A 144,179-nucleotide genomic window follows, 5' to 3' on the forward strand; every position below is an offset into this window, starting at 1 on the left:
CCACACGACTACACACTTGGCATATAAAAAGAAAGAACAACAATAATTCTACGCCTTCTCAATGACCGAACATACAACAGACTTTCTGAAAAATTCTGCTCTTTGTGTTTTTGCTTGGGAAGATTATGGAAAGGTCGTCCTATGTCCTCTTTATATCACGAGTTTGATATTCTAGTACACACATTGCCACACTTCTTATTCTTTCTCTAGATGCATATTATTTTAGGAGTTCAGAGATTATCAGAAACGCTGTTTGAACATTTAAATTTTGAACACGAAAAGCAAGGCAAATAGGTTTCCTTGCATATCAATTCTGCGTATCAATTGCTACCTTCCACGAAAGTAGAGCTATGCCCTCGAAAGTGATTGCCCAAGAATACAATCATTATATACGGCGTATATGAACGTGCAGAATCGGCGAAACAAAGTTCATTAATTTTGGATTCCTTATTTCACGCATGCGCGTAAGCAGTTTGGACACCTTTGATTTGTTGGGTCTGCATTCCCGTTACAGCGTTTAGGAACGCCCTTTAAACTGATTACATCATACTTTTTTTTTAGAGAATTGCACGCCAAGATGTATAAGCATATATAGCCGTAAAGTCATATTTCATTTTAAGTCGTTCATGCTTGATATTATCCATTACGACCGTCAGTGCAACTCGTACGATCACTTTTTAACGAAATGAAATAAAAATTATTCAAACTTCCTGGACATAAGACCAAGTGAATATAAAATTTGGTATATTTGACGAACACATTAGTAAGGATCCTAAAAGTCTATACAGTTGGAAAATGGTAAAACTTTTTTTTTCAAAAAGTGCTTTTGTAACGACAGGTATAGTAATTTTGATATAATATTCTCTCAATTATTAGGTACCTTAAAATGACCAAGCTTTCTTACAATCGGCTCGATTGTTTAATCACGCTCAAACTGTTCGCGGAATGAATAGCGGACCACGTCTTATATGGGCAATCATACATAATTATCATGAATATAATGATAATCATGTTATATCTATTCAAGTTCTTCTGATGTGGGTGCTCGCAAACAAAACCTCCCGTGGTAAAGTTAGACCAATTTCTGGCGGAAGCCTAGTGGGGTCCTATGCGTGATAAATTAGGACTTTCCAATCTCATGAGAAAGGGATTTCATTTAAGTGGCAGGGTCTTTAAAAGTTCACGTGCTATTTCATCTCAAGTGAATTTCTTCATTCATTGTGGTCTCCGTTTTTACACAAAAAACAAACAAAAATACACACAAACGAAAAAAAAAACACAAGAGGAAGAACAAAACGAAAAGTAGTACAAAGTTTACGTGTTCTAGTGATTGCAATAGTAATTGCAGAATGTCATCAATGATGATTACGATGATGTTAATAACAATAATGTAATAATGAGGGTGATAAAGAAATACTAATAGTAGTAGTAGTAGTAGTAGTAATAATAATAATAATAATAATAATAATAATAATAATAATGATAATGATAATAATAATAATAATAATAATAACAATAAAACAATAATAATAAGATAGAAATAATAATACTTTGATAACAGAAACAATTGTAATCATGTCGACAGTAATAATGATAATACTAATAACTATTATTTTTTATATTACTATTATCATTATTGCTCTTATACTATAATAATAAACATAATGATAATCAACAATAAGGTAAAAAAAAACCAATGATAACATTTCGGCGGAATCAATAACAGAAGTCGGAGAAAACTATGCATCACACTGTAAGATGGTACATGTATTTGACATTTACGTACCACTTTTATAGCCCGTGTTCTCTCTCAGCGTGAAACATCTGTACACGGAGTGAATTCAAAAAATGTCTTCCTAATTGCTACACGGGAAGACGCCATGATATTTTGTGAGAATGTCGACTTGCAGCTATACACCGAATATTGTGAGTGGGATATTAAAGGGATCGTACAGCTCTGGTTGAGACCTAATTTCAGGTTTCTAACATTTTTAGATGAGATAATGAGAAATCTCTTATGAAATATGAAAGAGCATGTAATTCTATGAGGAATTCAACGTTTATTTGATAAAAATTGGTTTTGAAATGGCTGAGATATCCAAAAAAGAGCGATTCTAATAAAGTGTGGGACCCACACTTTGTAACGATCGCTTTGTTATACTTTGTTTTTGGATGTTTCAGTTATTCCACACCCGATTTTCATCAAATAAACTTTGAATTCCTCTTAAAATGGTATGCTCTGTGCTATATCATAAGTGTTTTCTTGGTATCTCGCAACAATTCAAAAGCCCAATTCTCATCTCCACCAATACTGTACTATCCCTTTAAGATTTCCCAACAATAAATGAGCATAGATGCGTTATGTATTCCTGTCATGTAAGTTTATGTCATCCACAAGGAGAAAAAAAACCCACAACATAGCAAAAACAAAAACAAAAACAGAAAAAAAAACAGAAAAAAAAGAAGAATACAGAAACTGCCAAATTCGGTAAGCGGTGGTCATGATATTCTCAGGTTCCCATGTGAAAATAGCTACTATAACTTTTGATTCTTCTTTGGTTTCGTATCTGCCTTTCGCCAGATAAGTTGATACACCTTGATATTGCCATAAAAAAAGAAGAAAATACACTGTGCTGAAGTATACGATAATGATTATAGCATTTCTTAATTCTCAGAGTTCGTGGAAACAACATAGATCAACACAGAGCAGTGATAAGGATCTCGCTGTTGATATCATACCGTTTGAAATCACCCCGACATCTCCCTGTTATTAGTTGACGCAGTAATCACTAATTCTCACTGTTTTGGAATTCATTTACCCTTATATCACACAGACCATTGTGCCCTGTCCGAGAGTCTATGACAAGTTTCATTTATACACACAAATTAGATCGTCCAGTCTAGTCTGCATATTATAGCGAGCTTTGGATGTCTGCGACGCAAACGTTAAAGGACAAGTTCACCTTCATATACATATGGATTAAGTGAATGCAGCAATATCATTAGAACACATTAGGGAAAGTTTGGGGGAAATCGGACAATCTGTTCAAAACTTATGAATTCTTAGATCATCTGTGCAGTCACTGCTGGATGAGAAAACTACTGCAGTGTATGATGTCACATGCATACAACGACATAAGGAAAATGTAAAGATAATTTCACACAAAAAAATTTCAAAAAAGTGCACATTTGCTCAACCTGTCACTGATGTATGTCAAGGGTGATATTATTCCCCCTGCCTTCTGAAAGAGGCAAGTCAAATATTCTTTTATTATGTGAGAAAAGTGAAAATATGTTGAACTTTCTTCAATGTTTTCTTTATATCATTGTACACATGTGACATCACAAGCTGTAGTAGTCTTCTCATCCAGCAGTGACTGAGCAGAAACTTCAAAGCTTAATAACTTTTGAACGGGTTGTCCAATTTTCCTCAAACCCTCACTGGTGCGTTCTACTAGTATTGCTGCATTCACTCAATCCACATGTCTATGGTGGACTTGTCCTTTAAAGACGACGGTTGCATTGACCGTTCTACTCTCTCCCTGCGTCGTCTTGCAAAGTTGTAGCTGTAATTTCACGAAGATGCAGCCTACACAAAGTAAAATAGCGCCCCCACATGTCGTTCGTCATCACGGCATCAAGTTTGTCATAGTTCTCTGCGTCGTGAATTTGAGCTGTTGCTAAAATGGCCCGGGACCGTCGTGAAAACTCAGAAGACGCGAGATGGAGTTTGATAAGCGGTCTGACTTACGCATGAGCAGAACGGTTTATTTCTTTTCCTCTTAACGTCCACGTCGCAGATCTAAAGATCCCTATTTGATAGTTTTGACAACTTATCATGAGCATTAATTAGGTATATGCTCTGAACCCACTACTTCCGAGTTTTGACCAGTCTCCGTAAAGATAACAAAATCAATGGCTTAAATGTATAGGAACATGATGTGCCATCTGCCATTTACTACCACTGACTACCGACATAATTCGTATAATTCCTCCGTTAGAATAAAAAGAAAAAGATGTCCTTGACTCTTTGCAATTGTTTTTTCGTATTTCTCATCTGTTTTTATTTTTTCTCCCTCTGTTTATTTGCATATTGAAATATATCTGTTTTTGATGTTGCTGTTGTTGTCCAAAATCAAGACAGTACAATTCATTTCCTTGGGAACCTGATAATCATATCGAAAAGTCTACGATGATGTTAGAACCCGGCAGTGAACGGGTTAAGCACACACACTCCTCAAAACGCCACTCGTCGTCAGAAGGTGATGATGATGGTCTTGACTGTGTCGACATTGACATTCTGAGCAATAGAAAGATACTGCTACAAATGTTTTAAGGTCCATTCAGTATGGTTACATCCGTTGACTATCCGTCCCCAAGCCCCCAACCCGCATGATCGTGTTTTTTTTCTAAAAAATAAAACAACCAGAAAAACATTACAAATAAATGAAATTACAAGACACTGGCTAATTCCCCAAACCCTCAGTGTACACGTCTCCGATAAGATGAGTTTTAGTACAGTCTTTCTTGCTTTCGTTTCTATCCTTCTTTTTTTTTTCTCTTCCTCTCTTTTGTCAAATTGCCATCTGCGGGTCACGTGATGTGAGTTGACCAATCGAAGAGCCTCCTTTGAGCCTCTATACGGGTTGCTCCACGTGTTCCTTCAGCGCTATGCCTGATGCGGGGTAGGAGAGTGGAATTGCACAAGATCATGAACTCGGTTTCAGTAAAAATTGTTGAGGTACATGACATGTCCTTGACTTTGTATAATGCTCGACAGGTCTGAATCCACAATTACGTTCTTTCAATTCCAAACCCTGACTTCGCCCCTGTGTTATTACGTTAGTAATGACATGTTGCTAGTTTTACTTGCACAAACCTTCTTTACAAATAGCGCAATTGATGATTACTCTATAAAAATGTAGTGAATGATTATAGGATATGTTTGCATGAAAATACATGCGGATTATATTATATCAAGCTTACGATGCTTAAACTGATAGAAAATTTATTGATGATGATAATACGAATAATAGCGTTGATAGCATTGACGAATCGTTAATAAAAAGTAACAAAGCAATTTTTTGCATACTTTAACATGGATATTCATACATTTGATTAGAAATAATTTCTCTCAATTTCGATACTGTTATATAAGAGTTGCAGAAATCGTCATCCATAGAGCATCAATAAAATTGAACAACCGAATACTGAACTTCATCTATTAACACCCATGGATGTTGTTTCTTAATCGTTGTATTTGAACTGATGTCATGACTTAAGAGATTGGTGTCAATTTTGGAGAACGGAATGTTTTAGTTGAAAGGGATATATATATATATATATATATATATATATATATATATATATATATATATATATATATACGGTACAGTATTTGTTGAGATGGGGGATTCAGACTTTAATTACTTTTTGCGAGATGATTAGAAACCACTTATGAAATATTGAAAAGCATGTGATTCTAAGAGGAATTCAAAGTTTATACGATGAAAATGTCTGGGATATCAAAATAGAAAGCACAACAAGGTGGTCCTAACAAAAGGCGGGACGCACCTTTTATTGGGATCTCTTTGTTTTTGGATATTTCAGCCATTTCAAAACCAATTTTCATCAAGTAAACTTTGAATTCCTCTATGAATTGTATGGTATCTAACATTTCATGAGAGGTTTCTCATTATCTCACAAAAAAGTCATGAGAAAATATTTTGCAAGTTTGTGTCTATACAGAAATGATGCCATAACGCAGATGAGGGAAACAAGCCAAGTCACAACACATCAAATCAATCTGAATAAACGCGTCAGCTAAGCGGGGCAGTGCCACACTTCTGTAAGCCTGCTCTTCAAATTCCAACAAGATGTTTCTTTAAACGTGAGAATGGCGTGTAATAAAATATGTAACCACAAACATTAGCGACGAGTTCGGATTGTGAGTTGTGCCAGCACTCCTTAATTCACCTTTCATAATCTTTAGATTTCTGTGCTTCTTACCTCAATTTTTCTATGGATTTTTGTTTTGATGATTTCACATTTTGGCGCCATAATTTGAAAAACGCTTCATATTCAACATATTGGCTTTCATTATGAAACAGAACGCGCGAAACTGCCATTTCTTTTTTTAAAGCTTGGAAATCAGGGCTCTGATTTATAAGAAGTCAACTTAGACCTAGGCACCGTTTCATGAAAGTTGTCATCCCTAGCAAGTTGTCAATCTCTGACAATTACCATAGTAACAGTCACTGATCATCAGAGCTTCTCAGCCAATCAAAACCAAGGATTTTACTGAAATTGTCTGAGACTGACAACTTGTCAGGGTTGACAACTTCCATGAAACGGTGCCCTGCAGCTGAAAAACAAACAAACAACGCATTCTGTTGATATGAATTTAAAAGCAAGAATGTAAAATGGAACGTTTCACTCAGTGATACTTGTAATTTCCAATACACAATACGTGGCTGATGACACCAAACTATTACGAAAGCCTCGTGGAAAAAAAAAGAAGACAACAAAAGTACAGAATAATTTTGACAAGAAGTTTCGCAGCGACACACGTATAAAATGATGAACAAGAATTACCAAACCAAGCTTTTGCAAGAAGAAGACTCTACCTGGTTCTTATGGATGTGAACCAAACTACTTTGGAAGTAACGCCATGAGAGAAGCGTAATAGGAAAGATACCAATAAAAGATAGCATCTGTAAGCTCACACACACGAAATACACGGCATGATGCGTAATAGTGATGCAAGCCAGACCGCTACGAGCGAAGTATGAAAAGCCAAATGTCAACGCTCCCAATTCACAACTATCTGCTTGCGATCTCTTTCATCTATTTACCCACATGTATAATTTGTAATACGTATAACCTCATGCAGCCATACACGTTTCGCGTGACGTAGATATCTCTACGACGCTTTTGAAAGTGTAAACTGATACGGTGGTTATCTGATGAAAACTGATACGGTGGTTATCTGATGATAATGAAATGTAATTCCTTTGTCTTATCATAATACAGTGCACAATCACTGTGCACACCATCATCATCTAAGTATGGAATTGCAATTGTTGCATCTTTTCTGCATCTTGTTACTTGTTTTTTTTTCCTCTTTCGTTGTGCTTTTAATGCATCTGAGATTACAAAAACGCTATATGTCTATCGTCGTTGGGGGCACTATACTGATATTTGTTTTGACTGCAACTTCTGACCATCCCTCCCTTTACACAGTACACTCCTGGGGGGGGGGGGGGGGAGAGTTGGGGAACACTCATATTGAGCAAATCAAAACCAGATATGGCAAAACTAATGTACTAGGCAATAAGCATCGATAGGATTTGATATTGCTTATTTTCTTTAATCCGAAGTTTTTAAGCTGTTTCAATGCAAATAGGCCTAAATAAACCTTCATGGACAGTCCTTTTAAAGCGTTTATGGAATCAAAGGTACATAGAAGTCACAGTTAACGAAGTATCAACCTTATCAAATCCTCTTTGAATAGCGTTTATGCCAATTACTCAAACTGGAGTTCCGAATGCCCTCGTTCGGCTATGTCTGTATGCGCATTTGCGTTCCCCCGAATTCTAGTCATCATTTTGTCTCCCTCATTGTTTATAAGAGCAACAATAACAACAGCGACGTGACTCTCGGAGATTTCCAGAATGAAAGAATGCTTGATAAATGAGAGAAGACTGAAGTATCTGAAGGGGAGATTGCATTAATTCTGTATCACGGCAAAGCTACGAAGAAAGAATTGCTGCACAGGATGTTTTCAAGGTTATATCCTCGGATAGAGATCAAAAACTTGACACATTACCTTGTGATGAAATTCCTCGACACGTTCAATCCTTTGAGATTAGACAGGACAAAAAAAAAAAGATTATTGAGTTGTTTAAGATATGAAATCTAGCGTTGCTATAGTAAGCTTCACAGGACAGAGAATAAAGCAAAAGCATTGAACAAGACTAATGCGTCATTCCGGAACTCACTGTGTGTTTCATTCATGATAAACAAACGACAGTCCTACGTAAAATGGCATCTCAGTAACTCGATTGTGACGTAACAACACGTTCATGTGGCTCCTCTACTGATAATAGTACTACGCACGAAAAAAAAAAAGAAAGAAGACATACATGTACAACACAACAAAATATGCATGGTTGCCTCTACGTCAGATGAGAAGATGAAAAGCACGAATCAGGCATGAGTTCAATATAAAACGTTCACTAAACTCTTTCTCTTGTCACAGATAGCAGCCGTGCTACTACATACGTACATAAAAAAGTCAAGATATTGTTCTCCAGTATTAGCGTGAAAACGATGACGTGCGAACCACGGAGCAACTACGAAAGAGGAAGCGAGTGTAGCTTTTATCATTTTTTTTTTCATAGCACAGATCCGGAAGAAGCACAAATAGCCTAAGCTAAGACTATACTTCAGTGTTCCGGTGGGTGCCTAGTGTATCGTCCTCGTCGATGAATCGGAGCTGGTTGGCATGGATGCCGTTGGGCGGCGACGACGGGGGCGGCTCCGCCCGCGTCGTGTTGGTGACGGGCGGGACCAGCGGCTGGAGCTCGACGTCGCCCTCGTCCAGCCACTTCGGCTTCTTTTCCGTCTTGGCCGCCGCCATGTCGACCATGGCCTCGGAGCAACCCGACGAAAGCGACATCATGCTGTCGCGACGCTCCGGTTCCTTCATCGCATCACGGAGCGCCTTTTGATCGGAAAGGTCGAGAAACGGGGGAGGGGGGGGGGGGGGGGGAGGGGAGGAGACAACCCACAACATGATAACAACAATCATGACGGTGGTAGCAATGATGACAATAAAAATCACACTTAAGATAAAGCTGACTATAATGACTGGCAATAACTGCGTCAATAAAAACACTTAGCAGTAAACAACGGTATCAAGATCAATCATTAGATAAAAAATTGTTGTCGATACATTTTACAAAAGACATGAAAAAAAATACTGATCACTTTGCGTTTGAAACGAACAGAAGACAGTGGTAGTAAAAAATGACCCAACAAGATGAGCAATAATCATCTTGTCCAAAATTCTTGAACGAATCCCTCGACTTCACGCACATTTTAATGGCAAGCATGCTGTATGTATTTGACGATAGATCTTTTTCGTGTTATATTTTCATAATTTGGGAGTAAGTTGACGTTTTGTCTGGACTACCTATGTAGCAACAAGGATCTGCAACAACACTCCAAGCACTGAAAGAAGACGTATTATCATAGGAATAAGTGAACTGAATTCCTCGATATTAGCTCCCCCGAGTTAAAACTTTAATGAATATGAGCAAATGTACTAATATTTCACACCAGCATTCTGTTTGAAACAAACATACAAACAGGCATTGCCTTTACAAACATAAAGCAAACCTCGGCCTGAAATGGTCGCCCTCAACAACTCGACACTTACCTGGAACATGCCGGTGCCTAACGCCTCGTCGTCATCGAGGTCTTTATCGTGTACTTTGGCCTCGACCTGCCGAATCTTCTTGTCCATCTCGCCCAAAGCCTCGAACATCTCGAACTTGAAGCCCGATATATCTTGCTTCAGCTCGTTGAGAATATTCGCCTGGTCGTCGTCCTCCTCTTGGTGGCGCTTTTCAAAGTGGTACCTCCTCACCAGATGGTCTGATACTTCCTATACGCCCACAAATAGACAGAGAAATAAACAAGATGATGTATCGAAAGAAAGAAAGATACAAATACGCAGTTCGATTGGCGGATAGGTAGATAGGAAAAAAATGAAAGAGAGAAGGAATTAATACGGGAAAGTGAAGCCCTGAAAGGTGAAAACAGATAAAGCGTTCTGGCCCTAAAGTGCATGATCAAAACAATTATAAAAATAAGAAAGTAATCTGAAAGAGTACAAAATCTTGATAGATAATAATGATGACATAAATATGTATATATAATCACATCAGGATATGGAAGTACGCATTGCAAAAGATGAAAAATAATCAGACAGATTATCCCAAAAGAAAAAATAAGAATCTCATGGGTCCCTGAGATAATCATGTGCTAAGTCTGTAGGAGAGCGTAGTTGACTTTTATCGAAACTCACTTTGAAACGTAATTGTCTCTCATCGACCAAACTTTTGAGCCGTTCCTGCAGTATGTGGGGAAAAAAAGATAAGTAGAAACACATTAAAAACATAACTGCTGCGTTAAAAAGTGCATACAATCACACACACACACACACACACACGCACACACACACACACACACACACACACACACACACACACACACACACTCAATCAATCAAAGAGAGAGAGAGAGAGAGAGATGAGTGTCTCAATTCACCATTGACTTTGAACAGAGGTGAAGGAGAAGTTCACTTCCATGGAACGCGCACAATGTACATTTTGACTCTTATCAAAAAATGAAGATGTTTGACCTAACAGGTCATCTCATTGGGAAGTGAGGCCCAGCACGCGTATTCGCCGTCGGATGAGGTGGTATTGTTCACTTTGTGCCTCTAACTGTAACCTCTATCATCAATCTCCCTATCTATCAATCATTGGATATCGCTGCTTTGATGTCTCCTTCCTCCCAACCTTCCTTCTTCTTTTCTCGGTATTTTTTCTCTTTCTCTATTGGAATGCGTTTACCTATTTCTTTACGGTCTTATCGATGAGCGCCTTCATTGCTTTTTTTTTTAATCCTTTGTTCTTCTTTTTTTTTCTTTTCTTTTTTTTCTTTTTTTTTTTTTGGGGGGGGGGGGGGGGTCGTTGTCGGCGACTGTCTATCGCGTGCATACATTATATTTAGATCGTTCGTTTTGAGGACCAGGTGCTCCCATTTACGTGTTGACACCTAACGGCTCAGTGTCGGCGCCGATCTTCCACCCGTTGGGACGTTGGCTTGTTTGAGTCAGACATTATACAGTACACTTGGAGGACTAGACCGTTACTGGCGGATCTAACGGAATGTAGTATACCATCCCTTGCGACTTCCTACAGGTCACTAGAAATATAATTTTTTTAAACAGTTTTTTGATTGCCACAAAAATGAATCTGCGCTTCAATCATCATTACCATTATCATTCGTTTACATTGCTACGCTAGAATGTGTCTCACTTTATTGGGCTTTGCGGTTTGCATTTAATAGCACTTGATAATGAGGCTCGATATGGCAGAGAATAGAGTAGTTGGAATGAACTGGACTTCAAAAAGTGTATTCTATCCTTGTACTGTCCGAGGCATGAAAAAGTATTAAAAAAAATAAAAAAGTTTGGAATCAATCCTATATCGACCTTTGACTCTTCCTCTTTCTTCATCTTTCTGGTCGTCTACCCTTTTCACTTCTTCGGAATCTCATCTTGCTCTTCTCCTGTTTCTTCTTCTTTTACTTCTTCTATTTCTTCTTCTTTTACTTCTTCTTTTACTTCTTCTACTCCTACGAATTCCCCTTCTTTTCCTTCTTTGTTTTTTCCTCTTTTTATCTTCTCCTTCTGCTAATAATTCCAATTTGATTCAATTCAAATCAACTGTGCTTCATTTCCATCCAGCAAAATATAATCCAAAAATACAAATCATACATTTGACAAATCATGCTGTTAACAATTTGTAAGAAATACAAATCATAAAGTTTAATGCAAAACATGTGAACGAATGCGTATGTAAAGATATAAACAATGCATACTTTGCAGTGGTGACAAACAGTCACCCTCGCAATTATTCTTTTTCTATCTCTTTTTTCCTCTACTTTGAGCCAGCATCTTCTTTGTCCCTTCGTCCTGACAATTCCTTTTAAAGAATGTGTACAGTTCTGGTCAAGGTGAGGATTTAGCTTTTAACGTTTTGCGAGATATTCAGAAACCACTCTATGAGATGTCAAAGAACATGCAATTCTAAGGGGTATCAGAAGTTTATTTGATGAAAATCGGTTTTGAATTGGCTGAGATATCCAAAAACAAGGTGAAACAAAGAGATCCTAATAAAAGCGTTGTCTGTCGCCTTTTATCATTATCACTTTTTTTTTGATATCTCAGCCATCTGAAAACCAATTTTCATCAAATAAACATTGAATCCTTCTTAATATTACATGCTCTTTCATATTTCATACGAGGTTTCTCATTATTTCACTTAGGAATGTTCAAAACATCAATCCCCACCTCAACCAGTACTGTACAGTCCCTTTAAACTGAGAAAAAAAGGGGGTTCGTTTCCCCTAATTATTGTCGTCACCTTATATTGTTTTGCCATCTCGCCCCTGCAACACACGTCACAGATGAGCCAGCGGAAGAAGTAGAAGAAGGCCTTTGGAGTAGGGATGATATTGAAGGGCGGGGGCACTGTGCCGAGATCGTCGAAGTAGCTCATCCACAGTTTGGACCGTGAGAACTTCCATTCGATGTCTGCGTCCATCTATAGGGAGGGAAAGTCGAATACAGGAGAGAGCCATTAATGGATAAATCGCAGCGTAATGAAAGCATCATATAGAAATATGTCTCGTTGCAGCATCCTTTATCATTTGATTTACCAAATTGTCTTCTTCTTCTTCTTCTTTTCTTTTATCTATTCTTTTTCTTTTTCGCCTTTTTCTTCTTTTTCTTTCTCTTAATCATTTAATCATGAAGGTGATGACATCGCTGTTTAATCTAGTTTGTATATGCGTCTGGAACAAATATCAATGTCTGGTGATTTACGTTCGAAACTTTACAACTTTTTTATTTTCCGATGTTTCCGATTTCAATGACACTTGCCTGTCTCATTCCATTATACTGATTAACTCTTCGTGTGCTTTGGGTGCAGACTGACACAGGAAACCCTATAGCGCTGGACACACTGACCAAAGTCCCTGGCACAAAAAGGGTTAAAGCTAACTTGGGCATGAAATGGGATTTTACTTTTTAGTAACAGTCCCATCGAGATCGATCACACAGCGTCCTACCTCTACACGCGTGTACGTATTGCTCATCATAGCGATAAGCACGTTCAGCAGCACGACGATAGAGACCACGTGATACGTTGCGTAGAGGAAGTTTCCCACCGTCTGCGTGAACGTGTGATCGATATTCGCTCGCGAGAGGTTGACGATGTTCATGTCGGGGAGTCCGAACAGAGCCCAAAATAGCGTCGCCATGGTTTCCCCGAGCCTGGGTCGCATATTGGAGGAGGAGGAGGAGGAGGAGGAGAGAGATGAAAGGTAGTAATAAACATCAGATGGGAAAGGGAAACGGTGTCTGGCGGCTTATCAAACATGCGCGCTTCGTCTATGACGTCAGCATGTGGATGGTGTCAAAGAAAGAAAGAGGGCGTGCTGACGTCACTCTTTCCTCCCCGAGTGGACACTGCATCAAATATTCATGTTTTGGAGGAAGTGACACGACGCGCACTACGTGACTATGAAGCGGGTAAGATAAAAATATAAAGAGTCTTTGATGAACAATAACAACAAACGAAAACAAAGACGTAAAGAGGAAGACAATGTCTGCACCGTGATTGGCTAGTTTAGAATCACTGTCAGCTCAAATGTGATAGACGAACTCTTCGCTTGACACTCTTTTCGGTGTGCTGGGGTAGGGGATAAGAGCTGGTTCTCTAATGTACTTAAAAGTACCCTCACCCATCTGAATTGAAAATACTTAGTTCTTTCGACATGTCAAACTGATCATTCATATACAATTATGGAGGAGGTCATGCTTGTCTTCAAAGGCAAACATACTGGCTAACCAAACGACATTGGAATTGGTACATGCTTTGCCCTGTTCCGAACAATTCACAGCCGTAAGATCGCCAAGTCTGATACGTAACAATGTACTTTTCTTTGTCACTTCATTTGTGTTTTGACAATCTGAACATTTTTACACTGGAAATTGAATTAGATTTAATTGAACTTATCTGAACTTGATTAACTTTAAACTCTCGAAAAGGGCAATTGTCGCATTAGTGTTTCACTTGACATGGGGCTTTAAACAATAACTAAATCGTCGCGGCCAATGGTAAAATCGAGACTATCATACAACAACAATACCAATAAGAAAACAAAGTAAAGATAGGGACTCATAATCCACAATGGCAACGACAGCGATCGCAGTGACGATCTCGACGACCTCGGCGATAGCGACTCACGTTTCGAACGGCTGTGAGCAGATGAAATGCGAGTAGTACCAGTAGAGCTGGTTCATACCGAGCGAGAAGGCGAACCACACGAAGCAGAAGATGAGCAGGAACTTGCCGATGTCCATGATCATGCCGCCCAGAGAGATCTGCATGGGCCCGACGTGGCGGTTGACCACGGTTATGCAAATGGGCCTTAGAAAACTAAGTACCTACGAAAAAAAATAAACAAACATGAAAACAAAAAATAATGAACAATGAGTGAGGCTTGCGGATCTTCTTGTCTTCCTTTTCCGTATTTTTGTTTTAAAGTAACCTGTCAGAGAGTAATCAATCCAATACACTCCTTTTTTTTTGTACGAATAAACAAAGGGCTCTCTTTGTGTTTGTAAAACAGGCCCGTGGGCTCTGTGAAGACTAATTTGCTCTTAAACAAAATAAAACAGCAACAAGTAAGTAAATAAATAAAAATTACTAATGTAGCTTATTATTGTTCTTATTCTTCGCAAAATACAATTGTCCTCTTCCATAAAACTTAAACTCTGTTTTAGTGGTGGTGCTGGTGGTGGTGGGGTGAGGTACTACGGGGATCGTTAACACGATAAGTTCTGTACAGACACTTTTCTTTCACACAAACTCATCCTAGCCAAAAGAACAATCAACAAGTAATAAACAGAACACATCATTTTGGTGCATTTCGTATCTGACATGTCTTCGAAAAGAGACATCTGTCAATAAAAACGTCTCGTTGAACATTAGAATTATGTAGAATAAAGGAGAGCGCATGAGGGTGTGAACTTATATTTTGTTCCCCACTTTAATTTGATACCCAATCAAAATGAAAAGTAGGAATCACGTGGTAGTAGTGAACCCTGCCTGACCTTTGCGATGGCGAACAAAGCCTCTGCTATGAGAATAGGGTTGTACGCCTTCCATTCGCTTCTCTCGAAGTCTTCGAAATTGCACGTTGCTATCGCATCTCCCCTTTTGCTGATACCCCTGTCCTCCTGCGTCTGTGGATAGGTGATCATCGGAAAAGGGCGTTGATTCGTGACATAAATTCTTCTTTTAGCTTCATTTGGGAATCTCATCCAAAACACTTTCATAAACAGACTGCGTTAATATCTTAAACTTTTGATTTTGGCTAATATCTTGGTGAATACGTTCCATTCAACGAAATTAATGATGCAAGATAAATTTTCATTATTTTCAAAATATCTCTCAATAGAGTGATTTATGTTTTTTTTTATTGACGCAAGATAAATTTCAGTATTTTCAATTATCTCGCAAAACAGTGCTTTATTCCTTTTGCATTTAACAATGTCCATCATCTCACTCTAGTCTTTTTTTTTTACCAACATTTCGTAAAGTGTAAACTGAAACTAGTGCCGTTGTACTATATCATCCGTTACTTTACATGTCAGTGCTGTAGATAAAATTGAATGATTTGCGAAAAAACGTAAATGAACTTTCAAGTTCCTGCCTGCATTCATGTTGCTTGTATTTGTTGTGTTTGATTTCAGTGTTACTGTTGTGATAACTGGTTTCCAAAATTGGAAACACCGTCTCAGAAACACAACCATGTAAATCATGTCAATTTAATAGGTTGGCCTAGTTGTAAGGATCGGTGATTACCCTTCCTTTCTGGCTGCTTTCCTTGGTAATATTTACTATATTAGCGATGTTTTTATGCATATCTATGCTTACAACAGTTTACTTTGTATCTGTATTAATTTGTTGTGACTTCAATTGAATCATTTAACACGTGTATACTGTTTCAAGTTGAAATTTCAGTTGAAATGTAATAATTGTTTGTAGGGGGTCATTTACAACAAGCCTCTTGTGTGCTTTCTATGATCCCTTCATTCAAAATGTATAAATTGTACCAAGGCAATTGAGGTTTGATTGTTGTAAATGTTCTGTTTTGATATGGAAATAAGTGTTGTAGTATACCTTTGTCGGATCACACACTTCCTTGAGATCGCTGTGGCTCTCGAACAAGAGCTGCAGTCTGTTCTGAATGTCCTGCAGGTTGTCCTGGATGCCGTCCAGCGTCTGAGTGACCACCTGATTCGTGCTCCCATCCGACGAACTAATAATGATCGGCGTCGGCGTTTGCGTGTCGTTCACGTAGCCTTGCGCCCGCTCGGCTAAGCTGAGGTTATTGCTTGCCTAGAGTCAGAGATCAATGATTACGAACACGTAGCGTACGGAAAAAGAGCATAACGATATGTTACAGTACGACGACGCAAATCATAATATTGTGGCATGGATTGTGACATCACCAAAGAGGTAACCAGTTTATCCGATGATGGTTGGGGACCACCATTTCCCCTCGAACACTGTCGAAGCCTACGATACAAATGACCGTTCGTTCAGTAGCTCAACATCTGTTAAAACTGGATGAAACCATAGCAGGGGTTTAGGTATTTAAGGGTATAGTGGTTGCATAAATACACCATTAAAGAGAATGGCACTACGACTGTACATTCAAATTTATTTTTTATAGAAAAAAGGAAAATCAAGCAATCAGAATACTAGACGTGCCATGAATTTCTAACACACCTTAAAAAGCTTCACAATTCCCTAATCCATGACCAGGTTCATGAATGATATAAAGTGTCACCTTTTTTTCTTCATCTTCTTCTTCTTTTTCTTTTTTTGTTTTTCTTTTTTTTTGATGGCTGTGATGCTTAAGATTCTCTTCAAAGCTATACGATTATCGTGGGAAAAAATACGGTGGAAATAGGAAAAAACAGACAATGACTCGAAAAAGTAACCAACTGTATGTATACACACACACTCATCCAAACTAATCAATGATTTATCGACTCTGGCGGCGTGGATGTGACGGGGTCACTATTCAGTATCGCAGTGACTAAAGCTCGAATGAATGCCAATAATAATCTGCCAGCATTTTACGTGGCTCATTGCTAAGAGGCATCAAAGAGGTGGGTGTCACATTTTTTCGATTTATATCTTGAAAGACAGGATCATCAGCGGGGAAGGATAAAGCTTTGATTCATAGAAAGTTTGAACGCTCGTTAAGTCCTCTGTGTTTGATTAGATATCTTCCTCTACGCCAAAGAAAACCCAGCCCGACATAAAAACAAATCGTCCGATAAAGAGTGACGTTTTAGGTGGGCTTTAACTGACGAAGCACCCATTCGCCAGCCGTAGTCAGTGACTCGAGGATGAGTGTTTACTTTACACTGTCTGGTTCTGTGTGAATCTCCAATAAGAGGCTCATCACCATCCCTAGTTACCAACTCTTCACGTCTCAAAGGGGGGGGGGGGGTTAAAAGAGACCAAATATGAAATGGAAAATGACTGGGCTTGTCACTAGACAGAATAGGCAATAATTTGCCACCGGTGTTGTTGGCAAAAGTTTCCGAGCATTTTTGTCCGCGGCTTCTCCCCGCGTCTTTCCAAGTGGTTGGACAAATTTGCATCATCATCTACCGGAGGCGCGCTAACTCTCATCACAAGTGTCTACACTCAGCCTGACATGCCAACACGATAACTTAGCAAACTTTCCCTCTATTTTTTTTTTAGGTTCATTTATTATCGTGTTTTTTGTTTTATGTCTGATGTACTAAACTTTATGCTTAATCTTTATTGCTAAGTGTGTCTGCTTCCATGTTCAAATGCTAAACCTAGAATATACTTCCGCTCTTAATTTAAAGGGATGATATAGTTTTGGTTGAGATGCGGGATTCAGATGTAACTTTTTGCGAGATTGTTAGATATCAGTTAAGAAAAGTAAAAATTTAAAAGGCATAAAATCCCAAGAGGAATTCAAAAGTAGTTTTTGAAATGGTTGAGATATCCAAAAACAAAGTGAAAAAAGTGATAGTTTACGAATAATAGGTGGGTCAAACTTTTAACTACGACCTCTTTGTTTTTCAAAGCCATTTCAGAACCAATTTTAATCAAATAAACTTTGAATTCTTCTTAGAATTACTTGCTTTGTCATATTTCATGCGATATTTCTCATTATCTCACAGAAAAGTTGGACACTAGAAGCCCCATCTCAACCAAATCTATACCATCCTTTTAACAACTTTATCGCTTAAAGCCGATTAATTTACATATGTAGCTAGTTAGCTAGAAACGTTATGCGCTCTCTATTGTGACTATTGTGCTAATCGTATTGTGCTAATCGTATTGAAAAAGCTTCATCTTTTCATTGGGTCCCTCCGTTTTTCGCCTTGTGTACGTTGATATTCAACTTTACTTTAATTTACTTCAGGCATTGTAATGTATCTTTACTGCAAGTATACAAGTACTGTTTTACTCTGTTAAACTCACTTTGATTGTTTGTTTGGTTTTTTTTTTTGGTACGATTCTTATCACTGAAGAAAGAGTGATGTATGTTATGTTATTTTTTACTGTCGAGAAACGGAATAAACTTGAATTTGAATTTGAATTTGAATTATACTTATCTGTGAGTACTTGTACGTAGGAGTGCGTTTGTGTGTTCCTGTGTGTGGTGGTATGTTGAGACAGAATATGTGTATGTGTGCGTGTGTGTCAGTGTGCCTGAATGCGCCCTCTGCGCCACGTGTGTATACGGAATACGACTATTTACATTGATTGTATCACCAACTCACAGAGGAGCAAAGAGTCAGAATGAAAAAGGAGGTTACGCAAATCACCAGGCAGCGTATAGGTGAAGAAAAAAAAAATAACCAAGATATCAAACAGAGGTGCCGCCACTTGCTTTTATTTTTTCCTCTTAATTTCATTGTTGCCAGTCAGATCGCTTGTGGGAGTTGGCGAGCCATTGGTATCCAAACAGAATTACTGGAATTAGATTGCGCTCTTTGCCACCACGTTGTGTCGGATCGAAAATAACCGCCAGGGCTCACAAATATTTGAATTCCCCCCTTTTCTCTCTCACACACCATTCTCTGCCTTTAAAGCTCGCACGACGAGGCGATGCGAACACCGTGGGCAAACTCTGGTTGATTAACAACAGAGGTATTACCTTCCCGCGGATGAGCGTAGGTGTTTTAATAGTCAGATAGTGGGCAAGATGTCTGTACCTCGTTCGAAATGCGGCTGCTGCCGTGAGCCACGACGTACAGACACACACACAAAGATGATGATACAAGACAAAATAAAAAGGGATGATACTCCTACTACCGTCCTCCCATTATAGATTTTACCGCCAGATTTAAACCAGCAGGCGCACGAGTCAACATGCCTTTATATATACACACACACACACACAAACACACACACACACACACAAACAAACAAACAAACAAGCAAACGAACGAACCGAGCATAGCACAGGAAACCATGTTTGGCTTCAAAACCAGTATACATGTATTTAATTTATTGGTTTACAACTTACATTTCATCTTTATTTATGTTATGCGGAAGAAATTGATGAAAACATCCTTCTTCCCCCCCCCCCCCCCCCCCCAGTCTAGGTGGATAGGTTTGATGTGTGTTTCTCATCCCTCCCATTATGAAATGGCCTAGTAAATAAAGCGTTAAGAAACATGAATAGGAAAGAATGTCAAAAGAAATATTGTGCAGTAAGTTGTGACGAAGACATTACTATACGTTGGAAAAGAAGCACGTCCCTTTTAAGCGATACCATTCAGTTAGTCTGAACTTCCGCAATTGTGCTTGTTGGTGTGCTTGTTTGTTTGTGTGTATGTGTGATTGGGCAAGTTTATTACCTCTCAAACATGATGCTTGACATTTCTACCAGGCATTAATTTTTCTTACCTGTATAAAGACCATCACCCTGAGTGCGATAAAGCTCCAATAGAGGGAGAGCATGAAAAAATCGAAATAGTTCCAAAGATTTGTGAAGAAGCGGGAGCCGTTGTACCAAAGCTCCTTACACTTTTGCCACGTCTGACCTGCAAACATGAAAAAGGTAGAACATTTTAAATCAATCAAAGAGTTTTTCCAAAATATAACATAACGTGCTTCTTTACTTGCTAGTGCTGTTCCCTCTGAATATATTTTTGATTTTATCCAATATATTCATGATCGCAACATCCTCAGGAAATTCTCTTTGTTAACGATTCTGCCAAAAAAAAAACCAAAAGAACATTAACTACATGTTGCAAAATGTTTCCGCGAATTTTCTTGAATATCTGCAGGAATGTCTGCTTCGTTATCGCGGACATTTTCTGATTCGTATACAAAATGTTACTTTGGCGAACATAAATTGCATAGCATTATATTCTTATATTATAACGCTAACGCGTTGTTAATTTTAGTACTATCCCCAATGTAACCGTGCATTTGATCACGACATGAACAATGAAAGGTCATTTGAAATCTATTCAGCTATTACACGCATAAACACTTACACGCACATTCACCTTCCTTAATCCTCTCCTCTCTTTCTTTCTTTCTTTCTTTCTCTTTCTCTTTCTTACGTCTGTCTGTTGTTTCGTTTTCTCAACTTCCATATTACGTCAAGAATAAGTCCTGAGAAATACGATCTCAAATGGGTGATGACATTACAGAGTCTTGGAAATGGGGACTTTACTGTTTGACGCAACACGGTTGTTCCATTTTGCAACATTTCATATTTTTGACCTTTCCTCATACTCAGTCGTTGTGCTATATGCATTCCAGGAATGCAAGTGTGTTGTCATAGTAAAGAAAATGAATCAGGCTTTCTTACGATGTCACATTTGAATGAAATTATGCAATTTAAAGAGAAACATCATACATCAAACTTGAATTGCAGGTCTTCTTACAGGGGGTTCATATAATGTGGCATAATTGCGGTCGATTTGATTATTACGAAAGTCAAGAAAACCAGACCTTTTCATAAGCACACAATTGCTTCTTAATGAAAATTCGGGTTACGAAGTTGCGATACTCTGATCACCATTCCGCAATAGACTGACTATATATCATATTTACCGAAACCGTGAAACAGTAATGTTTGAATGAATGAATGAATGAATGAATGAATGAATGAATAAATGAATGTAACCGGATTTTGCACTAATATGATAGTACAGTCGAAGTCATTAATTTGTAGTGACTCAACCTAGGTGTAGAGTTCACACACTCTAGAAGCAAACACCAAATCTCTTTCCATTCATTATTCAACGCTTGGGGCGCACTTTTCTTCATCCTCGATTTAATACGCTTGACGTGCGCTCCGGCTTCATTGCATTCGTTTAATTTTAAGCGGGCATCGTTATGAACAATAATTTCTCTGTTTGGTTTTCCCTCCAGTCAGGTTGACTAATGAATGCATTCAATAGATTCGTTAAACATTGCCTCGCTAATTCATCTATGATGGTGTCTTTCAACTACTGCGCGTACGCGATTAAAGGTGCACTTCAATCTTTGCGTTCGCACTTTATCTGCCTATGGTTTTGCCTGTCTGTTGCTAGGCATTTCTATGTTGAGGACATCCTTTACCCTGTCGCCTTCCCCATGATATGGGGACCCAGTTGGCTTCCAGAGTGCCAGACGGGAAAAGGGCGCAGAAAAGGAAGAGAAAAAAACCCTAACATCAGCAACAATTCAAGACAAATCTATCATACAACCACCGGGTAAACATGCGCGTCTTAGTTCAACAGAGTTCCGCGCAGAGGCACGAAGGCTCGTGTCCCCACGTTGACAAGTCACGGAAGGGGCTTTCGGCAAGAGACGTTGGGACTGATTGATTGCTGCTAGCATCCCGTGGCCTGATCGTTTCGCAGACTCACGATCTCTGTCGGTGCCGTGGAGATATACACTAAGAACACATAACTCTATGGTCGAAACGCAGGACGCCTGCGCGAGAAACACGCGCGTTAAATTGTCTGTTCCCGCTCCATCTCTCTCGCGCGCTCATTGCGTTATCAAATTAATGAATAATTTGCGATGAACAAGAGCAGGGGCTAAGGTGTGAGCGGAGACTTATAGTACATGCATCTTCTTTCAGGTAGTAAACCGCGTCTTGAGCTATCGAAACACCTTCAACAGAGGTTGATTAACAACAAACAGAAGAAAATTCGTGTTAAAAGAAGGTTTTAGACTGAAGTATGTATTAACAATGAAAGACGTTCGGTCCATTTCACTCCTCTAGTCTTATGATTGATTGTTTGGTTGCATTTCACATGAACATGAATGAGCGCGCACACCTTTTTGCACGACAACTAAATACACTCGTACACACCCACATACAAACACACACGCACACACACCTACACCTACACACATGCGCACACAAATCACCTTCTTGCAGTAAATGTTTCGGGAAAATGTCTCATCTTAATTGAAATAATCGAGTCATGACTTACTATGATATTGCGAATGCAAAGGAGCAGTAAAAGATATACACTGATAAGTTTACCCCCTTCATCGACACAACCCCCTCCCCTTCCACCATCAAAAAAAAAAGAAAGAAAGAGAGAGAGAGAGAGAGAGAGAGAGAAGTGTCTCAATAGAGTGCACTATCATCACTATCGTTACTTTGTTTGCATTCATAATTACTGCGTGGTCATGGCTCCTAACCGAGCGAAGCCCCTCACATTAAACACACCATCGCGGGGCAAAGGGAAAACACACAAAATGCGTGACAGCTTCAGCAAAATGGCGGTATAGGGCGTATGACATTATACGACATTTGGATACTTTTTATACCCCTTTTACACAACGTTATAAAGGCTTGATAACACTCGCACACACCCACAAACATGCACACACCCATTTTTTTATCATTCTCACCTATGGTTTAATTTCATTTACATATTACCTTCAAAGAACATACATCTGAATTCATTCCAATGCATAAAGTGGCAGGCTGTCACCACACGATTTCGCAATAAGTCCCAGAAAATACCCCCCCCCCCCAAAAAAAAAAAAAGAAAGAAAGAAAGAAAAAGAACTCAAAGCAAGGTTGTTTTTCTGTATATGAGCAATCTGATATTCATTTGAAGATCAATAGATTCATTTCTTAACTACCTACTGTTCAAATTTCAAAGTAAAAAAAAAATGTGAATGTAATATTTTTAATTACTCTTTAAACATGCTTCTATGCGATTTGACGACAATGGGTAATTTGTATTTTGAAATAGGAACAAAAACGGACATTTGCACGTGGGATCAAGTTGATCTATCCAAGCATCTGAACACTGCGGGAGACACGAACCCCACATCTTCTGAGCACTAAGACCTATCTACGACCAACGTTGCCAAATTATTACAGGCTTTATTGTATGCATTTGACGCTATTGTCTCCTTAGTGTCAATTAATGGTTTCACAACACTGCAAATGTTGCTATGTAGTGCCTTTGTCGAGTGGTAATCACCATACCAAGAAAAAAAGGCACTTACAAACTATCAAAAGCAGAAGAAGCAAAAGAGATAAAAAGAATACAATAAACATTAACACTTAACTCTGATTTCATTTTGTTACGTTGGTATAACAAAACACAAAATTCCCATGAGAAGTGTTATGATGATAGTAAACTGGCGCCAGAAACTTATGGGTGTGCCGTAGCGTACCATCATGACCAAGGCAGCGTGTATGATCTCGTGTGTTTGGAATTGAGAAGGAGGTCTTAAAGTAGCATTTGTGATGGTTCATATCGGGTGGGTGTGTGCGTATTGCCCAAGAAAGCGGTCATAAGAAGGTGTTCAGTCATTGCTTGGTCCAGACTGGAAGAAAATATCCCCGTTTCGGCCAATTTAGCTGTAACACGAGTGTCATCACCCATAGCTCGTAGACTTATACCCCCTCCTCCCCTCAAACTCCTCTCCCAGCCCCAGCACGCACCGTGGAGAGTGATCAATTACTTCTCGGCTTGACGATCTCGGGGGCTGTGTGCTGTATCTCTATGGGTTCGCCAAACAGGTGGAGTGATTTGGAAAATACTCCATCGTACTGGCTCCGCGAATCTATGTGGACAGAATTAATTTCAGTTTTTCCCCCTTTCCTTTCATCTGACCTTTAATTCCCTCCTCCCCCACACGCCTCTCTCCCTCTCTCCCTTACTATTATTTCTCCCACTGCCCCTCTCCCTCTCTCTCTCTGACTCTTAATTTCTTCATCTCTCTCTCTCACACACACATACACATACACACACACACACACACACACACTAAAAAACACACAAACATACCCACTCACACACAGACTCTTTGTCTTTCTTTCTCCCCCTTCAGAGAGTATCAACGAACTCCCGGGGAAACCAGTGCCATTCACACAAGAATTCATTGGACTATTACTTTCTAATATTTCGCCGGTTGCCGATTTGCGTTAACGGAGACAGGAAATGGCGCGCTCAGGTGATCGGTCTTTTTGCTTATCACTCTGGACTCTTTTTTGATTAACCTAAGCGGGCCGAATTTGGGTCATGCTCACTATACACGATGCTTAGTCATACTTCGTGATTTCTCATTCTTGCCGTTTGCGAAAATGAAACATCACCACAGACGTCCATTTCGTCAAACCAAGGGTTAGTGGTGCAACGTTCATCCTTTTGAATATTTGAATTTATACGGTATGAAAAGAAGGTGTCCCAAAAAGTGTCGTTTTGTTCAACTTAATTGGTAAGACACCGACGTAACACAGCGTCCATTAAAAAAAAACCTACAAGCGTCATCAGATTCACCACAAGCACAGACACGCACACGTATATGAATGCAAACAAACCCAAATGTCGTTTCCACTGTTGAACTTGTGTATCATGTAGACGAGAACGAGCAATAAAATGATGATATTGGCTATTCTTATAGAAGAAGGAATGAGGCCTGTATATTCACGAGACAACGCATGCGCTTGCGCCCGCAACTAAGCATCTTTTCACTCGTACATAATGATGATGGTTATACACAAACAAACCTCTCTCTCCCCCTCAACACACACACACACACACACACACACACACACACACACAACATTTATATTATCAACTTAGATATGCGTCATAATTCAAAAAAATAAGGCAGAGGAGAACACGACACAGACAAAAAGGACTTTCAGAGCCACCTCACCTGACACCCACGCCACTATGAGCATCATCGTGGGATTAATCGGTTCTGAGTTCAGCGACCGCCTGCTCACCGATGGGGGCGTGGTGGTCTCGTTTTCCGGCGGCGCCTGGACCCTGTTCTCCGCCATGGTTTGGTAGAGCAGGAGGAGGAGGAACCAGATCATGGAGGAAGTGTGGCAGACGAACTTGACGTAGGGCACGGAGAGGAACTCCCGCAGCCGCCCCCGCGGGTAGATGATGTAGGAGATGGACAGGATGGGGAAACCGACGGCCATGAGGAATACGAGGAAGCCGGATTTGAACGAGTTCATGTCGCGCCAGCCGGGCAGGCCGGCGTACCAGCGCTCGATCAGTCGCTGCTGACAGTGTGGATGTGCGACGAACTACAAAACAAAAACAAACAAACAAACAATGAAAACAAAACACCAGAATTCCGGAGAAAATAAAAGGTGAAAACAGAAAGCGATACAAAGACGATTTTCGCATATGATTGTAGTGTCGTAAATATAGTGCTGCACGGTTGCAGAATGTGTGTAGGCAGGGGCTTTATGCTGATTGATGTGGCTTTATACAAGCATTACGATGCCATCCCGTGCCACACTGGTACATTGCATGTAGTCCTTCCAGAAGAATGCTGGTGTTCACGTAAATTGTTTTGGCCAATGACAAACAAACACCTCTTTATTCCATGTGCCGATATTACGGCATTCTGCCAATACACCACGCATATCTGTACATAGGTACATGCTTTCAATCTGTTGAATGTAATATCAAGAGGTAAAAAAATGTAGTTCCCACACTAAGCATGATTTGTGTGTGGGTGGAAAGAACTACATTTGTTTGTCCAAATAGAAATGATATAAGTTTCCCTTACTTTTCTTTGTTCGAAGTGTATTGCTGCTTTGACCCTATTAGGCTGCTCCTCGGCAAGGTTTGAGGTCGGGTTACTCCAGCCGTACGAGTCGTGGTTGAGGATGTACGCCTGCTCACACGAGTCACGGACCTGATGTGCAGTAAGGGATTAAATAAAGGTGATATCATGATCACAGTCTATCAACAGCTGAACCAAAACATATTCTCTGGACTCAGTGTCAATCAGACACGAGTAAACAGCTCACTAGTCATACATCCCACGAGCTAGGCACTAAGGCCCGAATTCACGAAGGTGGTACAAATGAAACCATGGTTTAAACCATGGTTTCATTTGTACCACCTTCGTGAATTCGGGCCTAAGTGAACAAGGCCCACGAGCTCAACATCAACTAAAATAGGTCCACGAGCTATGAATTAAGCAAATAAGGTCCATCAGCTCGAAACTAAGCAAAACAACAATAACAACAACAACAAAAGCGCCCAGGAGCTCGACATTACATGACGGGGCTCAATGTACGTAGTGTTGGACCATTTTTGCCTTGTTTCGAGCTCGTAGACCTGTTTGCCCAGTGTCGACCTCATGGGACTTATTTGTCCAGTGTCAACCTTTAATATGGGCCTTGTTTGCCTACTGTCTTCCTTATGGGTCTGTTTTACTTAGTGTCTAGCTAGTGGGACTGTTAGCTTGGTGTCTACCTCGTCTGCTGTATGACTCGTGGGTATGACTCGTCGGCTGTATGACTCCGAAAGAAACTTTAGGTATTCGTGAAAAAAAAACTGATTTAAAGTTTCTCCCTATAGGGCTTGTAGTGCAGCGCTATTATAATGTGTATAGGTTTATGGTCAATTACCAGATAGCGATTTGATAGACATGATCACGCGACAGCGCATCACTTGTAATGTTCTCCGATGATCAGAATAGTCTTGAAGAAAAATGGGGGAACATAAGGTGTAAACAAAAGGCAAAGTAGCGAGGAAAATACAATTAGGGCACCCAAATTGAAAGGCACGCACTGAGCGCATTGAGGTTCTTAAAGATGGATTCTGCACTGGAAGATGCCATTACACATAAGGTGTAAACAAAAGCCAAAGTAGCGCGGAAAATACAATTAGGGCACCCAAATTGAAAGGCACGCACTGAGCGCATTGAGGTTCTTAAGATGGGTTCTGCACTGGAAGATGCCCATCAGCTTGTAGGTATCGCTTCGAAAGATCTTTACAGAAGATTTTTAAAAAGTAAAGAAAGAGAGAGGGAGGGCGGAAAGGGGAGGTTCGTGAAAACGATATGCATAGTTATTTCAAATACCACGTTTAACGAATTCTCGATTGCGATCGGTTGAAATCGGGGGAATTGATTCAACAATAACTGTCTTCATCCCCATAGTACCCAAACTGCCACGTAGTACCCAACTACCCAATGGTATATCAAATTGCCCTCTTTTTTATACGCACGCGTTACGTACTGTGTACTGTAAGCACTTGGCCTCTATAGCGCAAGATGTGACTCTTGTCCGATGCGATCGCAATGCAAGCACCTATGTCAGCGCTTGATGTGTGAACTGGCTAGCCAATCGCGATTGACCAAGTGACATCTCATTCACTTTTATTCGGATTATGAACAAATAATACAGACTGCTTGAAGTCGGAGCATTGTTGATATTATTGTCCCTCGGGATCTCAATTCGATGCTATGAACATCGGAGCAAACTCTTCGGGTCATAACATCAACAATTTCCGAAATGCATTCCATATCTGTTCGTTATTTCCCCTCCACATATTGTACATTGTACTTATGCTTGTCCACAATGTGTCATAGTTTTATAAAAGATCTAAGTCTCATCTTAATCATTGTATTCCTTGGCATAGGATGTTTCGTTTTGTATATTTTACATTCAAGAGGAATCTACATTAACGAAGAGGATCGAAATTAAAGCAAAACAATACCAGAAAAGGTATGTTTGTGTTTTGGTGTACATGTATTTGGATTTAAGTAGTATGCTTACAGTCGCTTGGGAAACCTACGTAATTGTTTTTCCTCGAAGCCAGCATATTAATCGTCGCTGGCACGAACAAAATGTCCGACAAATAAACCGCAATGTGCAGTAAGCCAGTTGCATTTATGATTTATTATGTATGTATCATTATTTCATTACAAGTCCTTATCAGTGGAACTCTGGAGAAATAGACCGGAAAACTGGGTTAGGCGTCCACTTGACGAAACCCATTTCAGTAATCGAAAGTGTTTAAGCGTCATAACTCTTAATGCAATTAGCCGTACCGCAAGTGAAGCAATGCATTGCACTGTAAATAGGCTGTTTCTCTCCGCCAAACTCAACTCAAGCATGTTTCTTTTCTGTTTTTGAAAGCTTATGTGCTTATAATTATATACATGGTGAGGTTGTGGTACATTTCGGCTAATAACACAGATATTGAGAGTGAATATCCACACAGAATAATGTTAGTAAAGACTGGTATAATTGTATTTACACATTAACAAAATGCCCTTCAGCATATTTATAAGACAAGTGCAAAGATATGTGATGATCTAACTCTTACTTATAGACGGAAATAAATGATTCTGTAGATATTTTGCCTCCGAGACAAAGCTGCGCTCGAAGCTCACGCGTTGAAAAACTTTGAATATTGGAACCCTACATCACAACAAAACATCTTTCATTGTTTTGTTTTTTTAAATAAAAGGGTAATACATTTTCAATGACATGCTAAAAAAAATAGTTGAAGCCCATGTCTGTGATGTACGAAATCAACCTGCTGCTCCAAATTCTCGCCTTTATTTGAAAATGAGCCTAATGGCACATTTTATGAGCCATCCTCTCTCACACACATAGACGTCACTATCATAATCTTTCTGCCAGTGCATAATCACTCGTGACGTGAACCGACTTTATGATTAATGAAAAAATGAAAAAAAAATAGTAAATTCGGCTAAAGAAAAAGATCAATCGGATCAATTTTTCTCACAGGGCAATACCTACATGATAGACCTGCTCGTTTCGCACATACTATTAGTACTACTACTATACTGCTACTACTACTACTACTACTACTACCACTGCTACTACTACTACTACTACTACTACTACTATTACTACTACTACTACTATTACTACTACTACTACTACTACCACTACTACTAGTACTACTACTACTACTACTACTACTACTACTAGTACTACTACTACTACTACTACCACTACTACTAGTACTATTACTACTACTACTACTACTACTACTACTACTACCACTACTACTAGTACCACTACTACTAGTACTACTACTACTACTACTACTACTAGTACTATTACTACTACTACTACTACTACTACTACTACTACTACCACTACTACTAGTACTACTACTACTACTACTACTACTACCACTGCTGCTGCTGCTACTACTACTACTACTACTACTACGGCACCTGATCGAGTAGATCTGCGGCGAACTGTTCGCACTGGTCCGCGAGTTCCTGGAACTGGTCGCAGAATTCGTACTTGGTCCGCATGAGTTTGCGCAGCTTGGCGCACAGTTCGAACGTGGTGTTGAACGGGTCCGGCGCCGTGAGGGAGATGTAGGACTGGCTGGCCAGCGCCTTGTACAGGTTCAGCATCCCCACAGAATTCTCCAGTGTGTGGACCTCCGCTTGGTCCACGTACTCCCTGGGGTCCTTTATCCTGGCGCCGGCCTCCAGTAGGGTCTTGATGATGTCGAAATGGTTGTGCTGGGCTGCCAGGACCAGCGGCGACACGTCCGGGTGAAAATCACCGTTGAGTGCTTTGCAATTTAACGCTTCCTTAACGCGGAAAAAATGGGGGATAGATAAATGTCGATTACAAGCGGTTTATGAACGTCTCAAATAGTAAATGACAGTCATGATAGTATTCATATATCGTTTTGACGACTGCGGACGGCCTAAAGATGGGCGTGATTATATAATATTTCAGTAAAAGAAATTCTTTTTTTAATGGTCACACTGCCGATAAAAAAAAAAAGACAATACGAGTTTACTATGACTTCAATTTGAATTTCTGTCGGTATTGGGTTGTCTATAAAATCCGGAATAAAATAGCGTAATATACCACTTCATGAGGCATAGGCGCAACACGTTTCTATCTCACTGTGGTAAGTTAGGGATAATTCTAGCATGTTAAGAGTTTCGGGTAGAAATCGGACATTTTCGACTGAAAAGAGTTATTTTATTATCATTGTATAGTGTCCAAACATTCGATACATTCTTAATCACGTCTGCCAACAAAGTGAAAAGTTACAAAAACTTTACGAAAGGGTATTCTCTCTTTTTGTATAGGCTCTTATTGCTGTTAGACCTTAGGAACCTAAGGCACAAGTATACAATACATTACAATACAATGCCTTGCTTGAAGGAAATTTATACTTACTGGGATATTCTTCTTTTTGATGTGGTCACAAATCATTCTGACTGCTTGTGTGAACTGTGCATCAACCGCTCGTAGAAGGCTGTCACCAAGTTGAATATTGTGGTCCAGTAATAATTTAACTATATCTGTGCAGAGATAGATAATAGGGGAAAGAGAGATGAAAACTAATCAATACCAATTGCACCTGTTTCAATAACCGTCATATAAAACGCAACTCGGGAAACGTCTATTACTAACCGCTTTTTTGTTTGTTTGTTTGTTTGTTTGTTTGTTTGTTTGTTTTTGCTAATTCTATCCTGAATGTGTCCATAATACTACCTTCACTTCATGTCAGTTTTTTTTTTCATAAACACACCCCTGAACAAGCAAAATCTTATGTATAAGTTATTCTCCTTACGAAAAGTTCTCCTTTCTATTTCTGATATATGTTTATGGTACATTTTAATTTTTTAAGGCAGAATTTTAAGCCGAATTTGTTTGAGCGCCATCATTTATTCATTGAACATTACCATATGATTTCAGCCCCTTGTCAACCTTTACACATGCTGTTAAATGCAATTGTCAATGTCAATACAATGACAACGATTGTTATGCTATGAAACCAGTATTCATATATTCATTATAATTGTCCGTCTCTGATCAAGTATGCATTAATCATATTATATTTGTTGTTGCATCTTGAGGAAAAAGAAACCGTGGGGAAATAAAACCTGATCGCAACATTTTTCTGTTACATAATTTACAGAAATCAATACCAGTATCTAACCCTCTCGAGAACATCACCACTAAATATCACTCGTATTGTGTGCAAACAGGTTGCTGGTGGTACTGAAAGGCATAGTAAAACATTATAAAGTCAAAATGTGCACTAATTTATCTCTGTTTCACGCAGCACATTATATATTATCATACACCAGCAGATACCTATGCAAACAGGAATTGATATGCTACTTGGAGCATGCGCGTTGTATATCTTTATTACAATATGATTATTGCGTATCACGTGAGATAAACTACTAGTTTACTCTTATACTGCGTAATTCCATTAAACTGAAAGTGACGCCTTCAGATGAACAAAATAAGGGGTATTTATGTGCATTGTGACGTCACTGACGAGTTCAATACCAGCCCCTGCTGTACAATGTAATGTCTAATGAATATAACAATCCTTGAATAAGTGTCGGGGTATATAATATGTTCAGTCATGTATTGTCTATCATGGAGTTTGTGACACCTCTTTTTCACTTTGTTTTTATGTTTTTTTATTCTTTTTTGTGCTTTCTCTCCCTGTCTCTCTTTCTCTCTCGCTTTCTCCCGATGTCTGTCTCTGTCTCTCCAAAAAATGCTGAGCGGCAAATAAATGCATGCCGACCGCGTATATGATATTAACCCACGGCTGAGCGCAAAGGGGGCGTACAGGTGCTGTTTCCTGCACCTCTCCGACAGCTGGTAATCCACATACCATCGCCATGTCCGAGGCTTAATAGCACGAGCCTCCCGGACAAATCCACCACGGATAACATTGCGGTGTCGCAGACTGGCAAATTCCACATACATGAGATTATTGCACATTTTCTCTCTCGAATGAAATTCTGTTTAGTCTTTCTTCAGCCGTATTCAGATTCCAATTTCGACGTTGAAAAAAAAAATCAGTCCAACAATCAATAACTGTAAATGATAATTCTGATCAAAACACTTCAGGTGTCGGAAAAACATCAAATATGTGGAAAAAAAATGAAGAGAAATGAAAAAGAACCTATATACGTAAAGCTCGGGGGACTGTTTTGTTTTGTTAGGATCTCTTACAAAACCAAAGTGTGATTGACAGCTCTGTCATCTGCCAAAATCAATTGATGATAAATTGGGTCTACATGAAGGTCAATGGCAGACTTTTGTAATAATGCATGTGTGCATATTCAGGGCCTTATGTATGTTGTACGTGTGTGTATGTGTTTGTGTGTGTGTGTGTGTGTGTGTGTGTGTGTGTGTGTGTGTGTGTGTGTGTGTGTGTGTGTGTGTGTGTGTGTGTGTGTACTTGCGTGTAAATGTGGGCCCGTTAACTTCTCACGCTCTGTTGCAACAATACAGGGCTGCTAACATTGGAAACTAGTGGAGAGTGAGACTCCCATAGGCCGATGCTATAATTTAGGAGTCAAAATGAGTGAGATCAATAGAAATGCATACAAATGAAATAAAATTTTAGAGTGAAAAAGGACCAAAATGAGTGAGTCTCACTCTCAATGAGTGAGAGTTGGCAGCCCTGAACAATATGTAACAAAAGCGTTATCCTGCAGTCAATTAAACATTAGTGTTGTATTCGCATTCTTGTTAAAACAAAAGAAGACAGAAAAAAACTTTCTCCATAAGTTTTTTTTTTTCAAATGCTTATCAACTATGCTGACAATCAGTGTTTCACCAAACACAGAATTCCGAGCCATATCCTATCTAAATGAACCGTTTTTTTTTTTAAGAATTGTGTAACGTGTAATGTCCTCCTATAGGCATAATGATTTGTGGGTTCAACATGGAAACGTTCATGTTATCAGCATTCATTGAGAGTCAAATGAGCGGTGAATGAGTTTATATAGGGGTCCACAGTTACTGTCAAGCACACGCACTCACAAAAACACACACATTCACACACACACACACACGCACACACACACACACACACACACACACCCACGCAATCTAATTAGATATCTGATTTACTATATACACTGTGACTACTGAATTATGTCTTGATTGAAGTACATCTAATGTACATTGAGAAAAAATGAAACGTTTCAATTAATTGTGAATAAAGCGGAATTATGACTACTCAAAGCAAAAGTTGATGAGTCTATAATAATTCAATGTTACAAAGGCCCCCCTAAGCCTCTTCCATACACGCAAAAGTGCTATGCCATTGTAATGAATTATAGCACGGATACCGCCGAAATGAATCAAATTTAGATTAAACCCGAGAGGGGAAAAATGATTTCCGTAACTGGTGCTGCATATAACGGAAAGGCATTTGGGTTAATGAAGGGTTTATGGTCTCGCTGCTTCATCCATGTAGAACGACAGGTCTGTATCGGGGAAAGACCCCCGCTCGACGCAGACAATTATGAATTACAAATGTGAAATCTAGGATGCGAAAAACGGAGTTCTTCCAGTTGACATATTGTTGCTTGTCTGCGAATGACATACAAATTTGTTATCAATCTCAATGCGTGCGCCCCCGTTTTATTTCTGCGCCCGGCCTCAGCCCCCCAATCGTATCTCTCTGTAATCAAGAATGATTAAATATTGCGGTCACTGTGCGTATAGGGGATAGAGGAGAGTAATAGAATATAGGCTGGAAAGGCCTCAAATGATGGAAAATGATAGTAATCACTTGTCGAAAGGAATTTCGATGGCATTTCGTAGAATGGCGTCCATTGCCGATATGATCTACTGCGCGGCTCTTTTAACCGATCACCGTCGATAAGGTCATGTCTGTATAGCATAAAGAACGGGATGGGGTAGGTTCTAAATTACGGCAAATGAACCCGATGTTAACACAAATAGCTGCAATTGTTCATGATGAAACGATTTGCGATCTCGTGTCGAGGGTCCCTCCCTTCCACAAGAAAAATGTCAGTTTAGAACAGTTTAAATCTTATAGTGCTGGATGCTATCATTTCCGGTTACATCGATCAACCGATATTCATTTTTTTTTTAGGGGGTTAACAATATCATTAGGTGAGTGTGATCTAGGGCATTTACTACCGGGCATTGCATCGTTTGGCTATTCAATGAGCTACTCGAGGGTGAAATCAAATTATCTAGGAAGCTAGTGCAAACACTATCGTCGCATTATTCTGTGAAAGCTGCCCTGGATTGGAGTCAGATTAATAAAGGGGATCATAAGCCGGGATATAGATCCATTGATTTATGTCAGATATCTAACTTATCTATTTCTCTCTCTCTCGCTCTCTCTTTCTCTCTCTCTCTCTCTCTCTCTCTCTCTCTCTCTCTCACTGTCTCTGTAATACACGTAGTGCTCTCAACACCAGAAACAACAACAGCACCACAGAAATAAAGGAACTACCTCAGTATTCGAAGAAAATACATTTCACATAGCGAGCATCATTACACAGGACTTTGCTTGTAATCAACGTACGTGTAATGCATATGGCGGAGTGTATTGTATTGTATTGTAGTGTAGTGCAGTGTAGTGTAGCGTAGCGTAGTGGAGTGTAGTGTAGTGTAGTGTAGTGTGGTGTAGTGCAGTGTAGTGCATTGTAGTGTTGCGTAATGTAGTGCTGTGGAGTGGAGTGGAGTGGAATGTAGTGTAGTGTAGTGTAGTGTTGCGTAATGAGTGTTGTGGAGTGGAATGGAGTGTAGTATAGTGTGGTATAATGTGGTGTAGATGTAGGCCTACGTATTTTTTTTTTTGACTTCTGATTCCCTTATTCTTCACTGAGCAGCAGCGACAATACAAGTGAAGATGGCTATCCACAGAACGTATTATTTAACGACAGATAACTCCTCCAAAATAGAAGTGGTACTCTTGTTGAGCTCAGGTGACTTTTCAGATTTTTAGTATATCTTGTCTACATAGTTTTCTGCTCTTAGAGCCACTGGAATTAAACCGATAGGCCACACTCTCCAATTGGTAGGTACAATAAATTGTGATAGAAACATATTATTGTGTCATTTACGCAAATTATGCAAATTTCAAGTTCTTTAAACTTCGAAATTTCAAATCAAATTTTACTGTTTTGTTTGTATGTTTCTCCATTTTTTCAAGCTCTTCTTGAACACAGAATGGCTCTTCACTGATTGACCGACAAGACTATAAGAAGATAGTAAAACGTGACGCGTTACCTGAGTTGCCATTTTGTATTGCGACGACCAGGGCCGAGTTGTCGTCGGCGTCGGTGCAGTTGATGTTGAGATCGGGGGCGTTCTCGAGGGCGAAGAGGATTGCTTTCCGGTCGCCCCGTTCGACCGCTTGGAGAAACAGTGACTCCACCGAATTCTCCGGTAACCTACTCATCTTGAAGGTCGGGCTTCCCTTCTGTCGAAAACAAAGTGCAGAGGAGAATTGGGAGTAACAATATGGTAATAATAATAATGATGATAATAATAATAATAACAATAATAGCAAAAATAATAGTAATAATGATAATGATGATGATAATAATAATAATAATAATAATAATAATAATAATAATAATAATAATAACAAGGTCTTCTTTATCGAGGGTAGCCACAGGCCCGTGTCATTATTACTACCCTAGCATAGCCAGGTGCTATACCCACTTATACACCTGGCTCGAGAGGGACATGGTGGGTAAAAACATCGAGGTCCAAGGACGTATAGAAAGCACTGGGAGGGATTCGAACTCGGGTCCTCCGATTGGGAGTCACGAGTCTTATCCACTATGCTACTGCGCGCTCCCCCACAGTGATAACAACGACTGAGATAACAACAACTTTAAAACACTATTAACTAGTAGTAATGATGTTGATAATGTTGATAGCAATGGCATCAAGAAGAAGGTGAACAACAAAGATAAAAAAGGATCAACATTGGTAGTTGCATATCTAAAATAGTTATAATCATGTTATGAAAAACATTATTGAGGATGATATCACGAGGAATAGGATTTGTGGGACTATTGTGAGTCTATGACATCACCTCCGGGTCGCAAGAAGAAGGCTAGGATATTATTCATGAGTACAGGGTTGCTTTGTCAATATTGTTAATAATTTCCTTGTCAAACCTGCCATTATCATTAAGCCCAAGCACTGGCAGGTGCCCATTATATAATTATGGCGTAGGGGGATACCGCTGGTACCGCAATGTGTGCATCGATCAGGCTGGACTCGGACCTGTGACCTCGTGTCTAAGGGTCCAAGACAATAGTTTCCCTGTATGTAACTCCTCAACACTGCATGCAATCGATTCAGATAGTCTTCAGTTTGTTGGCAACAACAACTCAAATAAAGTTTGACGTACACAACGCATATGATGAGCTCTTACATCAAAGTAATCTGGCCAAGATATATTGTAGTGATTACATAAACATGATGGAAGATACTAGTATGTAGCTCAAAATAGGCAGATATGCCTAAACACATGAATATCAAACATATTGATTGAAGACTATAAAATGGGATCGCCCGGCATAAAAAATCGCATCTTTACATCCAAAACCTGGAAATTTCCATCCAAATGCCAGTTGCCATCAATGCTAATCATTACCAGGTCGACCAACTGTGTTATTTGGACAGACATAACGGAAAATTTTACATGATTTATACTTTTGTTTTAATCTTTTTTTGTCCTGCTCTAAACGCATTTACGTTGTCATGAACTTTAATTCGTAAGGACTTTCCGAATTTCTTATGAGTCGCGTCAGTTGACTAGACAGTGTGTCTTACAAAGAAACTGTAGGTTCTCAGTTCAAACGTCGGGAGGGGAAGCGTTGATTTTATATCATCATGAGTCCCTAACAATTCGAGAGATCAGATTAGGATATCGAGCGAACACATACACCTACACCCACACACACAAGCACATACACAAACGTTACACTTGAGTTCTTCCGATTATGTTGCTAACCATCGGGGGTAAACGAACTCTAACGGATGATACCTATAGATTAAAAGTCCCGTGTTCGAAATTGAGAAATCATCCTGCGGGTGGATGGAATGAATACGACTGTCTACCCTTTGGAGGGCTTCGTATGATAAGCGGCAAACCCTCTCATGCTCTCTTTACCGCAGTCACTAGCAGTACACAGTAGACACAGCTTCCTTAAGTACCACACATTTGTCATTGTGTGGGACTGTGGCTTTGTTATACTGGGTCACTAAACTATCGGGAGATCAAAGTCATTGCTATTCTTGTTTTTGCTGCTGATATTGCTCTTCTTTTTTTTTTGTGAGTTGATAAATCCATGCGAATAACATAGTCCGGCACGCTTGCATATGCTTAGTAAGGTACAAAAATAGAAAAAAAAATAATGCATATGTGAATGGGGGCAGATTTGCTCTTTTCTATTCAATGAAAATCTCGGCGATGGTAGCTCCATGAGTCAAATTATCTCATCATTGAATGATTAGTTTCAAGCACAGTGCAAAATATGACATAACCTACATGTACTATAGAAGTTTGACCTTCGTACTCAATACTCAGACGACTAGACTAGAAATAAAAACGAGGTTCGATATGTAATCGGCGTGCATTTCACATTGTACTCCTGAATCCTCCCCCCCCCCCTCCAAAAAAATAAAAAATAAGCGAACAAACAACCCCAAAAAGACTGTATATAGAAACATTTTTTTCTAGGCATTCTTCTAATAATATCTGAAAATTACGTGGATACTCGAACTGTTCTGTTGTTTGCTTTGGAAAACGATATATCAATATTTCATCTCAATCAAATCACAATTCAGTCTGCCTCGGGTATCAAACCCTTCTTTGAACTAACAATTTTCATAATGGAAATTGAAAGCCGAAAAAACCTTCCTGCCAGAGTTCATAATGGTGGCGTCATTGGATCTAATGTTTGGGTTTGCTTAAAGGATGCCTCGTCCTCTTCTCCTTACATTAGTCTACGTTATACCGCCACGCAAGACCGTTCAGTCTTAGAGAAGTTTAAACTAAAACCAAAACACGAAAAGAAAAAATAGACAGCTAATAGATGTGTTAAGACGTGAAACATTGAACACAAATGAAAGAAAGGAAAAAGAACGTTTCTAATCACTTTGTTGAGAAGTACGCACGAATGTTTTGATTTGCCTTTCGTTTTCTCCAATCATGCATCCGACGGACGTTTACGAAGGTGATATAATCTCCATGTTATCTCCTCATACCCATCAGCACGCATGTTTTGTCAGATGGCCCGATATTAGATTTTCACTGTTTGTGGAACTGTGGCGTTATTACATTCTAGCCTAAACACCGCCAGTGAAGACGTCCATATGAATTTTCTGAATGCCACGCACGAGAACATGACGATGACCTGTCTAGTCGTGATTTTATGATCACGTGATAAGGTTTACAGGCACGTGACAACCACAGAAGACAGTCTTTCGTGTTCCTCGAAAGTCTTGATACACATGATAATTTGTCAGCCAATGTGAAAACATCCAACTTCCCCCTGATTTCAACATTTCACGAGGTCAAATGAATATTATAATCAAGGAATAAATCGTAAAAAGAAAATCGAGCAACACAATTTCTTGTTTACGCTGTCTTATTCTATTTTATTGCCTTCCTTTCGGAATCATTTAATTTGAATTGAGGGAATATTGTACAATACAATTTGGTTGTTTGAAATTTCATGGGGACACAAGGTAGGATGGCGATTTGATATTCGTCATGTTCGATGAATATCTGCCCCTTAAAGTGGGAAACCATCAATCAAACCCTTTAAATGTACATACAATAGTTGCTGCTTTTTATATCCATTTTTTACCCTTAGTACATTTTGTCATCAGATATTCTCCTTCAGAATGCATTACCAAGCACTCGGTAGGATATAGACGTCAACGTTTTTACCACACTTCGATGCTCATTTTCATCAAATAGAGTCATTCGCATACAACGGTGATTCAGGTTTCTTGATGACGAAACGAAATCCATTGAAACATAAACGTGTTTTGTGGAGCGTCACATGAAGGGTTGAACTTTAAGAAAGTAGGTCTCTATATGCAATTTCCCAACCATTTGACGGTAGCGTTTTGTTTGGTTGTTGTGGTTTTTTTTTACTTATTTTTGTTCTTGCTCTCTACTCACAAAAGGAAATGGACATGTGTCGTCATTGAGCCTCTCGTCCGTGTGAAAAATAAACTGTCTCCTCTTCCCTGCTAATACAAAGTTAGAAGTCATCTAACTTACTTCTGTTTTATTATGCAGGCAATATCGTCTCCCATTTTGAAAACGAACAAATAAAGACAATGACAGGTAGAAATGCCTCATTTGGTATTCTATATCCTGACTTCAGCACCAGTCCTAGGTTTGTCTCGCCGGCACAAACAAATAACAGGTGCTTGTCCGGACGCTTCCAAAAGAACAAGGTGGACACTCGACATAAAAGTGATTTTTCTTCACGAAATCCTGGACTCAGTTTTAGAGAAGATCATGGTGTCGGTTTTTTTTTACAGCTTAATTCTTTTATATCATTTACACTGCATGTTTCCTGATTCCGTTTGTTTGTTTGTTTGTTTGTTTGTTTGTTTGTTTGTTTGTGCGGTTTGTTTTAGTTTTGCTTTACAATTTCATTTTGTGCCTAATCGAATTCGCAAGAGATATTGCAGGCAGTTAAGATGACATCAGCATCATGAAAGTAAACCAAGGTAAACTGCACAACTTTACTATTCAGTGAAGTGTGACAGAAAACGTCACGTTATACAGAAATCAAAACACATGAATACATATCTGAAAAGAAATGACATCGCACAAAACAGCAACAAGCAAACAAGAGTGTATGCGTGTGAATATTCCTAGAGAGATAATGGCAACTAGTTTCTGACTACGTCAAGACATGTTGCATCCATAGTGACAAACGTAACTACTAAATCATCTCCACGAAATTCTATCAAAACGGCACGAAAAGTTAGACGGGTTACGACATTTTTAAACTCAATGTAACGTAGCACTGCTAAAGTGGGTTACTCTAATTTCATATGCAAATTGCATGAAGTAATGATGCTTTTGTTTTTTCCTTTAGAAAAAAAACCCTGCGTCATCTTTTCGAATGTACACATTACGTATTCACTGCAAATCTATCAACTTACAAGTGATGACATTTCTTAATTCATTTCAAAGGAGGGAATCAAATGATTTTTTTTTTTGGGGGGGGGTTGGCATATTTTTGTGCTCTGTTCTTTTTTTTTCTTTTTTTTTGATCAACTTCACCGTGGGGACGGGTTTCATTATTAACAGGCTTCCATTGTGGATGATTCTAAAATTGATGAAATAACGATGGATCAAAGACTGCTTAAAAAGATTGAAGTTGTTTTGCTATAATCTACGACATGCATGCCCTTATGACGAATAAAATGAATTGTAATGTTTCATCCTCGGTATACAGAAATTGGATCAAGTGCGTAGGTCACTGTAATTTCCTATAATTCAATGCCAAACGCCTGGTAACGGAATAATATTGCACCACTGTAATGCCCCCTTCTCTCTCTCTCTCTATCTATCTCTTCCCTTTTTGATATATTCAATGATTGCCACATAGCAACATTATTGATTTGAGTATCACGACATCTTTGGACTTACGGTCATAATATAATGTATATTCCACTCTTAAACTTATTCAAAATCTTATTTCTTTTTGATTAGGGCTGCAACGCAAACTTCAAAAAAGAAGAAGAAACAACATTAACAACACACAATCAATGATCGCGCAATCCTCCCTTCGGCTGTACTTTACCGAGTCCAGCTCGTCCATGTCTAAAGCCCCCGTGTCATAACCTCCGATTATAGCCAGGTCGGACTGGATAGTTCCCGGTAAGTATCCCATCGGGACGCTCTCCGCGTTGGTCGGTTCGTCGGTCAGTAGCAGGGGACTGGTGTTGTTGGGTATATCCAATGGATTTGTCACGGTCTCCGTGGTGTTCAACACCCCGCGCGTGGAGGCAACTTCCTGCGAGTCAGCCATGTCGCTTTCTGGATGTTCAGACATACACAGTTATTGCCCGCTCTGAGGAGAACGCACAGATATTCCCTGTCTTTAATAGATTCTATACATTTCAAATAGCTAGAAATGAAAATCGACCAAGACGTCGAGAAAAAAAGTTGGGTTGCAGTTTTAATCCTTCCGTATAGAAACTCCCATATCTCAAGTATGAAGACTGTGGCACTGCGTTTTGAGCATGGCGGAGGGATGACCTCCACACAGTTACATTAAGTAACACTTCGCAAGTTGTGGGCCATTTCCGCAGCGAGGATGTGAAAGAATAAACATCGGAACTGGCAGACTTTTAAGAGCACATGATCGGTGCATGCATGCGTGTGAGCATGCACGGTTACGTCTCGTTTCTAGACCCATCGCCGCGGCGAGACCGGAGTCGTAAAGAGGGACAGGACCGCCAGAGTCGGTGATTACCATTATCATCGTAGGTACCCTAGCATCTTCAATGGCTGGGCCCCTCCGCTGCAGTCTCTTCCGCGACGAGACTCAAATGGAAGAAACGAAGTTGCCACCCGTGACAACGTGTGACATTCTCAACGTCGGAGCCAAGATGCTGTTTGGCAATGTTCCACGGCGCGAAAAGAAAAAAAAAGCGAGAGGAAAAAATATCGGCACTGTAAGCACATCTACACTTCCTAGGCAGGGATGAAAAAAAAAATCTCCGCAATGTTCTGTCAATACTCAAATGTCTGCCGGAAGGTGTCGACGAACTTTAACACGCTGTGATAAGCGCTTCGAGAGCTCGTCGTGGGGTATCCGGGAACCGCGAAAAGCGCTCCCAAAACAAAGCAGAAGGTGACTTGGAAAAAAAGCCTCTCCCCCTTCTCTCGTTCTCTCTCCCCTTCGTCTCTTTGGTATTCCTTGGCCAAGTTTGCCAACAGGCAGGTGGCGAATTCGACAGGGGACCGATAGACCGTAACACGAGACAATGTCAGCGATGTAACGAACGCTTAGTGAGGTTCTCCCCATCGATTAGTAGGCCTCGCATGTAGACACACATTGGCAGAAGTAGTCCACCTGCTCCAAAAACAGGCGATTCGCTTTCTGGCATGAACGTTGGGACAAGAACGCGGTTTGTGTACACCAAGATGAGGGGAAAGATGGGGGGGGGGCTGTTATTTGAGGTTTGCCCCCCTTAATCACATTTACACCAACGTTAAGGAGAGAATGAACCGTCGCCAAGTGGTATCTGAAATATGGCGGGGAAAATACAATCGCTCAGGATGATTGCACAAAATTCATCAGTTGCTGACAGATTTGAATGGTGGCTCTCGATTCTTCACGGTTAGTGCTATACTCTGGCGCGAATAGAATCATATTCAATATCTAAAAGAGTTGTAGAAAAAAATCCATTACGTTGTGTGCCCTCTCGTTTCCATGGAGACGCTTTCGGCAATATTTGGAGATGTTTTTGTTGTTTTTTCTGTTTTTTCTGTCTCCTTCAGGGTCTGGCAGACAATAAATAGCAGTGTTAAAAGGACATCAAGCTAAAAATGCAAGCCGATGCAATGACCAATATATGAGTGACTCGTACAAACTCTTCTCGTATTTTGAGTATAAATGGCGCTCTAGACCAACCACGTAATATCTATACTCGTTGTCAGAGACATAAGAGTTTTACTCCGAACGCGAGGAAGAGCCGGAAAGGAAATGCAGGTGTATTTGTTTTAATTGTTTTCCGCTCGTTTGCTCGCCGTTTGGCGGCAGAGTAGCGGAAATGAGCCACCGAGCCCTCCCCGACACGGCAGTCCTTCCACTCCCTTAAAAACCAATCAAATTCCCAACTTTGAGAGAAACAAGAAAATCAGAGCGCCAATCGAAAGGGGCAATTCGGCAATCCCACTGCAGGTAAACGTCAATCCCGCTATGAATGAACCACTGGATTGCGATCGGGAGCAAATGATAGATCGGTGACCAACGCCTAATTTCGCACTTTTAATCGATATATAATGTACATCTCAGCGCATCTTCTTTTAGGCGGACGATTTCAGCGCGACAAAGAGTCCACGGAGTTACAAGTCACAGAAAAGCGGGGGCAAAAGCAATCCCTTCTACCACATGACGGGGAATCTTGTGAGAACAGCGGCGTTTGCCTATTTGATTGTAAAGCTACTTCGACCGGTGCATAGCGATGACTGCGGGTACTGGAATTCAATAAACTAGTACACACATACGGCACACCGACTGTTACCACGGTCAACAAGACGGAATGGGCCAGGGGAGGGGCGGGGGGGGGGGGGAAGAAGAAGGAAGCATGCACGCTATTTCGTCCAATCGTCATGCGTAGATATGAAGTCATTCGTTCGCACAGGCTGTCAACAGCATTGACTAGAAATCGATCGGGCCTTATCATTGGACTTGATTAAACATTATCACCCGGGTAGGTGGTGATGACCACTAACGATTTGCCTCTGAAAGTCAAGGTTCCCCCGAGCTGACCAATTTAATCAAAACCGGAAAGGGAGTGGAGCGAGCGGGCATGTTTACCACGGACGAAGCAATGATAAGGGTATAACCTTTAGTTTATGTGTTCATCTCTATTTTTATGATATACAATTTCCCACGGGGATAAATCAACAGATGATATTCCTTTACTCAGTAGGGGTGTGCTCCTCATTCCGTGGTATTAATCAGCGAGAATTTGAATTGATTGAATTGACCACGAACTAAACTGTGGTCCGCGGTAATGTTAATTGACTGAGGACACACCGCGGTCATATGAGGCTAACTGATAGTGACAATGCGTTTGATTGTCTTTTCGACCCCCTCCCCCTTCACACACATACATTCACTTGTATATAATATACCCACACCTACCCATAACGAAATAGCAATAACACACCTGCACAGGTAATTCGACAAGTCGACTTACATCGCTAAGCATTCGAGGACGGCCATCACCCATGTATCCATGATCCTCGTCTCAAATCGACTGATGAAATGGGACAACAATTACTTGTTCACAAACTCAAAATCATGTCAAATTATTTGTGTCATGTCCCCGATCATGGCGGTATACATCACACAACCTCTTAAACTCATATCTAAGCACTTTCAATCTCATTTCTTGTCAGTTTGACCCTCCTTGAAGTGCATAATATTCATGTAAAAAACGCCACATACAAACAAACAAACAAACAAACAAAGAGCATACAAACTAAAGGTTTTTAAACGGAAACTAAAAAAAAAATCGACCCAAACTAACCAATTTTGCATGGAGAATGATAGTTAAGAAGTAACAAAGTGTTTACGTGCAACTTGACACATGACCAAAACCCTCGCAATTGATAATGCTTCCTTGGAGTAAGGTACAAATAGGGGGATAGTCTGTGTGAAATGGGCGGGTCTAAACTAATTGTGATGTCACTCGTATCTCGATCGACACTGAATGGGATCAATGACAGGTCTAGAGGCCGGATGGAAGAGAGAAGAAAGAAAAAAAATGAGGGGGGATGGACAGTAAATTGGGAAAGGCAATAGCAAAAATGATGGGCTGAGTTTGCGGAGCTGTCAAAAATGGTAACAGTTAAAAGTGCGATACCTCCTAGGAATATTTGTTGACCACTTTAATGGAAATTAAAGTAACAAGATTAATTTTTTCCTTGCTATTTCACAGTAAAGAAATATTTCTTCGGGGGTTGTTGTGTTCCCTTTTTTTATGTATCATGATTTCGTTTTGTCTTGTATTACTCGCCAATCGATTAAAAATGAGGCTTTGATCGAATAACGTTCTTACATTTCTTCCATTTTCCTCCCCAAATTTACGAGTGACTTAATTGATTTTTCCCATTTTTTTTATCAAAAAGGAAAATATTACGTCGAGTGACAGGGGAATCAAAATTATTGATTGGGCAGGAGAATCGATGGTTCTTACGACATGCGAGAAGCTCTTGCTGTTGAGACATTGTCTGGCTGATGACCGTATAACATTCAATAGAGAATACACTTTTTCACATGGTTAACTAAGCACAGCTCAGTGTATAGCTCTTTGCACGTATTCTATCATGATGCATAGACTTTGTGAGATTGAGAATGTATCTGTTTTTGTCATCAACCATTTTCAAACTGAGATACTAGTTCGAACTCAGACCATTAACACGATGCTGATGTAAAAAGATGATAATTGGTGGGTTAAAAAAACAACCACAACAACTCTAAGAACCTTCTCATAAAATTATGGAAACGTGACAGGTGTTAATCTGCAAATGGGTTGAGAGTTCTTTCATTTTTTTTCTTCTCATTCTTTTCATTGAATTTCAAAGTTCATTATTCAGACCGTAAAATAAAAAGCCTGTTATTGGTTTATTTGGCGCAATCACTTTTTCGTTCTCTTTCCCAGTTGTCCCGTCACAGACCTTACTTTCCATAGCGATTTAACGAAAAACTTACTCAAAACAACTTATTTTCGATTTTTCGATTTTTGTGAAAAATTAAATTTGTACACAATTTGATATACATATGTTTTTGTTTATCTTGTCAATTCAAATCATCACATGCAATCGATTTAAAACAACGTTTTTCTTTATCTTGCAGGTTATAGCAAGTTTTGGTCATCATAGATAAACGTAGGCTCATTACCGATTTATCCATCAGTACTCTGATATTTAGTTTTAAGAGTTTCGTATCATTATAGCAGGGAGTGTTTTTTTTTGTCATTTATGTGATTTCCAGCAAAAATGCAATTGCAATGAATATTTAAATACACATAATCATACAAAATCAGAACTGCATTTTGATAAAGGAAAAATACTGTGGACTGAAGCACACACACACAAAAAAAAAATGTTGTGACATTGATAAAGTTGCAATCAAGTAAATTTTGGGTTTGGAACGATTTCTCCAAGTCCCGTAAATTTCGCAGAGGAGGTCTTCCAAGTTTGAAAATCGTCATACGCTCTGGTTATTAAAAGGATTGCTCCCGATGGCATTTACTCTTTAAAGAAAACTAACGATCTGGGTACACCGGGCGCGTGAAAGCGAAACAGCGAGCCAGCACAGCGACGAAAAAATGTTCCTTCTGCGACCTGTCTGTGGCTTGCGCCTGTGTAAGTGTGTGTGTGGATATAAGATTGTGTGTGTGTGTTCGTGTGTGCGTGTCCACTTTATCCATGCACCGGCACTACCACCACCGGGTACAGTGGCATTTCATTGGTCTGCCCTGTCGGATCTCACTTTCAGAAAATGTAAATATTGTCCGAGCGCTGGAGGTAATTAGCGAATTATTTGCAGTGCTGACAAGATTCCGGCAATAAACCGAAGTGCTTTGGCAAACAAAAGACGGTGTATATTTCATATAGAGTTAACGTAATGGATTGCCAAGGAATTTCATCTTTTTTATCCCTCCCCTTCCCCCTTCCTATTCTACTTTTACTTTTTTAGTTTCGTTGGTAGTTAACTATTGTAACATTTGTTCATTCTACATGAGTTGCAATAAAATGCCATGGTGAGTATTAATATGATATTATGACTATGCTCGTAATAAAGAGTAGGAAAATTTGAGGAAAGAAAAATATACCAGTAAGTGACGATGTTGAACTTTTATGAAACTTTAACCCTATTCGTTACACATATCATCACACATGTTAAGTAAAATTTGTTCTGAGTACAGAAGATAATCACATTTCTCGGGGAGAAATTGTTTAGTTACTTGATTTTGTTATAAATTATCACTTGTGCACATTGTGTAGATTATCAGTTGCATGCCGTACAACCCTCTTCTCCCTCTTTCAAATTGTTCAAAACGAAAAGGCAATCAGTGTACCAGACTCATGAAAAAAATACAACAACACACGAACACACAACGTTAAATCGACCTGTCCTCGGTGCATGACATTCGCAAAAATAAATAAATGAATAAATAAATATCCTTCGTACCCCCCCCCCCCCCCAAAAAAAAAAAAGATTTCTTTCCGTTCATCATTCATAACACCTTCTAGGTTATAAACTTCACTCATGATAATATTTCGCTCTTTAGATCTTTTACAAATGTTTTTCACTATTCGTCTACGGGAAAGTAGTGTTAGGTTGAGCATTTGCAATTGTATGTGGGATATCTCCTGCCTTTGTCAGCCCAATGTCGTGTAGTATCTTTATTTCCCAGGAAGAATCACAATAGAAGCTGATTAGTTACAACTTTTCCTGGTATTTGCCAAAAGACTCCAGCCGTAAAAAGCACTGATTGCGTCACAATATAAAAATAAAGACGTTCCGTCACGTCACGCGAAGAGCTCGCGCTCTTTCACTTTTCCGAGACCATACGCCCGAGTGCAGGGCGATGTCTGACGATGCTTTTTATTGCATATTTTGCGACATTTTATGACATTATCTGATGGGAACGCATTTTTTGTCTATCTGCCAGGCGCCTTTGCAATAGCTGCGCGCGCGTTTGTGATCGCTGGGGGCGATTTCAACTTTTTCCCCCTCCTATCTTCCCTAAGGCCAAGACATTAAGCACTTCTTGTAGACACGCGTCTTCGATATCAATTGCATTACTACACGTTCAACAATGCTCCTTTTTGAGCGCTCGCAGCTGCACCCCACTGACGACACTTTGATTAGTGAATGCAGTCGAGTACACAAAGCAAACGGATACACCAAAACAACTATGTAACTCAGAAAACAGAAGGTCATCAACCTTCAACAGCAGGGCTGCCTAGTATGGATTGCATACTTCCGATAGTATGTTAAATGTGATTTTAGAAATTATTATACGAGCATCTGCACTTTTTTTTTTGTGACGAGGAATCGTCGCAACATTTTCACAGTGCAACTCATAAGACATTCCGCCGTGAAGATAATCAACTAAGCGACGGAGTGGGCGGAGCAGCCTTTCCCCTTCATGTTTGGTACAGGGATGATGACAAGCGCTCCCTCTAACAGCTGTTGTGTGCAATGCTCTTCGACTCTCCTTCTTCCCCACCTCTCTATCTCTCTCTCCTTCCCCTCTCTTGTTATATGTCACGAGCTTAGTTTCCAAGAAGGTTGTAGGCTCAAATAACGAGTTATCGCCGTTTTACAGCACATTTCCGAAGACTATCCCCAGGAGTTGCATTGCTTTCTAATGACGATGGGCTGTGTTTGCAAAAGGAGAGGGTGAAAACATGTGTGTCCGGTTTGTTTTGTTTTCGTGATCCACCTGTTCCAAGAATAACAGTTCGTTCGGCGTTTTCTTAGAACCGATCAGTGATTCTTGTCAAAATGTTCTGAAGAGCTCAAAGTGGCAGATCCACGAAATCATGGCCAGCACTAATTTTGTAGAACACCGCGGGTTGTCAAACCACCCAACATCAAACAACCAAAACAAAAAATGCGGTTACCGCTTGAAATAGCAACTCTTACAATATGACTTAGGCGTAAACATCACAACGACTTATTTGATTGACTGGAGGTATTTGTATAAGTTGTCTAATGTTTGATTGTACGTTGTATTTGTTGGTGTCTCGCAAAGTCGCATTGTAGTATCATTCAAAAAGTGCATCGCATGCCCTTAATTCCAATGATATCAGCAATCATTGGTTATTCAATGTATATACATTCATGACAGTTAAGAATAAACGAGGATTCATATTTTGTTTCTCTTATCAATAAAAACTCAAACTAGGTCAAAAAACGACTGAGGCAACATGAGCGGTAAAAGTAAGGATCGTGCATTTCATTTGAAAAAAAAAAAACACCCCAAGACATTAAAACATATCCCATGCTTAAAAAAATGCTTCCGTCCACCCTTTCTCCCCCTCCCCCATCTCAAAAGAAAATAAGGGAATCATATCCTACAGCTCTTTAAACAATCATATCCTCAATCAATCGAGATTAAATTCCACATTAGTCACTGCCTCCAGTCTCGTCATCTTGAAATATAAAGATATTTCATCAGCTATGTTTGCCGAGAAACAATTATTTGAGTAGCCGGCACACAGTCTAAATACAAAGTAAAAGAAACTCATTCCCCTCTCCCCCCCCCCCCCCAAAAAAAAAATGGTAGACGGACGATGGACTTTTATGAACCGCGTCAGTGGTCTCCATACAGGTTCGCCCTCTTTTTACAAATTATGTATAATTTGCACACTTTGAGGGAAATATGAATATATCGCCGAAATGTTTAATCATCTCACTTGGCCCAGTGCATGAGTAAATCGTTATTGGGCCATCTTCCACTGGAGTAACCGCACACTTTTAGACGTTCCCACTCTGTTGTCCCAATTTTCTCTATGTTCATATCCAATATTGACGTGCGTTGACGACGTCAGCGCTCATTCAGGAATACGTCCGCGCGACTTCCGTGGAAAATCATTCTCTTGTGAAATGGATGGATGATGAATGAATGAATGAATTCTCTTGTGAAATGGATGGATGATGAATGAATGAATGAATGAATGAATGAATGAATGAATGAATGAATGAATGTATGAGTGAATGAATGAATGAATGAATGAATGAATGAATGAATGAATGAATGAATGAATGAATGAATAAAAGAATGAACGGATGAGTGGATGTTGAAAATCCCTGGATAATATTCTGCGAATTCTGGCTCATTGCACTCCTCTTGTTAGCTCAAACAACGGGAGCATTCCCGCGCAGGTGCTTGTAACGTTTAGTCCTGTGTACCTCCTCCTCTACTTTCTATCTATCTATCTATCTATCTATCTCCCTCTCCTTCTCGGTATCTATCTCTTTCTCTCTTTCTCTTCGTCTACCTCTCTCCTTCTCGGTATATATACATATACAAACACACATATATACATGTATATATATATATATATATATATATATATATATATATATATACCCCTCTATCTCTCCCTCTCCATTCACTGTATATAAGTATATCTCTCTCTTTCATTGATTTCTTCTCTCTGTCTCCGTTTTTCAATCCCCCTTTTCCTTCTGTTTCTCTCTGTGTTTCTCTTTCTATTTTTTTGTCACTCTCTCCGTCTCTGTATCAAAGTCATCATCTTCATCTGTCTTTTGCCTCCCTCTCTTTCTATCTCTCTCTCTTTCCCTCTTCTACCATCATGTGCAGCTTTTTATTTACTCTCTCTATATTTCTACGCCGTTCTCGCATCCTTCCTGTTTATACATCTTATCTTTGCAATAAGCTCTCATCCAACTGTAATTCGAGGCGTTCTCTTTCCTCTCTCCCTCTCTTTCTCTGCCTCTCTACCTATCTTTTTTCCTTTCTATTCTCTCTTCATTATCTTTCCGCGTGAGAAAAGACCGTGTACAATCGTAGTAACTCATACCCCTTATTTCGTAACCATTGTACTCTTTTGACTTGTCTCTTATACCAAAAACGGGGTGGGGGGGGGGGGGGGAATGCAATGTCCTAATGTTATGCATATGCCAAACGTAACCATTTATTCTCTCGGCTCGTGCACTCCTAGTTATTAGAGAACACAAATAAATACAAACCCCAAATAATAACATGCCAATAAACGTCTGGAATCTTAATTTGCACGAGGCAGCTGTAAGTACGGCCGTGGATTACGGACCATGAAATTTGTAAGTAATCGGAGGAAATGTTAATCGCCTGCCCATGTAATAGATCGGCTTACGAGCGTACGTGAACATTTTAACATATTCCTGAAAAAAACAATGGTTACCCATGACAACCAAACAGCTTGGCTAAGCCTTGCCCAATGTAGCATCCGCTAATGCAGCACATTGCACCCATTGTTGGAAAGCATGGAGTAGGCACACGTGAATAAAATAACTTTGCAGTGCAGGTGGGTGTGTGTGTGTGTTTTGTGTTCACACAATTAGCGATCAATTGTCGAAAAAAAATCCCGTACAGACAGTATAGCGGGAAAGGATAAGAAAAGCAAAAATTCATGAAAGAAAACAGCAGAGAGGTGAAGTGGCAAAATAGTCCCTAAAGACATTTTCTTAAATCTCTTGATCATTTACTTACAAGCACGTTTCAAAAGAGCTTGCAGTTTTGACCATAGGCTCAGACTTTGAAAAATATCATCTTTTATTGCGGATCTAATGCAAATTACCTTCGCGTAATCATATCGTTTTCCAAGATCATCTCTCCAGATTTCAAGTAAGTAGAAATCCGTACACCCACACGTTACGAATTTACGACCTTGTGCGAGAAATTAAAGTGGAACATAGGCGCTAAGGTCGTGGTTCCATTTTTGTAATCACGCCTTGACCTTTAATTTTTATTCATTTCCTTTTTATATTCTTTTTCCCCTCCCCTTCATCTTTCTTATCGTTGACTGACGCTGGTTAAAAGACAAGTGCAGCTATGACGTCACAATCTGTCATGAATTTAAAGCCCAGTGTTTGTGGATTTGGATGAAGGAAACAGGCCCGCCCGAGGGCTCAAGGTACTGACGAGGGGAAAAAGGAGAAAGGCTCCGATGGCTCCGCGTTGCAGACGATAATACCATCAGTGAGCATAGCAAGGAATGTACAACATGGCGTTGAAATGTGCCATTTTGACAGGCGCGGAGAGCTTGTTTAAAAACTCGCCATAAACAAGTTTTTAAATGGTACCCGATAACGGAGCATTGGGTCATCGAAGCACTTTCTCGAACTCTAACTCTCTCTATCTCTATCTCTATCTTTCTCTAGTTCTTCCTCTTCGTTCATCTTTCTGTGTAGTTGAAAATGGAAAAGTCTTAATTAAAAAAAAGGTTCTTCCTCGAATTAGATGATAATATTTATTGCTCCGTGATATTCAAGGCATCCTTATAAGAAATTCATGATTGAGCCACAAAAGAAGAGTCCGGAAACTACCAAAGAACACTTCCAGAGAAATCAATATCGTTCCGTCGTCATCTTGTAAACATCTTGCCTTAGCTCGAAATAAGACAAATAAACAACCGATTACAAAAACGCAATGACGAACCTGAATTTTATTAATTTCGTTAATTGCGTAACGGCATGGAAAGTAACTCTTAAACTTATTGAAACGGTAATTTCACTTGAACGAAACAGTTTTACGAGTTTTTGTTACAGTGTTGTCAAACAAGAGATTCTTTATACTTCGCCGAGAGAACTCAGCTTTCGGTTTTTGCACTGAGTTCTGTTGGCGCCAAATCACATCATCATGTCCGATATTCTTATCTCTGACATAATAACCTTTGACATACCTACCCCTGACATATTTACCTCCGGCGTTTTTGCCTCTGACACTGACATTCTTTTTTCTCTTCTGATATCGAAAAATGGGTGATATTTACTTCTGACATTTTCCACTCTGACATCAATCAACCCTTAACAAATGTCTCACCAGACCGAGATTTGGCTTGGCATAGATTTGAAAATCAAATAATCACAACTGCAAGTTGTTATAAGAACTCTTTTTACACACGATTTGTCAATCATTATCAGCCCGTTGCCAAACGGAGTCGTTCTGGCTGCACAAGAGAAGCAAGTATAGACGTTGTCATATATACAACAAAGCTTAGCTTTTGGCTTTCTTTTTCTTCAGGTTATAACAACCTGTGATTATACAAGGTACGCCTTTTACTAGTAATCAAAGGAAAGGAAGTAGGTATATCATCAGCTGTGGGAGTGCACGGGACAACGAATATAATTGTATTTCAACCCCAGCAGCCCAACGAACTGAAAACTGTCCCGCTGAGAAGGCGGCTTCCCTCATCGTACTTGGAAGTCAATAATCAACCGATCAGCGTTTGGTTTGTAATGAAATCATACGACGCGACATACTTACAAGATATGAGGAATCCACCGAACTGCAAAGGGTAAAATTTAATTCATTACCAAGATCTGTCTGTGACAAAATTCCCAAGAAAGATTGTGTGTGTGTGGTTTTTTTTTTTTAGTTATCTTCTGTATTTCTTTCGACCACGCAAAGTACGATAAACCAAATGGCTCTTTCGAAAAACTTTGATTTCTGAAATCTGCTCCTGTATGGGGAAGCACTTTTTTTTAATGGTTTACAATCCATAGTGACAGTCATTGCATTTTGGCGGATCTCACGTTGCAGCAAGGCATTTGGACTATTCTCCCTCATGTTATAATTCTTGACAGGAACAATAATGACAATGATGATTATGGCTTAGGCTATTCTGAAAGGACAAATGATATAGATACAATGTATCTTCCAAAACAATTATTCTAACCACACAATTTATATCTACCCATTTGGTCTCTCTCTCTCTCTCTCTCTTTTCGCCTAGTTTCGTCGACAAAATTAGCTCTTGAATCGGGACGTTTAGAATGATGGCTTTGGGGATGGTGCACGCTTAAAAATACAAAAGTATATTCATAAACAATCATTAGGTAATTGATATTAAGCCCCACTGCAAGTACAGATAAACTGACAAAAACAAGAGAATCAGATTGTACAAAAGGCAAACAGACATCACATTCTTCCTTTCTTTCAAGGGAAGCATGCTTTTTTTTTTTACTTGAAAAGATGGCTTAATTACTTACCAGTTAATCCTCCCGTGAGAATCGGAGGAAAGAGTGAAGTTTAAGACGACTGATTTCAAAATGTCCGTAATTTTGACAGCCTTCCGGCAGACGAGTTTTAATCAAATTTACACCCACCAAGTCCATTCACAGCTCAAAATGGGGTCCTCGAACTAACTGTGTGGGAGGAATCGGCGGGCTCCGCTACTCGCTTCATACTTACTGTCCAATTCTACACTTTTTACAAGCCCGCCAAAAGGCGAATCCCGGCCACTCCAAACAGCTTTATCCGAGCACAAATATCCCCGGTACTTCACCTGTTTAGACTTCCGTCAAAATCCCCCAGCAATCACATGTCGACACGCCTTCCCGAGGAGCATGGTAAGGTGGCGGTTTGAGGTATCTTTTTTTTTTCCTCCGCCGGCCTAATAGCTCTCCGAATCGATCGGTAAAAATGTCTCTTGACCAACGTCAATGGGGCACGATGAAATAAAAAAAGAGAGTTTTTAGCTAATTCCGCTTCAGCTCTGCTTCATTCGAACATGTCTCACCAATTAATGGACTGATTCGTACCAGTAATAAGTCGATCAACTCTAGCAATTTTGATGTTGTTTTTTTTTCAGTTTTTTCTTGCTCTTTCTCTCTCTCCCCCTGTGATACCACTCAGAATTGCCCACCAATTTAATGATAAGGTGGAAGAGATCGTTACCCCTTCTCGACACCTTGTGGTCGCTTTACGGTCTTCGCTTTAACTCCCAATAGGGGACTGGGCGACTGGGCAGCTTGGCATTAAATGCTCTCTGCCTCTATTTAGAAAACCACCAGAACTGGTCAGCATCGGGGAATAGACAGAAGGAGAGAGCGAGAGAGGATGAGGAGGAAGAGGAGGAGGAGGACGGGACGAGAAGAGAGAGATGGATAGGGAGAGAGAGAGAAAGAGATGCGAGAGGTAATCATCTTCAATAAGGTGTCAAACACGCATGCTTGACATGGGATATAGTCGGACTCTTGAACCGTTTGGTTCCCTACCGGTGAATACAGGGTATACCAGAAAAAGAAATGAATGAATGAAAATGCACAAGCTACCTTGCAATCCAGCCAACACTCTGTAAAGATGTTGTTGACGTTGTTGTCGTCAAGGTCGTCTTTCTTCTGGATGACGACCGATATAAAGTTTTAGGGGAAGCAATATCACACACGAGACGATCGTCTGAGAAACGTACGGTCTCTTTTTTTTTACGATGGCAAAGGGAAATTCATATGTATCACTTCAATGCACCATTACCCCCGTCCTTGCTGCAGCATGAGTTTTTGTGTACGCTAGATCTCCCGCGCTCATCGAAATGATCCTTGTCTAAAAATTTGCCTAAACAAACAACAGCATAAAAAGAAGGAAGACAGATCGGGAGAGGACTTTTAAATTTTGGGCTCCTTGGAGACCTGCTCAGTTTCTGTGAAAGTAAAGATGAGGGATGTTATTGTCTTGTGGAGAATATCCCCTTGAGATTTTGCATCATAAGTTCTTGGCCAGTGAGAAAATTCCGATTAATCTCACGTTGGTTCTATTTTGGTATTCGGAAAATTAACTTGAGTCTGCCTTGAATTTGTGGGGGAACTTCGTACAACGACAACTGGCCAGTTCTGTTGTGACGTCAAAATTATGTCATGACAGATAAAAAAAAAAAAAAAAAACGTGGGGGAGGGGGACTGAGGAAGCGAAAGTGAGAAACAGGAGGGGGGAAGGGGGTTCAGCGAGAAGGGAGGAGAATGAAAAGGAGTGGGGAAATAGCCGAATCTACCCGGTAAAGCCGGGCGATTCGTACGCCCGCGAATGTGGAAGTGATTTCTGAGATTTGAGGATGATCAATCAAGTCGGATGTCGAGTCCCGGTGGTTTAAAGGTAAAGAACGAAAGGTTTCTCCTCCACCTTTTTCTTTAAGGTAGAAAGACATCATGTTTTATTTTGTTTTGTTTTGTTTTGTTTTTAAAATCAGCATCAGCACAGCTTAACTCTTGGCATTGGTTATGGAAAGTATATCACACGAAATTTGTAAGATCGTAGGAGATGGAACGGAAGAGAGGGAGAGTGAAAAGTGAGGGTAAGGACGACAAAATAAATAATATATAAGACATAGAGACAGAAAACGAAGAGAGAAAGCTAGTAAAAGGGAGAGATGCCTTGAAGGAGAGCATACTTTTTACAGTTCTTTTACACTAGAATACTGTTCGATACTTCCCGCAAACGCTGAACATTCTATGATAAAAGTAAGGAAAGTCAAAAGAAGAAGATGAAAAATAGCCGTAGGACCTATCGTACCAGCAATAATGAAGGCAAAGATATATTTCATACTGACCTTGGAGTGAAAGAAAAAAGAATTATAAAGAAAACATAAATAAGAGTTCAAAACCAACAGCAATAATGAACAGCAATACTGGCAGGTACAGACAGCCGATAATCTATCATTTATAAGCCATGTAAGCTGGTGCAGATTTTGTCGATGTCCTTTTGATTATTGTTCGCGTTCTCACCACAAAAGTCTAGTGATGTTCCGGGTTCCTAATGGTCACAGCATTCGGACCATTATCAAGAAGTATCAAAGCAAAAGGCATAAACAAACCAGCAAACAAACAAACAAACAAACAAACAAACAAGCAATGTAATATTGCGGTTTGATTTATGTATACTTGTTTTCTTCTTCGGTTTGTACCAGTTTGACTGACACTATACAATGATATGTACAATTAAACAAGATAAATGGTCTCCCATCTAGGAACAACAGCTACAAAGAACATTTACTGCTATGCGTTGTTCTATTTCGTCACCCGGGAAGAAAAAAAAAAACACAGGAAAAATGAACGTATCAGCGTCGGTTGTTTTGAATGAGTAAGTATTCTGCCGGACGAATGAAAAAAAAAAAGCAACAACAATAAAAAAATCCCAAGTGTACGTTACTGTTAATGCTCCTGAGCTAATTACGTACTGGGATGCATTAGAGCCGTCGCAGAAATTAGTTTCTCGTAAATTACGGGAAAGTCACACCGCAGTCACGTGACTTTTGACAAGCGTGGCACTCAACATGCAGGGGACGTGCCGTCTTAAATGCCGTAGGGGAATAACGTTTGAGCGAGGAAACCTGCACCGCTGCCGGAGTCAGCTCATGCCTCTCTGAAGGTATAAGAAGGTGGAGGGGGGGGGGGGGGGGTGGTCGAGATGATAATGGAAATGTTGCATTTACGGGTAGCCACGAAAAGGTCCTTGCAGTCTTATCAAAAAGCTAATATACACATCTGGAACATTACTTCTCTTGATTTCGTTCAATACAGCGGTGTTCGATTTATGTATCATGGACAACGCACAACGGGGCATTATCAGAACGTACACTCTCCCACCATGAAGTTGATTATCCCTACTGTAACAATAGCCCAATCTGTATCAATTGAAACTCTTTGAAAAGTTTGCATTTGCTATTGTTACTTTCCTGTATAAAATCATTTATACAGTTATTACTTGTTTTGTTTTGTTTTGTTTTTCTTTTCTTTTGAAATTACATTCAGCAGTTGCTACTTTAGGCAATGTAAGACTCTATTCGAGCCTAGCAAACACCGAAGAACGTCCCACGGGCATTTATGCTCATAAATGGAAGTAAAATCACGTTTGCTTGTTGTTGTTGCTTTTTTTTTTCGAGTTCTCAAAATGTTTGATGTGGGTGTGAGTACATTAATCTTAATGAAGGTCGTATCATTCTCGTTACATAAGCAGTCCCATGCTTTGCTACTTTTTTTTTTCTTCCTCTGTTCTTCATCCATCCATGACGCCCTACTTTACACTGTCATCATTGAACAACATAGCCCGGAGTTAAACAAATTTTGCATTCCTTTTGACAAGACAGACATATCTGCTTTGCAAAATGGACAAACAGGGGCATGATGCCATGATATACAACAGGACTGAAGACGAATTTGCGAGTGTTTACCGGCAGGAAAGCTAGCCGCCATCCTTCGCGCCAAATATCCCCCCGTGCAGACGTCAGCGCGGTTGCCACTTCGCGGCGGGCCAGGTGCAAAAACACCCAGCGGGATAAAAATCGGGATCGATTCCACGTTGACAGCGTGACTCTCCGGCACTAGATCGATCGATGCTTTTTCTGTTTTTGTTTTATTTTTTTCATGTTTGCTTTGTGTCTATTTCAATGGGAAGATGATTCACTCGCAGTTCGTCACTGGTCAGCCACCATTCGTGGAGCAGAGCGCGCGGCAAATCGACCACAAAACCACCTGAAACCCGTCTTTTGTCGCAGATTTATTCCTAATCTCCTTTTCTCCAGACTGACGCTTCTTTAACTCTAGACCTCTCCATTTCCTGTTTACGATCTTTAAAGTGGTTGACACTTTGAGATGTCGGTAGTAGGAGGCTTAAGAAGTCTTCTCCAGGTCTTATCGACTCACGGTGCACGACTTATATTGTCATAAAGTTTGGACGTTTAATCAATTCTGCGTTCGACATACTCAGTAAAGAGGGTACAAATTTCTGAAGATAAGTTAGGGCAAGGGCATGAATTTTTTTCAAGTATGTCAAGAATTAAAGCCAATATGTTCGCATAAATCAGTACACAGCACCTGCCACCATATTGCTTTTAAATCCTCTGATGAATTTTGATTTGTTTTTCTTTTGAACATCATCCCTTTGTAGAGACTAATTTCCAGTTGCTTTCGCGATAGGCACGGCTCGCGTACAGGAGATACTCCGTTCTACTTAATGCAAACTAATTTTTGTTTCGAGATATCCTTATACCAATACATCTCCCTCGAGATACACTATATGTGACCCTGCACCTCAAAACAAACAAAAAGTCGCCAGACATGAATTTTTAGTTAAGACCATATTCTGAAAGAGCAGACTTTAAGCTTTAAAATGATGTATAACTCAAATCAAATGGACTCTCCTAACCTATCTAAATATTGGAAAGAAAGCACAAACTCAGGAAAAGTGTGAACTGAGAAAAGAGGCTCTGAAGTACAGTGTCTATTCAAGCGCTTAATCTTTACCAAACCGTGCTGGCTGTGCGATGAATGGGACAAAAAACAGGAAGTAAACCACCAGAGTAACAACAATGAAGGGATTATCAGATTAAACTGAAATTAAGCATGCCTCATTAACACATTCTGTCCATAATTAATGCCAACTTTCAAAGCAGTAACACTATCTTTACAAAAGTTATTAGAGTTGAAAGTGAAGAGTGTGGACAAGGTTTTTCAGAAATGAAAAAGGAATTCTAAAGACACACCTAATCACACTATTCTACCAATAATGATCGACATAAACTGCTAAAAAAACACACTTTCCTGCCCGTTTTATGATACCAAATTTTAGCATAATGTAAAAGAAGACCCGCTCTTTCAGAAAATATGAAAAAGTCAAGTTCGGCTAGGTTGACCCATTTCACTTATTTTCAGTTCTCACGCAAAATCAGTGTGTGCGACTTTATGTTTGTTTTGAGGTGCACTGTCACATATCCTTTCACGCACTCTGTGCTCCATATTTACTGCAGCTCTGCAAGAGCCGTCATGATATATCGTACACTAAGAAAGCATTATACAATCATAAAGTGTGTTACACCTCCTTGGTGTGTAGTATAGTAAGGATACCTCATGTAGGTTAATCGACATATTTGGCGCAGATGTTACCAGGTCGCACGGGGCTTATCTCATACGAGGTAGCTGGGGCTATCTAGGTCAGTGTTCATATATAGACACTATTGACCCATCTGTCATTGTGTCACTGCCAATATTTCTCCTCGTCTATTAATAATAAGAAAAAAAACCGCGGTTACAAACCGGTCTTTATCCTAAAATTCCTCGTACGTTACGATACCTGAAAGTCTTCCGTTACGTTCCGCCACCCGTTAACACACGCGATATAAGCTGGCTTAAAATGGCACATTACACAAACGTATCAAACTTTCATTAAGAAAGTGTGAATTATTCAAAGGTAGTAGTTCATTGTACACCACCTGATACGAGTTACATTCTAGGAAAGTCATTCAGTGGATGGAAGACAGTAGGGCAATTTAATGGAAATATATGTCCGTGTGATTTGGTTGGCGAAGCCTCACGTAGAAATTAGTTCATTATCTCCCTGACATCATTGTATGTCTAATTCATCACATTCATATTTCCGATCGCAGAGAGGGGAACGAGGTATTAGGATACTGGTTTAGAAACAGCTTATTTCCTTTTAGTGCTCCTTATATCGACTTTCTTAGTCATGACAGTTTTGTAACTTCATCAATTACCAAGTCCATGGATTAACTTCAATTGCCCGAGGCTAAATCCCTCGTGGAGTAGGCTAAAACCTGATTTTTCCCCTTCTGAGATATCTTCAATATTTCATGCCATCTTAACGTCACTCCGTGTTGATAAACGATTTGACTTCTGCCTCTGTTTGGAAGGCAGTAGCTCTTCACGTAATCCACTGCTTAAGGGAACTGTGTTTTAGTATGCAAAAAATCCCCATTGAGAGTACACTATTTTTAAAGAAACGGTTTACATGGAAGTCTTCGTTTTTATAAACCTCAAAGTGAATTTCTCATCCAATTAAGCCCACGCTATGATAATATCTCGCAGATTGATTGTAAGAAGTATAAGGCCTTCGTATTTATTGTCTAGTCAGTCGACATAGATACCGATATATTCAACTAGCAGATACAATTGTGGTAACGAATCCATTAAAATACAAAAAAAGTGAAAATACATACATTTGATTGGCTCTATTGCATGGCAACAGCAATGTATATATTACGTGAAGTTTGTATACCTTATGTCGAGCTTTATTGTAGCCACATGCTGAAGAAGTGTCATAAATAACTTCCATTGGAAACTTTTGCTAAAAACGTGAACACCATGACAAAAGGAAGAATGTACCGTGGATACTTCAGTAGTAGAAACATTTTACAGGTCGCTATGTCCTGCATATCCTAAGAAGAGTTTCACTTCGACAGCGGTTATAATGGCACTACCTTTCATCGGCCACTGTTTGATTACACATAAAGCAAATTCAGCTATATACTCTGTAAAATCTTACAATAATAAACCAATAAAGAAGTAATAGAGAGCGAGAGAGAGAGGGGGAGGGAGAGAGAGAGAGGGGGAACAAAATACATGGTAAATGAGTTGTGTTTCCTCTTTTTATGAATTGACCTTCGTACATTTTAGGCTTGAATTTATTTAGATGCATATTTTCTCTCCATTTCAATAACAGCTATAGAGCACTTTTCGGTTTAACCAATAAACTCAGGTTCACTGGACACCAGCTATAATTATTACCTCCAATCCCACCCCCACCCCCAAAAAAGCACACCGTCATCGTGTTTCGAATTTTTCACACAAAATGTTAATGGTCTAGGAGGTGAATATAACTTATGGCAATCAGTGATTGGAAATTGAAAACAAATTGGCAACGTCATAATTCCAACGGTCGTCTATTAGGTTTAATCAGTTTCCTATCCCAAACTGACGATGCCGATAGGCGACTAATTCCCGTCAAATGACAATATTTCTAGAAAGCCGTCTTCCCAAAATAAATAGCAATTTCAATAGCCAATGGCTCAATACGATGATAATTAGACCCGCTGACACGCTCGTTAGTATTGCACGGCTCTGTAGATTTTTTTTTTTCGATCGATGATAATTTACACAATATAATAAGATTAATAGCTACCACTCTCATATTCATAGTCAGGTATTCGATTTTCCTCAGGCGTGCATCTCGAACAATAAGTTCTGGTCAATATCGATATCATGGTTTCAATGTCGCATTAAACATGTTAAACGTACAAAGACTATGCCCTTATTTTTTCAATTTCTGCGATTTCACTCTTTTTTTCTTTCCTTCTCCCCTCCAACGCAACGCAGTGAGCGCTTTAATTCTCCTCCGACATTTCAGCAACACGCAAGAAAAACGATCAGGACAGCTACCTTCAATCAAGTTGCTAGGAAACTTGAGGATTCGGCTACCTGAGGTCCAGACAGAGTAAATACATACGAGGACGTGTGCTGCTAACGGTATTCCTGAACACGATGTTTTTATCCCGCACACCATGCAGACTGACGCCAATATTTTACCTGGACTAATTTCACGCGTGTAGGGATATATCTTTCTCTGTTTTGTATGTATGTGCCTGTTTTGAGGTTCTTCTATGCTCTTCTGTCATATCTATTGCAAAGATAATCTTGACTAGAAGAGAAATGTTAAGGAATTGTTACTGAAATAAACGTTGTTTAGTTTCTAAGTACAAAAATTATTCAGAAAGAAAAAAGAAATCCAGTGAATCCTGAATTTAGCATTTTCATATATTTATTGTTGTTTTCAAAGTACAGGATTATTGGGAAAAAAAGATTCTCTATTGTGATATTATATCCTCGTAAAAGGTACTCTGAATAAGTAAGATCGAATGATATCCGAGGTCGTTATTATGAAAATTATTAATTTTCATATTATTATGAAAAAGATAATATTATGAAAATTATCAATTTTCATAAAAAATCTAATTTTCAAAATAAGCAGCACGTTGATTAAAAAAAAACACACATTGATTTAAAAATCAAGGTGTTGTTTATAAACACAGGTGTATATCATATTATCATAATCAACATCGCAAGTATTGTTATTTGTTATGTATTACACAACCTTCCTTGCGTTGAAAACGATAGACCACAGAATTTGTTTTTAACTTGTTTTCGTATTTGAATTTCTTTCTTTATTTTACACCTCATTTATGGTATGAATGTTATAACCTATTTTGTCATTATGAGCTGTCATTGGCCCAATTTTCTCCTCTGAATCCCTTCAGAGGAGATTGTCATCCCACCCCCTCCCCCCCCCCACACACATACAGATTTTAGAGTCGCGTCATTAATTATTTTGTTCTTCCAAAAAGCAAGCATATACAAGATATCGAATAATACGCTGCTTCCAATTCTGCGCAAGGGAATGTGTTATAGCATTGGTTTCTATGAAATCTAAGGTAGATATTGAAATATTTCCAGGCAATTTCAAAAACTGCCCATCTTCAATATTTATGCAGTGACATTTCAAATCTCCTAAAAGTGTTCATTCTAAGAGCATTACATTCCTTACAAGTACAATGAACAAACAAAAAACAAACAAACAAATATAGAAAGATTATTTACAAAGAATTATGCTAAAATACATATACTTGATATCATCACTTTATTTAATTGCATATCGAGTCTGATGTGCGATGCAAGGTGTGATTATGCCGAAAGTCACAAATCATCACATCATTTGCTTATTTCTTTCTGTTTGCTTTGAACCTTGTTTTTTTTTATAGATCGTTGGTTGATCTTACTTAAAACAAATTGCCTCCACTTCTGTATGTTGTGTGATAAAGTCGCAGGGCGTCTCATTAGATCTGTCAGTTAAACTTTATAGTGATACATACTTTACCTCACTTCACATACTATAATCCTAACAAAGAAACCGCAATAAGGCCCATCATCAGACCCACTAGGTTTCAGGGAAATCGGCTTTGCAGTTCGGTTACAGTTTGAGCGTGCAGTCAAGCCAAAACACCACATTTACATTTCTACAAGAAGAAAAACGGGGAAAAAAAGAGAAAAAGTTTAATATTCAAACATTCTTACAGTTTGTTTTTTTTTTAAATGTAGAATATATCAAAACTCTGAATTTTGACCCATATCAGATTGAATATTTTGATTCAAATTATCTACTTTTATTACCTAAGGTTTTTTTTTATTACGCTAATGTGGTGACGTTTTACATACACATATATATGTATGCTTCACATATGCACAATTTGTGCATTTTTGTACAATTCGTATATCATGTAAATAAGGCGCAATATCTTTTGGCAGCAGCCATCATATTATGCTATTCAACTTGAAAACAGGGAGAGCATAATATGAACATTTAAAAATAAAGAAATACCTCTTTTGTTTACTTTGTGGAGAAAATTCAAGAGTGATAACAGACAGCCTGTTCAGATATTTTGCACCAATGGATCAAGTCAGCGCTGAAGTGTAATATGAGACGAATTGTTATAGTGCATGCAAAGAGGCGGATATGTTAGCAAATGTGTTTTCTACTTTACCCAACTTTCAATTTCATCAAATATTCATCGCACCAATACCATAAAAATCAAGATGATATATGTTACAGCAAAAATGCTCTGAAATATCAGATTATGCTTGTTCGTGCAATCTTTTGCTGTTGATTTGATCTCTACATTTTATTTCAAAAGTGGGTAGTATACATCTAATTCCTTGAGGAATACATTAATGATAGAATAATACTTCCCCCAAATATGTTCTAGCTCTTTTGATGCTCTTCCATAGGCATTTGTCATTTGCTATTTTCCTGATCACTTGGACAATGTTAGGTACATTTACTTAGTTGTACAACTGCTCCTAGTGTAAAGGAGAGACAAAGAATATGACACCACCCATGCAATTAAGATTGCAGAGTTATCATTTGTGACTCTGCACCTGAAAACAAACAAAAAGTCGCCAGACATGAATTTTTAGTTAAGACCATATTCTGAAAGAGCAGACTTTAAGCTTTAAAATGATGTATAACTCAAATCAAATGGACTCTCCTAACCTATCTAAATATTGGAAAGAAAGCACAAACTCAGGAAAAGTGTGAACTGAGAAAGGAGGCTTTGAAGTACAATGTCTATTCAAGCGCTTAATCTTTACCAAACCGTGCTGGCTGTGCGATGAATGGGACAAAAAACACGAAGTAAACCACCAGATTAACAACAATGAACGGATTATCAGATTAAACTGAAATTAAGCATGCCTCATTAACACATTCTGTCCATAATCAATGCCAACTTTCAAAGCAGTAGCACTATCCTTTCAAAGGTTATTAGAGTTGAAAGTGAAGAGTGTGGACAAGGTTTTTCAGAAATGAAAAAGGGATTCTAAAGACACACCTAATCACACTATTCTACCAAAAATGTTCTTGATAAACTGCTAAAAAAACACACTTTCCTGCCCGTTTTATGATACCAAATTTTAGAATAATGTAAAAGAAGACCTGCTCTTTCAGAAAATATGAAAAAGTCAAGTTCGGCTAGGTTGACCCATTTCACTTATTTTCAGTCCTCACGCGAAATCAGTGTGTGCGACTTTATGTTCGTTTTGAGGTGCACTGTCACATTTGAAGTCATGATATCGTGCATAGGTATCCACTTTGCAACAGTGTAACTGTTCTTTCCAAATCCTTCCTTGCTCAGGCAGGGCTACGTTCACCCGTATCTCTGGGTACACTGTAAATCTTGGCCTCACCTGGTCGCTATGTTATATTAGACAGATCTATAGCACAACATTCTGAATCCAAGGGTGAAACGCAAAGAAGGTGGTCGGGATGAGAACCCACGAAGGATAAAATCATTGAAAATACATACATATGCTTCATAAAAATATGTCATATTTTTGACACATAATATTCACCACTCATGACTCCATGAAACTTACTTCATCATTGACCGATCCCTCGTGGCACTCCTCGCCAAAACTATAATTCAAGGGACTGGTGTCGTCCTGTTCCCCCTTAGCGTCCTTTTTCTTTATAGGGCTCATCTTGTGTCAGCGTTCCCAATTCTAAAATCAGAACTTGTCGCTTACTCTTCGTATATCTCATAAACAGGATTCAACGGTCGCAGCAGCCGTAGCAGCGAACAATGTTGTTTCCCGGGATAACCATAAGTTGATGCTGATTTCTTTTCCTTATTCTTTTTGAATATTTACTTGTAGAAACTTTGTTAAATGAATTTGATATTACAATTTCCACAGCCTTTGATTCAGGTGAAAACAAAGTCATTGATTCTAAGAGCCACATGAATTTATTGGATCTGTTAAAATGAATCAAGGACTAATATGGCGATGTTTCCGGTACTTGAGTCAAAACAACTCATCGATGATTATCTGTAATCAAACATTCTATTTTGAAAATACTTTCAAAAACGGAGCAGTTCAATTCAAGCAGATTGTTTCAAAGACATATTCCGTAAGAAGGAGAAGACGACAAAGGAATCACCATAATATATCGACTCTTAGCAAAAAGTGTTTCCTAAAAGCAAAAACATATCAGCGAGACATGCTGAAATCCACCGTAACATTTACAAGACGTTGCCTGTAGTCAAACAAATGCAAACATGCCGATGACTGTATGAACAGTAGGCAGAATCTATCCAACGATAATCCTTCTTAAAGAAAGGCTGGAAGAGCCAATGACCAAAAAACAATGCACTCAAACTTGGCTGAAGACCAGATAGGCCCTGACGTCTATAAATCGCCCTCGATTAATGTTGCCCCCCTACCCCCGGCCCTTCTTGATCAAGGGGTCAAATTCTGAGTCATAAAGTAAATATAATTCAGGCATTAGGATCCTTGAGGAGGAAGGTAGGATCGTAGCCACACCTCAGTCGCATAATTAACTTTCTCTCTTTCACAGCTGCGATCGCATTTTTTTCATGGTGAGTGTTTTGTGTGAAATTATGCCAATGGGTTGTCACAAGAGAACGCAACGTAGAAAAAGAGAATGGAGGTTGGTTTAAAAGAGGGGGGGGGGGCTTTTTTGGACGTTAAGCTAATTAACGTTGGTGTGCATCCGGCATATTACTTCTCACCGTAGTGTAATTACTCTTCGTCAGTAAAAAGTGTTGGACCGTTAAAATGAATAGCACCCCCCCCCCCGCATACAGATACTCACGCACACACAAACACACATTACAGATACACTGCACTGCACTCAATCGCCAAACAACTTCCTAAAAAGCATCGAGGTCCGTTCTCTCTCCCTATTTGGAGACCATCGGGTCCTTGTCCCTTTCTTTTATTCACTCGCACCTGATTGACATACTCGGACCTGGGCCCCATTTCATAAAGAGTTGATTTGATGACATCTCTTTGCTGGAATGACAATTGTCACGGTAACGACAAGAACACAGCTTCCTGATTGGCTGTTTGCTGTGGGAAGTTGTCATTCCAGCAAGAGTTGTCATCCTAACATCTTTTATGAAATGGGGCCCTGGTGTGCCACTAAGCCTCCTTTCAAAGAATTTAGATGCGATGCCCAGTTTCCTCAATGTTAAAATGTTGCGTTTGAATTTTTGGTAATGGTGATAATGATGGTTGATGGAATTGGGTTTCTGATCATGACAATGGTTAAGACGGTGATGCTCAGAATTAGAAGGCATGAAGCGAAACGAATCATTGCATGAAATACAAACCAAAGAAAAACGAAAAACCACAGAAAATACACGAACCTCCTTTCTGATTCTTTCATGTTTAGGCGGAGTTTCGATTTTGCTGAAAGTAATTACTGATTCCTATACTTTATATTCTCGTTTTCTGTTATTCCCCTCTTTGCTATTTTTCTCTCTGTCTTTCCTCATTTTGTTTTGATAAGTGTTCGCATTTGTTTGTACTTGATATTATAGTTTCACATCGAATGATGCTCCCAAGTTTCTGATTGATGTTCGGCCGTTGCTCAAATTTTATTCTGCTTATCATGGAAGTGCACATGCATGATATACAGTCAAGTAAATTTCCCATGAGAGAAATAAATCGAAAACAAGGCGCTGATAAGGAATCCACTCGACATCAAATTTGTTTCATTGCATTATGATATGCAAATTGACTTGCTTGTATATGACACGTCACACATCACGTGTTCAGAATACGAACGAATAGAAAAAAAAGAGAATCTTTTTTTTTCTTTCTCTTTCTTTCGATAACTGCCCGTCATTCCACGTATCGAAGAGAGTGCACGAATCGTGCGTATAGTTTTGGGGCAGGTAAGTTAGAGAAAGCGCCTGGGTGTCTCTTAGTAACCTCCTTGATACAACTACTACATAAACGCTATACCTGTCTTGTCTGACCAGAACAGTGTATGTACCACTATCATTTTAGGTTGAACCACTCCAATGACCAACGATGAAAGCGACAAATGTTTTCGATTTTATTTAAAAACACTTCAATTCATATGAAGTTTTTTTTTTTCATCTGTAGTAAATGTTATGCAAGTAACATTATACCAATATTCAAATGTAAAACGTTTAGAATATAATCTGTTCTTTCGGGCCTGCATTGAACCCATGTAAATGCCGGTCCAGGAGCGGTAAGCGATATTTGGAATGTCTAATACCATCATTCAATATGAATAGTGGACATAAAAGCAAAATATTCAAGTCTGGCTAAGAACTTTTAGCTGCGCAAAGAAATTCAAAATTGTATATGTCCCATAAAGATGACAATTTCTGGATGTTAATAGAAACTGCGAGGAAGTGATACAGCAGTGATAAACAAACAAGCAGACAACGGCAAACAAAGAGACATCTCCCCTAGAACCAGACAGGTGTAGTGCACTAACACTGGGTCACTGGTAGAAGAGGACGAAGTGGTCTGCTATTTTTAACCTTGTTCCAGTGGCTACCCAGACGTCCAACACAGATCCCGGCGAGGTGTACGGACAATGCATCATCTGTCACTTCTTGTACCTCTTCTGCTCTGCATTTATCTCCCCCAACCCCTCTTCATTAACCTCCCCTCTCCTTGTTCCTGGTTTTGTTTTAATACTTACGCTTGATTTTTTTTTTCCCCGGGGACGGGGTGGACAGAAATTTAGCATTTATCACTTCAAGTGGACCTGCGTCTTACCATAGGGACTTTTTTTCTCTCTTTTATTATGATTAATGTTACTTTCACGTTTCATGAGGGCTGCTGCTGCTCATATAACCTCTCGGAATTTCGACGCGGATTGAACTTGATTGTGAGAGACGGGCAAATTTACTTTGAATTAAAGCTGATTGACCGAGTCAATATTCATAGTGTTACACGTAGAGCGCGATCGGTGCAATTAAATTGATTCGATATGGAAGGCCACGTACAGCTTCCCGCCATTCTCAGAAAAAGGGAGAGATCTGTGCGATAGTTTCTGCAGTTTTAGTTGTTGTTTTTTTTCCTAACCTATCTTTCACAAAGCTGAAAAAGCTTTGACCCGCAAGTTGGTGATTTGTTTTTTCTGCCCTTTTGTTTCCATCGGTTACCATCATTTGTCCTGATTAAAACACGGAATAGAATAATCCGAATTTATTTTTCGCCTAATGTCAACATAATTACCATAACGACAGCACTTATTATTATCAGATTTCAATACCAGTGCGCATGACAGTATTAAACCGCCGTGTCATAAGATCTTTAAGAAAGGTCAGTGATAGTTCATAATATTTAAGTGTAGTTGGTTGATTCCCTTAGTATGATATGAGATAGAGGCTTCAAAAAACGATATACATAATATATATATAATCATATATATCATTATTGCACCGAATAAAAGAGATGTTTATCGATGCCATCGAAATGCAGATAATCATTTGTTTTCCTTCCACACAATTCACTTAAATTTCCGAGGGCCGCTGGGGTATGCGAGTCTGATATTGAATTTGAAGATAATGTCTTGCGCAAGGGAGACAGTTCGCTATCAAAATGGAGGTTGCTCCATATCGAAAACATCTTTACGTGACGTTGTAGCTGTTCTTCTTGTATCTGTTGTTGTTGTTCTTCTTCTTCTTCTTCTTCTTCTTCTTCTTTCTTTCTTTCTTTCTTTCTTTCTTTCTTTCTTTCTTTCTTTCTTTCTTTCTTCTTTTTCTCCTCCTCCTCCTCCTCCTCCCTCTTCTTCATCTTCTTTCGTAACATGAATATGACTGTCTGTATCAGAAACCATGAACAGATCTGTTCTACCTGAAGCACCTCAACGCCCCTTCCCCATTTTTGCAGCATGTAAATAAAGATCTATTTGGAGACACGTGACTTCGGATATCCGAGTGATGCAAGCCCATCACGTGATTGATGAAATCAACCAGTGATTAGTTGCTTTGCTCACCTGGCTGGCAATCAGTTTGACTTTTGCTTCCGAGCGACCTACTTCTCCCCTCATCCAGGGAGAAATGATGCGAAAGGTTATATTGAATTAAAGCTCGTCGTAATGAAGGGACCTTGGCATGACATTGGGGGCATTTAGACTCGCGAAATGGAATTTAGATCCTCCTTTTCTACACTGAGATGATTTGAATTAGTCCTTGTCATGTGATGGATGATATGTGTGGTTATTTCCAACCGTCCTTCAATTCACACACACACATATATATGTATATGTATATATATATACATAATATATATATATATATATATATATATATATATATTAGATATATATCAGATACTTATGTGTATATACATATGCACTATATGCTTGCTTATATATTGTCATTGTATGTCTTCATCCCCCTCCTTCCTACGTCTTATCATCTGACTTGTATTTCCAATTGAATATTATTTCCAGTGTTTCTGAGAAAATGAAGTCAAAGAGTTATCTAGAAATCATTTCGGGTCATCGAAGCGTTCTCTGATACACGAAATGGGGTAACGCCATTGGATCATGGTTATGGGGGTTCTATTAAAGTTTTGTCGACCAAAGAAGGCCCCTGTACCCAGAAATAAAAAAGGGCGTTGCCCCGACACAAATCTACCTACCTGCGCGGATATTGATCACATGACACATAAGCATGAAATTATGAATGTCCTTTTTGTCATTTCCTCCCACGAGGGAAATGAATTACCGAAGTTGTCAAAATCATTTACAAAGGTCAGCTTGTCTTACCTTGTTGCAGTAAGGACCCTTTCTCGCTAGAGACAATTCGGTGACCTCGCTTCGTACAGAGGGTTAAATGTGTATACATTACTCATTTCGGGATGACGCGACTCCAGGCCAGTTAACTAGTGCAATGATTTCAATATAAAACGGCTACTTGACTCCCTAAATTCCTGCTGTTCTATTCCCTCCTCCTTCGTTACTATTTGATACCGATTCTTTAATACCAACTGTAGTCTTTCGTTCGCTCGTGCAATAACATTGTCCTCTCACTTTCGCGGGAGAGAAAAAAAGAAGAGAAGAAATTAGTTGCCGTCAACAAAAAGTAAGATTTGCCTTCCAGGTATTAAACATAGAATCAAGCATTGGTACGAGTTTGTAATGTTTCAAATATGCAAGAGAAATCACCACACCTTGAAAACAACCGCTAAAGACACCCAAACCGAAATGAAAATGCAGAAAAATAGTATGTTGCATATATTATAAACTTTTGTGAACGACAGTGCTGGAGTCAACCTAGACTCGTTTTACTACAAGTGGCAAATGTTGATGTTTGCTGTTCTACATATGTTATACATAGATCGGTGACAAATTCCCCTTGCCCCACTTTTTACAGCGATCGATGTCATCTGCGACAAAGTAAATATGTATAAAAAAAAATCACATTAATGTCAATAGCAACAAGATATGGGACCGCTTACAGATGATGCTATGTGCACAAGCATCGACATTATAATTCACAGACAAGTTAGGCACAGAGATTTCGTTTGCACTGAATGTATAGAGAATCGAGCACTCAACACCATTGGCATGATTACTGTCATACCTCCATTCAACCATATGTAATCTCAGGTGATACGAGGGAAGAATGAGGCTTGTACACAATCCAATGTCACATTACGCTTCTTTGGAATACTGTTGCTTTGACACAAAGGCGGTGATAAGGTGAAGATAAGAAATGTAATAAACAAACAAAATCTTTCTCTTTTCTTGTTTGTTTGATTGTTTGTTTGTAGTGAAAATGCACCATTGAATATATATGGGGAGTGATATCACATTTCCATACTATTGGAAGTCGAATTGCATGCATTTCCTCCATAAACTGTGGATAAAATCGATAAATGTATGGTGCATTTTTACAATATGTCAGAAAGTATATTTGCGATATTTCTGCCCTTGAATGCAGACATAGGCTGTGTCCCCTTTGGGAGCAACTTTGGGAGCAACGCAGCAGACGTTGTGTTTGTCTCAAAAGCTTTTTCGTCGCTTAAAGACTAGTGAATATGATGCATTGTCACCGAAAATACTGAAGCAAAGCGCAGTACTTTTTGATTAGAAACTGTTTTCTGTCTGGGGATCAGTAACAATAACAGTAAGCGAATGTGATATATTGGAAGGGAATAAGATGATCATCGAGAGAGAACGAGGGACAGAGAGAGAAAAAAAATAAAGTGAGAAAGGGAAAGAGAGAGGGAGAAAAGATAAATATTGTCAACAAAATTGGCTGACCAATCACCGGAAAAGCACGGTTTCGGAACGTTGCCAAACTTAATTACCTCCTAATTGCGCGATTAATAATGCAGCCGTCCACAGATCTTGGGGTGCAGTGAAGCAGAGTCTCGCCGTGCGCCCCCCTCCCCACCTCCCCACCCCCGGACCTCCGCTCACCAGGTACAGGTAGCAGGCCAGAGTGGTAGAAAACTAAACACATGCATATTTCATCCAGGTTTGATACATTAACTGAGTATGTTTCCTTTTTCTTTTCGCGTATCGCGGAAGAAATATGAGATATACTCACTTTATGAATGTGAATTATTTCATTTGACGTGTCGAAATTCATGAAAATAAATGTCAGGTGCCAGATGTACCTTGTCAAAGACTCACTCACTAAATTAAACCCCGACACTATTAAAGTCTTGTCGTACCCTCTCTTGTATAGTATACAAAATGTTCACTTGATGATACAATGATTATCTAAAACAGATAATCTTATATAATTTATAGGATTCATCTTGCATGAGTTCCCTCCATTTTTTTCACCTAATAAACCTCACAGATATTTGTCATCACGAAAATATATAATATAGCGTTCATGAAATTTGAGCAGACATACAACAGCTGTTGTCTGCAAAATCATTTACGTGATCCCAGATATTCGAGAGGCAGCGGCAGAAATGGTCGATACAATAGAATGTTTTTGCAATCTACTGTAGATAGGCTGAAGATATCTACTGAAGATGTAAATATGGCAGACAATTCTTAAAGAGTTCATTGAAAGTCTTTTCTAAAACAATACCAAATGATAAAAAGACCTTTTTTTTTGGTTGCTTTTAATAACGTAAAGCCCGAGTTATATCATTCGGATTACGATTGCACATAATTATTTGTAATTACCAAAATAGATGAATAAGTAACAAGATAAATGAAAAAAAAATGAATGCCTTATTTGGTAATTGTTTACAACACGTATGTTTACACAGTTACTAATCCTTTTTGTCATGTGACCTGCTGATAATTAACAACATGAATTCCATTGGTTGGTCAATCAATAGTGGTGCACTTAAGATGACGTTCATTTCAACTGTGCTCATTGTCATATGAGTAGCCAAGACATTGTCAGGGTATATCTGGATTGGCATTTACAGTACTTGAAACCAGGCAAACAAGCCAAACAAACAAACAAACTACGCTTTGTTTTGAAGCAAAAAACAACAACAACTATACTTTGTTTTGAAACAAAATTCCGTTCTACTCTCACCTTCTGGCTCTAATGTCCTTAACTGAGGGTTTAAGATTAACTGTCAGCTAATACAAAGACAGATATACAACATACAATTATGTGAACTATCCTGACTGAGAGGCTGTCATGTGGAAGAATGATATTTATTCAGGTTTCAAATGAAATACAAACGATGCACACTCATAATACACAAACAGACATACAAACATACACTTTCATATAACCGATTATATACATATAAAAAGAATATAAAGAGAAACAGATAGAACGTTAGACAAAGACAAACACATTAAGAATTTCTATTGTGTCAATTCCTGAACTTGTTCGAGATTCGCGACCCCGAAAGTTTATGTTTTCCTTCTCTCCTTTTGTACATTAAAATCTTTCTGGCCTTTCTGGTTTCTGCAACAGGAACGTGATTTTCTTCCTTTTTTTTTTGTCATTAAAGCCTGATACTCTTGACGACCCCAGGCTTTGTAATGAGAAGACATGCTGTGTAAGATCGCCAAGTAACCTCTCTCTGCTTTCATTTTTTTTTTCATTCTTTCTTTTGAAGGTTTGAGTAGTGATTGGCATGCCATTATGCAATGGCTATATAGGCTTCTCATGTTTAGGTGATTGGATACGGGTGGCTGAACTAAACACATACACACTATCGCCTCACTAGTTAAGGTCAGCCAAAAGGACCTTGGGTGACATTAACAAAAAAGAAGATAAATATGTAACTCAAGTGGGCCATCCAAAGGCGTTGTTCCGCGGCTGAATTTTGGCAATTTCAGCCATGCCCAGTGACCAACGAGCCAACAATGTCACAAGTAAAGTGGAACTGTCAAACAGTCATGCCCTCTTGACTAGACTTAAGGCGATGGAGTATAGTCACAAGTCATTAAGATGGAGGATTTAGGGTGGTTTAGGGGGAGGGGAGTGAGGAGGGGGCGTGTCCATTGGGACATAGCGGCAGGTGGGTGAAGCGTTATCGGGCTAAATGTCAATCTCTGTTTCTGATATTATACTGAACAAAACGGCCTTCAGATGTCGTTGAGATGATTGTGTCCACAAGTCATACTGTCATCGAACGCTAGGTCAAACTAGGAGCTCGCGTCTGCAGAATCTTAAGCTGCATATGCCTTTTTTTCGTATATTTCTAATAAAAATCAGCTATGACGGTTCTTTTAAAACTGACACATATCGACAGATTTGGTATTTTCTCAATTCGTCTTTCTACCGGGACCAAAATATGCATCCGAGAGAAGAAATACGACAAGAAAAAACACAGCATAGCTACATATGTGTGATTTCTAAAAAAAAACAAAAAAAAGGAGAAAGAACTAGATTAATGTTTAGGCTTATAACTTACATAATGTGTATAGGAAATTGGTCATAAAAGCATGTGCGTCCACACAAAAACAGACGAATATGCGAAAATACCCTTTTCCCTTTTAAAATCTCCTGCCCTCTTTTTAATTCACTTTTCCATTTTACTCCACTGTGCAAACGCTCATTTCGAAAAAGATCACAGAGTGTTCATGATAAGAAACGAAACATGAATATCCCCCTAAACAATACACCAACACCAGATAGATAGTCACCTAATCGCCTGAAAAAAGTGTGTGTGTGTGTGTGGGGGGGGGGGCATTTAACGTTGTTAACATCACAGCGCAATGGCCCTCCATTCACTTTGATAGCCTCATTTTGCAAATCTTCCATCGACCTAGTAAAGGAAACATTGAGGTGTTTTATTCGAAATCGATGCACTTATCCTGTGTCGTTCGCGTCGAGCCATTGTAGCGTTTTGATAGTACGTAGGGAATGATTGCCTTTCAGGGGGTTTAGCAAAACAATATTTTTTCTTGAGAATCGATTAAACAAAGGGTAGAAATTCACTTTCAGGGAGATAAACCATGACCATGGGGGTGGGGGCGAACGCATTTAATTAACGTTTTAACAAGTAATTTCATCAAAGCTTATGCATGCGCTTGTAACGGTGATAGTATTGAACAAAAGAAAAAAAATGCGGAAAATGAAAACGCTTGCTAAAAAAGGGCCATAACCCCTGATACACTGCTGCGCTAAAAACCGCCAACGACTACCCGTCCTTTCGGATGCCGTAAGCCAGACCCAAAATAGATCGGCGAGGTACGTCATACAGCGATGATTACATTTTAAACGCGAAGGTGGCGTCGCGGCATGTGTTAGTGTTGGCTGAACTTCAGTAAGTTGGATGCAAAAACAAATTGGCGCGAGTGCGTTTACTGCGGGGAGGCGAAAATGATGCTTCACAAAATCAAGAAATGCTTTAGAAAACAACATAAGCATACCGCAAGATGCATTGGATCCCCCTTTTTTTTAGCAGACAACATCTATTCCGTTTCGAGCTTTCGATATTGCTGACCCTTCTAAAAACAGATCACTTCTCTCGGCCAAATCTCGCGGGGACAAGTATACACTCGACATGCTCGGTGGAGCGTTCGCGGATGGAGTTATTGCTATAATGAAGCAGCTGTACCTCAGGTAGACAGACGGCTGGTAGGATATTTTTTTTCTCTCTTTTTTTCTTTTTCCCCTTGCTACTCAGTAGGACTATCCAAACCTGTCTATTTGTGGATTTTTACTGAGTAGGTGACCGTGTGTGCCACTTCCAGACTTCACCTTCGAAAAGTTATTATAAATAACCCTATGTGTTTTGCTTTGGCTGCTGATGATAATTATTAAGTTTGATGTGCCGAAATCGCCAAACTTATTCTATCATGATTTCTAACTACAAAAATAGAGCTATTAAACTAACATGGAAACGATTATTGAAACAACCCCGTAAAAAAAAAAAAAAAAACACTCAGGCAATAAGCATTCCCTATTAAAGAAAGTTATGCTACTTAGATTCAAGGGACTCCAAATATTTTTGAGTGTGAAAGAACTTTGGATGCTAGTAACATGGATAGATTATTGATGAAAGAATGTGATGCAAGGGACGAAGCAAGTGTCATTTTATTGGAATCCATGCATCAAAAATTGTTCATACATAACATTTCATACATAACGTTTATTTGTTTGAGATTGTAAAAGAAATCCCAAATGAGACTACTGGTTTCTGAGGAGGTGTCGCAGCTTTGTAAATAAGGTCACTGATCCTAAATCTAGAGGTTCATTATTCGAGTTCTCTTTGGAAGCCAACTTACTCCCTCAAACTCTCTTTCTTTCCATCTCATCTCTTTTCTTTGTCTGCCTTTACTCTCTCATTCTCTCTTCTTTTCCCTCCTTTACTATCTCTTTATCTCTCTACTGAACGATACTTTGAAAGGTGTCTTAGATGCGGAAATCAAGCAGATCTAACCTTCCGATTGGTGTAGAGGGTAAAGCGTAAATATAAAGAGATGGTGCATCAAATAAATTAATTAGAACGGCCCGAAACCACAAAGGTGGTACAAATGAAACGACAAAAACCATGGAGCGCCAAGTGTCGCATGGAATATTTCATTACGAAATCAGTCATTTCGTCGATAAAATGATTATTTTGTAACGAAATGACAACATTTTGTAACTAAATGAACATTTCGTCCACGAAATGATAATTTCTTTAACGAAACGGTCATTTTGTCGACGAAATGACCAATATTCCGTGCGACACTTGGCGCTCCATAGTTTTTGTCCATGGTTTAAACCATGGTTTCATTTGTACCAACTTCGTGAATTCGGGCCAACAGGTCTGAATGTGATTACGCAAAGCTCTTTTGAAATATAATGGTAATCATTGTCAAAGGGGTGGCATATGGCAATGCATTTTTATTGCCAATATTAGTGTCAGTGTCATTGTCGTTACCCACTGAAATATGATTTAGTTTACTTTTGATGGCACGTAGAGTCGAGAAGCAATAATCAAGAGATCTTTCCAATCAGCTACGAGAGAGGTTTTACCGCTCTTTATTCAGATGTGCAGTTTAACTTGCAGATTTCTTGGAATACGCACCCTTGTCACATTTGGCATTCAATAACGTGAAAGTAGTACATACTCCGCTCACACACACTATTGATTTATTTCGTGTCTCCATCATTGCGAAGAGGTTTGTGGTTTGTTGACGAGATTGTTTTTGACTAAGATGTGTGTCTTTTTGAAGGGCACTGGCGTCTTCGACGATACTTACTGCGAGCAGGGTTTTAAGATGCGATGCAATGTCGGTTGGTCAACCTGACTTGACGGTAAACGTGAACAGCGCCATCTTCCATTTCTGTACATGGCAACGCGTTGTTCGTGACTGACCATTCAAAATTCTGGCGCATTAAAACAGTATCGAATACACAGTTATCGTTGCTGGTTTTTTTTTTTTTTCGTGTATGGCATGAATTTTCTACAATCAAGCAAATAATTTTGTAGGAATTGTCCTCCTCTCAACTTTACCATAATTATGGTAAAATGAACGAATGATCTCCCTTGACTAGCAAGCTAATATTACAACACCATTTCACGTAGGTGTTATTACCAAGTTACCAAAGAGATGTGCAAGAGACCCTAATGTGTTTAGAAAAATCCTAATGCTGATTTTTGCTAATTTTCTCCGCAAAAAGTTACGCGTTCCTGTGCCTTGCTTTTTTAAAAACATTTTGCACTTAGTTTCCAATATTATCAATAAAACTATGGATGACGTCGTTTATTCACTGACATGAATTGCAATGCCTTACGGATGTCGGTTGCTTGGAATACCCGTCAAAATACTTTGATATGGTAAATGAATGTAAAGGATTATATATACTATATACTTGTCCATTATTTCTGCAAAATTTTGTTCCTACAGATTTTGTCAAAGGGAAGTACCACGATGTATTTGCATGCTTTTTTTAAAACATTCTATATATCCCATTGAACCAACACTTGCCCAATACAAATAGATGTGTAGTATCTTATGTAATGACCACTAATTCCATAATCAGCCAATCGAGTCGGAATTGACATACATGCAGTGACATGTGCTTTAATACGGAGAAGCACTTTTAATTCCTATTCAGCTATCATCATGTGCTGTAGTCCCCTTCCAACACATAATCTTTATCCAGGTTCAGTGGCATCAAATGGTGGAAGGGAGATAAGAGACTTCGAATAACGAGCGGGGGGGGGGGAGATAGAGCTAAAGAGAAAGAGATAAGGAACATGAGGAGAGAGATAGCGAGCTAGAAGGGAGAAGGGAGAGATTAGGAGAGAAGAGAGCGAGGGTTGAAGGGTAAAGGTAGGAATATATGGAGAGAGAAAGGGGAGAGAATGGAGAGAGGTTAGGATAAAGAGATAGGAAGAGGTTGAAAAGAAAACAAGGGGGCAGATTGGGAGAGAGAAGAAAGAGGGGGGAGAAAGATGCTATCTATTTCTTTATTTCGCATTATTTCTTTAAGAAGGGTTGCCCGAGTCTGCATTAGCTGTTTTTTTTTAATCGGGGCCCTTTAATACACAGCACATGAATCATTGCAGAATTACAGTTATTAATAAAGCATTTGAAAACATTTAGATACAGTCAAAGGCCAAACACTAAACAGATAACACTAATATGACAGATGGGTCATTAACTCTTCACACCCGTTTGGAAGCTCTCTTGAAACTGGGAGCATGCCCCAGATTTCAGGATAGTTATACCGAAACACCAGGCACGTGACATGCATCAAGCTCGGTTTCTACAATTTAGTTCAGCATGGTTTACTGTTTCGCCTCCCATAGGATGAAACGGAATCATTCCAGGACCAGTCGATGAATACGAAAGGTCGCGTAGTAACAGGGGAAAGGGAAACCAAAGAAACACATAAAAAAATAACATGAGCGAGAAGAGCGAAGCGCCACATGAAGCGTTCCGCCACGCCCCGATTACCGCACCTCACTCTTCAGAACTATGCCTTTTTTTTTTCTTTTTTTTTTTTGCGGTCCGTGGTCCCATAATGGATTGGGACTCCTTTTTGGTAACGTTTACACACCAACGCGATGGGCATGCCTCGCTGATCTGGTCGTCAATTGCTCCGTTTAACTCTTCACAACGGTACGAGAGCTCGCTTGACATAGGGAGCATGCCCCAGGGTTTCAGGATAATGATACCAACACACCATGAATACAATGGATTGTGCACGGTTCTTCTCAAACACGAAGTCTTCTTGTAAAACGGAGAATGTCCTTTAGGCAATGGTACACGTTCTTGTATTTTTGTAGGACAGAAACGCGCGCCAGTTCAAACGAGAAATCATAATTATTCGTCGCATAGATTTGAATCTCAGTTCTTTTTCTTGACTGCGGTTACATAAATCAAAACATCATTTTATCAAACACAAAAGACAAAAGCAAAAATGACGTGAAAATAGAGGTATAGAGTTTGCAAATTGCAGTGATGAAAAAGAAAAAAAGATTTCTCTTTCGACGAAATGATCTCACACTCAGCAAAGGATAAATTGCCTTTTTCACTGCCTTGTATAATAATCACAATAAGGTCAAGGTATGTAAACGTTAAGCAAATTGCTCCGTGATGCGCTTCAATGTCTGCTTTGTTATCTAATTCTAATCCGATATCGTGGTTAACCCGTAATTATCGTTTTGACAACCCACTAAAAACTATGATGAGAGCAGCCTTGATCGAATGCTATTCTAGAGTGATGGCAAGGCAGTACTTTGCAAGGTGTGAAGAAAAAGAGTATTAGATAAAATCAATTTACGCTTAAACACACACCCACACCCACACACACACACACACACACGCGCGCGCACACACACACGCATACACACAGACACATACAAGTCCCACTTATGTACACATACAAACGAGTGTTCAAGTGTCCAATCGCAGATAGATGCTCGCAACAGCAGCTCCAAAGGATAATGCTATTTCTTTGAGTTGCGCTGCTCTTAGAAGTGCACAGGGCTACTGGAGGGAAGAGGGAGCGGGGGCGGGGTACAGGCACATTGGAGTATGTAGCGTTGAGCAGCTTGGAGTGACAGAGACATAAATACATTAACGCAAACATCATGTCAAGCCCTTCAACCGGAAATAGATGTTTACAGCGTGTGCTTCGACAGCGATCTGCGTCTCCCTCATGCCCCTCCCCACCCCTCCACCGACCTACTGTGCCCGGATGAATGCGCTACTCATACTTTCACACTCACGAGGGAGGTATCACCTCTCTGCACTCACTCACACGCGCACGCCCATACACACTTACACACACAGCCATATGAACAGGCAAAAAAAGCACTAAACCGCGGAATTGTAATCCATTCCGAAGGACTCTACACGATGAGGATAAAGTGCTAACCGGGGGATTTGAACCACGGGACCTCATGATCAAAAGTTCGAGGTCTTTACAGTCCGTGGTCTTTATTACCAATACATATGTATGGTAATTATGATATACATATTCTATTCATCAAATCTGGATTCAGAAAGTAACTTTGAGTTCAATTTGAGTTTTAATAGCCTCATGCTCTGAAAATATGCAGGGGAATTGAAATACGTGTAGTCACGTGGTCTATAATCCATGGTGTGTTTGGGTCGAGTATTGTGTACTGATGATGAGGCCTATGTCTCAGTCCTTGTCCTATCTATACCGCTATCTCTCCACTTCATCCATGTTGGAACACAGTGGCCCACTGACGTAATCCGTACTTAAAATGGCATAGAAAAGACACTGACCCTGTATATATCTCATAGGCCTGGATTTTAATGAACACTATTCCTTGCTCACATTCTATTGCGTGCATGCCAATTCAACGCGAAATAATCTTCCATCGACGAAGTAAATGTAGACCATTCCATGCCCTCAATCTCTTTGGAAAGCATTTTAGTTAAAGCGGCCAGAGAGTTAAAGCTGAATTTTTTGAAAGGTTATAGGTAGAAGCTTTGTCCTAGTGACTTGTTTGTCCAGGAAGACGAACAGAGCAGAATGTGTGTTTGTTTGTGTGTATGTGCATGTATGTATAATATGTGAGTGCGTACATGTGTATGTGTGTTTCTGGCAAGAACCAAGATGCTTTTCCTGTAGACGCTTTTCTCAGTATAGAGTGGTAAAAGATAAGATACGTATTGACATTCGAACAAAATCAATATATATGTTTATAAACATATACATACATACATACATGCATATCAATATACTTTGATACGTCTTTAGCCAACGTGTCCAATTGTCATCAGAATGATGACAATATTTCATTTCTGCTGTAAATGTTCAATTAAGAGCCGCCTGATCAACATAATTTGAGTTCCCCTTGTATCCCCAAGACGTGATTCAAATGGTGATTGTTGACTTAAGCCCTCTATATCGATGACCCATAGGAAAGTCGACTGTGTTCGACTTCGACCCTGGTCGATGCTAATGACTTATTTTTTTCAGACGGTGGTTCTTGAGGGGTTAAGCCATTTTGTCTACAACAGAATTCCGGAAGGAAATCAGAAAATCCCGCTACATAATCGCCAAAGCCTTTAATTTTTGCTGTCCAAACAGGGTGCCTCAGACGGCGACTCAGGTTGTTGAACCACCATCGGTCCAATGTCTGCCCCCCCCCCCCTTCATTGTCGATTTGACTTGAGTGAATCACGTAATATCGACAGCGTACTTGAATATTGTAAGCTGATAAGCGGATGTAAGCTCACAAACACACACGTGCACATTCACATACGCGCACACACATTTGACCAACACAAAATCAAGTAATGTTATATCATCTTAGAGTCTTCTTTGTATGTCTTTATGTAATTTTTCAAAAAAATAAAACTTATATGCATTGAACGGTTTAGATTAAAGTTGCAGAACGGGAGGATCTAGTAATTTTATTTCTTTGAATCAATATTCCGGCAAATTGTATAAAGAAAGCTCGAATAAGTTTCGCGTCAACAGCAAATTACGATCAATGACTTGCGATTATAACTGAGAAAAGCACGAAAAGGGTGACTAGTAAGGCTGTATTGACGAACGGTAAAGGAAGAAAACCAATACTCGAAAGCAACATGCATATTTAACATCGGTACTTGACAGTTTTGTTATCTTTTTTGTGGTGAATGGGGAGACAGTCAGTGCTACTTGCTATCTATAAGTGATCACCGAGTCGCGGAGACTGGCTATAAAAATTAGAGGTCACGCATTCATCATCGCTCTCCAAGCAATATTCGAGCGGGTAAGAATAATGATCATTACAAATTTCAATGCGTTGTTGTTGCACAGACGTGAGAGGTTGGATCGCGTTGATTGATTCTCGATCAACGGTAACAACAAATCGATCAAAGGTAATTGATGAATACCTTGTTATTAAAGCAACCCACTTAAAAGGAAAGAAAGAATGACAGAAAAAAAAAAGACAGATGGATGGCCGCAATAACTCGTATATGCTGTCAGAAATGATGACACTTCGTCGCCCGTTGACAATCTGCTGTCCCAATTTCTGTGGAATAACCACCATTTTGTTACCCTATTTGCGTCGCGGCGCTCTGTCATGTATATGGGGTTGCTGCTTATTAGGTCACACCGATCGCTTCGATAGTTTTTAATTCGGATACTAGAAAAGGGAAGTCAAATCTGCATTTGAAATAAAAAAAGCAATATCTTATTATCATTATGGCTCCCCGGCACACAATGCATCTGCTGTCAAAACACACATGGAGTTGGCAGATCTTCTAGGGCTAAAATCTCAAGCACAATAAGACGCGCAAGGACACAAGCATCAATTCAAACATTCACGTGGATGTAGATTCAAGCTTTAAATGATTCGGGTCATAAGAGTTGTCCATGTGCTTCATTGAATTGAATTGAAATGATTTGAATTCAGATCAGGTACATTTGTTCTAGTAAGACCAATCACAAAATACAGGGATACATTTACACAGACCTTGATAGCTCTACATTGATCTGATGATGGGGGCATGTCCGGAGAAGTAACGCAAACAGGTAACTTGTGTTGGAATGCCCGGATACAATATAACAGAATGCATAAAAAGGATGCAAGAATGACACGTATGAAAAATAATTTAAAAGAACAAAAAAAAAAGGAAGAAGACGAAGAAGAAGAAGAAGAAGAAGAAGCAACATACATGTTTACATGCAGACTTCAAAACAATTCTGGCAAATCTTGCTTTATACAGTGCATGAATAACAGGTATGTCTTAAATCTGCTGTTATGTGCATTCATAGATGGGACACTGGTAACATGCAAGGGTAGCGAGTTCCACAGTTTTGGTCCAGTAAAACGGAAATCATACTACCTGGTATGACGCAAAAGTAGACAATTGGATGATTGTGTGCTGTAATTATGAAAATTCTTGTTGAGGGCAAAATGTCTCTAAAACAGAATGGTGTGATTTTGTTCATAGTTTTGTACACAAAAGCACCTTGTTTAGAAAGCAGTATATCATGAATAATTGTAACTATATCATCGTAATTTGACATTGATCTGCTCGACGCAAAAAGAAAAATCCTTCTTTTAATTGTTTGTGTACAGTGTCTTGAGAATAACTGTTCCTGTAGCATGATCATCAGACTGTGTTTTCAGCCTCGAATCAAGAGGCGGGATACATCTCGATTAACATAAACAAAATCATGCACCTATTCAAAAAAACACACACTCAGATATCCATCCATCTATACCTATCTATCTTTCTATCTATCTATCCAGCCATCTATCTATCCATCTATCTATCTATCCATCTATCTATTGATATATCTATCCATTTATCTATCTATCTATCCATCTATCTATCTATCCATTTATCTATCTATCTATCCATCTATCTATTGATATATCTATCCATTTATCTATCTATCTATCCATCCATCTATCTATCCATCTATCTATTGATATATCTATCCAATTATCTATCTATCTATCCATCTATCTATCTATTCATCTATCTATTGATATATCTATCCATTTATCTATCTATCTATCCGTCTATCTGTCTATCCACCTATCTATTGATCTGTCTATCTATCTATCTATCTATCTATCCATCTATCTGTCTATCTATCTATCTAATCTATATCTACATCTACATAATGCACTTGCATGTCTATGTGCGTGTATGTGTTTTTGCACGAGCTCATGTCGCTCATGTTATTCGTCACGTAAAAGAGGAAGGGAGAAAGAGCTAGGAAAGGGGAAAGGGGGGTTAATGTGTGTCTGCTCCAAAAGATGCATCGCATTAAATAAAGGAATGGCAAACCAGAGACAATGCGGCGTGGTTACTGAAAAGCAATACAATAACAAGTGTATGCAACCACTAGCTCTTAGACAAGGATATATTACTGAATAGATAGGGGTGGAAATTTGTCTCTACTCTTAGCTCTACGAGAGAGTCACAGCAACCAAGTGAATGTCAGCATATCCTATTGCTGTTGATCTTTCATTTTCTTTCCTCTTTTATACATATAACACACACACAAACACACACACATACATATATATATATGTATATATATATATATATATATATATATATATATATATACTTTTTTTTTCGTTGTCTAAAACTAATCACGATGAAAAATGCCCAGGTAATCTGTCATGTTTTAGCCTGTAAGTAAACATTTACATTACGCCTATTTGCGTAGGGCATGATATATGAATGATCGCATAGGGGAATATAATGATATATTGGACCGACGGCTAACCGTCCCCTTTTTCACTCTGTTGGTAGCATTTTTGGTGATTTGTGAAACGCTGTGCAGCAATGCAGGAAGAATGAAATGGTTCCAGGTCTGACAAACGAGAAGATTTAAGGGAAAGGCTGAAGTCAACAACTGGCCACTTCTATTTTACCGCTGACATTTGAATATGTCTTTTCGTAATACAAAAATGTATTGACGAAAAAATCTCACCTTATTCTCCGTGACAAAATGTACACAGATATGATAATTTACGATGTCTTAATCATTTTGTCTCATTTATAACAACGAAAACAGCAAAAGATAATTATCAAGTTTGCATGTAATATGAATTGTTTGCTCTTTCTTACACATTGAGTATATTCAAGGAAACACAATTAACGCGCGTCTACAGACTCATCGTGTATAATAAAATATCGAATCATAACAATACTAACAGCCCTCGAATACCATTTCTTCAACACTATGAAAACTATGGTGTCGTGGATAAAGTTGTTGATACTACACAGATGGAGATGAGATCGGGTCCTGTTCGGTTGTCTTCATTCTCTGACAACTTTACTCACAATGCCGTTCTTGACGCAGGTGTATAAAATGGTTACTTTGCAGTGGTGGGTAAAATGGTAAAATCAATGGTAAATAAAGCCAAGCAAGTCAGTTCATGCATAGATGCAGGGCAACATCAGCTCTCTAAGTCCTGTATTTCATTAGCGAGGTTTGCAAAATTCCTAAACATTGAAATTCCTGATATATGGACAAGGAATTGACCAAAATTCCTGTAGTTTAAGCCAAGTTTTAAACGACAGGAGGTATGCGTATTCAATTAATGTTCACACTGGCAAACATTCAGGGTCATATACATTGATTTAACTTACGTATAATATCCGCATCAACGATACGGCCGATTGAAGATTAAACCGATCATAATTATGATGCCACGAACAGTGTCCGCAGTCTGAGGCGCCCATCTTGGTTGAGGGGTATTTTACACCTAATGCAAACTCACTTGATGTGATTAAGATACGATAAGAAGGCACATTGACTTAATTACACAAAGTGTGAATGGCCTCCCACTATTAACGCTTGGTATTCCGCCGTAAATCGTGAGAAATTGCTGTCGGGAGACATCAAGAAAGGTTTCTGTAGTAGCCACATGACATTCAACTGCAAAATACTGTCAACTTTTCCTATATACCTGCAAGTGCCCCACGACATTAGATCTTATTAGAGGCTTAAAGTTGAGATATTGACAATTATATCAGCAAAGCACGTGGTTGAGCAGATTCCAGTGTTTTCTTTTCTCTCTTCCTCAAATAAAACTATGTCTCTTTTGGATCTAAAGAGGGGGTAAAATGTAACTTCGAATCACAGATGTAGCAAAGTAGGTCCCATTCTTGAACATTTTAAGCAAAGTGTAATGACAGTAGATACTGGCAAGCAGTATTTCGACTCTTCTTCGTGTGGTCCACCTATGTACCATCAGCCTTTGCAAGGCGAGGAGGTAGGTACTAACGACATTACTTGGTATTTCAGTATGTAATTGGACTTGGGATCGAACAGCCTTATATCTATCCACGGGTGACGGGAAGCATGGCTAAAGGAATACCCCGTGAGGCCACGTGGACCAGAAAGCGACATGTTTTAGAAAAAGAAGAGATACACGTTTTCAATCATCGCTCTCCATTACAATGTTGGTATGGTTACACAAAAAAAAAAAAATCGAAGATGATTCTCCAGCAGGTCCATCACCCCCATGTTGTGCATTCAGTCTGAGGTTGCAGAAGAACACACCACACACGGGTGTCAGCTTAGAAAACGTGAGAGAGACTTTTACAATGAAAAGTGATATGCGTAAATCAATTTCATTTGGACGGGATGTTGGCGGCACTTTTTGCTGTAATATCGCGAATAGGTACGTGATCAAATCTTCCCCCCTCTCCCGTTCCACACGAATCCACACGAATCCAAACTTCGATGAGTATGAGAGCATATTGCTAATCCCACTTGGTATCAATACTGGTATTCTGGACAGGCATTCACCCAGTGCCGTTGGGGGTCGCGTGTTTGCCAGGGGCCCTTAACATTTTCAGTCGGGTTGCAGCTACCACCAGACGGCTTTTTATCGGCTCGAGTCATAGAGGTCACGTGGAAATGTTACTCTATACCCCTACCCTAATCTTGTTTCTTTTTCTTTCTTTCTTTTGTCTTCTTGGACTAAAGGCCTTGTAGCATGAACAGCATGAGCAGTTCAAGCGAAACACTACATTTACAGCTCCTTTTCTATGCATGATAAACAGCAGCGTAGCAACAAATCTTGCCATGTTGCTACAGTGAGCAAACAGATAACAGGAAGACATTGATTGTACAGTGTCTGTAATTCAGAACGGTCCGACTTCGCGGGGGGGGGGGGGGGTCGCTTCCAGCGAATTAATGTCTGCATGGACAGTCAGGTAATATAAACACAACAAGACTGCAGTGTGTACCTAAGGTGCAGAGAAAACTGATAATGTTGAGAAATGAAATTTAAAAGTAACACACTGTTGTAGGGAAATATTCATCTGTGCCCCAGCGTGTACACTTAATCACAGACCAACAGCCGGTACGACTAGTGTATATACACACACACACACCAAAAAAAAAAAAAAAAAAAACACGAAAAAAAAAAAACATCATACTCATATACGTGGAACGTCTGGCCCGCATGGTATATCCGCTCACATGGGCGTTATGAGGGAGGTAATGAGAAATATTGCTTAATACGCACAGCAAAGAATGTTGAAAGACGTCTTTGAAAGCCACGGACGAAAACCAGCTACCTATGGCATGGAGCACTGTTTCAAGTAACATCACCCTTTGAATAAGCACGATTTGTCATTCGGATGCTATTACCATTTGACATGTACTATAGAACGAGCGGAAGTCAAACATGAAGGTCATCAATACACGAGGAAAAATTAACCACAGGGTAACGGTTACAATATTGTTACATGTTGGCGTTATCTACATTTCATCAGCAATGATGAGCTCTGGGTGCCCTTGTCTGTAATAGACGTAAGGGTCATCGCAAGATTGTTTGTTGTATCCACCCCCAGAATAATGATTGCACTGACCTTACGGCATGTACTTAGCTGCTGAGTGGACACCATTAACACTAACACCCACCTCTACACACATCATAAAATCGAAGCACATTATTAATGATCGGTGCATACACACGTTTTGTATATGTATATGTACCTATATATATATATATATATATATATATATATATATATATATATATATATATATATATATTATATATATATATATATGTGTGTGTGTGTGTGTGTGTGTGTGTGCGTGTGAGTATTGGTATTGCTGTATATATTGGCACCTTTAGAGACAAAACAAAATGCCTTTGAATCTTGTCACTCATCAGCTTTTCAAAGCGCATAATAATCAAAATGCCCCATATGTAATGAATTCACACGCAAAAAGTTTGTTGACTGATAATCTGGAGGCTGCACTCTGTAGTGTGGTATATGGTAGGATTAAAGGGAGGAAAGTAGTGGTGGGGGGGGGGGGAGGGATGGTAGGAAGCTCGTCCTTCTTATCATGACCGACCCATCTGTCGGGTCCTTCAGGGGTTCACCATCTCTCCTCGCACAATATGTTATCATTATGTATATTATCGTATGTTATCATTCTGTGATGATATATATATAAACACGCACTGGTATATCTTGCGCCTATATATCCGGGGCGCGCGTGCGTTACTGTCAGGAGATGTGGACGTGCATGAACGACTTTCGCCTACCTCAAAGAGAGAAAGAGAATGCGGGAAAAGAAGATCATGGCGGTGACTTAATCCCGATTGGAGGTCAATGGTTGAAGAAAAGAATGGGAAACATGGTTTGTTTGTGCTGGAAGAACATAAAGGAAGTCCGTCACCAAACGCATCAATTTGCCTCTTAAACTCTCTAGCAGCGATACGAAAACGATCCCACAGATGTATGAAAACTTGCCGAGCTCACGCACACACTCACACACACACACACACACACACACGCATACAGACACACACACACACGCACGCACATGGACTGACAAGAGAATACTACGATTCAGTTGCGATAGATTGGTGGTAATGATACTTGGGATGGCCGATTAATAAGAGTGACGAAAAGACTGAGGAGAGATGAGACTATTTCCGCACTGGCTTTAGGGCAAGACACGCAGTATCATCCTTGCAGAGGGATGTGTCTCACATCTTATGAAGATATGGACATTGTGAAAACTTCAGATTTTGGGGGCTCGAATATCAAACAGTGTCCCAAAACAGCATGACACCAAAAATATCGATTACAGTGCACTCCCGTTATAACGAAGTCCTCGGAACCGGTGGTTTTCTTTCCCTATGTCGACATTTCGTTATAACCAAACAGTATAGTGCATAACGATATACAGGTGATGATTTTGGGACATGAATTTTGACTTCGTTGTAACCAGAATTTGTCATAACAGTGTTGATTATACCGAGAGTGCACTGCATCTCATCTTAAAATATCGATACAAGTATCAACGTGTCGATGGTAGACAGTTAATTAAAGAACAAAAACAAAATCAATGCATATCGTATTCAGCTATTAATGCGTATTTTTCCTTGGATAAAATACTACGCTTTATCTATTACGTCTGATACAATGTCATTATGAATAATCAAACAAAATTAATCTACGTGACCACTGTATTACACACCAAAAAAAAATGATGAAGACTTTAAGTTGAGACAGGTATGATACACGGGTGTAGGACATTGTGTGTAGGCACGACTTCTGTTGATTTTGTTTGTTTATATCTCGTTTTGTATTCTCAAGCCGAAAGTTCAACATAGGCGAGGTATAGGCCATAGAGGCCTATACACTGGAGAACGTTAAAGTGTTGCAGGCAGCACGTGTGTTTGGTCAGAACGCACAGAAATAATGCCACCTGCGGCAAAGAGGTAGCGTCACGCGTGTTCTCCCTACGGAGCGGATCCATCGTGATTTATTCACCGTTAAAAGGGGGAAAAAAAGAAGAAACACTCGAATTTTCTTCCGCAAGTCACTTAATTTTGCCTGCCAACCAGAGTGCCAAGATAGTCAGCGTGCAGGGGAGCAGTAGTTCGGTTAAAGCCCCACGAAGAGTTTACTACAAGTTCTTAAAGTCACCACTTTCAAGTGCGTCAATAAATCGAGCAGATTGCACTGCGTCTATCCATTACGCAAAGGTAATCTATTCCGGAGACTCTCGAAGGTATACGACATATGCTGGTCTTATCGATTCTTCGCCTAGCTCAAACAATGTTAAAGGGAACATCCGTTCTATGGTCCGGATGCTTGTCCTATACGAGGAGAAGTGTCACAACAATAGAACAAAAAGTTTTATCTAAAACAGCAAAGAACAGAAAAACAGGGAGTTTGAAGTTTAACATGCTTTCGCGAAGCAATAATATTGATGATGATATATTGTACATGCTAGACGAGGCAATGGATTTTCGGAGAAAAAGATATGGAGACATGTGTGCAAGGTAATGTCGAATAAGGATAACGTAGGCATTCGTAGTAATTAGAGTAAACATGTTATTATAACCAACAATACTGTTCTGTTTAAAACAAAATTGTAATTTTCATTAATCTGTCTTTTTTCCCTAGTTACAGTGAAATGTGGACTGTTCTGTTAATCTTGCAACTTATTGTATCTTTTAATCATCCTTAAGATGGAGTTGCGTTTTCATTGTGTCGTTTCTTCCCAGTTAATCTGCTATCACGCTATTGTCATGTTTGACGCAACATCCTTCACGATGTTTTAGGAGAAATCAGAGTCAGATTTTGACAAGACTAGTTGACAAAGTTTAACGTCTCCCTCCTTTAGAATCAAACTGAATTGAACTGAATTGAACTGAATTGAACTGAACTGAGTAGAATTGAATTGAAGGTATATTTATACTGACGTTTTCATGATTATAAACTTACCAAGGAGGAATCTCTCAGAGTGTGTGGTACCTTTTTAGATTTACTGTCATAATCTTAAAACAGATATACTGCAAGAAGGTTAACATCGACTTTACTTAGAGGGATGGTGTTTTGTGTCCGATGACCGAAACCAAATGATAACTGAAATAATTTTTACGTGGCATATCTAATACGAGCGGTCTTAACTGGTCATCATTGTTTAAAGATTTGTATACTTTATGACTGCTCCGTAATGTTAAGTGCATCAATTAGATTAAACTCTGCCTTTACATGAATGCTATTTAAGATAAGAATTCAGATGAGTGTTTAAACTATCTCTCCATAAATTTTACTTCAGTTCGACAAACACCAAACGTAGGTCCGCGCGAATCAGGCATTCGATGACAGTTACGTTATCAGTGTGTCAAATCACACCTACATGTATGCTATAGGCATGACCACATTCATGTCCCTGTTAATATCATTAAAGTTCAACGTCTTGAAGCTGCCAATTACATAAAACCTCCTCAATCTGTAACCAGTTTAAATACAGAAGACACACACAAACATACACAAAACGAAAAATACCACCCACTATTAAGGACAGCGGAAGAGTACAATAGATTGCTATGTGTACAGTATGTCTACATGTACAACACGTACCTGTTAGAACGTAGATTGTGTAATGTTGTTTTCATACCTGGCAGTGCTTGCACATGGCTGAAGACTGAACAATAGGTTATGACAGCTACGATTATATTCGTACTGACGAGCAAAGAATGATAATAATGAGAAAGGTATATGATTATGACCATGATCTACGTAATGATGATTATGATAATGGGGATGATGATGATGATGATAATGATAATGATAATAATAATAATAATGACAATAGAATTGATAATGATTAAAACAATTAGTAACAATAATATAATAAAAATAAGACTAACGATTATAATGGTAACAAAAAGGATAAAATCATAATTAAAAAGATAATCGTACACAATCATCATCATCGTCATTACCACCACTATGTTATAGATTTGTTGATTTCTATAGATTTTTGATTTGTAATGTTAAAGAGAAATTCCAGTGGAGTTGAAAGTTAGTCTGCAAAGAAGGAGTAAACTTTTCTTTGAACAACAATGAAAATTCGATCAAAATCGGGCGAAAAATAAGGAAATTATGAAAAGTTAAATTTTTGCTAATTTCTCCAGATACAGTTCTTGAACTGCCAATATGGATATGCAAAGAGTACAATGATGATGTCATACAATAACGTATTATTCTTTATTTCATTCAAACGCAGTTGTCCCCCAGACCGTAATCCTTATGTATCTGACGGATCATTATTTTGAAGTTATTCACGTAGGAATAGCGTTATGGTTCACACTTAAATTTGAGAAAAATTGAATTTTCGTATTTTTTTGTGCGTGATCAATGGAAAATTGTGAGTTGATGACATAAACAACTCACTCAGTTCAACCGTATAAAAACTGTTCAGCAAAAATTTCCGAAATTTCAGTTTCATAACTTCCCTAGATTTATCCGATTTTGATCAAATTTTCACTGATGTACTTGGAACATTTTACACTTTCTTATGGGACTAGCTTTTAACTGGCCTGGAATTTCCCTTTAAGTGAGAACAAACAAAAATTCTTCTGCGTGTGTCGTTAAAGATACGTAAAATGCAAACCCGTTTCAGATTAACAAATAATAACAGTCCATATTATGATGAGAGACCACTACAGGATAGTTACTATGAAAAATAATTTGTGCCTGACATGATAAGAGGTCGGTTGTGTCTTTAATTCGTGAATACATTCATTCGTTTGTGTACGTTAAACATGTTATATACAGATAGCTAGTTAGCCAGATGGATAGGTAGGTAAGTAAATAGAACGATGTGGATACCTTGCCACACGGCACACTCGCTCTATCCATGACTGTATGAAGCAACAGACGTCCCCCTTCAACTTTTCACCCCATCAACTTTCCCTACCCACCAACCCCCTTCGCATCATAGCAACGCGAAGACAACTCGAATGAGGATAATGGGGCATCAAATTGGCGCCAACCCCCTGTCGGAGTTGCTGGTGATGCCGCCGTGTAGACATATTTATTTTCGCAGAAGTGCAAGCTCTCATTACCTTGGATTAAAGAATATCCCGTGAGGTAGAAAGAACAGTCACAATGGGATATGTAATTATTTAGCAAAGGGGAGGAGAAAGATCTGGCATTCAGATTAAGAGTTTAGGGAATGAAGTAGATGTTTATCAAACAGGTTGCCAGTTTGCGCAGTAGAGTATAAAGGGAAGCTTTCTATAAGGAACAATAATTACAGCATGCTTTTTTTTTTCGTTGAGATTGACAAAACATCGAAATGGAATACGAATAATTTTCAAGGTATAAATCATTCTGGAAAACAAGTATGAATTCCTTAGCAGCAGGGCAAAGGGCGTTTTTATTTTATTATTTTTTATTTCCTTATTATGTCAATAAAGAATGTAACATACGAAGCCTAGGTTGTCACGTGTATTTACCTGGAAACACAAGGTACGAGAAAGGAACAAAACCCCATATATATATATACATAATATATATATATATATATATATATATATATATATATATATATACATATATATGTATATATATATAAAGTTTAGTCGATTTTGACTTGGTCAATATCTGGAGATTGAACCAATCATTAGTCTGAAGGCTGCTGCGTGAGAGCGTCCATACGATATCTGCTTGTATAATCCCCAAACTTATGCCCCACGTATAATTCCGCTCAATTCTATAGGCGTCGTGGATGATATTGCTGGGAAATGACTTCAGCAATCACAACATCGTTTCGCTGAGAATTCCCTGGTTGAAAGGAAGACCGATCTCCAAGAAGTTGAGGGAGTATCGTATCATTCAAATGAAGAAACAATAAAGAAAAAAAAAAGGCCAAGGAAAGAAAAAAAAAATGAAGTCATTAAACGCTCGTCCACAGTTCATTAGCCAGCAAGTCAATCGTGTGACGCATTTTTCTGACATAACGACGCCGGATCATATGTCATTATTGCAATATGAATGTTATGTCTCAGTGAACATGGTATTATTGCCACGAGGCACCACAAATGTTTCTCAAAAAATGTTGGAAAAGAGAAAGCACGAGAAAAGAGAAAGATGTTGGGCCTCCCAGTTGCAATTTTTATTGACATCAACAACGTCACTGTTGTTTTTCTGAGCATTAGCTAATGATATAATATATTATTAGCAAATGATATATCATATCATATTATGATACATAATACGTATATGAAAGAGGTAAAGCAAACGAGTGTTTATGTATAGGTGTGGCCATTGTTTCAAAAAAGAAGAAGAAAAGACTTGGTCACTTTTAAGAAACATAAGTGAATTTTTAAAAGTATCTTTTCTCACCCAGTCTGGCACAAATAGTGTCGCTAGGGAATGCACGAAAAACTTTAATATCAAAACACACAGTCACTTGATATCCAAATAATAAAACTCAAAACTGCTTGACGCTTGAGGTATGTTGTATGATACGCTAAGCAGATACATTATGTATCATGCCACCCTACGAGTAAGTAAACTGTAATAATGGACATTGTGAATTCAAATAAGTTGATTGCTTTTCGGTTGAAACACCACACACACACACACACACACACACACACACACACACGAACATACACACGCTCATGGGTGAAACGACAAGCTTTATCAGCTTTTACGAGACTGATAGAACGATGTCTGTCTTCATCCTACGAAAAATAACAGGACAGCTGTATCATAATGCAGGTGCATCGTTGTCCAATAAGAAGGGAGCATTAGCTGACATCATCGACTTGGCGGTAGACACAAACCGCGCATTCCGAGAAACGGACGGAAAGACAGAAACGAATCACATTTAATTCATCTTTGTCATGTTCCCCGGTTGAGAATAACGAGCATAGCGGCGGCGAGAAATGAGATATGCGATATCAAGCGAACGCAGGTCTCGCACGTGTAGCAATCTGACAGCTACCGCCTCGCAATGACTATAGGACTGATTTGAGGTTCTTTCTGTGACAGGGACTTTGGACAGTGTGTACAGCGCTATGGGGTTCTCTTTGCCAATCAGATACTCACAACACACAAAGGGTTAAACCAATCACGTCATCGAATGTTACCGGAGAGGATTAGAGCGCCAGTGAGCGCATAGCTTCGCGTTTCTGCTAAGGAGTGCTCTCCTTAGGGTTACATCATTTCTCATTCTTAGAAGGACACTTCAAATGTCGTTGACTCCCTCTTCTCTCAGTCTGATCCTCCCGCGCCGGCATCGCCAGACTTTAATGGACTGGCTCCGAATGATTCGATCTCGCAGGATAAACCACTTCATTATCACTGTACTTTCTTTTTAATGGTTTTTCGCGGAAGTGTAGACAGACGGAACTTTAAAGATCTTTCCCTTATTAACGCAGAATAAAGACCATCCCAAAGTCTACAAAGCTCAAAACAATTTCTCCTGTATGTTTCCAACTTTGCTTAGGTGCAACAGTTATAACAAAGACATGCAAAGCGATCCTCATCAACGCAGTATAACGTCGAATATCGAAACAAGAAAAAACTCTCATTTAAAGGGATAGTATAGTTTTGGTTGAGACCTACAACTTCAGTTTTCTAACATTTTTCGGTGAGATGATGAGAAACCTTTTATGAAATGTGAAGAAGGATGTAATTCCGAAAAGAATTCAACGTTTATTTGATTAAAATTGGTTGAGATATCCAAAACAAGGCGATTCTAATAATTATTACAATCGTTTTCTTTTACTTTGTTTCTGGATGTCAACGCCATTCAAAAACTGAATTTCATTGAACAAAATCTGAATTCCATTTAGACTGGTACGCTCTGATGTATTATTTCATAAATGGTTTCTTATTATCTCACAAAAAAAAAGCCCAATCCTCATCTCCACCAATACTTATACCATCCCTTTAAAAGTCCGCCATGAAAAATGATAACCAACAGCAAGGACAAATCAGCCAGGAAGGAAAGGGGAAAGGGGAAATATACTATCATACCAACATACAGATACGTTTACATATTTACCTAACTACATAAAATGGCCCTGAAAGAGGCTTGACAAATTTCCCCATCCGTCTGATCTGAAAGCATACTGCCTAACCATTTCTTACTCTATATCTCCCGGTGTCACCTTATTGTGATGTATATTTAATATTAACTGATGCTCACATTAATAATCACGTAAATAACTATTTATACGTGAGGTGTTTGGCTTTGGGACTTAATACTGTATACCATGGAGACATTCGGTTCCCCTCTACTGGTGAACCTGTTTCACCAGGATACAGGAAACTATATAGGCTACAATTCACTGTACCTGAATTCCATTGTATTATAGATGCGATGAATTTATCATCTCTGGAGAAAAAAAAATCTTGAAAAAAGATATGAAACAAAGCACGCAAACTATTTCACCCGTACGTAATCGTTTCATAATATATTATCTGTAGGAGTCGTACATGGTCGGTATCAACCTTGACTATAGTGTCGATCTTCTCAGAACGTTGGCATTATCGAGTGATTATAATCTGGTGTGAAGGCATAATGACTGCACTAGTCCCATTTGGTGTCATGCTGAGGGGCAACATTGTGTACTCGCCGCATGAACAGAACGAGAACATAATGAATGTGGTGAACGCCGAGAACTTTGCCCATACTTACAGGTCCACGCTTTATACTGTTACACTGGGAACGTTCTTCCAGTCCTTGCGGAAACGTAATACATTCGTAAATACTGTGACTGTGTTTATTCCATACCACGCAGTGACAATTGAACGAAGAATTGTGACTACTATAAAACAATAGCTCAGTTGCAATTACTTACCGCCTAGCGACGCCGAAAATCTTGGCAAGCACCACTGTTGCACTTTTTTCTATTTCCAAAGGGGAGAAAAGAATATGACACGAAGGTAGTGAAGGACCAATGTATATAGTATTAAACTTTATGAGATCCTAAAGCAATAGTCCGGAATTTCGAAATTGATCCCAACATGGTAAGGCGTGGAGAAATCGAGTTACATGTTTTTATCAGTCCATGGCGCGCGTCCCGCTCGTCACCGGTCGCCGCTTTGATAGTTCCTCCTCTACGGCAGCTGTCAAACGGATGTCACGTACATAGAGGATGGACGCTAATCAGAAATATCCATTACAATGCATCAACGTTTAACGACGACCCAATAATGCTAATCGATGTTGTTGGAAGAGAGAAATAAATGGAGAGGGAGAGACAGAGAGAGAGGGAGAGAGAGAGAGAGAGAGATAAATATCCGAATAAAATTCCCATCTGAGCTGTCTCGCTGGTATAAGCTCTGCGACAAAACAAAACAGAGGTAAGCAGAATTTGAGTGGATCACAGCTCGACAGCGCGAAGATCCATCCGACTGGGCTCCGGTGCAGCCGGCGTTGGACGTTTCCAAAAGTCTGGCTTTATGTTTGAATAAGTGGCGTCCAAAGCAGCCCGACGGAGAAATGTAATTCAGGGAAAAGTGCCTTGGAGGTATTTGTGTAGTGATAGTCCAGCAATACTTTTCCCCTCCGAGATAAGATGGCAATGGACACATCGGATGGGGGAAGAGAGTGAGGGACCGGTTGAGGGAGAGCAGTGTGCGTGCGTGCGTGTGTGTGTGTGTGTGTGTGTGTGTGTGTGTGTGTGTGTGTGTGTGTGACACAGGGAGAGAGAGAGAGGGGAGAGAGAGGGAGACAGAAGGAGTAAGAGCGGGACGGGAAAAAAAGACTCGAGACTGATGGTTGAGGCGAGGGAAACAACCCCACTTGTCATGAAAACCCGTTCAGGGCGAATGAACAACTGTCAACCCCACTCAGATCCTCGAACTCTAGTCAACCAAAACGCAGGCTCGGCTATCGACTATAGATGTGAAGTATTCCTTTCCATGGTTTAAGTTTGCTTGAATAATAAAAAAAAAGTGAAACCAAGGATGAGGTCCTGGATGTTTCACTTCATGAAAAAAAATGCAGGGCAATAGCAGCTTCTCAATGGTGCTCCTTTCACAGTTTTTATTACTTATCCGTATATTCTTAATATTCGCGGTTAAAACACTGTTCGCAGAGGACAAACTTGTATATATGATGAACTCTGGCTCTCTCGAGAGGAGTTGAAAGTTTTGAAACATTACGTTTTTGCAACTTAATGATATGTTAACTAATATTAAATTTGCACTTTGTTTTTTTTTTCTTCCGATATTTCATTTAATTTTGACCCCTCTCAGTCTGTGGTTATGCTGAATTGAAAAAGCATTGCCAAAAAAAAAAAAACGAATTGAAAATTACTTTCATCACACAAGCTTTTATATCTTATACATTGTGTACCACGATTTGTTTGGTTTGTTCTTTGAGAAAGTTCCACAGAAATCGAATTGAGCTATTATTCAAATCTTATATCTTTATAGGTATTTGTCTAATCTGTACATTTATGTTACCAAGATGTATCATAAGCGTTCTAAGTTCTCAGTATTAGATTATCAAATAATAGTAATGACAGGTAAGGCTAGAAGAAAGAAAAAAAGCTAAAAGAAGAGAGAAAGAGAGAGAGAGTCAGAGAGAGAGAGAGAAAAAAAAAGAGAAAGAAATGATAGTAATATTGCCAAATTTAGAACGCATGTTGCCGATACCAACAGGAGGAATATCAATTTCATGGCGATACGTTAACCAAAACTAGTCGTTGTTTTTAACTCCGACCGAAAGTGTTTACCTCATGGCAGACGCCGCAAAGTGGTGAAATGATGCTATTAAGTTCTGACGGAAAAAAAAAATAGGACGCAGTGTTGTATAAGAGCAGAAATGTCCTGCAAATAATATTGAGTCTAATTGGCCCGCAAATACAAACATCAGGCGGTAGAACAAACAAGCGGGAAATAGCGATCAAGCTGTTGAGCAAATTCTCGCACAGGCAGAAGTGACTGCAATGATGGAATGGAAAACAATGAAACTTGAGAGCAATTTCTATTTGATTATGTCTACTTCGCGTGACCGCGTTTATGGATATGGACTTCGAAGCGCACGTAAGTTTGAATTTGACGATTTTTGTTTTTGTTCAATCTATTAAAAAGGAAAATACTTTCTACTCAACAAAGTAGTTCGGAGCAGCATTAGAGTAATTAATTGACAATGGCCGAATTAGCCAAAGGGGAAAGAGCCTGAATGACAAATATACTAGACAAAAAAGTGTGGACGTCGAACCGGTGAGGAGCGATTGAGTGTATCACTGCTATTGAATTATCGTTCATTCCAAATGGTAGTGATATTTGTGCATGTTAAAGAGGTAGAAATATCGTCCCGCATTCCGAGACCCCGCACGCTAACTAGGTGGTCACGGTGACCTGGTGATGAGGAAAATGGACCGGAAGTTCAAAGCCCTGAGGCAAGGTGTCAAAGGTATCTCCCATTGCACCCATACCCTTGTATCTTCCACCCATGACTAGCTAAATATCCAGAATTTTTGATTGGAAGATAAGGAAGGAACCTGAATAGATTTTACGTTGGCACTGTCGTCATGTTGTAATAAATCATTCAAATACAGGGTGGTGGTTTTTTTTTTTCGACAGAGAAAACTGAGGTTGTATTAACTGCGATCTCAATTCTTTGGTATGTACAATGTATGTACGTCGATGTACGTGGCTTAAAGAATATCCCACAATATCCTTCACATGGAAAAAAAAATTATCGAACAACAAACAGAACAACACAAAATAAATCGAAACATTACAATAAAATGCAAACGTAGATTTCGAAAAAAAAAACCCGAAACGGATGTTATGAAACCGGGAAACTAATACAATTATATTGGACTTTGATCATATATGAGTTCGCTGGGCAAATCTTCTACCATATTATGTCAGGATTGTGAGTGGTAGTGATCTGACCTTACAAGAGACGAAAAAAAAAATAATCATAATCATGTTCCTACGCTGAATGTCATAAAATCAATCAAACCAATGTGCAGACCAAATATTTACGATGAAGAATTCTCACGTTTGGCCACTTCACTGCCGACATCATCACCCCCTATGTTGACAGCACCCTCTGGTTCCCTGTACACCAGAGATCCTCACGTGGTGCACGACACACATCCAGCCACGCCCCACGTCCCCCTATTCGCACCTGTCATCTGCACCTGCGAATTACAGGCAGTCTATTCTCCAAAGCCATACACCCCCGTCACCTCCAGCGGGAGTATGGGAACGGGTTCAAGTTGTACAATTCCTTTCTGCAGATCTCATTTCAAAGCGACACTCTTAATGTATTTCCGTCATGTACTATAATCAATTATGACAGTTGATTTAAAACGCAATTTGTGTTGGGTAGATAGATATTTGTTGAGAGAGACCGGAACTCGCCAATGAATGTGTACTACCTTGTTGGGGCTCTGATTATGACGTAGGGCTCCTCTGCCCTTTTTCCTCTCTCTCTCTCTTTCTCTCTTTCTCTCTCTCTCTCTCTCCTACTTGTGATTATTGTGTGAAATTTCTCTATACTTTGTTATCAAGATTAGCCATAAGGGGCCACCGATGACCTTGCGGAAAGGACTAAGCTTGTATTGCTGTTCACATTATTTCCTTAGGATTGGACTACGTTTGTTACATAACCAAACAGAATTAATCGGAATGCTGCTATACAAAATATTGCAAAACAAAAATGAAATCTGAGATAGAAGTAATATATGATAGATAATACATAATATATAATGTATAATATATGATATATGATAGATATCATATATCATATATTATATGTAATTATATATCATATATTATATATTATGATATATGATATATGATATATAGCATATAATATATTATATATTATGTAAAATAAATAATATATGATATAACTTATTAATGCTCGAATATCTATCTGGTCATATAATATCGTATTGCATGTATCAAGAACTAATCGTTCTGCAACTGGAGGACGCAGAGCTTGAGTTGCAGAGATAGCACCGTTGCACGGTTGACACAGGATGTTGGGACCGCGACAGGTCACTCTCTATAAAGGGATTACAGGGGGCCTCAGTTAGACTTAACTTTTTTATTACCACTGACAAACTAGCTATTATGCTGCCGATGACGTGAACACAGAAGGGGGAGGCTAATATAGATTATCTTTATCAAATGGTCGTCGCTTACGATTTGCTGTCTATCAAACATAGTGAAAATATCCACTCATTCCCTTTCATACATACCCCCCCCCGCACACACACTTTTTAAAAAGATATTTTTACTCGAATTTCGTTCGATATCACCGTCGTTTTTACAATGAAACGAACACAAACCATGATTTCACGTAGCGATGCTTACAAACAAAGAAAAGGAATATGCAAACTATACACTTTATGCACACACACACACACACATAAATTATATACACATCAATGCCCTTTAAAATAGAGCAGGAAAGAAAATAACGTATATAACTGTTAAAGGGATGGTACCGTATAGTATTGGTGGAGATGAGAATTGGGCTTTTAAGTTTTTGCAAGATACCAAGAAAACACTTATGAAATAGTACACAGCATACCATTTTAAGAGGAATTCAAAGTTTATTTGATGAAAATCGGGTTTGGAATGACTGAAACACCCAAAAACAAAGTAAAACAAAGCGATCATAATAAATCAGTTTTGGATAAGAAATTATCTCAGCCATTTCAAAACCAATTTTCAGCAAATAAAGGTTGAATTCCTCATAGAATTACACGCTCTTTCATATTTCGTAAGAGGTTTCTCATCTCACCAAAAAAAAAAAATGTTAGAAACCTGAAATCAGGTCTCAACCAATACTATACGATCCCTTTAAAGTTACAGCAACAACCCAAACCATCAAAATACACACACGATAATGAGGCTGGGCGTATGGCTTGGGTGCACGCATGGCTGGGTTCTCGAAAAAAAAAAAAAAAAGCGGCCCCCTGTGTTTGCACAGGCAGAACCGATGGCTTGCTCGTTTCGCTGTTCCCCACATAACAACCCGGCTTCTCTACGCTCATCGCGGAACTAATCGCTGGATCAGCGAGGATATGTTCGGGACAGGAATAAGCCCCGATATATTACGAGCCCAACACTGAGACATCCATTGCGACTAGGAGCAATTTAGATGAGAGATGTCGTTCTGATTATATTTGCAATCGCTATCACAGGGTTGATTATGTCAATATAAAATGAAGTGCTGAGTCCATGGAAAGAAAAATACTCAGGAATGACCACCACCTAAACTATGATTGGACTCGAAAGTCGATGCGTAATGATGTTAGTTTGAGGTATCACATTATCTATTTCAGCAATGATTCTTTGAGTGTGAGCTTAAACAGAATATCATGTCTACATTTTGTTAAAGCAATCCGATCTGAAAGTGAATCGGATACACCTGCGAAATAATCTCCGATTATGGTGTTTTTTTCTTTCATCAAAATAACAATGTCAATGCTTTCTTGCTAAACCAATCTTAAATCAGAAGCAATCAGAATCAAAGTAAAAATGCAAACTTTATACCGTCAATGATTTGTATAACTTTTTCGTATGCATCGTAGTATTTAGAGTAAATGGAATGTGGAAAATAGTAAAAGTTCTCTCACGTTACAATTTGACAATCAGGTCACAGAGATTATTTTTTTATACCTTAGTTGTCATGCGCTATAAAAGGGCTGTAAATTATTCTTATCAATGCCGTTATATTCAACTCTTGGTGTGCCATGATGTAAACCCCCAGTGTGCCACATTAATCACGGTATTCAACGTATAAGTAATGTTTTGGGAATTTTTTCTTTTTTCAAATCTATGTAAAATTTTTGTTACCCTGGGCATGTGGTGGGCAAAGTTGTAGAGAAAATTCCAAGCATTGCTTTGATGTAAATTGTATAAGACATCTACGATAGGTTTTTTTTTTTCAAATTATCAGTAGCTACATTATTGTATAGAGACGTGACTTTGCACACAAAACAGTGACAGAAACATAGAATTTACTCATAAATCCAGTAGGGTACACCGTTTTATAGTCATTCACCACATAAAATGCAGAGTACATGCGACAGGAATGGTATCGTGAAAAAAAAAAAAAAGCTTTCATTTACTGCGGCATTTGGCGATCTATCGATCGGTTTGGGCGGGTTCGTGAGTTTGAGCAGAATATGCGAATTTGGCACGCCGCCAAGCGAGTCGAACGTGCGAACGTGGCACAGAAAGAGTTAATTGATATCATTACTACTATCATCACGTACATTCGTATCATCGATAAAGTATGGGTAATATGATAATGGTTATGATTATACTTATAATGATGATAGGAATAAAATCAATAAAGATGCTACTACTCTTACTACTACTACTAATGATAATAATAATAACAATAACAATACTTATCATCATTATTATTATATGATAACAAGCAATCCACTTATGGGTTTTACATGAGAAAGAGAGAGAGAGAGAGAGAGAGAGAGAGAGAAATAAAGATAATAATTGCTTAGGTTCACTATTGCTGTCCAAGTACACCAAAGATCAAAGAGATAGATGCTGCACTCGTGTTTAGGCTCTTCGTTACATTTCTGACTCTTCAATACCATTGCTTCAGCCTGTCTATGTGTGCCTGTGTTTCTGTGTGTGCGGATGTGTGCGTATTCAGGTTATTGAGATTACATGTAGGACAGGGAAAAATAAAATATATTTACGTGTATCAACTATAGAATATACCATCAAGTATGATTTCAGCAAAAATGTTTGTTTTTATCGCCTAAACTACAAAAGTCCCGCAACCGCATGCAAGGACTGTTGAAATGAAGTGACCTTGATTGAACGAATTTTTAGCTGAGGTCATTGTTCAATACCAATACATTACTCACGTCCCAGTGGGAATCTTCTTGCCCCTGGAGCTTTAAGGGTAGCGCGTGATTTTTAATTTTTTTTTTGAGCGTTCAAGTTGCCATAATCACTTGCGCAAACACACACCCACACGATGACTCCACACACTGTGTTGCGCCCATTTCAAAATGGCCTCAAAGGCTAACCTATAGTTATGTAATAAATCACTGAAGAACTGATATAAGTTATAACGGCAGGTTGGTTCAAAAACGCAAATTTAATATCAACATATTAATCCCAAAGAGACCACGAGATACCATCGCAAATAAAGCACAGATTTCGAAATAAGGAGGAAAGCGTTAAGCGGTTATTTCACGAGTGGATGTTCCATAATAACAAGAACTTTGTCGGGAATTTCTTAAGTGTACTGGGCCTGACTAGGAAGAATTCTTAGCTAAGTGTAGGCAAATTGGATACCTCGTGTTTCGTGGATCTCAGCAGTAATGTCGGTTTTCAAGCACGTTACAAACAATAATTTCTATTACATGTGCATTCACAATTGCCAGTTCAAATTTCGCTTGCAGTATTGACGTTAGGTAGAATATGCCCAGACACACGCTCGTACATACAAAAATATGAATACTCTCTTATATATGATTATATCTTTGGCGCGTGATTCATTTCATATTATTCTTCTCCACTAAAAAACAACAAAAAACGATCAAACAAATCCGCAAGAACAATACTTAACTTAGGACTGTTTTCGGGGTTTTTAACAACTTCCCCAATTTCTTTAACAAGCTTGTGTTGAGTAGTCGTATGTTGATGTAGTGTACACCTTTGTTCTTTGATTTCAAATCTTGTACTTGTGATATACAATTGTAATTCACACAAACTTTTCGTCATACTTTTGTCATCCTCTGAATGAGAATGGATGTAAGATTATGGTATGGGCTTCTTCCAAACCTCCAAAATATTTGTTTCACGCAAGTTGTCTGCGGATTGTGGTATTTTTTTTCTGTACCTGTTCTTGATAAATGTGTTTTATGCGTTGTATGTTTGGTATAATTATTGTACATAAGAGATAATAGATAAGAAATAGAATATCTAAACAAACAAAGTGTTGACCTGTATTGTACAGAAGTCAAGAATATGTTTGAGATGAGTTATTAAGAAACGAAAACAAAGATATAGGAAGAACAAACCAGGTGTAGTGCAACAACTAGCACATGTTAAGATAAACAACTGTCTTCTTGCGCGAACCTATTCCTAAGAGAACTTATGGTTCCGTCTAAAGCAGGAATGATATAGGAGACATGTGGATTTTACCTTCTTTTTCCCCCACCAAAGTTCAACGTCCATCCAGTGTTCCTTGTCCGACTTGCCATTGCGAGACGCAGTGCGTTTAATCCGTTCGGGAAAGTCGCGGAAACTCTTCAAGATCGAAGACATGCCGAAAGTTTTTCGCCGGACGAAAGTCTCGGCGCACATCGAGAGAGATATAACGAGTGGGACTACTTCGTACGAACTCTGGGCTAGCTCCCCCAAACGACTTTGAAAAAAAAAAATAAGCCGCAACAATCTACTGGTACTGTCTGGAAATTACGCAAACATAAAGACCTCACCTTGGTCATGCAGAAGAGACATAGGAAAAAAGAGAACTAACAAACACAAGCATACAAGAGGGATTCATTCAAGTGTGGAGAGGCGTGACTAATCTTTTTGTACAGGTGTTCGATATAACATTCTTAAAAATCAAACTTCTTGGAGGGTGAGTTCAAGCAGATATCAGACAGATGGAATATCCCGAGTAGAAATTTAGGAGATATATGTCAATGCAATGTCTTCTTTTAATCCGTATATGATTTTTCAACGAAGAAAATGTTTGATAATGGAAGATAAGTGAGGATGGACAAGCCGTTATATTTGTTACAACCATCGGCATACAAGGTGTTATCTATGCTGGCAAGACGTAACCTCTGTAAGATGTGTTCACTTGTAATGAGGAAACGATTTAACAAGTCAACAATAGATAACCTGTTTGTCTTAGCGCCGGACAAGCTCTAGTCTTCACCAAATGTCTCACACGACATCCCACAGCTCTTTTCTTTCTCTCTCTCTCAATGGAGTATTCTGTTTACCTTTACCTGTAATGAGGCCCGGCTTGTCACTGTCTATGTAGGCCACTCAAAGTTTCTTCCCCCTATACGCTAACATTTACATTTCCAACAATCTGACCATTTTTTTCTTCTGCCAAACTTTGTGTGATACAGTTCACATCATATCTTTTACTCCAATCCCGGCTGCGGGAAAATATCCCCGTGCAATCATGAAATTACAACAATCAAAGAAAAAGATTACTCAAAAGCAGGTCTGGTGCTAAGACTAATAATCTACAGTCTTCGTGACAAGGATTAGGTCGGCGAAACGCAGTGATCAAACATGAAGTCGCGATTCCAGCGAAGCGCCATCATCCAGAAGAAGGATGTAGAGGGGTGTAGAGATGGGGATGAACTGAGATAGTTAACAGAGTGGGGGGGGGGGGGAGGACAGTAGTGCAATTAGGTGGTCTAAAGGAATAATGGAATGAAGGTTGCAATCTCTTTGCCGTTGCACTAAAAGAGAAATTAGAGGGAAAATACTGTAATTTGAGACCATTTTCATCACGTTATTATATGCAAATGGAATTGGCATATATATGTCTACAATGGGATAGATTACATACACGTAAATACACACAGTCACACACCCACGCACACACACACACACACACACACACGCGCGCGCGCATATTATATATATATATATATATATATATATATATATATATATATATAGATATAGATGTAAATGTTTGTAATCTGCAATGTGAGTAAAAACATTACTTCCACCAACGAAAACGGAATCGTTCATCTACCAATTAATGTCTTATCATTATAATACATGGTACTGTATTCCACTCTAGAACAAGATTCCTATATGAAACAATTCTCATCGCCCAGCCTGGAAGTACCCCGAACTCTGATATTCTTAAGCTGGAGATTATGCCATTGGAAATACAGAGCACGACCCTTTTGTTTGAAGTAGGAATGACCACTGATGGTTTACCTGATGTATTTGTAATTGGCAAAGTGTGTTTGTGTGTTTACTCTTTTTTTCTAATTTTTACATCATGGCTGTCCATCTGTGTATGTGTGTGTGCGTGCGTGCGTGTGTGTGTGTGCTTAAGGTAGCTGAAAAGGAGGTATCTTGCCTCATCTCTCATAAACTAAATTACAGCTAGAGCTCTCTAAGAATCTACGCCATATACGCGGGACTTAAACTGTAATCACAACATCGCTTGGGTGGATGTTTCGGCCTACTATGAACAGACCAATCGGTACGGGACTTAAGAAGACTACCACGAACTTGCCCTTACGACTTAACAACCCTGAGAATAATTTATACCCCCGAACTTGTAGACAGCCACTGACTCAGTAGATGACACAAATTGTCCTTCTTTATCACAGATCTGATGTAATTCAAACTTTTTTTTTATTGATTCAACTTCATGCATGGAACCAGAAGAACAACTAATAGCATAGTCAGTAAATGGTCTTTTCATTATTACTTATACAACTCAAAGTTGATGACTAGACTCTTCGTTCTTTATTAGTACAAAGTTGAACTGAACTTGTTGTAAAGCTGTCCTTGATATGTATATAAAGGTATGTGCAAAATTTCTGGAAATATAACGCCAAAATTACCGTTCAAATAAAATCAGACGAGACTATCTATTAAAGGCGTTTCTTTGATGAAAAAACAAAATGATTCTGATGGACATAATATATAATATGCGTATGTTTTACCCTCTTGTTTTGTATCCATGGCCACCATAGATAAAGATGACAAATAAAGATTTGATTTTCTATCTTGTTTGCATCCGGGCCTCTCGTTGACCAGAAACGTGGCCCAAAGTACTGGTATAGATCACCGACACGTACAACTGTAAAGACCCAGCATGGTGTACGAGGGCTTCAAAATCTAATTTGACGAGTGTGTTGGGGGCGGGGGGGGGGGGGGGGGACAGTTTTCGGATTGCAGCAACGAACGTTTAAAATAGATCGTCAATTCATGGCGGTACACCATGATTCAATTAAACTGCTGTCACTGCATTCCCTGCCCAGATAAAAACAGCTGTTTACCTGTCAGCGCAAACGAAATTGGTATGTCGTTTGCGCACCTACGCAATATGAGAATCACGCGCACACACAAACAAACACACACTCTTACACACACAACTGACATGCGCTGTCATAATTCGGGTCCATAAGCTCAGTTTGAGTGACTTACGAAGGAACATTATGAGCAAACACTGCGGACGCGTTTGCATCGTATATGATCGTAGCAATTTCAGATACACATTTCCTATAAAGGTGATATCTCTTCCTCGTTTTCCCGCTCTTCAATACTCATGCATCTCCATTCGTAGGCCGCCATCATTTCAGACATAGGCTTACGATGTGCGGTCTGCTGCACGTTTCCCTTCGTAAACATTCATTTTTCTTCATATTGAATAGTCTCCGTTGACAACAACATTGTAAGTTCTGTTAAAATTGTGTGATGTTGTCAGCAATGATGAAACATAGTTATCAGTGATGTTATTTTGTACTGAATTGTTGAAAAATGCAGAGATATTATAACAAAAGCCAAACAAACAAAAACATTGACAAGTGTCATACAATCGTTAAGTTTACACTGATACAAAACATGTTATTCAAAATAACATTATCTGTTACACTTTTATGACAGAATTCAATTTTCAACATATTTCTTAATGTACACGATCAATGGCAGCATATATGAGGTGATTTTTAACAAAAATTAGTGAATCTTCAAAATTTCATAACTTTCTCACTTTTAATCCGATTTCAATCAAATTTTCACAGCTGACGTTGTACAATTTTTCTCTTTCTGTTTTTGCTTAACAGGTCCAAAATTCCCTTTAAAATAGGCTTACTCATTTTACGTCACTTAAACATTCACCTGTCTACCCAATGATGTTGCAGTGCATCTATCGCTACTTGTCGAATTTGAAAAAAAAAATAAAGTTCTGTAAGAACAAATGAAAACTGCTGTTCAGTTCTACTGATTCTTTTAAATAGTTAACATTTACATAAGTGCCCTTTTAAAGTATAAGAAATATTCACTTGATGCTTGACAATCAGTTTGAATTTGAGCATGTAATAGGCTTTTGAAAATTTCGCGACCGCAACGCATAGTCGACTCGTATGGTAACAACAAAGGATCCAAATAAGAGGAAATTTTCAACGAAAATGAAATCAAACCATATACTAAATGATCGAGAAATGATGTTTCTTGAGGGGGTTAACCTAACTAACAACTCACCTCTTTCAACGCACTTCGACATCAAGAAAGAGACGGAATACATCAATATTTTTGCCTGGTTATCATGTTCCTCTGCCCTTCGTAGAAGTGTACACCTCTCCGTACCTGAAATTTAGTATTGCCCCATGAGATCATTCCCATTCCCCCTTCAGACCCCACTCACCCCCCCCCCCCTCACCCCCAATTTGAAGGTACGAGTTCCTGTAGGGAAGGCCATATGATTTATCCCTCGGATATTTCACGGCATTATACCACGGAGATGAGCAGGTGTTATTGGCAACGACGTCACGACGCAGCACATTGTTTCGGAACCAATCTAAACAACGATGATGAAATATTGTCCCGTATACTATATTTTTTGCTGTTAAATCCAAAAACACGCTCATGCATCATTTGAATGCTCATGGAGAAGATGGAAATTACGCACATCATTATTTTTTTTGTCAAGCAAAAGCAAAATAGGAAGAAATGAAAATTGATGAAGAATAGGGGAAAAACATTTCGAGGAAGAAGAAACACAAACACAGCTCAAATTTGGATAGAGGGGTCTCTTCAAGAAAGGGATTTTGTTTAAGTAATGTCAGGATTGATCTCAACAGAAATCAGAAACCTTACATAATTCCCTTGCTCTTTGCTTGGACATCAATATTGAAGAGAAGGCAACATTCGGCGAAATAAATTTCACTCAAAAAAAAGAAGAAATCAAACGCAGAAGGGTAACACGCTTGTTTATTTGATGTTTTACTCTTTACGCAGAAGTATTATAGGGATAAGGTATCATCCATTCTTCGTTAGTTTCATTATCTTTACTGTACCCATCCCACGTTGTTTCTGCTGAAACACACACACACACACACACACACACACACACACACACACACACACGCACACACACATACACATATCTGCTAACGTCAGCAGAATTAATGCCGACACGTTTATTAGTATGACTGATTAATTTATGACGCACTCGTCATGCACATGCACACAAGTTTACACAAACAAACATTGAATATACTGTTTATCCGGAGAGGAACCCTTTTTCCTTGTCAAAAGTTTTGATTTTGCACACAGAGAAATGAGTCATGACGGCGTTTCACAGATAATTATCTCTTTTTCACATGATTAAATCTTTTATGCCTCACACACGATTACTGCGTATGCGCGCTGGTGATACATGACGGTCTCTCTCGTTTTTCAACATCTATAGAAAAAAAAATCGGGCTGGTATGCATGCTTATACTTTGGTTCTCCAGGCTCTTCCTTTCTCTCTCTCTCTCTCTCTCTCTCTCTCTCTCTCTCTCTCTTTCTCTCTCTCCCTCTTTCTCTCCCTCTTCGTTTAGGTTAATAGCGCGAAACGTTGATCATGGCCTCTTATTTCAGGTCTTCTTACAAAATTGTTAAACAATGTGAATTGTCAAACGTCACCTATTGGGTATCATATTATGTATTACCTTTTGTTGAATAAAAAAAAAGAATAATTGAATTAGATTAAATTGAATTGAACTGACCTAAATTACATTGAATTGAATCGAATAAAATGAATTACACTACAGTCTACAATGCGGTAACGAATTTCTAATATCTCGACATGCTGGTATACACGGTATATAAACGAATTAATCATGCGATTCCAAACCGAATGAGTCAAAGTTCGACGGACATGAGAACGACCAAGGCTCAATACAAGTTGAAATCGTTGGTAATAAGTAAAGGGGTATCGCAAATGAGGTTGCTTTTGTGATATGGCCCTTTGGGAAAATAGCACCACGTGCACCATGTATGAATTCCCAAACAGATAGGTTTCATTAGCATGATTAATAAACGCACAGTTTAGAATTTATGGATATGGCTGAATGATACAGGGGGAGGGGAGGGAGGAAGAACGTGAAAAAAAAAAGACTTGGGATGAGGAAACCAAACAGGTAAACGGAATCATTAAATTTGTGTGTGTGTGTGTGTGTGTGTTTGTGTGTGTGTGTGTGTGTGTGTGTGTGTGTGTGTGTGTGTGTGTGTGTGTGTGTGTGTGTGTGTGTGTGTGTGTGTGTGTGTGTGTTTTCCCTCTACAGAACAGAGGTTTTTGACCTCTAACGTCCAATGGGTTGTACCCGAATCAGGTATAGATGTATTTGCCAATGCTCCAAATTCAGCTATATGCGCTGCAGGCCAAACGAATCCAAGACTCCTCATCCATATCATCAGACTTCTACCTACATAGACACCTGACTCGGATTGGACAGCCTTGATAATCTAGTGAGTGATAAATATTGAATGAGGGGAAGCGAGTCGCTCTCAGCTAAGAAATTACACTGATGATATTGTTAATGGTAGCGATATTCTTGCGTGATTGGAATATTTTTTGTTTTTCCAAAACGACATCGAGCGACCTTGTCCTTCAGTACGATAAATGTGTCGAAGTGATGTGTTTCTGCTTCTGAATGAAACTCCTGCTCTTTCGTAGGGAATAATGAAATGTCAGATTCATCAGTCATCTCTGATCTTTTACATATAATATCTATGATATAATTGCGCTATTGTTTCGGATCCTGCCTCTTAACCCGTCGTGTGCTTTGAGTGTCAATTGGGACAGAACACCCCATTGCACTGTACACACAGTCCAAAGTTTCTGGCGCAGGAACGGTTAAACAGGCAGCCCCTGGGTTCGAATCCTCCCTGGCGCGAACAACATTCAAGAAGATGTCACACCGACTACTGTACTTGTATGTCTGTCTTGATCGCAATAGTGTGCATGAGTGTTTGACAATGTGGGGTAATAACAAGTGCAAGGAACTCAGAAGGCCTTCTACAAGTAACACGATATACGACATGGTTGCCAAGGTAGCTGGAGTTGATACAAAGGAAGAGAAGAACTGCATTTCATTAAAGTAAAAGAAATTGTTGGTGAACAACAAGAAGAAGCCAAAGAAAGGGAAATTTAGAAAAAAATTGAAAAAGGGGAGGATTAGAAACAGAGAACGAATGAACGCATCTGTACGAAATTTGAATCCTCCGTACACACGTTCACAAGGAAGCGCTAATGCATGCATATAGTGTGACCGTACACTCCCCACACACTCTCTTCATTAGTTCATACTCCCATGGGTTACACGACTCGCACTGACTTGAATACTTTGGCGACTGCGCATGCTCCGAAAAGTGACGATTGACACAATCGTCATGATCGTTATGACAAATTTGACGCGACCCCATCGCTGCTGCTGCTGCTGCTGCTGCTGTGCTCTCTTCTCAGGCTCACCCGCCCGGGCCGATCGGCTCACGCGTGGTGGTAGGTGGTATGTGATTGAACCTGTGATTTCATTTGCGCCCGAGCCACCAAAACCAAATCACCTGGAATTTCAAACTTGCCTGCAAGTTTACCAGGAGATGAAATCCGAGGAAGTGTGATTTCTTCGGTGATAACTGCATCGTAAAGAATACTACAGGCAGTGAATCTTGTCAATATGGCGAAAACAAAGTTAAGATGCCGTCCATGGTCTGTATTGTACTAGCGATATATCTCTCTACATACACGCATGTATATCATTTCAGTGTGTGTTTGTGTGTGTGTGTGTGTGTGTGTGTGTGTGCGTGTGTGTGTGTGTGTGTGTGTGTGTGTGTGTGTGTGTGTGTGTGTAGAAAGGGGGGTTAGAGAAAGAAAGTTGCAGATGAGGGAGGGGGAATGAAGGAGAAATTGGAAAGGAGGTCTCAAATTGCCTACACACTGCTTACAAATTCATCATTTGACTCACCGAATCATAATCCACCATCTGGAGCATGGATTACGGATTGTGTATACACTGAACTGAGCGTAATGCATCATTTCTGTGTGCAGAAGGTATATTAAAGACCAAGGAGTTGTCACACAAGACGGGGCTATATGGCGTCCTTGTGTGTATATATGAAACCATAAAGCCTTATACTAACTTGATGTATGCATATTTCAGTGAGAAGGTTTGCCTCTTTAGGCAACTTTAAAAAAAAAAAACCATCGAAGCACATTGAAGAGTATTTTATTTCGTTAATCTTCGCCTGACCAGTATTCATCGTGTTAGTGGCCATCCAGTTCTTGTAAACTCATCAGTATGTAGTAGAATAATACTTAAAGGTGTACATGGTATAGTTTTGGTTGAGATGGGGTTTCAGCTTTTAACTTTTTTGCAAGATGATTACAAAACTGCTTATGAAATATCAAAGAGCATTGTTCTAAGAGGAATCAAGATTTTATTCGATTAAAATCGGTTTTGAAATGGCTGACATATCCAAAAACAAAATGAAACAAAGCATCCTAATAAATGGTGGGTCCCACCTTTTAATAGGATGACTGTATGTATTTTTAATATCTCAGCCATTTCAAAACCAATATTTTCATCAGATAAACTTTGAGGTCCTCTTAGAATTGTATGCTCTTTCACATTTCTGAGGTTTCTCATTATCTCCAAAAAAGTTGTAAACCTGAAGCCGGCCACCTCAACCAAAACTATACCTTCCCTTTAATAAAATATTAAAATCCCGTTGCTTTGGAAAAGCCAGAAAAGCCAACCACCCCCCCCCCCCCCCCACCCACGAAAACGTGGAGAGAAATGTTCAAGGAGAAGGCGAAAATGTAGACAGAGAAGGCGAAGGAAAGAAGACGACAAAATGAAGGCCGAAGTGGAAGTCGAAGAAGAAAAAAAGAACAGAAAAATAAGGAAATGACAAAGAAAGAGCAGGAGGATGAAAAGGAAGAAGAGGAAGATCGAGAAGGACCAAAAGAAGGAGGAGGAGGAGGAGGAGGAAGAAGAGGAGGAGAAGGAGGACGGGGAAGAGAAAAAATGGCAGGAATTAGCACAGGGTAAGTCAATTATTATGATGACAGTAACTATCAAACGCTCTTAGCAACTACCTTTGGTATCGTCGAATGAGTGATGCTGCTTGATGTACTGACCTTTTTATCGCAAATTTTGCACGCTAATCAACGGTTTTTGTTACATTTATGCAGTCCTGTACACCACTGAGAATAAAGAAAAAATGGAATAAAAACAAAAAGAATGTTTTTTGGCGTTTTAAACTCCTTTTTTATTCCTCCAGATAAATCTTGCGACGATTTATGCGCGCCGAGTATGGGGCGCGCGCCGGTTGTGCTCTTCAATACAACATGAAGCTTAACCCCGCTAGTGATACTTAATGAATCGGAATGGGACGACATCTCGTATCAGCCAGCTCTTCCGTGGTTCCGGGTATAAGGTGGATGCACTTCTTTCAACATGCTATAGCCAAATTCTAGAGATGATGTGAATACTAGTTTTTCTATTGGACGTTATGCGAAGAGAATCATCACACACACAGAGAAGAGAATAACAGAGAAACCAGATTGTGCAAATTAGAATTATACCCGATGTTGTAACACATCTGAGCTCGGTGTCCTTAAGTTCAGAAGAGGTCAAGTTATTTTAACAAATTAAAGAATGTCAGATCTATAATGCACACACAACCCCTCTTCCACTCTCCTTATAGTTTGACTCTATCTCCCTCCCTCCCTATCCATCTCCCTCTCTCCATCTATCTCTCTAATTTCCTAGTTCCCTCTCTCTAGTTTTTTTTTCCTTCTCATCTAAACATTCACGTGGAAGTTAACTAGCAATGAAAGTATTAGAGTCTTATATATGGAAGCCGCTCGGTGGGTTCGGTAAATGACTGAGACCCCCATTAACTGGATTGCACTCCTCGAGTAATGGATTTAGAAACAGAAATGCTACCTCCCTCAAATCCGGCTTTGATATTACATCCTGCGCGCACACACACACAGACCCCCCTGCCACAATGATGAGCAGCGGTTCGCGTTAATGCTGTAAAAACGCATTGCGTCACCATCCTTCCAACTTTCACCTTAAAGGGTAGTCATCCTCCACAATGTATATGAATTAAGCAAGCAGACCACAAGAAGCCGGGGCACTAGCGTCTTCAATTCCCTGCAAAGGACGATGGTCCTGCTTTACTCATGGTAGCTCTACCTCATTAGCGATGTTTTCCCCTTGAATAGATGGTCATGCCCTTGCCATTTTGTTCGATCACTACCAGCCACCCAGTTCCAACTCTGGGTCAAGATGATCCCAGGAAGGTGACCGGAACATCTTGTTCGAAGGATGAACTCGATGGGGGCGGGATTCGCATCAGGGCACTTAGTCTGTTTATAAAACTAGAATCTCATCTACTGTATCGCAGTGCTCTTATTTCCTTTGAAAGGTTTTGCTCTAAAGATTAAAAAAATAAATGGTTGTTTGTTAGTTGGGTGCTGTTTGCTTTTTCTCTCTTTTTTTTTGGGGGGGGGGGGGCTCCATCGTTTTTACGTCGAACCACAATTGGTCAGGCTACGAACATAATAATTCGGTTCATGACACGCAGCCATCGAGTGTTTAGTCGGCAACGTGCAGAGAGCTGATAAAAACTTTGAACATGACCAACCGACTGACCATAACAATAAACTATGACACTCGTATGATTTTTATTTGTTTCTTTGTTTATTTTAGACTTTCACTTAAGAAATGGGGAAAAGTATGTAAGGGATACCCCCTCCGTACAGTATTTCTATAAATTTTGCCGTTTTGTTGTTTACGTGCAATGCCATTTAAAACGATAGGTCTGACGTGCGCTCTAAAGAAGATCGACCTCCTCACCCCCATCCCCCCTTTCCCTTACAAAAGTCTAAACCAATCAGCCCATGAAGAACATGTCGCCTTCAGTTTCACTCAGAAATATGGAATGCGAATCTATTTCAGTTTGGAAAGAGGATTCTATAAAAGACAATTCCGTGCACCATCAATCACGTGTGTCTCATTTACGACTTGGTTTGACTGCATTCTTCGGGGGTTAAACGTGATTGTAGCGGGGTGAGGTACGTTAAAATATGTAAATCAGAATATCACCCAACATCAGGGTCAGGCTATGGACTACGCGGTCTCCTGAAGTCTTCCTATTCAATGTCAGCTCAATTTAATTCAAATTTTATTTCATTTTCGACCAAAAAAAAACCATATATCACTCTTTCTTTCTTTCTTTTTTTGGAACAGAGAATATGGTAAAGCAAAACATCGTGAAATGAAAAGCGTATACAATATCTAACTACTGTGGGACCTCATAGTAATTATGCATTGTCATGAAAACTGGAGTGATCGAAGTGGAGTAAACAATACGCAAAGTGCGAAAAATAGAGGGACCCACTAAAAAAGACAAGGCTTGCATAGAATGTTTGCCCATCTGGAAAAGAACATGAATAGAACGCACTGAAAGAATAGACTGCAAGCCCACTAAAAAAAAACAGAGTAACGGATACACATACACACATCTCTTAAAAAAGCGAGAGAGACCAAAAAAGAAAAAAAAATAGCACTCAAGAGTAAGTTTCGTTGTTTTATAGCCAATAAGAGTCTCCTTCCGTTTTCAAATGAAAAAAAAAGAAGATCGTGTAGTTACCGTTCGACATCTTATTTACTCCTATCAACCACTGGGACGCCATCACGGATGACTATATAAACGCACATGTCTTGACCGTGACCTGAATTCAGGTGATATATCCAACAGAGCGAAGGGGTCAAATTGTTACTTAAATTAGAAGAATGCGTGTTAAGTGTTTCCTTGAACTGATCTCATTCTGACAAAGTGCTGTCTTTTGACAGGGGTTTGAAGTATTAAAGACCTGCATCGATTTAACATAAATAAATGTACATTTTTGCAATATACCCAACAAACTTTGATCCCTTGATCATTCCATGTGATTGATATATGGCGTAAGAAAGAAATGATGCATAGTCATTTGATACAGAAAGAAAGCGTCAGAGGGTGGAATAATAAAGCACTTAGTACACGTGACTGTCGTTTGTTTGCTTGTTTGTTTGTGTATTTGTTTTTCGTTCAAAATCAAAGACTTTTTGGCATGAAAGCTGTGCGTATGTTTCAAAGTCACCTGTGTAATAGTCCTTTTTCGCGGAGACGAAGCATTGTCCTGCCGTTACCTTGCTACGATTTTTCTTGATACATTTTTGCTTTAATACTATGAACATCAAAGCTCGAGGACTGAAGGATTAACATAGAGTTTGATTTCAAATCGATTTTATCAATACGTGTTAAACGAATTTATTTTGAATTGGAAAGGCTTTATTTTGCTCTATCTGATGGTGAACTTAATTCAAAATGTTTAAAAATGGAGCTAGCAAAACAAGAAAGAAAGAAAAGAAAACGAAAGCGTTGATTGCAAGGACTGGTGCACGCAGTCGTATACTTCTCAAGATGGTTTTACCTATAAGCAGCAAATGCTTGTCAGTCGTATGGGGGCGCCATGGCAGGAACATAATAGAACAAAGTGGATTTTCCCCAATTACCACATTTATTTATGAGTCTATGCTTCAGGAATCAAATGGGATTTCTCTCATTCCACACAAAGGGACAAAGTAATGACAGTAGTATTAATTTTCTATTCTTTGTAACCATGGTAACAGGGGGAATGGTGAAATGGGTTAAATGAGGGAAACTGACGTAAAATCACACACTAAAGGAGAAGGTGACTATGAAGAGTTTGAACGCAAAAGTAGATGATGCCATTTTCATTTCTTAAAGTCAGTTTATCATAACATAGAAAGAAATAAACCATTTCTACCCCACTTCACTCGTTACACAGCAAGACATATTTCAGAGGATGTTATCAAAATTTTCCAGGTTTTCATTAATTGCCTTTGTTTTCAGCAGATGAAGTGTCAAATACTTCAAATTTATAGAATGGCAATGTCTGTTTTTGTATTAAAACCTTGAATGAATATCATGTATACGCTACTAAAATACATTATATACTTGTACAAACGAATGACAATCTTTAGCCAAACAATGATTACAGAATGATGTCTTTCTGCATAAGCTTACCACTGAAGACAAAAACATACCACATTATATGATAACCGGTTGGGACTTCCTTGTCTGGTCTGACCTCTGTTTCTTTCAGTCATGTTTTGATGGGGCCCTTTTTCGCTTGTACCATTTTAATGGGCATTTCGAAAGCATACCTTTGGTATGACGACAAGGGAAGTGAAATGTAGTTGCAACAGGACCGTACATACATGGACATGGCTGGGGAGGGAGGGGGAGGGGAATAGGGAACTCTTCTTTTAAACTATATGCGTAATGTTGATTGGTAATGCTATCTGACTAAATTTGACAAAATGTATCTGCTTACTGACGACTCAAGAAAGCCACATGAATTCCATCATAGCTATCAAAACTGACTTTTTTTTTCTTCTTCTGTCTCCTACCAGAGTCCCGCGGGTGTCATTTCATTAGATACGAGCTCGGCGATCACATGATGGAATTCTGTCTTTATCGTGCTCGTGTCCTGGCGTGACATGGGTTCCTCAGAAATTATTATATCGAGCAATGGAGCGGGCAGTATCGATGATTGTCACCGTGTTGGTATGCAGAGATACCCCAGGGTCAAGGCGCGAACTTGTCAGTCTTTTTCGATCTAGGCAATGAAGACAGCGACGGGGTCTTCTTCGACCGACCACCATCCTCCCCCCCCCCAACCATCGTCTATTTCCTCCCTCCGTTGCAGAAATTAGACCTGCCGCATTGCAATCTTGAATTATCAGTCGAGTGACGGAAACAGAAGCAAATCCCCTTGTGATACTGGTTTATGGTTGAGTGATGAACCTTAAAGATTCATCTAATCGTAGAACTAGTTAGATTTATAATGTGGTTGCACATAACAAAAGACCATCGTGTCACTGTTTCTGAACAAGAACATTTTAGTTTCGTGGCCCCAGCCTACACCCTTAAAATTCCCTCCGTGAATGGCTTTGCTTGGAGTCCTATGAGTTAAAACAGACAAAACAAAACAAGAATTCTAATACACTCATTGCACTAACGCACCACAAGACGCAACATCGCGCTTCGCCCTTTTTGTTTATGGACAATTCAATTCGAGCCACGTCAATATTCGCTATTACACAGGACGTCATAAACATGTGTCTAGCGGTCGGAAGAAGAGCTATGCCGGGAATTTTGCCGGCCGCGTGCCCGGGACACGCGAGACAGAGACTATTTGCGGTTGTCCCCCACCCGAGGTGGTGGCGCCCTGGGCGGTACTCCGTAGGAGTTACTCCGTCCCGATGACGCCATAGAACTGGAGGACATCTCGCACCGCGCTGCTGACCGCTGGCATAGAACAGATCGTGGTCTTAAAATCTTGGTATCAAGCTGCACTTTGTAGCAAGGTTAATTTTACGATGACATTAAACTGACTCATACGTATACACAGACATTCACACACACTAACACACACACGCACACACACACACACACACACACACACACACACATGCACACATACAGACACATACGCATCGTGGTACAACGTTTATAATATACATGTATGTGACACAAACTCATACGCATGGAATGCTTGCGTTTACGGTATAGAATACGTCTTCACGATATGTTCCTTATTTTCATTTTTTTTTTTTGCCATCCTGATAGGTTCTCATTCTTGTTTGATCTAGTAGTTCCATAGTTTCACAACCGAAAATTTATAAAATAAATTGAGGGCCCCGAACTTGCTCTCAAACGCGTAGGTATTGGTGCGTTCCGATGTTACTGAATGTGTAGTAAAGCTCATCAGCAGTAGAAAAGAAAAATCCCATGGTAACGATCTACTTGACTACAATATCTTTAAGAAAAAAAAATCACTAAAAAAATGACAAGGTTATATGATAGTGACTTTTTTATGACACATACGGGGTATAACTGTAGTATACAGCAAACTGATAAGCTCCGGTGGTATTTTCCTCTTCAAACGAGACCCCCCGAAAAGTACACGCCACGCCGTACACGAGCCTCAAAGTCAAATGCGTAGGCCAAAAGAGGATTTTTTTTCCAAGAGCAGCGGAAACATGTAAAGCAAACATTCGGCCTCGTCCATTATTTGCGTCGTGCTCGTTCGGCCCAGAGGATATGTTAAGCGCGCAAGCTTTATTATATGTAATGTATGGGAGGATGACATTCAATACAATATATACCAGATGAGTCACATAGCTGATCTCTTTTTTTATCCTTTGATGTTGACATGGATGCATTGTCTTGATGGGGGAGGGAAGTACAAGTCTGGGATGCCTGTTTTTATCTCCGTAAGTGGCATTCCGGCAAAGTAACCATGATATGAAGTCAAGAACCATTTTGGCGTTGTCTCTGTTGTTCTTGTATTTGTTCTTGTGTTTGTTTGTTGTTTTTTATATTCATATACAATAGGACTTGAGCGTCATACAGTGAGATGTGTTCACGTGGGTGTGCAATCTTAGTCTTTCTTGAAAGCTTTCTCATTTAATGGGGGAAGAAGGCTTAGCTCATCTGCTTTTCCAAAGCGTTGTGGAAGTGTAACTCAGTAAGATGGAAATGTGACTTAGTGCAGAGAGGTTCATTGAAATCAACAATGGCAATCATTACTACCATTTCTATTAAGCCATACAACCCCATCTCACTCGAAAGTGGACAATGACAGCCATGGGGATTTGATCATGATCCAGACAACACGAAATTTATAGCCACTTTTTCCTTTTATACCACAACTAACCTATCCGGAAAATGTAATCAAAATTACTTTTCGATAAAGGATATTGTTACTAGCATAAAAATAAGCAGAGAGACAAAATTGATGAACACCGGCAACAGCATCATTCGCGGAAGTTAAAAAAGCAACCACACAAACAAACAATCTAACTCAACCAACCAAAGCTAGCACCTGTTGTCTTCACGTCAAAACCACCCAGATAATCACAAGCTAAAATCAAGAAGGGTATAAGCGTTCGCTTGAACGAAACTAACACAGACCTGACAGCACAACAACGTCGACATCACGTCGAGGAACACAACTTTAATTTGCCATTATTAAAAGATTATGCAGAGGAATTTCACTGTGAATGGCACTTCGTACTACTACACGGTGAATTATTTTGTGAATAAATGATGAATGAGTGGCTAAATAAAAGCGTCTTTAAGTGGACACTTTAAAACTCATCGATCATAAATATCTCTGAAGAGAATCGTTCTCGAATGACGCGCGAGGAATGCGACTGAGTGCAGTGTCATCCAAACACCGGGAACCTTACGCCATGCTAATGGTCAGTGATAATCGAAGTGGCCAACAACACTGGATATACCGTATCAATCGGTCATATTACTGGAAAAAGCACGCAAGTGACAGAATGCCAAATGTCAAAAGTTAATACAAGCTTCACGCGAACAAAGGAACAGCCACAGTAGCGTTACTAGAAGTTAATTCAGCTTGTAAGCCATAAAGTCAAAGCAACTTTCCCTGAAATCCTCACAGCCATAGATAAAAGAAATTTGACTTTGATTGATGATCACAGTTTCATGCTCACATCCTTTTAGGGAAATGGGGCGAACAGGTATTAGAGCATGCACCTTTTGTCTACATTTCTCTTCTTTTTTTCTATGAAAAGGTCTAGCTGGTATTCTCTGCAGATTTTCAACCCAGTTATTGTGGGATTTTTTTTTCTCAGAATTTCTTCAGGTTTTTTTTTTTTTTAATTACTATTATTTAACGGAAAAGAGGCACTCATGTCGGAGATTGCACCAGGCGGAAATGACGAATCCGAGAAGAAAAGATATGGATGACGAAATTCGAGATTCGGTTTCTCCCTTTTTATTACTTCGTATCAGGATCATACTAGTATTCGAGTCAGGAGAGTTCGTAAACCGTTCGCTGGTCGTGGTCCGCTAGCCACGCGTGACCTCCGTCCTACATATTCCAGTGAAGGTGCAATATTTCAAATCGTGCAAACGTTTCCAATATCCGACGATATCTTCATAAAGAGGTACGTCCGTACTAAGCATCAGCCGAAATTATTATCTGCGTGGCAGGGAGACATTGTAGCATTCCTTGAAATCTCTCTTCATTTTGAAAGCCATCTCACCGTTGAATAATGTTGCACTGTATGACCGTGACCCTAAACCTAGAAGTGACCTGAAATAAGTGGAGTGAGCGGATCTATATACAGCGCAAAGAACCGTTTCGAAATTGAATTTGGGTCCTGCACATTTCGGGACTCTTTGCGACAGTTTACTAATGAGGGCTACCAATCAAAGCCTCACTGCTTCCACGACTACTATACATACACACACGCAAAAGGAAGAATCCGATACATCCAATCCAGCAATACCTCGTCAGAGTGATATTTTCCTTTTTTTACAGGACCAACGACTTCCCAAAATAATTCCATCACGTCTGATGATCAATAGACAGGCTGTGAAAAGGGTTACAGACCGTTATTCCGAAGGTTCGTTATTCCGAAGGTTCTTTAGTCCGAAGGTTCGTTATTCCGAAGGTTCGTTATTCCGAAGATTCGTTATTCCGAAGGTTCGTTGAACCGAAAATGTGGTGAGGTTTGTTATTCCGAAGATTAATTAATCCGAAAATGAAATAAGGTTCGTTATTCCGAAGGTTCGTTAATCCGAAAATGAAACAAAGCTCGTTGTTCCGAAGGTTCGTTACGGACCCTATATCACTTCGGATCAACGAACCTTCGAAATAACGAACCCTATTTTATTTTCAGATTAACGAACCTTCGGAATAACGAACCCTATTTCATTTTCGGATAAACGAGCCTTCGGAATAGCGAACCCTATTTCATTTTCGGATTAACGAACCTTCGGAATAACGAATCTTCGGAATAACGCCACAAATGTTCGGATTAACGAACCCTTTTTCATTTTCGGATTAACGAACCTCTAGGTATAGGAAATTTGTGTGTTTCGGATTAACGAACCTTCGGAATAACGAACCTTCAGAATAACGAACAGCACCCGTGAAAAGTATGCATGTGAATAAAGAACTAATCCTAGTGGGGAACATATAATTATTCTGTTTTCATCGATGCCCCCCCCCCCTCAACTGAACCCTTTCACGAACAACATCCAAAGACTTCATCAACAGAATATGCAGACAAGTTGTCAACGGTGAGGGCACGTTTAATTCGAAGATGAAAACAAGAAAAGATAACGCAACAAAGCAGACAAAATCAGAATGACGCAACAATGGTGGTTTGTATTCTACATACATTCATTCGTCCGACGATATTCATGTCATATTACATATTCGCTTATCAGTTATGATCAGAGCAGAGTTGTAGTCTGAAAATAGAGAAGGAAAAAAATAATACAGATGATTATCAACTCACCTTATCTTATAGTGCAGTCCCATACCATGTACTAGTTGACATTGATAAATACGAGGAATTTAGAAGAACAAATATGTAAAAACCTCAACAAAGTGGAATATGACCATAATGGAGAAGTTTTAAAATTACACATAGAATGTATTTTAACAGAACAGTGATACTGTGTGCAACCATAGGATGGAAATGTCTACTAAAGGATTTCACACAACCCCTTTCATCTAAAATTGGAATGTGCTTTAAGTGACGCCTGAAAAATGCGGTTGAAATGATTGTTAATCTGCTTCAAACTACAGGAACGAAACGGAAATCTGAGATTTACAAGTCAAAATTTCCCCATAGGTAGCAGTGTCAGAATAAACTTATGTAATATAGAGACGGTTTACTTGTGCAACAGCTCATAGCTAACAGAATGACGACAGTTGAATTGTTCTATTATGCTGGAGTGACATTTTTCCATTCTTTAAAACATCAATATGCAGCTCAACCAGCAAAGCGTTGCCGCTTTTTTTTTCAATGATTTTCTTTTGGTACGTGATTATGAGCCACATAAATGTCAAGTAGCGCCTTTAAGACTCTCCTTGGTAAGACACAGGAACTAAAAACAGAACCGAAGGGAAGAAACAGAATATGCCCGAAACAGAGGGACTGTCATCTTACACCAGCAGCGCGACCAGCCGATGACACGCATCGTCTGCTATTTACCCGGCGATGCATTCATATTTCACATTTTGACGCGCTTCCCATCATCTTTGGCGGGAAATCGGCTCTAAATGATGGGAAACATTCGTGCCTCAATCTAACCGCGCTCAATCATAAATTATCCCTCTCCATCTATCTATCTATCTATCTATCTATCTATCCATCCATCAATCTATCTATTCATCTTGCAATCGGTCTCTCTCACTCCCCCTCCCCATCTCCCCCCACTCTCTCCCTCCTTCGATATAGCTACCTATTCATCGTTCATTACCACCATTGGTCCATAGCCATGTCGACTTGACATTTTCCGTGTGAAATACGAACATAGTAGCACTTACAATTTATGTCGTCTGTTATACATAGCTAGTGAGCATGTTCTCTGCTGTTCTATTTTTACCTCTGCCAAGGGAGGAGGTTATGTTTTCGTTACCGTTGGTTTGTTTGTTTATTAGTTAGTTTGTCCGTGTGCAAAATAACTCAAAAAGTTGTGCACGGATTTGGATGAAACTGCAGAAAAGATTGAGAATGACACAAGTAACAGATGATCAAATTTTGGTAGTGATGCAACAAATTTTGGTGAATTTATGAAGGATTTTTGATATTTTGGCAGGTAGGGTCAATGAACTTGGAGTTCAGGCTGCGCGTATTTGAGGTTTGCATGCGCGCACTAAAGCGCGTGCTCTATTTTCTAGTTTCTAGTTTAGTTTTTTTCATAGGTATTTGCAATGTTTTGCTTTATACTCGACATTTAGGCAATCAATTTTGGTTGCCAATTCCCCGATGGGTTTTACAGCGTTGTTGTACTACTGAAATTGCTTTTATCTGCGTTATTGTTGCCCTGCTTTTTTGAGACCATTTTGGTTGTCTTGCTTCTCTCTCTCCCTCTCTCTCTCTCTCTCTCTCTCTCTCTTTCTCTCTTCTGGATCCTGCACCATTCTGTATATTTTGTAAATAACATGCAATTTTCTGTATATATATAATTTATAATGTATTAACTGATTTTATCTGTTACGATGTATGTCCAAATTTTCTTCAATACCCTGACGTTGGGTGACATTTATCAATGATGACTGGCGGGGGAGGGAACATACCGAATGTTCCACCCGAAGGGTTTGAAATGCTATTGAGGGAGGTCATAAGTCCCGAGACGAAGTCGAAGGACTTATTGCCTCCCGAAGTAGCATTTCAGACCCTGAGGGTGGAACTTTTGGTACATGTTCCAGACAACAAAAGTCATCATCTGTTATATTATATGGGTTAGTCAAATACGTCAACGTCAACCACCAGCACAACGCACTCGATCGATCGCGCAGAGCCAAATTCAGTGTGCGCGGGTCCTTCTGTCATTTGTTACGTGAAAATGTTTTCCCATGGGAGAACATTACGAAAATATCTGCCCATGGGCGAACATAACGATGTCAGGGCTGCCAACTCTCACGCACTGAGCGTGAGACTCACGCAATTCAACCAATTTTGACTGTCTCACTCTGATAAACGAAATCTCACGCTAAACCCCCTAAATGGACTGTACATGACTACAAATATATATATATATATATCTAAATTCTCTGATATTCCGAATATCGATATGCCCAAGCCCAAAATGTCGAGATTTTCCAGCCCGGGTGTAAAGCTTAACCAATAATAATCGTTTTCGGTTCGCGCGCAAAGACGAGCTATTGGATTACGATTGGCTTCTACTTATACCACGTGAGCGTAGCTTGTACTTTTGGCAAATTACAGTACATGTATGGCTATGACGTGTGCTTTACATCGCTTTACATAGGCCTACACTGACTGTGTATGTAGTACGTACGTACGTACGTACGGCCGCACAGCAGGCCGCCAGGTGCATGCTAGCCAGGAGGCCGCTCCGCTCCCTCGCAGTGTCTCACGCCAAACTCTCACTCAAGGTTGGCAGCCCTGCGATGTGCCTCCATCACGTGACTGTGTTTAGCCAATCACTGACCGGTATTTGACAAACCCATTTAATATAAGAAAATAAAAAGCCATTGTCATTGTCAAACCATCGTCATTGTCATTGCCAAGGTGAGGCGCGCCGGGCAGCTGGAAGTTTATGACTTTAATAACAAAATGTCTTTTATTGGGAAATCGGGCGACTTTCAGCACACAATTCTAGAAGTATATGGGTGGAAATCACTGATATCTCTATGGAAGAACAAGATCAGTGGTTGAAATGAGCTGCCTGCTCGGCGGAGGTCTGCGCTCTAAGAGGGCTTTTCTAGTTTCTCTTTTTCATTTTTTTCAATTTCAATTTCAATTTATTTTCATACTTCTCAATGAAGGAATGTACAGCAAATATAATAAAAACATAGTGAATCATAATATCCGGCTTGGATGTACAGTAAATTAATGTAAGAATATAAAACATATAGTGGTCAATCATCGTACGTTTGGTTCTATGTATAACGCTAAAGAAATATGACGGAACCTACTTAAAAGCGAGCTTGTTAAGCGTAGGTCCCAAATTCTGAACAGAGTGTAAAGATGAGGAGCACGGATGCAACGTAGGACCAAAATAAAGAGAAACAAAAATGAGAGGCAAAAATACCCGGTGCACTAACAGAATCTTCTCAATACATTAATAGTGATATACAGACAACCACATTCTGCAGATGTAAGAACAGTTGATTTAACAATGTTGACAATAGTGTAGTAGTATGATTTGAATAACGGTGAAAAGAGAACAACTCGACATGCGAGTCCTCGGAGGAGATACGGGAAACCTAAAGAGTGAACATACAAGTACTAACATTCAAAGAAAATTTGGAATTAATTAGAATTACCAGCCAGTATGGCACTAAGGGGAATACAACAAGCCAGCTGTTCACGCGTTCCGAAGTCTTAAGGGCTTTTTACACTTGTAAATTTTTGCTTAGCCCCGGACCAACGGTGGGGCTAAGGGGGGGGGGGGGGGGGGGGGGGGCTTAGCCCCATCACCGTTGGTACGGGACTATCCTTAGCCCACTTTCTGTTTACACTCGTTTTTGCCAAAGTGGGCTAGCCCCACCGATAGTACGGTACTATCTGGCCCTGCAAAATAGCAGGGGTTAGCACCGCAATTGCGGTGCCAAGCAAGTGAGTGTAAACAGAACGAAAAAATAATCCTGGGCTAAGCGACGGAGACGAAGTCCGACCCTCACTGACCAATCAGAAACGAGGTAATCAAGTGCTGCCGGTGCGTGCGTGTACGTGTACAGTACACAGCGTAATTATGAATATTCATGTGGTTTGGAAAGTCCGGGGCTAAGAAATACGAGTGTAAAAAGGTCAGTTTTCTCCTTAGCCCCGGACAAGAGATAGTACGGGACTAATTGGCGAGTGTAAAAAGCTGAAAAAATTGGTACGGGACTAACGATAGTCCTGGGTCAGAGAAAGTCCGGGGTTAAGAAACACAAGTGTAAAAAGCCCTTTAGCGTATCAAAAGGGGTACTTGTGTGAAGGAATTTAAGAGCGCAAACAGAGAGGCTTAGCTGATTTGAATAACAACAACCAACACAGCAGGTAAAGGCACATAAACAAGAAAGAAGGAAATTTCAATGGACTTACGCAATGTAATTATTCAATAAATTATGTCTTAATTTGTATTTGAAGGTCGACAAAGGCAAACAACCTGCGAGTTCTATGGGGAGATCGTTCCAGTACTTCGGCCCTGCATACATAATTGTTTTTTCGCAAAAATGGTTCGGGTACGTGGTAGGTGATAATCGTCACGTTGGCGGGTGGGATAGTTATGAATAGAGTAATTTCTTTTAAACATATGCAAAAAAAAAAAAATATCAGGAAGATCATTTTTGGATAATTTGTACATGAATGTCCCTAAATTGTAATAAAACAAATCTGACAATTTCAAAATTTTGTTCTTATGGAAAAATTCATCTGTATGAGATAAATACCCAGTCTTATTAATTATTCTAATAGCGCGCTTTTGTAAGAGAAAGAGCGAGTCAAGCAAAGACTGGGTCGTGTTACCCCATGCCAGTATTCCGTAGTTGAGGTAAGGGAAATCATAGTCGAGTATATAATTTGCAATATATTGGTGGGGAAGTAATCTTTCAGTTTATTTAGAATTCCTGCATTCCTAGATAAAACTTTGGGTTTTTTTTTCTTTTTCATTTATTCTTGTATTCTCATTATCGTATTTCCATCATGATTTCGAATATCCTCTCTATTTTGTCCGTCATCACTTCGAATATTTATGTCACTTTGATTTCTCATTTCCCCTTCCCTCTCTCGCTATTACACACACACACACACACACACACACACACACACACACACACACACACACACATCAAGTAAGAATTAATCTCACATCAGCATCTGGGAATCTACACCCTACAAGCAATGCTTCTATGTACATCTTCACATGTTAAATTGTCTTAAATGCTGTACTTGACAATTCATCCATGTTTTTGTATTGTTATGTTTATGGTTTATTCATTTGTTGAAATGTGGAATATGGAACAATAAAACACACACACACACACACACACACACACACACACATACTTTAAGTTCACGCATTGAACACGCACAGAAAAACAGTCATTTTTTGCCTTTTAATGACTTTGTCCCCTTTTGTTTCCCTCCTCTCTCTCTCTCTCTCTCTCTTTCTACCTCTCTCTACCCCTCCGTCTCTCTCCCCCCCCCCCCCTCTACTCGTTTCCCTCTTGAACCGTCCTTCTCTTTAAAGCTAATCGATCTACGCTTTTCTTTTTCTGGTTGATTGCCATATTTTATTTATTCTAGCCCCGCCTTCTGCTGGTATTTTCACTTTTCGCTGGACACCGCCACCGTGTTATGCCTACACCTCATCAATACCTCACCAGGGCACGGCTCGGTGATCATCATTTTACCACTCTTCCGTCAAATAGTGTTATATCTGGCTTGTTTGTGTCGTTTTTTCTTGTTTCTCTTTCTCAATCCGCCCGAAAATTGACTTGACACTTTAAAGCGTTCGTAATGGACGTATACTCTTCAACTTGTTTCATTAATTGACGTGCGCTAGCCTTTGAAGATGTTGATTAGTTTGTTTGTATTTAACTTTAGTTTTAAATTAGTTTCATACTGTCCTTCTGATCTGGAATGCCCTTGACATTCAGTAGACTTTCTTCAATGATGATGTTATAGCGTTATAGTGTTTGCTACCTCCCTTCATCGAAATACACTTTGTGCGATATGACCTTCAACGAAACGGCTTTATCTATATGACAGGTAGGCCTACATGTCTTGAACCTGAAATTCCATGACATGTTCATATTGAACTCAGTGGATAGAGTCAAATCATGTTGACAGGATGACGTGACATATTATTGAATTTGAACCTAAAAACAAAGAAAAAGAAATCATATGACATTCATGTTTTAGCGAAAACAGCGATATCATAGCAGCAAGTGCATAATATCCAAATAAGACAAGTTGGTGAAGGCTTCCCATACCTCAAAATCTCTAATGTCCTCCTTTTATACGAAATGAAAAAAAAAAATGCTCCAATTTCTTATTGTTGTTTTGTTGACTTTTGGAGGAACAGGTTATTGCTGTTAAATGATTGACGAAATGATAAGACGTTTACGATTTCTCATCATATATATATATATATATTGTCTTGATTTGTCGGTTGATGAAATCATCATCTCACCGCACTTGTACACGCAGTGCCAATAGATATCATTACTGGAGAACAAGCAAGACTGTAGATAAATCTTCACAATTTTCTCAGTCGAGTTCTGAGGGACCTTTATCGTTCCGTTTGATTGGTTTCACTCAACTCAAATTAAACATGGTATAGCATTGCACTATACCTCAAAGCAAATGTAAATTTTCATGTCGTAACAATACTTTTTACTTTGTTAACTATTGAACTGAATGTTTTAAAAAACAACGTCATTTTAGCCATTGTAGAAAGGTATAAAATTCTGCGATAGTTAAGCATAACATTGTGTATATGACCAATATGTATGACGTAATATATATATATATATATATATATATATATATATATATATATATATATAAATGTAGAAATATGAATAATCATGTGTACATAGTTTACTATACCACACACACACACACACACACTTTTTATGATACTTTTTATTTGAATTTCATTCAACATTATGCTCTTTTTCACAATGAAATCAATAACACACACACAGCTATACGTGTTCGTGTGTGTGTGTGTGTGTGTATAGTATAGTAATTATAAACAGTATATGAATCATAAAATTTCAACAGTAGGAGGAATGTTATCAAATTACACATACTTGTAAGCACACACGCACTTAGACATGCACACACTGCCTCCCAGTTACAGTATAGGAAATGCAACAGGAAATCTAAAGGATATGTTCCCCTTATTTGACGTTATCAATCTGAATTAGAGTGACGTGCTTTACATGAGCGTCATATACGTGCGTGTGTCCCGTAATCTTCGACAAACCTCACAATTCCAAGAATATTACTTTCATTCTCGTCATTTCTGATTGCGTCTTCTCAATGTGGACAGGAAATGAAAAAAAAAAAACGAAAGGTGAAGTTCAAGAATGGTCCAATGCATCTGTTCATCATGTTGTGGTGCGTGGGGCAACCTCCTTGTATGTCTACGTAATGTCTTTTGCAGACTGTTATTATCGGCATGATAATGTTGGCATGTTTGTGGTTTGGACCGCCAGCTATTTTCACCGCAGGATTTTTTTTTTTTTTCGTCTTCTTCTTCTTATGAATGAACGCCGCGTCTTTCGACGGCGCCCAATTATGGTGTGATCGACGCTACGGGAAGTTCGGCTTAATCTTTCTCGGGGATACAGAATCAATTATCTACTCGATGCTTTTCAAGGCGTTTGAGCTACATTTATAATTTCAGCCTCTCTCTCTCTCTCCTTTTCTCCACCCTCTCTCTTACTCTCTTTCTATCTACCCATTCTCTCAACCTATTTATTGTAAACATCTCTTTTCCAATTTCTAAACTGCTCTACTGGATCAGTTGTATTCGATTTTTTTTTTTGGGGGGGGGGAGGGGCGCTTGGAACTGCCTTAGCAACATTTCTATTCTCTTCTTTCTCTTACTATCTTACAAACGATCCATGCACACACAGACACACACACGCACATTATACACACACAGTTTTTTTTTGTTTTTTAATTGATGAATAAAAATAGTATATGCCATAAGTGTTGGCAATCACGGGGATTTCGACATCTGTATGTGACACCTAAAATACGTACGCTAATTTCTTTTCAAACACAAACTTCCTTTATATGCGACAGAATTCACTATAAAGAGGTTTGCCGCATTAACATCTTTTGATGAGTCTTTTTTTTTCCCTTCTTGTTTGATCTTCACTTCCCCCTGCTCTTCCTTGACAAATTTGGCATACTTTTTTCTCTTTGTCTTATAGGATGGCCCCTCCCCCTCCCCCTCCCCTCCTTCTTTGTCCCTTCCTAAATAAAGAGAGGACCTTTATTTGACTCTAGACTTGATGTTGATGCAATGTCTCTTTAAGGCAAAATGTCTTCTCTCTCGCATCTACCAGCGTTTGACATGGAAGCTGGGCTCTAGCTGTACTGACACAAACTTGCCAGCCTAACTAAGCGATGAGTGAATACCGAATCCAATTGGTTTAATTCCATCTTCTCGGCTTACGGTCTATTTGCCTTCTCAGGAATTTGGGAAACCGAGTATACGGACTGTCGGAATATAGCCGCCCTATTCATACGCGATATGTTATCCATGCAGCGCTGCCGACTTGAATACAATAAATGTATCATGCTTTATTGTTGACATAGAGACATGATACTTGGCTGTATCTATAGCCTAAGTGGTAGCTTTGAATATTATGTAGTTATCCCCACGAATTGTCAATTTTCTGCTAAATTCAATTGAAGACCACTCCGCGTTTCCTTGTGTACTTTCTTCAGTCCAATCTTCTTCAATGCGAATGCGATATTAATTCGAAGCATATCTTGGTGGTTTAGCTTTAAGGTTTTTAAGGCGTATCTTTGTGAAAAGAAGTAGTTTTGATCCTTGCTATAAATATAGTCGCTGTTGTTTTGAGGGTTATGTTTTCAGGGTCAACGATGTTCCCTTTTAAGAGTGGAATGATGTAGCCCTTCACAAGACTGAAGAGTAATACGATGTTTAAAGACTGAAAAAGTACTACTCCTAATCATTCGTGTTTGTCTTTGCTTGTGTTAGTTAACTAGGGGCGTTTCTTCTTTTTTGTCAATAGTTACTTTTTTCTTGGGCATAATCTTATCCATTCATTTTTCTTTTCTTTTTTTTTAAGAAAAGCGCAAAAAGAAAATGGGACATTTAAGATTTCCTCTGTTCATAGTTTTCACCAAAATATAAACCTTGAGTTCCATTGTTATACACGCCTTCATCCTTCTTGTCATATAATAAAGGGTGGGTTGGGTATTTTAGGAAATGCATTGGTTGGTATAAAAACGATAAGATAAGTATACGTGTCCCTCCCTTTGACAATATTTGGAGCTTTGTATGTGTTTCTTTGAGATACTGATTTATAATTGTCAAGAGAAGAAATCTGAGGACATCGATGGCAGTTAAACAGTAATATGATAGAACTGTGGTAGGGATATTCTTAGAAGCTGACATTCGGGACCATGATGAATATGTTTCCTGACACCTATGTATCTGCTTTCTATTTAATACTACGCCCCTCCTTCCCCCGTCTTGGCCGGCAAAAGCAGGGAACCTCATCGCGAAGCTTTATATATAGAATATGGGTTAATGTGGTATTGATGACGCCAAAACCTCCCCCCTTGGAGATTGGACCATATCTAGATGTTTGTATAGCATTACCACGAGGGATGTCCATACCACATGGACATGATAATGATATAACGACGTCCTTCGCTCACTTCGTCTTTGATACTGGTATAGCTATGAATAACGATGGATTCTTATGAAGTTTACGAACTCCGTATCAGCCGTGGGACACCTTCTCAAAGTATTGCTTTGACAATATTGCCCTCACTCTAGTCTCTTGGGAAATAATCGGCATCGGGAAGCGTGGGGAGGATTCTGAGGTGTGAAATGGGCCGCAGAATTTATTTATGCGTGGATATCACAAGGTGATTACCGCTATCTCCAGTGTACACTCTGTACTTTGGCAATATTGATTAGGCTTTGCTTTCAAAGCGAGAAAAAAATTCCGGCCATCGGTAAGCGCGGTCATACTAAGGTGTGAAATGGGCCGAAGGTCTTCATTCTTTCTTTTTTTTTAAATAAGATGTAGATTTTCGTAATATAATGCCTCATTATCTGGACTATATATGCCGGCCTGGATTGTCTGGTCAGTTTCAAGCAGGGCTTGCTGGGAAAATAGAATAATAAAATGTCAAATTGCAGAGGACTTGTGGGATTTTTTTTTCATCACAATATCAAAGTTATCCAGTCTGTATTTCTTCCACTTTGATTCTCATACGTGATCTGGTATTATAACAGTTCTCATTTTTAATTCGTGAATCAGGGTAGAGAACGCCCCTCTTTCATTTAGTCCACTAAAGAGCGTACAAACGTAATGTTAATTTAATTGCTTTTACAAGTTATGTTTATCTAGAGTACAGTTGCTTCAAGGTATCGTCAGTGTAACACAGTCTATGATAATAATTACAAACTCTCTATACAGATAACTGGCAATAGCAAACTATTCTTTGATGTAGAAAAGAAAAGAAAAAAAATCCTTCCTATAAAGATGAAAAACTAGTTCATGGTTTTAAGGTGACAGGGCGAAAATGAATGCTTCTTGTAGCTGTCTACATCTAGTGTGAGGTGAAAAGGTGACCTGCGGCCATTTTTTTTTTCTTTCTTTCGTACAAACGATTGAAGCATTTGTGACATGACAACTTACCCCGGTGCACGGTAATATCGCGAGAGGCAAAGCTGTAGCGACTAAATGGGCCTCCGAAACAAATCGTCAGAGGCAATTTTGCCAGCGACAAATTCTCTCCCAGCGATATGAGGGGGTAAGAACTAAAAAAAAAAAAAGGGAGAGACCATATTCACTCTCATAAAATGCCGATGAGTTCTATTTCTGTCAAAACTAAAAGAAGAAAAAAAATCAAATTTTCGCGGTGAGTAATAGATTTGGGGAGGTTTTAGAGGTGCGGTTTGACAAGAAAATGACAACGTGGACGGCGTCAGCCCTTTTTGATGGAAAAAAAAGAAAAAAAGAGAGAGCAACCAGAGCTTGACTGCTATGGAGGAAATGTTTATAGTGTGTACTGTGCAGCCATCAATAAGGCTTGCTGATAGTGCAGAGCGCATGCATGAGTATTTGTTTCTACACGAAAGTGAGCCAGCCCTAAAGCAGAAAAGACAATGTTGCAGAAAAGACAATGTTGCACTCGATTGTCTTTCGTGTCGTATGAGACTTTCATGGGGTCAGAGGATTTTGTTTGTCATATACTAACTGCAGTAAATTGCACTGTGTTCGATGGTGGCGATCATGTTGTGAAATGATACAGAAACTCATCAGTTCACCTGCCTCATGAAGCGAAAAACAAACAAAAGAACACAAAGATGCCGATCACATATTGCCGCCATATAGCTGACTGGATACGGGACGCTTTGATTTCAAAGTGCAAAGAGTGTCTAAGGAAGGAAGCCAAAGAGGCAGAAAAGTCTAGAGAAAGAAAGGGACTGAAAGGTAGATAGATAGATAGATAGATAGATAGAGAGAGAGAGAGAGAGAGAGAGAGAGAGAGAGAGAGACGAATAGCTAGACAAATAGATAGATATAGCTAGGTAGAGAGAGAGAGGTAGAAAATAGATAGATAGATAAATAGATAGATAGATAGATAGATAGATAGATAGATAGATAGATAGATAGACGAATAGACAAACACATAGATATAGCTAGATAGATAGATAGATAGAGAGAGAGAGAGAGAGAGAGAAAGAGAGAGATAGATAGATAGATAGAGAGATAGATAGATAGATAGATAGATAGACAGAGAGAGAGAGAGAGAGAGAGAGAGATAGAGAGATTCAGACAAGTCGAATATTGCTGTTGTCTTGCAAGCACAAAAATATTTCTTTTCGCGATATCTATAAACCCCTCAGCTAATTTGGAACAGATAGATTAAACACTCCCTACCATAAACAACTACTGGGGTACGGTATCATTTCATAGGTAATGTTTTTCAGTAGTTAACATTGTATTATAATTATTCTTCTTTGCCTTTAGACATCAGTATCTAAAAATTTTCCAGCTGTACTAATTGCTGTTACAATGTTTTAAGTATTTATTTTCTCAACTTGAGGTAATCTGATAACACCATGCGAAAAAACATATCCATTCGACTGCAAATGCCTGTAAGTTCTACAATTTGATTCGTATTAAACTGTTATTTGCAGACATAAGGAAATTTAAAAAAATCGTTTGTATGGCACGCGTCCGTCAGTTTTTCCTTAAAAAAGAACAAACATAGAAGTAACAAAAAAATCGCTGTAAAATTTCGTTTGAGTAGCAAACATGCATTCTGCGTCGCGACTTGCAACGTACATTTATTTTGAATCTGGTCTTTTTTTTTTTGTTATTATTGATGTGGCAGTGTATATTCCGTAATCATTTCTTTTTTCTTCCTTTTTTTTTCTTTTTAAGGGGATATCTGGAATACACTTTAACATTCTTTAGATCTCACACAGCTTTACATGAATTTGTAGCTATTGATGAGAAATTAAAATGCTTAAAATATGATGATGACTTGCAGATTAGTTTGAAATATCACACGTTTTATTGTCATGTTTATGTGGGTACATGTGTTTGTGTATTTAAGAGTGTTACTGCAACTTTCATTTTGAGACTTTATGCGCGTTATGTATAAATGTGATTTCGTTTATGAGGTGGCTGTGACGCATTTTATATAAATGACACTTCTATATGTCTATTTTCGAGTGTTGGATAAGGTATTATTTTGCTGTGGTGATTGTGCGCAGCCAACAACACGGATATAAGGGAGAGAGGAATTTTCACATCGCTGCCTAATTAGAACGTAATTGACCCGTCAATTAATCATCACACTTTGCTGTGATTAACGCTCAATTATCGGTAATTTAAACCGACAAATATGCGGTGCATGGGACAAAAACAAAAGAGTGTGTTTGAACCCCTCTCCCGGCAGGATATAGCTATGGTATATACGTCTCATTTGGCTTATCTGTTTAGAGAACATTGCGTTTCAGATTTTAGTTACTTTTTTGTAACGAATATAAAAACGATTAAAACCAACGGCGTTTGAGGAATATTAGGAACGATCATTTCCATTTTGGTGTGAATACTTGGTAATGCTACATTTTTAGTCTTTGGTGGAAATGTTTTCTCGTACAATTATCGCTCTCTGATTTCTATTTCTCATGAAAGAAATATACATCTTAATTTCAGTGTGTGTGCAGACGCAAAGATAATGCTATTTTGACTCTGCCAATGGTACCGTACCGACGAAATCAAATGCGTAATAGATAGCATACACAACGCATACGCTCTGAATGAGGATTAAAAAAAAAGAAAGGAGAGAAAAACCCTGTCAGATGTCGATTTAGTCTTCACACGTCGAGTGATATATCACGGAAGTGATGTTGAACAATTTTGTGACGTGAGAAAGCTTTGGTCCTTATAGACGCAAACGGCAAAACAGTGCTCAGCTCTCTGTGCAAATGAGTATTTTATACGTGGACAGAATCCGTACGAACATACATTACTTATCCGTCATGTGTTTGGACATAATGATATACATTAATATGTATTGCAGTTGTTTAGTTGCTTCTTTGTAGGTTTGTTTCTCTTCTCCCATGATATTTCGAGAAGTTTCTGAAACTATGGGTAAGACGGTTTTCGCTGAGTATGATTAGAAAACCAAGCCAAAAACCAAAATAAGCCAAGAATTATTTCTGCAAACGCACGATGGGGAATGGAGACACACAGATGAGTTCCTAACACGCTGTAATGGGCTCACACTGCGGTACCTCACTTTATAACCTCGCATTCGTCCTTTGTTATGAAATATTACGTTTGCTTTACGAGAGCCTAACGAAGCAGAATTGCACTCGCCTCGAAGCGATCCAATGTTTAACTCTTCCAGAGTCATCGGCAACCATACAGTATTAAGATGCCCATAAGTTGTTTTCAAGGAGTGGAACAGAGAGGGGTAAACAAACGCAAAAGGGGTTGAACACTTACCTCTGAGAACGCCAATTATGATCTGGGGAGTATTCCAAAATCCAAATCACCACGGCGTCTAGCTTTACACCACTGCGTCCTATCGTTGGTGATGCTCCCGCGCCGTTACTCTCATCTCGGTCAGGAATCCATTGTAAGGGGGGAGGGGTGATCACAGACATTTATCCAAAGACATAATATCGGCCAGTAGCTGTACCAACACACAAAAACACACACATGTGTGTCGAGGAGATGGGAAGAAAAAAAAATAGGACCGGGAAAGACGAAATCCTCGAGGGCAAGTGGCATGAGTCCAGAAGATGTGATTACCTGCACTTATTTTTGCTCTCCGCCACTATGCCTATCGACACGGGTGCGCACAGGACCCGATACCACCACCAAAATAAAAAGAACAACAATAATAACAAAGTGAAGGGCAACCTTCGGATGCCCTTAGCATATCCAGTAGGACGGAGGATAAAGAGTACCAACAACAACAACAAAAAAATGGTGGTGATAATAATAACAGTAATAACTGTGAATGACAGCGTCCAATAGGAGCCGAGATGTACGCAGGGTGCTAGAGGATGCTTGAAATGAAGCGAAGGGTGGAGAACAGGATCACGATGGAGCTTGGCAACTTCTTGAATCAGTAGCAGCAGTAGCAGCAGCAACAGCAATATTTCACTATCGACATCCAGCTACGTCACAATCCCCTCTTTCTATTACTCTTCCTTTTTTTCTTCTCCTCACTTTTTTCCTCTGTCTTCTCCACTCTTCTTGACATTAGACTTTACATTGTTTGTCTTCTATTTACTTTTTTAAACTACTCATTTTTCGTCCGGGGGGGGGGGGGTGTTTCATAAAGCTGTTCGTAAAGTTACGAACGACTTAAGAACGACTAGTGTTTAGTTCTTATGCTGAATTAATGAAATTCTGATAAGTATTGCACATCAGAAATGATCACCAGTTGTTCTTAAAGTCGTTTGTATCTTTACAAACAGCTTTATGAAACATGGCCCGGGGCCTTCTTCTTATTAAAACTATTTCCCAATGTTCGTTCTCACTTCTTGTCTTCCCTTATGTAATTCGTTTGCTTTGTTAGTCCTCCTCTTCTAGTTCTGATTGTCCGTTTGTTTGTTTGTTTGTTCGTTTGTTCGTTTGTTTGTTTGTTCGTTTGTTCGTTTGTTTGTTTGTTTGTGCTTTCTTTCTTTCTTTCTTTTGAGAAGACACTGCAAGGAAATACAAGATATCATTCGCACTGATTACCAATCATTTTGCTTTAATCTGGCTAAGTTAAAGGGAAAAATCATCTCACTGTCCTAACGTGGCTTAACAACGGAACTTTCATATCTTACACAGACGAGAGAACAACATTCTTTCGTTGACATGGTTGAGACGAGCAATTTCGAACACATACTCGGATGTGAACTTCTTGATGCAAATAAATACATCAATAAACACAAAGATCCGGATATTGCAACTGATCGACAAACAATGATCGATTCGGTTTCTATTTTAGTCGATGTCTGGCAATTGTCAATCATTTGCAATAAAAACTTCTCGACGGAAGAATTTTATGAACACGAAAACATCCAGATATTCGATAAGCAAATACGAATTGAAAATCACTTTCCAAACAAACTAGATAAGAGAGAAATCATGGGTACACCAAATTGAGAAAACAGTTGTTCATATCGTGTTCTGTGTGTAAAGTTGAATTTTATGACAGTTATACAAAATGAAATCTTGAATATCAGTCTCCCCTACCGATATGAAACAGTGTGGGTCATGAGACTAGATGATAGTTGGTGTGGAGAGAGAAAGAGAGAAAGTAGAGATGGAGAGAGAGAATGTGAGAAGAAAAGAGAGAAAGAAGGACATAGGGAGGGAGGGGGAGGATGAGTAAAAGAGAGAAAGAGGAAGAGGGAGAGAGAAAAAAACGGAGGGACAGGGGAAGAGATTCCTTTCACTTCGGAGCATTAGGGCTTGGCCAATCACATAATCACGCACTGGCGGTATATTTAGCTGTTTGTTATCACAAAACACGGCGCGGGATCGGCAGGCAGTTCGTTGGATGGCACGTTCGAACACCGCAGCAAGGCAGGGCGTTTGTGCAGTTGTTTTCATTCGAAATTTACGTTCTGACAGTGTTCTTCATTTTCTTCTCGACTCTCCTTTAAAGGAGGAGGATGGGGAAGGATGCTGGGGGACACATGATTGGGATACAAGGAATCAGTCTTTAACACCCGACCGGTGAACTTCCATTCATTCAAAGTTCACGGGCGATAGGAAGTACTATACCCACCCCTCGATCCCCCTCCGCTTGTCTATCCTGGCTTCTCCTTTATTTTTTGTTTTTATTCTGTCGTTGAACACTTTCCAAAACACACGAATTCCGTATACCCGGATCAACATTTGCGTCGTTGTTCCGAAGGTACGTTAATCCGAAAGTAACAAAAATGCGAATTAACGAATTTCGAATTACCAACCTCGCTTTGATTACGGATTCACGAATCTTTGGAATAACGATTTTTTTTTTTTTTTTTTTTGATTAGCGAGCCTTCGGAACAACGAGCTAAATATAACCTGATATATTGTATGCCCTGTATTTTCGTTTGATGTATGGCTACAAGGGCTAGAGAAATAAGTGTTCTACTGAACTGAAATTATATTGAATGCATAACTGAGTGTATCTTTAAGACATACTCTACGTAGATGTCATGGAAAGGCGTTCATATCCGTTTATTGGTTTCCCATCTCCATTTCTATGCCGCTAAAATTCCGTCTGTGAAAGAGGCGATTTGGAATGATTAGATATAATTTCTCTCATTATTCACGCTTTAATAATAATGCTCATTAAAACAGTTTGTTTGCTTAGAATTCCTGGTATGTTGATATTGTACTCTAAAAAAAAATTAGATAGATTTATCAGTCCGGTACCATCATCGTTCCTGTCGTTTCCGAAGCTCCAGCAAGTCGCCTCCGCCATCTCCCCGTGTGTGTGAGGAGCGGACGGGATTTGCGGGGTTAGCGGCGGTGGTGGTATTGGACCCAGCAAAGTCCCGCGGGAGAAATCTCATTAGGATAATCGCCTTTTATTGGCAACAGAATATTGAAAACACGGAGCGCTGAGGACGAACATGACATTTCCCCGTCGAAGGGGGGGATCAGGTAAGATTGGCGCTTCCACCCGACGAGCTGCGCAGTGGCCACCCTTTAGGGATTGACGTTCGGCAAGCTTTATACAACACTGTGAGAAAGGAGAGAGTGGGTTAGACAGAACAGGAGAGGGAGGGGAAGAATATAATGTGCAGAAATGGGAAGTATGGGGAGTGAGAGAGAAACGAAACAGGATGTAGAAAGAGGAAAAGGGAGAGGAAAGAGAAATAGAGAAGATAGAAAAAGAATTCAAAGGAGAAAAAACCGAGAGTACAATATGAATGAAAACAAAACTAGAAGATAATGAAAGACAGAGATGATCTACACACACAGAAAAGAAAGATTATATAATAAGACAGAGGAAATGGAGAACAAGAGGGAGAGAAACCTGGCTCAAATATATTTTAGAAATAGATAGACTGAACGACTGACAGGAAGGAGGAAAAACCATTGAAAATGAGCACAACGACAAGTATTTATTGTCAGTTCACAGTATTTTCCTTTGTTTGCAATATTGTACTAATTTTGTGTTACTATGTGTATGTAGCCTAAATATTCTGTTTTGTCAGAAAAATAAAATGAAATGAAATGAAGAGATAGGAAGTAGTTTTATAGAATGAAGTAAAACAAAGAGAGGAAAACCAGAAAGTGGCTGTAGGAAAATGATGAGACGCGATGGGAAAGGGCGTGCCGACAACTCTTCTCTAAGGGGGAGAGCCCCTTTGCGTTGAATGCATTTTTTTTTCTTGCATTCGATCTCCAGTGCACACTTGCCGCTACATGTAGATATAAACAAGAAACAAACAAAACAAACAAATAATTCACTTTCAACTCCGGGAGATTTCGGAATATGGTGCAAACGCGTAATTACATCATCATCTTGACTGAATTTAAATCTAACCTGCATTCTTTCATCAGGATCAACTTCAATATTCCTCTTGTAATCTTCCATTCACGAACACACACGACAACTTTGTGAAGAAGAATCAGTGCTTGCCTTTTTCGCAGTGTCACTAAAGAAGAGAGATGTTACGTACATTCCAAGTAGTGTGTATGTGTGTGTGTGTGCGAGGCATTCTTTTTATGTAACAACCATACCTCAAAGGAAGGGATCACCTGGATGAAAAGCGACAGTAGGGCCTTTCAAGAATTGTCTTTTCCACCTGCGTTCGTGTCCCCCCTTTATTACCAAAAAGAATGATAATGTAATACATCGGGTACATCATACTCTGTCAGGCGATCGGTCTCTGCAGGGAACGAGAAGCAGTCGCTATTAGGGAGTGGATCAAGACTCCGTTTATTGCAATTCAATGATAAATCACAGGAGAAAAAGAGGAACAGCATTGTCTCTGGTCCCTCTTGATTGGAAACCAGTTTTTTTCTGGCAGTTGCACAAAGGGGATGCGACATTTGTGGGTCATAGACATGATTCCCGCGGCCCAGCCAAATTTGAGGTGGAACGGAGGAGACGAATCACCTGGGATACCGGAGGGGGAATAACTGAAGGAGACGTCAGGTAATGTAGTGATTATATTACACACTCTAAAACACAGATGCGGGGACATACACCCAACCATCACCACCACTCATACACATCAACGTATTATACAGATATAAACACACAAGCACACATTTAACGCACCAACAAACACCCAGTCACTCTTATGTGCGTTTTTTTTTTAATATAAATTTTGAAGAATAAGCACTGAAAATGGGGAATCTCTTTGCAGGGCTCATGCAGATAGGACAAAATTGCTTTGAATCTTGTGTGATTCCAGCTGGACCTGTAAAGATACCTTTTGGTGGAGCAGAAAAACAAAAACAAAAACATAGAAACACTGTTAAACATTGTGGTGGCTTAAAAGGAGGGGTTGAAGATGTTGACCATTGCTGACCTAGATATAATTATGGTATTCCTTAAGATTGGGACCAAAAATAATCCAAAATAAAAAAAGTTTTAAGATTCATCCTGTCAATATCGAGGGATTTATCGACAAATCATCATCAGGCGCATAATCCGTTCACGGAAATGTTCATTCTGATAACGTAAATTCTGTAATTCTCATATTTATACATGTTGAGGCATTTAGCGATTATTTTCAACCATATTTCCTTACATCTACATATTTCCACGACATCGGAAAATCTGCTAACATGTAAGACGATTAAGCTTTATTTTCCTTCTTTGTTTTAGACTGGCCACATTCTACAACTCGGATGACACGGCATTGCAGTACTTATGCGCAATCAATGGGCCGGATACATAAACGCTAGCAATTGCTTGTGCTAGCCTTTTACTCAAATCCGTATGCATAAAAACAAGCAATTGCTTGCAAGCAGAAGCTTTTGCTAGCAAGCACAAGCAATTGCTTGCTGCCCGCCAGCAATTGCTTAGAGACCAAGCTTTTGCTTAAAAACGTATGCATAAAACATATTTTTTGCTTGTTCTTGCTGTAATTCTCATATTTATGTTTTGTTTTGTTCTTGCTAGCAATTGCTTACTATTTTCCAAGCTCTGCAAAATGAACTTGAGCTTTTGCTTAATTTGGACGTTCCTTTTTAAGTGTCATTGTCACATTCATACAAGAAAGACCACACTTGTGCAGTAGTGGTAACTATAAATCTACAAGAAATTATTCTTCACCAGTGTTAGAAACATTTTCATTTCAACAACGGGAAAGTTCAGTGGTCAGCACGCAAAATGAGATGAAAAACAGGTAGATGTCTGACTTCGGTGGAGAGCAAGGAGACCTCTCTCCGCGTGCGATCTGGCAGATCCGCGCTCTCTCTATAAGCAGTGATGGGAATCAGCCAGTACGTGATGTGTGTGTATAGATGTGTGTGTGCGTCTGTGTGCGCATTTATGAGTGCCATTTCATAGCTCTATTGCTATGTCAGGAAATGTTTCGCACACACACGCCCTTTCAAATACATGCTGTCACACTCGCCTTTGTTCTTGTGTTCGCACAGGCGTGACGTTCCTTTTGTTGAAAACGCAAGCAATTGCTTGTGCGGAACAAGTAAAAGGTATGGGCACAAGCAAAAGGTTATGCATATGGATTTAAGCAATTGCTTGAGCTACACCTTTTGCTAGACGAGCTTGTGCTTTTGCTTAAAGCAATTGCTTACAAGCAATTGCTTGTTTTATTCATTCGGCCCAATATCTAACAGTATAGTAACTGTTATGTGTGCATGGTGCTATTACTCTTTCATCGTGTAGCTGAAACCTGTGTCATCAGCAAATTTTCATGCTTTTATGACATATATTACTAATGACAATTACGTGTTGGATTCCTTTTTTTTTTTAACTAAGCTTCCTGTTCGGTATTCCTTAATTCTCAGGGTTGAGTCAGTGACATGGATATATCATCCTTTAATCTCGCCGTGATCATTCTTCAAAGAAAGGCATATGGAGGGGAGGGGGTCATTATAACCATAATCAAACTACTAAGGCCATGATCGTAACTGGGCGTCGTTTTGTCTAAAGGATATAATATTTCAAATTTGAAAGAGTAAGAACATTCAAATATGTGCGAAATTTAGCAATATTTCAGACTCTGAGCATTTTTTTTTGACAGTGATAAGAACATGATCTTTACTACCACAGCAGAGTCGGACATGATTTTGACTGGCCATGCTGCTTAAGGAGGGGGGGGGGGTGGGGACGTGACGAAAATACGTTTGGAGTCACGCCTCATCAAAGCCACGGTCAATGTCCATGCATATTTTAAGAGCCGATGCCACTCTATATTGCGAACTTGCTTGATTTACGCGTCATGCAAATGAACCCATTTATTGGCTCCATCCATAATTTATCAGACATTGTAGGAAGGACCGTCCGACTTCTTTGTCAACCCTCCCTCCCTCCCGCCCATAGGACATTCACCTCATTTCTTATCAAGGTTCGTCAATAAACGAGTCTCCTGCTCCTGCTCAATGATTACTTCACCGATGACCAGCCGAGTGGAGATCACGAGAGTATATAAAAAAAGATCCCCATCATTATGAGATCACCGGGCCTGAACGAGCACATCATGATCAATTAATGATCGGCCTCACCCATGATGAACACATCGACCCATAAATCAGGGTGATACCCCGTCCCAGTGAACTCGCCTACATCATTCGCAATTCGTCAGTCCTGTCATCGATAAAATGAGGA

At 39.3% G+C, this 144,179-nt stretch overlaps 1 protein-coding gene across 2 annotated transcripts; it reads right to left on the reverse strand.

The window, feature by feature from the left end:
• Positions 1 to 3,401: 3,401 nt before the first annotated feature.
• Positions 3,402 to 97,115, reverse strand: LOC139743275 (short transient receptor potential channel 4-like). 2 transcript variants are annotated; one of them, XM_071653771.1, is made up of 17 exons: positions 96,369 to 97,115; positions 35,221 to 35,413; positions 30,367 to 30,491; positions 29,391 to 29,762; positions 25,950 to 26,078; positions 25,077 to 25,458; positions 19,842 to 19,978; positions 16,050 to 16,268; positions 14,978 to 15,109; positions 14,109 to 14,308; positions 12,928 to 13,132; positions 12,222 to 12,401; positions 10,094 to 10,138; positions 9,443 to 9,670; positions 8,447 to 8,725; positions 7,829 to 7,859; positions 3,402 to 4,675 (listed from the first exon to the last, which is right to left on the reverse strand). In XM_071653771.1, exons 2-16 carry the CDS (start codon positions 35,390 to 35,392, stop codon positions 7,854 to 7,856), a joined length of 2,811 nt encoding a protein of 936 aa, XP_071509872.1. In that variant the 5' UTR covers positions 35,393 to 35,413; positions 96,369 to 97,115; the 3' UTR covers positions 3,402 to 4,675; positions 7,829 to 7,853. The 2 variants fall into 2 exon arrangements, with proteins under 2 accessions (XP_071509872.1, XP_071509879.1); XM_071653778.1 differs by lacking the exon at positions 7,829 to 7,859.
• Positions 97,116 to 144,179: the final 47,064 nt, after the last annotated feature.

This window comes from Diadema antillarum, unplaced genomic scaffold (assembly GCF_040938485.1).
Source record: "Diadema antillarum isolate AM-2024a unplaced genomic scaffold, OU_Dant_1.0 scf00000033, whole genome shotgun sequence".
NCBI classification, from domain to species: Eukaryota; Metazoa; Echinodermata; class Echinoidea; order Diadematoida; family Diadematidae; genus Diadema; species Diadema antillarum.

What these genes read in the sequence shown, in the direction of transcription:
- LOC139743275 (XM_071653778.1), bottom strand. Translation starts at nt 35,392, where the DNA reads ATGAGTAGGTTACCGGAGAATTCGGTGGAGTCACTGTTTCTCCAAGCG. An exon ending in AATACAAAATGGCAACTCAG is followed by an intron (nt 30,492 to 35,220) that starts GTAACGCGTCAC and finishes ATCTCTGCACAG; the next exon opens with ATATAGTTAAATTATTACTG. An exon ending in AGATGGCAAAACAATATAAG is followed by an intron (nt 10,139 to 12,221) that starts GTGACGACAATA and finishes CACATACTGCAG; the next exon opens with GAACGGCTCAAAAGTTTGGT.